At 45.7% G+C, this 144,179-nt stretch overlaps 6 protein-coding genes across 9 annotated transcripts; 2 read left to right on the top strand and 4 right to left on the bottom strand.

The window, feature by feature from the left end:
* Positions 1-41,447: 41,447 nt before the first annotated feature.
* Positions 41,448-79,257, bottom strand: LOC119182772 (alpha-1,6-mannosyl-glycoprotein 2-beta-N-acetylglucosaminyltransferase). Its single transcript, XM_075874356.1, has 7 exons — positions 79,123-79,257; positions 78,015-78,104; positions 77,181-77,390; positions 65,271-65,368; positions 63,728-63,827; positions 61,017-61,147; positions 41,448-41,655 (listed from the first exon to the last, which is right to left on the bottom strand). Exons 1-7 carry the CDS (start codon positions 79,255-79,257, stop codon positions 41,448-41,450), a joined length of 972 nt encoding a protein of 323 aa, XP_075730471.1.
* A 1,097-nt stretch (positions 79,258-80,354) lies between these two features.
* Positions 80,355-90,395, bottom strand: LOC119164886 (acetylcholine receptor subunit beta). Its single transcript, XM_075872742.1, has 8 exons — positions 90,295-90,395; positions 88,514-88,662; positions 87,899-87,943; positions 87,047-87,156; positions 86,084-86,180; positions 84,764-84,924; positions 82,050-82,312; positions 80,355-80,895 (listed from the first exon to the last, which is right to left on the bottom strand). Exons 1-8 carry the CDS (start codon positions 90,359-90,361, stop codon positions 80,585-80,587), a joined length of 1,203 nt encoding a protein of 400 aa, XP_075728857.1. The 5' UTR covers positions 90,362-90,395; the 3' UTR covers positions 80,355-80,584.
* Positions 90,396-92,174: 1,779 nt separating this feature from the next.
* Positions 92,175-102,099, bottom strand: LOC119182767 (ligand-gated ion channel 4). The gene is made up of 8 exons (XM_075874355.1): positions 101,951-102,099; positions 100,821-100,978; positions 98,579-98,623; positions 96,934-97,043; positions 95,830-95,962; positions 94,248-94,402; positions 93,150-93,376; positions 92,175-92,564 (listed from the first exon to the last, which is right to left on the bottom strand). The coding sequence occupies exons 1-8, from the start codon at positions 102,015-102,017 to the stop codon at positions 92,248-92,250; spliced, it is 1,212 nt and encodes a 403-aa protein (XP_075730470.1). The 5' UTR covers positions 102,018-102,099; the 3' UTR covers positions 92,175-92,247.
* Positions 102,100-105,040: 2,941 nt separating this feature from the next.
* On the top strand, positions 105,041-113,622 carry LOC119182771 (uncharacterized). The gene is made up of 7 exons (XM_075872741.1): positions 105,041-105,193; positions 107,108-107,152; positions 107,605-107,714; positions 108,503-108,635; positions 110,713-110,861; positions 112,383-112,609; positions 113,273-113,622. The coding sequence occupies exons 5-7, from the start codon at positions 110,764-110,766 to the stop codon at positions 113,587-113,589; spliced, it is 642 nt and encodes a 213-aa protein (XP_075728856.1). The 5' UTR covers positions 105,041-105,193; positions 107,108-107,152; positions 107,605-107,714; positions 108,503-108,635; positions 110,713-110,763; the 3' UTR covers positions 113,590-113,622.
* Positions 113,623-114,876: 1,254 nt separating this feature from the next.
* LOC119182768 (neuronal acetylcholine receptor subunit beta-4) lies at positions 114,877-130,975 on the bottom strand. Of its 3 annotated transcripts, none has more exons than XM_075873181.1 (9): positions 130,860-130,975; positions 129,467-129,630; positions 127,199-127,243; positions 125,863-125,972; positions 123,651-123,720; positions 119,325-119,489; positions 118,558-118,625; positions 116,538-116,764; positions 114,877-115,866 (listed from the first exon to the last, which is right to left on the bottom strand). In XM_075873181.1, exons 1-9 carry the CDS (start codon positions 130,915-130,917, stop codon positions 115,514-115,516), a joined length of 1,260 nt encoding a protein of 419 aa, XP_075729296.1. In that variant the 5' UTR covers positions 130,918-130,975; the 3' UTR covers positions 114,877-115,513. The 3 variants fall into 3 exon arrangements, with proteins under 3 accessions (XP_075729296.1, XP_037289357.2, XP_075729297.1); XM_037433460.2 differs by having other exon boundaries at positions 123,654-123,720; XM_075873182.1 differs by having other exon boundaries at positions 129,467-129,627; positions 130,860-130,968.
* Positions 130,976-132,101: 1,126 nt separating this feature from the next.
* Positions 132,102-142,812, top strand: LOC119182765 (neuronal acetylcholine receptor subunit beta-2). 2 transcript variants are annotated; one of them, XM_037433456.2, is made up of 7 exons: positions 132,102-132,294; positions 135,026-135,177; positions 135,536-135,580; positions 136,991-137,288; positions 139,106-139,435; positions 141,303-141,626; positions 142,566-142,812. In XM_037433456.2, exons 1-6 carry the CDS (start codon positions 132,213-132,215, stop codon positions 141,623-141,625), a joined length of 1,230 nt encoding a protein of 409 aa, XP_037289353.2. In that variant the 5' UTR covers positions 132,102-132,212; the 3' UTR covers position 141,626; positions 142,566-142,812. The 2 variants fall into 2 exon arrangements, with proteins under 2 accessions (XP_037289353.2, XP_037289352.2); XM_037433455.2 differs by having other exon boundaries at positions 132,103-132,294; positions 141,303-141,630; positions 142,566-142,811.
* The last annotated feature ends 1,367 nt before the right edge of the window (positions 142,813-144,179 follow it).

Genomic DNA, 144,179 nt, shown 5'->3' with positions numbered 1-144,179 from the left:
GATAGCGTTTGTTAGAAACGCTGTGAAAACAGTGATAGCACAGGCCGGCGCAGCCAGGCCGAAAAAACAAAACACAAATAAACAAACCCAATGCATGGTTCGCGGCATTACCCCCCCTCTAAGTGTGCATCGACCCGATGCTGACATAAGGTCAGTCCAAACAAATTAAAATAAAAGTTTGTCATCGTCCGTAGAAAGGTATTAGGTGAACCACATGGACGACTTCGGGCCACGTGCGTCGTCGTGATGTACGGGAGTCACCATCGGGGATCACTTCGTACGTTAGTTCGCCAACACGTCGTAGAATCCGGTAGGGTCCGAAATAGCGTCGTAGAAGTTTCTCACTGAGTCCACGTCGTCGAATGGGAGTCCAAACCCACACACGATCTCCAGGATGGTACTCGGCGTCTCGGCGTCGGAGATTGTAGCGTCCGGCATCCACCAGTTGCTGGTCCGTTATACGAACTCGAGCGAGCTGGCGGGCCTCCTCCGCACGTTGGAGGTATCCTTGGACGTCGGTGTTGAGGTCGTCGTCTTCTACGTGCGGAAGCATGGCGTCGAGCATCGTAGTCGGCCGTCTTCCGTAGACGAGCTCGAACGGTGTCATCTGCGTGGTTTCTTGGGTAGCCGTGTTGTACGCAAACGTGACATACGGGAGGACTTCGTCCCACGTCTTATGTTCAACGTCGACGTACATAGACAGCATATCCGCGATTGTCTTATTCAGCCGTTCCATTAGTCCGTTCGTTTGGGGGTGGTACGCAGTCGTTCTTCGGTGATCCGTGTTGCTGTAGCGTAAGATTCCTTGCATGAGCTCCAGTGAAGGTCGTTCCGCGGTCCGTGATTAGGACCTCAGGGGCTCCATGTCGCAGCGCAACTTGGTTAATAAAGAACTTTGCAACTTCTTGTGCAGTTCCCCTCGGAAGAGCGGTGGTCTCTGCGTAGCGCGTCATGTAGTCTGTCGCTACGCCAATCCATTTGTTCGCGGATCGGGATGTAGGGAACGGGCCCAGAAGGTCCATTCCGATCTGTTGGAAGGGCCTCGTTGGGACGGCGATCGGTTGCAGAAGTCCGGCGGGTCTCGTCAGTGGTGTTTTTCGTCGCTGGCAGTCACGGCAGCTCCGGACGTAGTGGGTGACATCGGATTTAAGGTGGGGCCAGAAGTATTTCGCCTTGATTTCTGTAATCGTGCGAGCTGTTCCGAGATGTCCGGAAGACGGGTCGTCGTGGCACGCTTCCAAAATTTCGTCACGAAAGTCTGCGGGGATGACAAGTAGATAATTCGTTCTCGTCCCGTGGTTGAAATTCTTCTTCACTAGGATGGAGTTTTTGAGGCTGAACGCTGGTAAGTTGCGCTTGAACGCCCTAGGCACGGCGACGTTGCGTCCTTCGAGGTAGTCGATCATGGCGCGGAGGTCAGGGTCGGCACGCTGCTGGGCGGCTAGGTCGCTCTCTGTCACGACTCCGAAGAACGCGCTGTCTTCATCGGAGTCCTGTGGTGGTGGGTCGACGGGGGCGCGGGACAGGCAGTCGGCGTCGGAGTGTTTCCTGCCAGATTTGTAGAATATTGTAACGTCGAACTCTTGCAGGCGCAAGCTCCACCACCCAAGACGGCTAGAGGGGTCCTTCAAATTGGCGAGCCAACACAGCGCATGATGGTCTGTCACAACCTTAAACGGTCTACCATAGACGTATGGGCGAAATTTCGAAATGGCCCTTATGATAGCCAGGCACTCTTTCTCGGAGGCAGAGTAGTTTCTCTCCTCCTTCGACAGACCACGGCTTGCATAGGCGATTACCTTTTCGTAACCGCTTTGCTTTTGGACGAGGACGGCACCCAAACCGATATCACTGGCGTCCGTGTGCATTTCCGTTTCGGCGTTTTCGTCGAAATGAGCGAGCACGGGCGGGTTTCGCAGGCGTTGTTGCAGCTCGCAGAATGCCTTTTCTTGGTCGTTTTCCCAGCTGAAAGGGGTGCTTTCTTTTGTCAGGCGCGTGAGTGGCTCTGCAATGCGTGCGAAGTTTGCGACGAAGCGCCGGTAGTATGCGCACAGTCCGAGAAACCTTCGCACACCCTTCTTATCTTTCGGCCTTGGGAAGTTCGCAATGGCTGATGTTTTTGCCGGGTCAGGTATACGACTCCCGCGGCGTTCACGACGTGACCCAAGAACTTGAGTTCCTCGTACGCGAAACGGCACTTTTCAGGCTTCAGCGTTAACCCCGACGTACGAATGGCCTCGAGTACAGATTCCAACCTTGTGAGGTGTTCGTCGAAAGTCCGGGCGAATACGACAACGTCGTCGAGGTATACGAGGCAAGTGTGCCACTTCAGGCCTGCGAGCACAGTGTCCAGGACTCTCTGAAACGTTGCGGGCGCCGTGCACAGCCCAAACGGCATCACCTTGAACTCGTATAGACCATCCGGGGATATAAATGCAGTCTTCTCTCGGTCTCTCTCGTCCTCTTCAATTTGCCAGTAGCCGGTCTTCAGATCCATGGATGAGAAGTACTTGGCGTGGCAGAGGTGGTCGAGGGCGTCGTCGATTCGTGGCAGGGGGTACACGTCCTTTTTGGTGATTTTGTTTAGTTTCCAGTAGTCAACACAGAATCGTAAAGTGCCATCTTTTTTCTTCACGAGTACAACCGGCGCAGCCCACGGACTTTTCAATGGCTGTATTATGTCGTCGCTGAGCATGTCATCTACTTGAGTCCGGATGGCTTCGCGCTCGTGTGAAGAAACGCGGTACGGTGACTGTATGGTAGGTCGGGCTCCATCTTCGGTTATTATCCGGTGCTTCGCCAAAGGTGTCCGACGTAACTTCGAGTTCGAGGAAAAACACTCGCTGTAGCAACGGAGCAACTCCAGTAATTTGTCCCGATTTTCTTACGACAGCGCCGGGTTCACGTCGAAAGGATGTGGCAGCCTGGAAGCATCTGCGCGTGCGCGTTCAAAGGTGGCGACCGCGATCACTTGACTCGGTTCTTGCGTTTCTTCGAGGAACGCAATTGCTGCGCCCTTGTTTAGATGCTGGTACTCCTCGGTGAAATTGGTGACCAAAACGTGGGATCTGCGTTGCTTAAACCACGCAATGCCTCTTGCGACAGACACACCGCGGTTTAGAAGCAACCTTTCGTCAGTCTCCACGATAGCGTCGACGTCAGGAGTAGCACCTTCACAATAGACGGCGATCATCAAGCTTGCGCGGGGTGGCAGGGTGACGTGATCGTCGGCGATCCTTACAGCAGCACGGTGTCCGAGGTTCGGCTGCGGCGTCGTGGAGTGATCGGAAGAAAACGTTATCGACCTGGTCTGCAGATCAATTATTGCGCCATTGTCCGTCACAAAGTCCATTCCGAGAATTACGTCGCGGGAGCAGTTAGGCAAAAATGACGAACTCCGCAGGGTACGTAGTGCCGTCTATGGTGATGCGCGATGTGCACATTCCACTTGGGGTCACGGGGTGGCCTCCTGCTGTGCGTATGTGCGGACCGTCCCATCTGGTCGTAACTTTCTTTAGCTTGGACGCGAATGACCCGCTCATGACCGAGTAGTCGGCTCCCGTGTCGATAAGGGCGACTACGTCAAGGCCGTCGATGCACAATTGGACGTCGGATGCCGCTTTCCTCGAATTTCAGCTGCGTCGGGGCGTCGTATCGCGGCTTGCGCGTGTTGATGATCGGGCACTATGCGTCGTCATCGTCGTCTTCTCAGCGGCAGGCTTCGTCATTTCGGGTACGCGTCGCGCAGCGTAGCTGTCGTCGTTTTCGGGGGTCTCGTCAGGGTGTCGTCGGGTTGTCGGGATGAGGGCATGTCGTGAATCACTGTCTTGCGTCGTTGGAGGGCTTTCATTTTTTCGTCGTTGTGCAACTTCACCTCCAGAAGTTGCTGCTTTTAGTTTCCCCCTCATGGGCTGGGGGACCTTCCACGGGCCAAGTCAGCATTGCTGCGACGGTTGGGGGATTGGTACGGGTAGGGCGACGGCGAACGGTTGAAACGGGATGGTCCACGGCTGGTGTTCGACAGGTATTCTTCGATCTCAAATGGGCGCTGGCCGGCTCGCGGGCGGGGTGCGTCGACGGAGAACCCACGCAAACCCAGCCTCTTGTACGGGCAGCGGCGGTAGACGTGGTCGGCCTCTCCGCAGTGGTAGCACAGCGGACGATTACCTGGCGTTCGCCACACCTCGGTCTTCCTGGGCACCTGGTTTCGGTTTACAAGGGGTCGGGCGGGCGACATTGGGTGGCGGTGCGGCGGGGCCCCTTGATAACAGGTTGGGACGGGTCGGGGTCGATGAGCAGCAGCGGAGTAGGTCATCGCTTGTGGTTCGTAAGATGCTTCCGACAGCGTAGAATTCCCCAGTGCTTGCTGAACCTCCTCGCGGACGACGTCAGTGAGGGAGGCGACTTGGGGCTGCGGCGTTGCTGGGAACAATTTCCTCAGTTCCTCGCGAACGACGGCGCGGATGGTCTCCCGCAAGTCTTCCGTCACCAATCCAGGGGCGTTTACTGGGTTCACCGAAAGAGTGTTGAGTGGTCTATCGTATTGCCGTGAACGCATATCCAAGGTCCTCTCGATCATCGAAGCCTCGGTGACGAACTCAGCGACGGTCTTAGGGGGGTTGCGGATGAGTCCAGCGAATAGCTCTTAACTCCCCGCATCAGAAAGCGCACCTTCTTCTCTTCTGTCATTTCGGGGTCAGCTCTCCGGAACAGCATCTTCATCTCCTCAGCGAACAGTACAACACCTTCGTTGGGGTGTTGCATTCGCGTCTCCAACAAAAGGTCGGCTCGTTCTTTCCGCACAACCGTAGCGAATGTTTTGAGGAATTCGCTCTTAAAGACAGTCCAGTCGGTTAGGGAGCCTTCATGGTTCTCAAACCACGTTCTAGCTGCATCCTCCAAATAGAAGAAGACATGACGAAACGTTTCTTCGTCATCCCACCTGTTAAAGATGCGGACGCGCTCCAGCTTCTCCAGCCACTCTTCCGGGTCTTCACCAGGAGATCCTCGGAATGATGGGGGCTCACGAGGTTGTTGCAGAACGACGGGAGGGTTGGTAGCGCTGGTCATGGTGCCTGCGTTTATCATCGTCGTTTTTACGTCTTCTTTCCTCCTTTTATCCGGGAGCAGTCCAAACTCTGGCTGAAGGCCTTGCTGTCGGCGGCTCACACGAGTTGGGCGTGCTTGTCGCGTTGGGCTTGCCTGTCGGCTTGGCAATGGCTTAGGGTTCATGTACCCCGCACCTCCACCAGATGTCACGCAGCAAAGGACGACGCAGTTGTCTATAAGGAAAATAAGTTTATTGGAGCGAACTTGTGCTCCCCTAACAACTGAAAGAATACACAGGTGGCGAAGCAGCGGTCGGCAAAACGACGTGCACGCTAGTGAGCGTCGGCGATCGAATGTCGCGGCATCGGCTGTGCGGGAATTTATATCCCTCGGCGCGAGGGTTTCTCGAATAGTCCAATTGTATCGAAAACGCTGTGATAGCGTTTGTTCGAAACGCTGTTTGTTCGGAACGCTCGAAGCGTTGTTCGATAGCGTTTGTTCGAAACGCTGTGATAGCGTTTGTTCGAAACGCTGTGAAAACAGTGATAGCACAGGCCGTCGCAGCTAGGCCGAAAAAACAAAACACAAATAAACAAACCCAATGCATGGTTCGCGGCATTATTTAGGCGCTGGTCATCCACGCAGAAGCGAACGGAACCATCCTTTTTTTAACGAGCACTACAGGTGAGGCCCATGGACTTTGTGAAGGTTGAATGACGCCACGTTGCAGCATATCGTTCACCTATTCGGTAATAACTTGGCGTTTTGCCGCAGAAACACGATATGGTCGCTGTCGTAGTGGCGCATGGGAGCCGGTATCGATGTAATGTAGAGTAGTAGAAGTGCGGCCAAGTGAAGGTTGAACAACATCGAAAGATTCGCGGTACTGGTACAGCAGTTGGAGGAGTTCAGATCGTTCAGATGGTGACAGTCCGTCTGCGATCGCCGAATCGAACACTTTCGAAGCCTGTAGATCAGAGTGGTTAAGAGCACTAACGGTGGCGAGGTCACTTTGGGATGATTCTTGCGGCACGGTAAAAATTTGTCCCTGATCAATGGGCTGTACGCATCCAAGAGACTCGCCTTTAAACAGTTTGATGATATGCGGAAAGGGATTGGTAAGGCAAAGAGCACTGGCTCCATTAGAGATTGAGAAGGCTGAATAAGGGAGCAGAAGTGGCTTCCGACTTAGAAAGAGGCTTAATGGCTCGAAAAATGCTACTTCATCACGCATGCCGTCGGAGACCACAGTAAGCAAAACGGCTGTTGTCGGTGGAATGTCAGTGTCCTCTTTGACAACTAGCTTGTGCGCGGCTTGATTAGTGTGGTCGTAGGGCTGGTCGAAGAACGGAAACTGTTCAAGTTCGGAACGGGCACAATCTATAACGGCACAATTACGGAATAGGAAATCCCAGCTAAGTATGATGTCATGAGAGCACGAGGAAAGGACGATAAACTCAACAATGTAGTGGTCCTCCGCAATTGTGAGTCGGGCAGTGCAGGCGGCTATAGGTCGAACAGGTTCTCCATTTGCTGCACGTAAGGATATCATATCAAGCGGCGTGGTCACCTTTCGGAGCTTGCGGCAAAGCTTGGCGTCTATAACAGACACAGCGGCACCGGTATCCACAAGAGCGTATGCATGGGCGCCGTCTACAAAAACTTCGACGATATTTGACGGCAAGGTGCGAGAACTTGAACATTTCGATAGCGCAGTTCTTGCCCCTTGAACTGCGATGGCTAGTTTTCCTCATTTTGAGGGGCTGGTCGTGGACGCATGGGTGACAACGAGCGTCGATTGGGTGAAGGTGAGCGACGAGACGAAGTTGCCGGATAGTCACGGGAAAACGTGTTTGACTGACGATCCGAACTTTCATAACCAAAAGGGGGTCGGTCCATGTAGTTGCTTCGTGGTCGGACGTCTGTATAGGCGGGCACGCGACGACGGCAGTATCGGGAGATATGGCCAGGGCTGCCACACGCAAAACAGATCGGCCGGTTATCGCGCGTTCGCCAGGCATTTGCAGCAAGGGGCGCCGCCCACGCGGCATACGGCTGAGTCGAAGCTGTGGTAGCGAGGGGAGGAGCCCATGCGACGGAAGACTGAGTAGGAGCGGTGACATGCGGCAGTCCATTGAACAGCGAGGGCTGGTGTGGCTGCTGCCTTTTTACTGCGTCAGCATAAGTAAGAGGCGCGGCGACAACTTGCTGCTGAAAGGTCACTGGCATAGCCTCGGCAATCTGGTCCTGAAGTGCATGTCGGAGCATGGGAGCTAACAATGTCGGTGGTTGCTCTTGCTGCTGCTGCGGGAGCTCTTGGCGCTGACAAAACGGCAGGAGGAAAAGCTGATGTGCGACCTCCTCACGCACAAAGTCTTTCATTTGTGCTAGAAGGCGGGAGTGGTCAGGTATGACGTCCAGTGCAGCGAGTGGTTGGTTAGGCTGAAATGGATGACGGGTGAGAGCTCGTTGCCGTCGCAATTCTTCTGGCACAGAGTCACCACTTCAGACACCGTGACAAGAGACTTCGCAAGGAGCATTTGAAACACGTCGTCATAAACACCTTTCATAATGTGCTGGATCTTGGCACTTTCGCTCATTGCGGCATCGACGCGCTTGCAGAGATCGAGTATATCTTCGATATAGGCGGTAAACGTTTCGCCAGGTTCTTGTGCCCGTGAGCGCAGGCATTGTTCGGCGCGCAACTTCCGCACGGCAGGGTGACCGAAAACCGAGGATATTGCCTGCTTGAAAGTGGCCCAGTTCTCGAACTCAGATTCGTGGTTTGTGTACCACAGTTTCGCCACATTAGCCAAGTAAAAGTTGACGGTGCTCAACTTAGCAGCGTCATCCCACCTGTTTGGTCCACTGACTTTTTTGTAGGACGACAGCCAGTCCTCGACGTCCTGGTCGTCGGCGCCCGAAAAGATCGGGGGGTCTCGCTGGTGAACCGGGCCGGGGCAAGTAGCGGCCGCGAGAGGTGCTGTCTGTTGGGCAGCGTCAACTTGCATGGTCGACGGCAGCGTGCGGGATCGGAGTTCCAGGGTGTAGGTGATGTAGTTGCCCAGCACGATCCACCAAATGTAAAGGGGGTTTATTGAAGGACTGAGCAAGCGGGTGGAAGCTCTAAAGCAACACAGGCGGACCCAGATGACGGTGCTTGATAGGCGATCTCGTGCCTTTTTCTTGTGTTGATGGTAGCTGACCTAATGGTATCAACGTCTTTCTTATTCACTACAATATATATATATATATATATATATATATATATATATATATATATATATATATATTGTGAGCTATATTTATGCGTCCCATCTTTTCATCTGTACATACTCATCATCACCAGTCAAGTTTAGGTTGGGGGCATATACTCGAGTCAATAAATGAGAGTCTTGAGTGTACTCGACGCTTACGTAACAGCGCTAAGGTTCCGAAATGCTTGCCTGCAATGGGGAAAAGGTAATTTGGATAAATTCAAAGATTTTGAGCATTTGAGCTATTGCTGGAATAAACAATGGTGTGTATCTCGCCAGTTGGAGGTCACTTATACCCGGTTGCGCTGTGCAGTTCCACAACTAAATTATTACCTTAACAAAGCTCGGCTCAAGGCGTCACGGCTATGCATTTGGTGCAACGAAATTGAAACAATTGAACATTTCTTTTTATTCTGTCATCGTTATTCTTATGAGAGAAAAAGACTTTTAGTAGCCCCATCACAAAAGCTAGGAATACAAGTAAATCTACCAGTAATTTTATCACTTGGCGGAACTTCATTTGGTTACTGTCACAGGGATGTATGCTCCGCTGTGTTTGATTACTTCAACGCAACTAAAAGATTACAGTGCTAGTGAACCCCTACCTTTTCAGATCTTTAGTTTATAATTTGTAGTTATGTCTTTCAAAAACAAAAGATGGTTTGACCGCTTGCTCAGCAAACATTTTTTTTGTTTTTTGGTAGTATTATTTTAAGCCACTTTTTTAGATTGGCTTCATCTTCAATTTAGTTTCATTTCTGTATCCTGCCGCCCGGTTCTTGGCCCATCCCTCTTCGTGGGTAAGCGCTATCCATCAGAGGTCATCAGCATCAGCATCAGTATCAGTACTCGACGCCATCTTACAAGTGGTGGAGAGTGCTGCCCGGTTCCTGCGTCCTCTCGCGTTCTCGGACACCCCAGCGTCTTCTAGAACACATTTCTGGAGCTCCGTTCAGGCCGCCTCTTAAACGACCTGGGTCCGGTAATGTCGCAAGCCGCCCAGTCCAGCGTGCCAGCTTCACCACCGCTCCCACCACCAAGAAACCCTTCTCACCTGGTCACCAGCCCTCAAAAGGATCCCCCGCTGTTCGCAGCGCTTCCGGGTGAAAACGTTGAAGACTGGCTCGAGGAGTATGACCGCGTGAGTGTGATCAACAACTGGGATGAGCCTGAGAAACTCACCCACGTTGCATTCTACTTGAGCGGCGTCGCAAAAACGTGGTTTTTCAACCATGCTACAGATTTTCCGACATGGCCCGCCTTTACACGTCAGCTCCGCCAGATTTTCGCCAATCCGTCACTGCGCTCAGGTATAGCCCAAAAGAGGCTTGGTGCACGTGTACAACGCCCTGGCGAGTCTTACACTTCTTACATTGAAGATGTTCTCGCCCTTTGCCGCCGCATCGACAACCATATGGCGGAAAACGACCGTGTGCGCCACCTGCTAAAAGGAATTGCAACTGTCGCTTTTAATGCGCTTGTGGTGCAAAATCCCCAAACCGTAGCTGACGTTGTCGCTACCTGTCAGCGCCTTGGGGAGCTTCAGACCACTCGGGTACAACCTGATGCGTCCGATCTGAGCTCAAGTCATGATACAACAGAGCTGTGTGCATTGATCCGCTCTATCATCCGCGAGGAACTTCATGCACAGGCTTCACCTCGCCACCCCGATATCCGAACGACGCCACCCGCTACTAGTTTACGCGACGTCGTGAGGGAGGAATTCGCCTTGATGACTGGTACACCAGCTCCGAGTTCACATCCCATGCCCAGTTATGCTCACGTTGCTGCAACGACACCTACGTCCCACCAAAGCCTGGCCTCGATGACTGTCACACCTGTCCCGAGCTCATATCCTGTGGCCATGCCAACGTATGCTCAGGTTGCTGCTAGGACACCTGCACCCCAGCAAAGCCCAATGCAGCTACCAGCGCCCGAAGTGCATGGTTCGCTCAACTCACTCGCACCGCAACCATCTTCCCAGCCTTACAACGCCTGGCGCAGTTCGCGGCCGACTTGCTTCTATTGCGGCATCCGTGGTCATATTTTAAGGTATTGCCGACGCCGTCAGCAAGAAGAACGACGAAGCTACAATAACCTTGAACGGGATGACTTCTACGCCACTGGACCACCCTATCGTCGGCTGTATCCGAACAGCACACGTCGGTCGCCGTCTCCGCAGAACTTTGACCCAGTTGGCAGTTCCCGGTTCTCACGTCGTCGCTCACCTTCACCGCCTCGGCATTCCTCTTCTCCTCTCCGACCTTCTACTTCAATTCCCGACCGCCAACTGGAAAACTAAACAGTGCAGCTTCGGGAGGGAAAGCTGCATCTTTTGAGCTGCGTCAAACTCCTCCGGACCGCCCATCGAATGTTTTATTGGTGTATGTTGAAGGTAAACAGACAAAAGCACTGGTGGACACAGGCGCACCACTTTCCGTAATTCGTGCAGACTTTTGTGCCCGCTTGAAAAAAGTTAAGACGCCCTACGATGGTTCTCCCCTTCTTTGCGCAGATGGAGTCTCTATTCAGCCTTCAAGTGTTTGCACAGTCCGCGTTTTCATAGATGGCATCCTTCACCACATTCAGTTTCTCGTACTTCTTTTGTGCACTCACACAGTAATTTTAGGATGGGACTTCCTTTCTTCGGCATCAGCTTTCATATCGTGTCGTCAGCGAGTCATTAAAATGTCAGCTACTGAGAGTTCATCTGATGTCGATCCATACAGCTTCTGTTTCGTTGCTGCCACTGATTGTTTCATTTCCCCAGGAGATGAACAACTTCTAACGATCGCTTCGGATACTATAGTTAACGGTGACGTGTTCATAGCTCCATCAGTTCACTCCAAACCTGCGGGGCTTACCATAACACCCGGCCTTGTGCGGTTTAACGACGGTAAACCATTGGTCACCGCCTCGAATCTAACTTCTTCGCCAGTGATGCTGCCCCAGGGCACTGCTGTGAGCTGCTTCGCTGACAGTGAGCCTTTTTCGCTAGTTCCCCTTCACGCAGAATCACCGCCTTTGTCTGCTACTACTGATATCAAGGCTACCACTGTTACCTTAAATGACACCATAAGCCCGCACCTCACTGCCGAGCAAAAGAGAGACCTCTTAGACCTTCTCCAAAAGCACAGCCTTTCGTTTGATGTACATTGCAAACTTCTGGGCCGCACATCCGTTGCAGAGCACAGCATCGAAACCGAAGGCAGCTCCATTGTACGCTGCCGCCAATACCGTCTCTCTTCGGCGGAACGGCAAATCATTGAGGAAAATGTCACTGACATGCTCAAACGGGATATTATTCGACCTTCATCCAGCTCCTGGTCGTCTCCTGTGGTGTTGGTCCGGAAAAAGGATGGCTTTGTCCGCTTTTGTGTTCATTACAGAGCGCTCAATAAGATCACGAAAAACAGACGTATATCCGTTGCCACGCATAGATGATGCCCTGGACTCCCTACAAGGCGCAGAATATTTCTCCAGCCTCGACCTCCAATGCGGGTATTGGCAAATACCTATGCGCGAAGCAGACAAAGAGAAAACAGCGTTTGCGACGCCTGACGGGCTTTACGAATTTAACGTCATGCCTTTTGGCTTATGCAACGCTCCAGCAACATTCGAGCGCATGATAGATACTGTCTTACGTGGTCTCAAATGGAAAACCTGTTTATGTTATTTAGACGACATCGCCATTTATTCTTCTACTTTTCCTCAGCACCTTAAGCGTTTGGACGAACTTCTAACGTACATTTCGAACGCTGGCCTAATGCTCGATACAAAAAATTGCCCGCAGCTTCCCTCGGGGGAACACTGAGGAGGATGCGGAGCATATAATTGGTTAACGGGGTGTTAAAGTGCGACTTACTTGGGTCGATGGCTAAATTGGTTAACGTGGTTGTGAAATGGGGTGTTAAATTGCGACTTACTTGGGTCGATGGCTAAATTGGTTAACGTGGTTGTAGGAGGGGGTGTTAAATGAGTGAACACGTACACACGTATGCGAAAGGGCGGCGCTGGTCGAAGGGACATCGATCATTGTGTTTGTGGATTCGTTGGAATTCATTTCACCGCGACCTTGGACGTTGACGCGCCGTACAAACCAACCGACGAGCGGCAACTGAGCGAGCGAGCGCCGACCTTGAGTATATATACAGCGCGACGGCGCATGCACTGTCAGGAGTTGAATGTTCTCGAAGCGCGACGGCGCATGCGCGTCCACTGGAGAATCAGGAGAATTGTAGAATGTTCTCGAAGGGGAGAAGCGCGCGCGGCACAGATGGTGGGTGACGGTGCATGCGCGCGTCAGCTGTCGAATGTTCGAGAAGGGGGAGAAGCGCAACGGCGCATGCGCGCGCGTCAGCTGCCGATGTTCTCGAAGCGCGACGGCGCATGCGCGCGCGTCAGCTGCCGATGTTCTCGAAGCGTGACGGCGCATGCGCGCTACATTATACAGCTAGCGAATGTTCGTGAAGAGGAGAAGCGCACGCGGTGTGTAGAGGAGGAAGGGTGCACAGATGGTGGAGGAGTGAAGCGCGCGCGGTGTGTAGAGGAGGAAGGGATGCACAGATGGTGGAAGAAGGAGGAGGAAGCTTGCGGACGGCGCCGCACTACAAGCCTCGAGTATTAGATGCTCCGCATCTAAAAAAGTGCCACTTCGCCAGCACAAGCATCAAAGCATTGGGTCACCTTGTCAGCAAAGACGGCGTTCGACCCGACCCCGACAAGGTTGCTGCCGTAATTAGTTTTCCACGTCCGCGCAATCAAAAACAATTGCGAAGTTTCGTGGGCCTGGCTGTTCAAGCTAGAGACGGCTGTTCGGCTGTTAACGGCTGTTCAAGCTAGAGAACAATGTCCTGCAGCACTATACTTACAATGCGGATGGGTATCGGTGGGTGCCAGTACTTCCCCGTTCGCTGCGAAAACAAGTTCTCGAAGCATTGCACAATGACCCATCAGCTGGACACTTAGGATTTCAAAAGACCTACAACCGCGTTAGGAGCCGTTTATTCTGGCCTGGTCTTTCTACCTTTGTGGCTAACTATGTCGCTTCTTGCGCACTTTGTCAACGCCGGAAACGACCAACTTCAGCTCCTGCTGGCTTATTACAACCCATTCCATGCCCCGACACACCTTTTGTCGTTGTCGGAATAGACCTCGTCGGGCCACTTCCCGTAACGCCAGCGGGCCACCGCTGGATCGTCACAGCCGTCGACCACCTCACACGATACGCGGAGACCGCTCCTCTACGTACTAGCTCTGCCTCAGACGTTGCCGCCTTCTCTTTAGAAGCCATTGTGTTGCGTCATGGTGCACCTCGCGCGTTGTTGAGTGACCGAGGCAAGGCCTTGTTCCTGTCGACAATTCTCGACGAAATCCTAAAAGCTTGTGGCACAGTTCATAAGACCACATCCGCTTACCACCCGCAGACAAATGGGCTGACAGAGTAATTCCACCAGACTCTAATCGACATGATATTCATGTACATCGGACCGAACCACAATAATTGGGACAAAATTTTGCCGTTTGTAAGATTTGCACACAACACCGCCGTTCAACGAACCACCAGGTATTCACCTTTCTTGCTCGTCTATGGCCATGCGCCGACATTCACCAGTGATGCCTCTTTCTTCAATATAATGACAAAAACGTCCACGACTACACCAGAACATTTCGTCTCCAGGCTTGCTAAGGCACGGCAACGTGCTCAACTCAACACGGAGGCCACTCAACAAGACCGCAAGCAACGCTATGACAGCTTTCGTCGAGACATCACCTTCCGTCCTGGAGATGAAGTACTACTTTGGACGCCTGTTCGCACACCCGAATTGTGTGAAAAGTTTCAGTCACGCTTTCTAGGACCTTACGTTGTCTGTGAACGAACATCTCCTGTCAATTACCTTGTCACTCCCATCGAGGGTTTCTCGGACCGTCGTTACCGTGCCTCTGAGATAGTCCACGTTTCACGTCTTAAACCTTTTATGCGCCGTACCTTTCCCGCCTAAGTCTCGGCCGGGCCGGCCGCTCAAGTGCGAGGGGAAAATAAGTGTGAGCATTATTTATGCGTCCCATCTTTTCATCTGTACATACTCATCATCACCAGTCAAGTTTAGGTTGTGGGGCACATACTCGAGTCAATAAAGGAGAGTCTTGAGTGTACTCGACGCCATCTTACAATATATATATATATATATATATATATAGTCCAGTAGATCCTCCGTGAGCGGTCACAACGTGGTTTATTTCGACGTTTCTGCCTAAAGCCTGGCCTTCATCAGGATCCTGATGAAAGCCAGACTTTAGGCCGAAACGTCGAAATAAACCACGTTGTGACCGCTCACGGAGGATCTACTGGACTACATGCAACGCTACGGCCACTCAACCACCATGCCTGCCTATATATATATATATATATATATATATATATATATATATATATATATATATATAAAGAGCAAGAAGATGGGAAGTACTGCAGTTATGGCATGGCAAATTGCAAGGTCATTTCTTTCGCAGCTCTGTTCGAGCATTAGTAAAAGAAGCCAGTGAAGAAGGAAAATACAGACTACAGACGACAGGACGATAATTGAACACACGCGCGTGCGCAACAATATTATTGACATTTCACTCAGGCTCCAAGCTTCATTAGATTAGTTTCATGAAGGTCGGACCCCGGGCGAAACATCAATAGAACTGCTTGGCACGCACGTCTGTTCAACTTTTCTGAGAAAATTGCACCAGTCCTTGAAGCCCTTTGTTCATTTCCAATCTCACTTTATATATATATATATATATATATATATATATATATATATGATTCAAAAAGAAATTTTGTGGGTCCGGTGCTAAAGGAGCACACCTACGAAAATTTGATAGTTGTTTACTCTACGTTTTGGCCGTGGCACGGCCTTCGTCAGGATTGAGTGGTTAGTCCTGACGAAAGCCATGCCACGGCCGAAACGTAGAGTAAACAGCCATCAAGTTTTCGTAGGTGTGCTCCTTTATTCTATTCCTAATTATATATATATATATATATATATATATATATATATATATATTGTGAGACGACGTCAGGTACGAAGGAGCGACCGTTTTATTGTCAACCCAGACGCGCGAGCCAGCAACCGAACAAGCAGCGAGCGGCTACGATGATGATGATCACGGTGCTTTGTATGCGCAGGTGAAAGTGAAAATGATGAGCAACACAATCAGCGCTCACACTATTTCCCCCCTACACGAAAGCGGTCTGCAAGACGTTCATTTAGTAAGTGAAAATGATGAGCAACACAATCAGCGCTCACACTATTTCCCCCCTACACGAAAGCGGTCTGCAAGACGTTCATTTAGTAAGTGTATGAGCGCCGGATGTAAGGTTTCAGGCGAGACACATGGACGATCTCGGTCCCGCGACGACGGCGATCAGAAGCCGAAGTAACCGGAGCGACGCGATAATTTACGGCCGATGTTCGTTCAAGCACGGTGTAAGGACCCAGGTATCTGTGAATGAATTTTTCACAGAGGCCGGGTGTGCGAACAGGTGTCCAGAGGAGCACTTCGTCGCCTGGGTAGAATGACACAACTCGACGTGTCGCATCACAACGAACTTTTCGCTGGGCCTGAATGGTAGAGGTGTTGGCGCGGGCGATTGTGCGGCAGTGGTTGACACGGGCAGCGAATTCTTCCGGAAGGGACGCAGATGGGACAGAAGGCGTGGACAAAAAGCTGGTGTCTAGAACAAAAGATGGTGCACGGCCATACACAAGAAAAAACGGGCTGTAACTTGTAGTGCGTTGTAGGGCAGTGTTATAGGCAAACGTGACGAAAGGTAGTATTGTGTCCCAGTTCTTGTGATCGGGTTGGACATACATAGAGATCATGTCTGACAAAGTTCTATGAAAACGCTCAGTAAGACCATTTGTTTGCGGATGATATGCCGAGGTGGTCTTATGGATTGTGTCAGAGGCCTGTAAAACTTCAGCGAGCACACGAGAAAGAAATGTCTTGCCACGGTCACTCAGGAGAACACGAGGGGCGCCGTGGCGCAGGATAATGGCACGCAGAACAAAGTCGGCTACTTCGCTGGCAGCTCCAGTAGGAAGAGCTGCCGTCTCAGCGTAGCGAGTAAGATGGTCTACGGCAGTAACAATCCAGCGGTGACCGGCGGCGGTAAGCGGAAGGGGTCCGTATAAGTCTATGCCGACGAACTCGAAGGGAGCGGATGGGCACGGGAGAGGTTGTAGAGGGCCGGCGGGAAGAGATGTCGAACGTTTTCGGTGCTGACATGATGAACAGGAAGTGACGTACCTGGAAACACTAGTGGAGAGGCCGGGCCAGAAGCAGCGAGTCTTAATGCGATCGTAGGTTTTATGAAAACCCAAGTGGCCAGCCGTCGGGTCGTCATGAAAGGCTTCTAAGACTTGGAGTCGAAGTGAGCGAGGTATGACCGGGACCCATCGGCTACCGAGAGGATGGTAAGTTTGTCGAAGTAGCGTTCCGTCATGAAGTTTGAAACGCGTGAGTTGTCGTCGCAAGCGGCTGTTGGGAGCACGAGATGAGCCGGTGAGCCGATCGATGATTGTACGGCAGTATGTGTCTGCACGTTGGAGCGAGGTGAGGTCTGCGGATTGAAGGAAGTCACCCGGTGCAGTGGGCTCGATGGGACTAAGACTGGTCATCTGCTTGGTCTCTTGGCTGGGAGGTGCTGCGCAGCAGGTAGATGCGTCATGATTTTGCAACAGCGGACAGCGTGACAAAGCGTCGGCATCTTGGTGTTTGCGACCCGACCGGTATGTGACACTGTAGTCATACTCCTGCAGTCGGAGCACCCAACGACCGAGGCGTCCTGACAAGTTTTTTAATGATGACAACCAACAGAGCGCATGATGATCCGTGACGATCGTGAAGCGGCGGCCATACAAATAGGGGCGAAATTTTTGCACGGACCATACGATAGCGAGACATTCCTGTTCAGTGATGCTGTAATTGCGTTCCGCTGGGGAGAGAGTACGGCTCGCGTAAGCCACGACTTGCTCTTGTGAAGCCTGGTCACGCTGCAGCAGGACAGCGCCGATTCCGTGCCCACTTGCGTCAGTGTGTAATATAGTAGGGGCTGTGGGATCAAAATGGCGAAGAACTGGCCCTGACGTGAGGCATCGCTTCAGGGTCTGGAAAGCAGCTTCACAGTCATCTGTCCAAAGAAATGATGCACTTGTGGTCAGGAGTTTGTGAAGAGGAGCCGCGATAGTGGCAAAATCACGGACAAAACGGCGGAAGTAAGAGGCTAAGCCGAGGAAGCTGCGAAGGTCTTTGAGCGTGGTGGGCTTAGGAAAGTGCAGCACAGCGGCCACTTTGTCGGGATCAGGTTCGATGCCAAGCTTGCTGACAACGTGGCCTAACACTTTGATGCTGCGGCTCGCAAACCGACACTTCTTGGTATTTAGCTGGAGACCGGCTTTGGCTAGACATGTGAGCACCTCGTCTAGACGTTCTAGGTGTTGCGAGAAGCTGGATGAAAAGATGACGATGTCGTCCAGGTAACAAAGACAGGTCTTCCATTTTAGGCCACGCAGCACCGTATCGATCATCCGCTCAAATGTGGCTGGGGCATTGCAGAGCCCAAAAGGCATCACATTGAATTCGAAGAGACCATCAGGAGTAGCAAACGCTGTCTTCTCTTTATCAGACTCATGCATCGGGATCTGCCAATACCCAGATCGTAGGTCGAGACTTGAGAAATATTCTGCACCCTGTAAGGTGTCAAGTGCATCGTCAATTCGAGGCATAGGATATACATCCTTGCGCGTAATTTTGTTTAGTGCCCTGTAATCAACGCAAAATCGCACTGATCCGTCCCTTTTCTTAACTAGGACAACAGGAGAAGACCAAGGGCTTGTGGAAGGCCTGATAACGTTGCGTGCGAGCATGTCATTGACTTGTTCCTCGATGACCTTGCGTTCTGAAGACGACACGCGGTAAGGGCGACGGCGGATAATACGAGAACCGTCTGTGGCGATGTGATGAGAGGTCACCGTAGTTTGACCTAAGCCGTCCGAACAAACGTCAAAACAAGTCTTGTGTTTTGTTAAAAGGGCCATTAAGTCATTAGTTTGCGTTGGAGTGAGATATGGACTCAAAGTGGCTTTAAGCGCATTAGATGAGCCTCCTGGTGGCGTACACTTAGCGACTGACGGCGGAGACGATACAGTGACGACACATACCGGTGCTATGTCGATAAGGCTGGCAACAGTGGACCCCTCTGGCAGTAGTTGTGGCTCTGTTGTCGTGTTGTAGGCGGTGATACTGGCATGACCACGCGAAAACCGCACTAGACAACATGCGATGGCGATTCCTCGGAAAATGCAGCGCTGATCGGGGACAACCACTGCGTCACCGTCAATGGTATCGCTGGATCTAATGGTGAGGATACGTTCTTGGGCCGGGGGCAGTACAAAGTCTGCAGCTGCAACAAGGTGAGGCGACGAAAAATCGTAAGCACTAGAATTTTCAGTGTCCGTAATGCGAATAACGGGCGGACCACACGAAATGACAGCGGAAGCGGCTGACAGGAAGTCCCAGCCCAATATAATCGGATGAGCACATGAAGAAAGCACAGCCAATTGTATATGGTGACGAATTCCGTCGATCAGAACACGAACAGTGCATTGTCCAATAGGGTAAATTCTATTTTCATTAGCACCACATAACACCGGACCAACATATGGAGTTTGCACTTTTCGTAGACGATGACATAGTTCGCGATCAATGACCGAAATGGCTGCTCCAGTGTCCACGAGTGCGTCAACCGAAATGCCTTCTACACAAACAGTTAGTAAATTTGCAGGGCGCGCAGGAGGAATTGGGACACTTCGACGACAGGCAGTTTCTCCTCCAAAAACTGCAGCTGCTAGTTTTCCGAGTGGCTGTCGAGGGGCATCCGGGCAGAACGTAAAGGCGAAGTAGTACGGCGGAAGGGCGATGGTGAACGACGGCGGGGTGAGCGGGAAGAACGAGGTTCACCGTGGGACAAAGGAGGCGAAGGCGAACGTCGTGACGAGGGAATGTAGGTTCCTGGAACGTAGGGGTCAGACCTCGCAGCCCGGTCACTCTCGTACGAAGAATAACCTCGTCGTTCATCTTGCTGGCGCCGACGGCAAAAGCGGGAGATATGTCCTCTTATGCCACAGTAGTAACAGACGGGGCGCGTAGGGCGCCAGGCAGGAAAGTGTGGTTGTGGTGGTGCCTTGGCTGCCATCGCGGCCAAATGGTCGTATACGACGTCCGTAGTTACAGGTGGAGTAGGTGGAGGAGGCCGTGACACGACTTCGGCATACGTAGGCACATGTAAGGGCACAGGAGGCGGGGCACGTGCGACGCTCGTCATCGACGCCAATTCGTCCTTTATAATTTCCCGCAGGTTAGGAGGGGGTGAGCGGGCAGGTGAAGTCGGTGCGCTGGCAGGAACAAGGCTGTGAAGTTCCTCTCTCACTATGGTGCGAATTAGAGCTCGCAGCTCATGCTCGCCAGTAAGACGAGTGTCATAGGAGGCGTGTGGAAGGCGCATTGAGTAAAGTGCGTCCAGGCGCTGGCAGGTGGTAATAATGTCCTGAACTGTTGTCGGGCTCTGCATGACAAGAGCATTAAAGGCGACGGAGTTGATGCCTTTCATTACTTGCCGAATACGATCGGCCTCCGGCATGTCCTTTTGGGCGCGGCGGCAGAGGGCCAGAACGTCTTCAATGTACGATGTGTACGATTCGTCAGGCCCCTGGATGCGGGTAGCGAGCTTCTGTTTAGCTACCTCAGAGCGTCCTGTAGAAGTGCCGAATATTTGACGCAGCTGCACCGTGAATGCTGACCAATCAGGAAAGTCGCGTTCGTGGTTATGATACCACGTCTTAGCAACCTCCTTCAGATAAAAGGGTACATAGCGCAGCTTATGTGCCTCATCCCAGTAATTGCAAGCACTGGTACGGTCGTAACTGTCGAGCCATTCTTCTACGTCCTCACCGCGAAGGCCAGAAAACACTGGAGGGTCTCGTTGCGAGGTACTCACGGTGTGGAGAGGCCCAGCAGGCTGAGCGGGTGGTGCGAAGAAGGCGGCAGGGGGTGGGTCGTTTTGCGCCATCACTGTTGGCAAGCACAGCCGTCGACCTGATCGGAGCTCCAGAGGTGACCGGTAGTGCACGAGGACTTGGGAATCACAGCACGCTCCACCACTTGTGAGACGACGTCAGGTACGAAGGAGCGACCGTTTTATTGTCAACCCAGACGCGCGAGCCAGCAACCGAACAAGCAGCGAGCGGCTACGATGATGATGATCACGGTGCTTTGTATGCGCAGGTGAAAGTGAAAATGATGAGCAACACAATCAGCGCTCACACTATTTCCCCCCTACACGAAAGCGGTCTGCAAGACGTTCATTTAGTAAGTGAAAATGATGAGCAACACAATCAGCGCTCACACTATATATATATATATATATATATATATATATATATATATATATATATATATATATATATCCTGCGTGAGATCTTGCGTGAGAGGTCACAACGTGGTTTATTTCGACGTTTCGGCCTAAAGTCTGGCCTTCATCAGCACTGAGGGTACACTTTGTGGGTGCTCAGCTTTATACATTCTTAAATCGGAGATGGAGAGAGAGAAAGAGAAAAAAGAAAATGATAAAAGAAAGAGAAGAAAAAAGAAAAGGAGAGAAAAATGAGAATTTAGGATGTTTGCGGTCTGTGTATCCTTCCTTTTACTAACGCACTGTTCTCGACCAGACTGCGCCTCCTGGCTCTGGCGGTTCGGTGTGGGGAGAAAAGAGCCTTTTTAAAAAGTTTAAGCCTTTACCTACTCAGCGCCCCGTCGACATCTCGTCGTAGAAAGAGGGGCGCCGCGCAAAGGCTGGCAAGCAGGTGCAATGGCAATTCTTGCCATTGCACCCTAATGCATATATGTTGTGTTTATTTTCATGTTGTTTGTCGTTTTCGAGAAAATAAATGTCTTACTTGTAAATTTAGACCTTGATTGCGCGAGTCATAAGAATAATGGTTACCGATACCTTTACGTACATTAAGACTTTAGGGAGAACACTGCGGCATCAAATGCGAAAACTGCACGGACTTAGTGTCAAGCTCACGGCAAGTCACTTGATTCTCCATCTTCTAAGCTTCGTAGCTGATATACTATGAAGTGAATTTGAAACACTAGTTTTCGGTGCCAATACACACTTTGCAGTGCGCCACCAGAACTGTGACAGGTAGACTTTGTTACAATCCGCAGGGTAGCGTGAAATATTTGCAACGAAAAACGACTGATACGTGCGAGTAGGGGCATCTCAAAAACGACCGCAGTGCCGCCGCATCCGGATGAATTCTCGTGCTCTCTCCGGCGCACCGATTCTGACACCTCTCCTTCTAGCCACCACAGTAGGGGCCTCCTGACTGTGCACAGGGTTGCTGTTGGGCATGTCATGTTTGGCACAATTGATTGGATAGTGAGCTAAAAACAGAAACTGACTACAGTTGTACTTAGGAATAGTAGTTACACTTGGAATTATTTTGAGTTGTCCAGTGCCCTTTGCAGCTGCAGTGCTGTGTACCCCGCATTTCTGATATACGACAATTTGTGTTCAAAAACCAGTTTCCAATTATTGTTATCTGTGAGCCAAGGCTACACAATGCAATACGACTATCCAGATACGAAGCCTTCAAGTCCGCTACCTGCAACGAACAGAGTAAAGTCATTGTATATATCACATGTGACCTTACCTATATCGAGCACCGGGTAGCACCTCACGATGACAACCAGTATGTCTGCTTGACAGTTAAACGTAGAGACCTCAGTTTCACGCTCGTAGGTGCATATATATCACCTTCGAACCGTTTTGAACCTGAAAGACTACGTGCACTGTTAACAGCCACACCTGGACCATGGATCATCACCGGAGATTTCAACGCTCACCACCCACTATGGGGAAGTCAGAAGACAGACAGTCGCGGAAGGCAAGTATTCTCCTTTGCTCTGGAGCAACAGCTGCTTTGTGTAAACGACGGAAGCCCAACGTTTCTACGGGGAACGACATACAGTAGCTGCCTTGACTTGACATTTGTGTCACGAAGCCTAAATGGAAAGGTCAAGTGGTTCGCAGACTATGAAACTCATGGAAGCGACCACATACCAACTTATTTGAAGATCAAGGGCCTGGAAAAATCACCAAACTACGACACTTCGACTCGCATCGACTGGACAAAGTTCAGGTCACTGACGGAAAAAAGGTGTCAAGAAAATAAAACGCCTCCTCTTGACACCCTCGAGGATATGATTAGAGGTGCTACTCAAGAAGCGACCTATCATATTCAACATACTTCAGATTATTGTCAATATCAGGCGGAATTGGAACGGCTCAGAGCGATCCGTCGTCGCGCAGAAAGAAGATATAGGCGCACTAAGTCCATTCACGACTTGAGGGAGGCAAGGCGCCTACAGAAAAAAATTCAGCGGCGAATCATTTCACTTCAATCCTTTCGCTGGAAACATCTGTGCGAATCTTTGGATCCACACAAGCCTTTGACGCAGACATGGAGGATTGTCCGTGGCCTACGAACATCGCCACATCAACATCGCCCCTTCAAGTGTCTTTCTCTCCACCAAGGACGCACCGAAATTGAAGTAGCAGAAGATTTCTGCATGAAAGTTGCCGGTCATGCGTCCACGTGCACCACGCGCCACCTAGAAAACGCTCCAGTTTCCAGAGATTCAAGAATGGACACCTTTTTCTCTCTAGAGGAACTACAAGCGGCCTTGACGGCATGCAAACGATCTTCATCGCCTGGTCCGGATGGGATCACGTACATGGCTCTTTGCAACCTCGGAGAAGCAGCTCGACGGGCCCTTCTATCCGTGTACAACGACTCGTGGAGCAGCGGGCTTATCCCTCATTCATGGAAATCCAGCCGCCTCGTCCCTGTGCTTAAACCAGGTAAATCTCCTCTGCACTTGACCTCTTATCGCCCCATCGCGCTTACCAGCTGTTTCGGGAAAGTGATGGAGAGGATGATTTTGACTCGTCTAGAGTGGTACCTGGAGCGCCACGAGGTATACCCTCATGCTATGACGGGCTTTCGGCGTGGGAGGTCCGCAATTGATAACGTTATAGACCTGGTCTCATCTGTTCAGCATCAGAAAAGACTGAAACGTTTATCCGCGGCGTTGTTCTTGGACGTGAAAGGTGCATACAATAACGTATCACATGAAGCCATTCTGGATGTCATGGAAAATGTTGGATTAGGGGGTCGGGTTTACCAATGGATCCACAGCTATCTGAAAGGCAGAACTTTCTTTGTACAGACGGAGAGTGGCACAACAACGCACCATTGCAACCGTCGAGGCGTGCCTCAAGGCGGCGTTCTTAGCCCCACACTTTTCAATCTAGCGCTACTCGACCTGGTTGATGCACTTCCAAAATCTGTCCATCTATCAATATATGCAGATGACATCTGCATCTGGGCGTCAGGCGTAACACGCCTTCATTTGCGTGCCCGGCTTCAGAGAGCGGCAAAAATAGCGACAAAGTACCTGGAAGAACGGGGACTAGAGCTGTCATCAGAGAAATGCTCGCTTATAGCATTCACGCATAAGGCTATGAGCCCATATGTTATTAAAATCAACGGACACACGATCAACTACGTGAAGACCCACCGATTCCTCGGAGTCATAGTTGATCGCGACCTCTCCTGGAGCCCTCACATCGCCCACATGAAAACTAAACTCACCATGATCACCCACGTACTGAGGTTTCTTGCTGGAAAAACGTGGGGTGCATCGGTACAAGCAATGCTCCAACTCTACACTGTTTTGTTCCTCGGTTATATGCGATACAGCTTACCCGTGCTTTGCGGGATCGGAAGAACAAACTTGCGCGTCCTCCAGTCGATCCAAGCCCAAGCCCTGAGGATATGCCTTGGTCTCCCGAGATGCGCATCTACAGCAGCGACAGTCATGATTGCGCGTGATTATCCAGTCAACGCATACATCCGCGTAGACGCTTTGAGAATGCACATAAGACATTTCGCTCGGCTTCCATCTCATCACCTAGCCTCACTTCGAACTTCCAGGCCCCACTCAGCGTTCAGCGCAACTGTAGCTCAGCATTGCGCAGTGCTTCCATTGCACTTCACGCATGCAGCACAGCCGCCGATACCATTATGGTGCCTACACCCACTCAAAGCCCATCTTACAATTCCTTGCATCCAAAATAAGAAAAATTCGTCGCATCTAGCCCTGAAACAGGCCACATTACTTTTCCTGCAAGAGAAGCACAACGGACGCCTTCACATTTACACGGATGGCTCGGTGTCTTCAGTAAGCTCTGCAGGGGCGGTGGTTATTCCCGCGAGGAACATCACAATTAAATTCATGACATCGCATTTGACGTCGTCGACAGCTTCAGAACTTGCAGCCATTCGTGCAGCTCTGGAGTTTATAGTGAAAGAACCTTCGGGAATTTGGTCGATCTTCTCGGACTCGAAGGCATCTCTTCAATGTCTTATATCACCCTTTCGCCATGGACCTAATGAACAGTTAGTAGCTGAAATAAGGCTTCTTCATCACCAAGCAACCGAAAAACAGCACAGCATTGTGTATCAGTGGATACCAGGTCATTGCGGTATATATGGCAATGACCGCGCAGATGAGGCCGCTAGATCTGCACACGATGGTACCCAATACACAGCCATCCCGTTCTCAAGAACCGACGCAGCTACAAGACTTCGTTCGCTTGCACGTGACCTCACACTGGTACAGTGGAACTGGACAGACTTCACAAATGCGCGCCTGCATAACTTGGATCCCGATCTGCAGCTTCGTCTTCCCCCAAGGATATCTCGAGCTGAGGAGACTCTTCTATGCCGCCTGTGGCTTGGAGTGGCCTTCACGAACGCATACTCTTATCTCATCGCGATGGCCAGCTCTCCTACATGCACTTACTGCAGTTGCGAAGAAACCATCGCGCACCTTCTGTGTGAGTGCACCTATTTCAACGTGCAAAGACAAGAACTCACTGCAGCTCTGGATAGACTAGACAATCGGCCTTTGTCGGAACAAAGGATTCTGGGTCATTGGCCAAGCCCATCCTCAGCCCAAAATGCTTTGAAAGCTTTGCTGCGCTTTTTGCGGACAACTGGCCTCAGAGACAGACTTTAGTGTCTTATACTTTTTGATGTTGCCTTTCCTCTGTCGTAGTTTTTTTTAATTTCTCCTTCTCTTCGCAGCATTTCTTTTTAACATCTTTCATTCCCCTCACCCCTTTCCCCAGCACAGGGTAGCCAGCCGGTCTAAGAACTGGCTAACCTCCCTGTCTTTCCGCCTAAATTTTCTTCCTATTTTTTTCATTATTGTTGTTATTCTTTTCTAATTCTTTATTTGCTGCAAGTGTAGCCGGATTCTCATTTATTCCTCTATCGAGGATGTCAAATCGGTGGATAAGGTATCACTCTCGTTGTTCACGTTCTCGGTTTAATTTAAATCCTGTCTCTAAGAGCGCTACTGATAGTTTGTCGAATGCATGGCCGGGAAGATTGAGATGTTTTGATAGTGGTAGATTTTAGGGCTGATTTCGCATGGGCTCTGTGATTGTAGAAGCGAATCTTAAATGGTGTTTCTGTTTTTTCGATGTACTGCATACTGCACACGATGCATTCGAGTAGGTATACCACATTAGAGGAATCGCATGTGAGGTTTCCTCGTATGTCAATCGAAAACTTTGATTGTGTGCTAATGGCTTTGTGTGTTTATCGCATCGCTTTTATATATATATATATATATATATATATATATATATATATATATATATATATATATATATATATATATATATATATATATATATATATATGTATATATATATATATTTTCTTACCAATCTCTGCCAGCGTTGAAGCGAGTGCGATCGTGATGCTGCCTGCAGTATGCAGCATATCTACAAATATGGGAGGTAATAGATGAAATAATATGAGCGGTTTAACGTCCCAAAACCACCATTAGATTATGAGAGGCGCCGTGGTGGAGGGCTCCGGAAATGTCGACCACCTGGGGTTCTTTAACATGCGCCCATATCTGAGCACAGGGCCTACAACATTTTCTCCTCTATCGGAAATGCAGCCGCCACAGCCTGGATTCGATCCCGCGACGTGCGGGTCAGCAGCCGAGTACCTTAGCTACTAGACAACCGTGGCGGGGCCCTAATGCATGAACGGCCTCGCAATCTTGAAATCAAACCAATCAATAATGCGTGGCTGCAGCAAAAGAAAAAACTGGATTGATTGGCAGAAAATGGGAGAGGCATTTGCCCTGAATTGAGCGTATACTCAGGCTGATCATGATGATGATCATGATCATGATGATGATGATGATGTTAATTTAAGTGCTTACTTGTCCTTCTGCTTCGCACTTATTTGCAGTGGTGTGGCTCCGGATAGCTGTAGTTGAAATATTTCTGTGGGATAAGAGAAAGCGGGGGATCAAATTCAATAGCACTGCTAATAAATATTCCTTTACTGACAATCCTATTGATGAAAGTTATTAAATTATGAATTCACCCTAAAAATCAAGCACCAGTGTAAACCATGCATCAATGTTAAGCATAATAATGCTACCATCGATTTATACCAAACTGCCTGAATTGTTTTATGGGGAGTCCAATATTCGTTATATATATATATATATATATATATATATATATATATATATATATATATATATATATATATTGTAAAGGGGGTTTATTGAAGGACTGAGCAAGCGGGTGGCAGCTCTAAAGCAACGCAGGCGGACCTAGATGACGGTGCTTGATCGCCGATCTCGTGCCTTTTTCTTGTGTATGATAGCTGACCTGGTGGCATCAACGTCTTATTCACTACAATTACCCCCGGCGTGATAATTCAAGCACAAGTGAATGTGCATAAATTATCAAGAGGCCGGTGTACCGGGGAAGAAGAAAAGATGGGCTTGACAATGCGTACTCATTATGTGCCCATATAATGGGTCTCTGAAGTCGCTCGGTTGTTCACTAAAGGGGCCCTGCAACACTTTTTGAGCATGGTCAGAAAATGCTGCCGATCGGTATTAGAGGCCCCCGAGAACACGCGAGCCAAATGCACATAGCGCAGTGTGTGTGTGTGTGTGTGTGTGTGTGTGTGTGTGTGTGTGTGTGTGTGTGTGTGTGTGTGTGTGTGTGTGTGTGTGTGTGTGTGTGTGTGTGTGTGTGTGGTGTGTGTGTGTGTGTGTGTGTGTGTGTGTGTGTGTGTGTGTGTGTGTGTGTGTGTGTGTGTGTGTGTGTGTGTGTGTGTGTGTGTGTGTGTGTGTGTGTGTGTGTGTGTTTTCTTGCATAAGACGGGGCGCTATAAGTGCTTTTAGCACTTTAAAAAGGAGGAATAGACGTATCGGTGCCTGTTGCGTACCATGCATTGCGATTCGAAAATAAAAAGGACTGTCGATTTCTTGCAGCCTGCTGACGCCATTATCTACATTCACCTGTATTCCGCAAGAAAATGTGTATCAGTGAGGCAGCATGGTTACTACAGAATCACTGCTGTCTTCTTATATTATGTTTTCCTGTTCAGTAAACATGATTACAAAGAACGTGAAGAACATGAATAATAAACATGAACATTGAACATGAACAATTAGTTCATAGCGATCGTCTTACTGTCCGCATGACTACAAGCTTAGTAATACGATCACTATTTGGGCTATTACATACCCACTCTTTTAAAAGGTGTGTCCACCAAATCGGCAATAGAAGAGCATACAGAATGATTTTGGATGTGAGGTTTGCCGTAATAATTTGTATGCAGGTTACGTGACTTTATGCATGCTCTCAGAAACTCTGCATGAGTCCACAGTGTTTGATTTGTGCACCACATTATGTGGTACGCATATCTATGCGTACCACATACTGTGACTGTTTACTGTACATAATGTGACAATGTACTGTGACTGAGTGGTACACAAATATTTGTGCACCACTCAGTCGCATAATCTGGCTGCTAGAGAATATATATGTTACAATCGCGTGTGTTTGTGGGCGGGGGTTGATACTCATTTTCTTTTGTTCTGAGAGAGCATAGAAGGCTGATCAATAGTAGGCTGTGTGAGCTAGATGGAAACTAACTAGCATAGTAGTAAATATGAATGTAGATGGAAGAACGTTGGTTTTATTTCTCTATAGAAAACAAAAGAATCGAAACGTATCTGCATTTCACCACTATGCTCACTTCTTGCATCAGACGAAATCTCCGCCCCTTGTGAGTGCCAGCCGCCCTCACTTGCTACAAGTGCTCTGATCAAATAATAAGTAGGGTCCGAAGTAACGAATGAACAAAATTTATTCAAGGACACGAACACGCACGAAGGCTTATGCTCAAGCGCGCGCACATGTGCACACACAGCTTGTCACACACAACACCACCACCGTCCCATTTGTCAAAACTCTATAGGGCACTTATGGCCATCGTTTTGTAGCAACGCATCGCGAATGTAGATGCAGTATAGACAGACCTTCGCTTGCTATAGGGGCACAACACACGCGCAGATCATGGTACTTTTCTTCAGGCTCACGCCATCACCCAACGGCTGCGTGTCCGACGTTCCAAACTATTCTGGAAGTGCTTGGGCATCTGTTCAAATTAATTTCGAACACGCATCTATTCTGTATAGAACAGAATGTCTTAGCTGAACTACTATTCTTCGCTTTTGTTACAATTTACAACTTCCCGGCGTTTTGAGGCACAGTGCGTTGAGTTATGCAGCCGATGAAATGACAGATTAGACGCCTCTGTGACGATATTCAAAACTGCTCAGACTTGGAAGACCTGCTACTTGGAAGACACATCAGGTTTATAAGAAACAACAGCGCTAAAACAAGTTCACCAAGAAGTGACATACCAAGCGTCCAGTTTTTCTTTTTTTTTCTGTTCTATAAAGCATATTTTCTTCAGTTTGCCTAACTAAAAACTGACGGCTTCATTGGTATATGAAGCTCCTTCCCCTTCTTACAATCAACGCATGCTTAAAGTACAATTGAGAATCTTCCAAAAAATTTATGCAGCTTTACTTACATCGTCAAAATTGTGACAGTGAGGATTAGCAGAAGCGCTGTACTCGATGCAGTCATTGTAACAAGAAAATCTGTACTTGTTTGCTATTCGATAAGACGCAACGTTGTGTAACGGTTAAACACTTTTATGAGCTTGTTATAAAATGTGGTTATCGAATGAGAAAGAAACAATTGGTGGCATATTTTTTTCTGCCCGAGGACGTATTCGCGAAATCCGGAAGTTAGGTTGTCATGCATAGAATATTGTGAACAATGAGCTAATACGTTAAGGATTATTGGTTCATCAGAATAAACACAAGAGGCATAACAATAGAGGCATTTTCAGTTTTCAAGCGTACACAAACGAATAAAGTAACCTCCAGTTCAACCTTCAAGATATTATCAGTTTGATTTTAGAAGAAGTATAATAGAGAAGACAAAATAATGCGCCCGAGAAAGCTAATTTTTGTAAGCAGCTCTGACAGCTTATGCGTATGGCACATATGCGCGCTCTTCCAACGTTGTGACAGCCCAGGAATCTTTTGATGGAGAAAATTTTCAGACAGAATGGCATACGTACTGTCTGGCGTAATATCACGGCCTCAACTGGAGTAAGATTTTTATTTCGTTCTGTGTCTGAATGCAATTTCCCCTCCTTTGAAACAGTAAAATACCTTTGCACTTGTTTTGATACGAATCCAGTCATGTTGCCAAGGTGACCAGACATAGGCGTTATTTTTTTTTGTTCCTTCGTTAGGCAGCTGCTTGCTTCTCTGCACGGAAGTAGTCATGGGTAACGAGAATTTTACATATGGTGCGAAAGGTAAAATTTAAGTGATGTCAGAAAGTAATTATTGGAAAGCGCGTCACAAGAAAAGATTAAATGTGCTGAAGGATATTAAGCTGGTTTTTGACAAGTTAAACGTTAACGTTGACATGTTTGGGTGAGGTGCAGCAAAACCCAGCTGCATAAGTTGTCGCAAAGCAAAAAATGACACCAGAATAAGAGCAATAATTTATTCAAGATCTTGAACATAGACTTCAGTAGCGTTGTTAATAAAGTTGTAGAACTTGAGTCTATACTATTGTCACATGACGCGGACGTTTCCATGCTCAGAGAGACATGTCTGAATAGCAAAATATTTGATAGTGAATTTGCCCCTCATGGCTATAAGGTCTTTCGGGGCGACCGCGACAGAAGAGGTGGAAGTTTGGCCACTTTGTTTAAATCGTCAATACAATTTTTTTGAATACCTGATGCACAATACATTAAAGTTGTCTTCAGTAAAGCATATATAAACAAAGTCCGCTTTGTACTTGGGGTGTTTTACAGGCCTCCTAGCTATTCTGCAGTGGCACTTGAAAACTTAAGGTAACACTTACAATGCCATATAAGATATTTAAGGAGGGTAAGAGCGCACTGAATACGAATACACAAAGAAAGGACACACACACACACACACACACACGCGCGCGCACATAGCGCTACTTTCAACAGTTTATTTTTGGGATCACAACACTACCTATAGGGCACAACGATGAGCACAACTACTGCACAGAAGTAACCGCAACATTACTGCGCATCATAACGGACGCCAAAGAAATCAAATTCCTTCTAAATCACCGCGATATAAGGCATACCAACAAACCTGTCACCCAACTTTTCAATCTCTCCTGCCTCTATTATCTCGCGCGTAAACTTCATTCTCGCGCATAAGGGTGCAGTAGCATGTGCGCCTTTTTGTAAGGGGGTGCTTGGCTTGGAGTCGTTGAGACCATAAAGTTTTCTGTCAATACACTTGAGGGAACTCTGGTACTAGTGTCTATGGGAGCTGCGACGCATGGCTGTTCAGAGGGCATGAGAATTGTGAGTAGTACATGGATTTGTCTAATCATCGTACTTCTGGCTCCGTTAGGGGCCGCGTGGCTTGAAGCTGTTTTGTGACGAAACAAAGAACACCAAATGTCCAGCAGTTACGCTTCACGGCCTTAACCTATTGGGCTTACAATTTCAAATCGGGTCACGAAGTTCAAAAGAGTTCGGCCTTTTCTTCGAAACGAAACCAAAACACAGCAATAAACGAAGCCACAAGTGCAATTCACCGCCCTCAAGAACGAATACAGGGGAAATCCGTGTACGACCGATCATTCCGATGGTAACTGAACGATCGCAACACAAGAGTACCCTCTAGTTATAAAATCCCATGTTCTGACGCCCAATGGCGCTGTACGCTTCTACCACGCATTATTACGGCAATATTTCATGTTTTATGGTGAAGCATGTGTACAGGAGGCGTGCGCTTGCAAAGAATGAAAGTTACGTTGACTGCAATTCCAAGCAGAGGAAGATGTTTTCACTGCAGTGTGTTCACAAGCAGAGGTGTGGCTGTGTTGTGTGGCAGAACACCCGCTTGCCGCGCAAACTATTCTGGTTAAATTTCTACTCAGACCCAGAATCTTCTATTTCTTATTATTGAGATAGCAATAACATTGGCACTTTAGTCTGGATTTTGTCGCTGGCGTCGGTGTACGTCGGCGTACGCACACATAACGTCGCTCGACGTATACGTATACGTATCTATATATATGTGAAAATGCAAGAACGAAAAATAATCTAGAGAAACACTCTGGCGCGCGGAATCAAGCTTGGGACCTCTGAGCCGTGAGTCCGAGGCGTTAGCCACTGAGCCATGAAGGAGCACCTCCTTCAACATTCAAACGGCAAGCTATTTATATCTACCACTTACCGCTGGTGACGGGCATCTCGGGCATGACTATCGTGTTGTCAGTATTAACATGAAAATGGCGCAATGAGCGCGCGACGCCACATCGTCACGACGCGGCGGCGCACGCTCTCATCTCCCACGCGTACTTTGCCCTGCGGAGAGGGAAAAAGATGGACGCTAACGTGCATGCTTTTCTTGTGGTGGAGACAATCATACGTCTTGGCTGGCCTTGGGTTTTAACCGGAACGATTCTGTTGTAGTTACCGGGTGCGCAAAGGTCACTGATATTACTGCACAGTCTCCTTTCGCGAAAAGGGCGCACTTTTCAAACACAGCGAAGTAACAACTGAGACGCTTATTCGCGTTCATCTTTACGTGTGAGTACGTTTCGTGCTTCATTTGTGAGTGAGAAACGCAGGGCACGTTTCGATCTGCTTGATATTCTGGGCGTGACCTTCCAATTTTCTGCTATCACGTTCATCGCTTCGACTTTGCCGTGAAGCTGTGACTTTTTTTATTTGCGTTTTTCTCGAATTTCTGGTCGCGCAAAGATGATTTTTCGCTCACAACCAATGATGTCGATGGCAGAATTGCTGTGAAACGACCTAAAAAAATCACAGCTTTTGCGCAAAGGCGAAGCAATGAACATGATAGCAACAAATTGCAAGGTCACGCGCAGAATGAAGAGCAGATCGAAACGTGCCCCACATTTCTCACGCAAAAATAACGCACGAAACGTATTCAAAGGTACAGATGAACGCTAATAAGTGTCTCAATTGTAGCTTCGCTGTGTCTGAAGAGCGCGCCCTTTTCACAAACGAAGGCTGTGCAATGATTGCAGTAACCTTTGTGCACCCCGTAACTTCAACATAATCGTTCCAGAGTAAGCCCAACGCCAGCCAAGACATATGGTCCACCGCACCGGGAGATAAAGGTGCGCGACGGATTCTCCACTCCCCTCCTTTCCGTGGGTTAAAGTACGCGTCAGAAATGAGAACCGCTGCGCGCTCGTTGCGCCGTCTTGCTAATAATGTTGAAACACGATAGTTCCCCCCCCCCCTCGAGATACCCGTTGACAGCGGTAAGTGGTAAATATAAATAGCTTGCCGTTTGAGCATTCGAGGAGGAGCCCCACGGTGGCTCAGTAGCTAACGCCTCGCATTCACGACGCGGAGGTCCCACGTTTCTTGCGTTTCTTTCTTGCGTTTTCATCTATATAGATACGCACACATATACGGTGAGTGATTGATGGCGATGCCCACGTCAGTGTGACGCCGACGCCGGTGGCAAAATTCAACCGAGAGTGTCTATATAATCACTATTGCAATAAAACATTGTTGAGGTCCAGCGGGACGCGTTCTCGCACGCAGTGGGCTGCTCCCGCATCGGGGCCGCCAGGCGCGTATGAGTCACGAAAATTGACTGAGTGTTCGCACTGCAAAGCAACGGCCTCTTCTAGATCCACCAACCAAACCGATCCTTTGGTTACTGAGGCCACGTTTTACCCGCGATCTTCTTATTCGCATCCGCCCACCGAACTTTCTGTCTCCGCTTTGTGTTCGCCTTTTTTTCGAATCCAGTTTGTTATTCTCGGTGACCAGTGGTTAACTTTCCTACGTGCAAAGTCCTTCCCATATGCCAATTTCTTTACTTAGACTGTGATGTAGTGATGCAGAAATATCGTTAAATGCACTATCAATAGTATCGATAGCATGAAAATAACTATGCATATTATCGATAGTCCATTTACTGATAGTTTTGCCGGAAACAGTCACAGAAGGCTATACTATTCGCAGCAATGCCCCGCTGCGGTAGTGTAGTGGCCAAGGTACTCGGCTGCTAACCCACCAGTTGCGGGATCGAATCCCGGCTGTGGCGGCTGCGTTTCCGATGGAGGCGGAAATGTTGTAGGCCCGTGTGCTCAGATTTGTGTGCATGTTAAAGAGCCCCAGGTGGTCGAAATTTCCGGAGCCCTTCACTATGGCGTCTCTCATAATCACATGGTGGTTTTGTGACGTTAAACCTCACATATCAATCAGTCTAGTATTCGCAGTAATCGGGTTGGTTCATCCATGAGTAATTTTTGAAAATGAAGTTACCTCAGTGAAAACGCCGGAACATGCCTGATAATAAGTTATAGTTACAAACGCAGCAGACAAATCATACAAAAAAAGCCAGTTCGTAATTTTTTTCTAAATTTGAGACCACCAAATGCTACATAAGTTCGAGATCCTACAGTTCCATGACTTCAACGGCTTGCTTGCCGCTACCAGCTTAATTATCATGCTAATTAAACTGTTCAGTTTATTTATTATTTGTAAGCCAAGCATTCTGGTGAAGGAATACAAGCATGTCAGCCTTATCTCCCTTTAGTCTGCTCATTTTTTCTGAAATGATATGTCCAGCAGCGTAGAATACGCGTTCTGCTGGTACTGACGTCACTAGGATGCGAAAAGAAACTTCCTAGCCATTTCAGGGAGGGGCGCTGTGGAGGATGGCCAAAAGGGCCAGAATTCTGCAGGACTGCTTATCGTTTCCTCTGTAGGTTGTTTTTGCAAAGCTATGTACCCAATATCTTCTTGTTTATATAATCTTAGCGTTTCTTGTTGTTGTTGTTGTTGTTGTTGTTGTTGTTGTTGTTGTTGTTGTTGTTGTTGTTGTTGTTGTTGTTGTTGTTGTTGTTGTTGTTGTTGTTGTTGTTGTTGTTGTTGTTTGTACTAAGACATGCACTCACTCCTGTTATGCCTCGAAACCGAGACAGCAGTATTTATAAATAGCAATTTAAAAAATCCCCAAAACGATAGACCGCGCTTACGGGGAACCAAGTTTACGCGGCGATGTGTTCGCGCAGTTGGTTTTATACTATTGACAATCCCATTGAAATTACAGTCGATAGTATACTATCAATGTTACCATCAATGGTGCTATCGATAGTTCTTCGTACCGCCGATAGTTCTATACTGACTAAATCATCGATAATATCGATAGTGTTGTCGATAGTTTTGCATCACTACTATTATGCCCTTAACACCGGTTTGTTCTCTAACACACTCTACTCTCTTCCTGATCTTTCAGGCAACACCAGCCAGTTTCTTCATCATTTCTTTTTTGCGTTGCTCTCTATCTAAGTTCAACCCACATTGTTAGCCTTCAGACTCCTGCTCCGAACGCAAGTACTAGTAAAATGCAGTGTTTATCATAGGTGGGTGCACGGAGGGGTGGTGTGAGGTGCCCCCTCCTTGTTATCTTTGGGGAGGGGAAGGGTAAGGTGCAAAATCAGCCCCATACATCGACTTAATAAGGCTGCGACAAACCTTCACCACCCCGCCCCGCCCCCTTAAGAGAACCCTGCGCATTCTTATGGTGGTTATATCAATTACGAAAAACAATCGTCCAAAATCCTCAAGAATCAAGAAAATGGAATATATGCTCACTGCCTTCAGAATTGATTTTAGGGGCGAAGCTCTTTATGGCGTGGCTTGTGCATCCCCCGTTGTCGTAGTGCGTAACCCGTGGCACACACCCGCATACGTATACCAGTGGCAAATACCCGCCCTCGGGCACATATCCGCATGTCCACTTGTTACGAAAAACGTAGCATGGTGCCGTTATCACGCTCTCGGTTTTAACAAGGCACTTACAGCAGAAATGTGGTACATACTCTCGTTTCGTTTTTGGATTGTCCCTCTGGATGGTAGTACTTGTATATGACGAATATATTAAAAAAGAAGCGACCTCGCGGTACTTGAAGTGTTGACTAGATAGACGGACGGACGCACGGACGGACGCACTGACGAACAGACAGACAAGCAGACGAACAAACGAACAGACAGACAGATGGACAGACAAACGGACGCACGGATGCACGCAGAGATGGACGCATGGATGAACGCATGAATGGACGCACGAACGGGCACACGTACGGATGGACTGACGCTCGGACGGACAGACGCACGAACGGGCGCACATTTGGACGGACGGAAGCACGTATGGATTAATGGACGCCTCGCCGCACTCATCAACATTCATTTCGTGAATATGCTGTGATTTTTTTTCTTGAGCGGTAGGCATCTTATTATGATTAAAAGCACCATTTGGTATACTAAGTAGCAAATTTTATTCAATTGTCCTTTAATTAAGGGGTTACATGGTTACGGCAAACGGGAGAGTTGACATATCATTCTCATTGAAGCTTTTTGATCTTTAAAAACTGGCCTAGTAATATTTGTAAAGTGATGAAGTTCACCCAATTTCAGCAAACAGAAAACCAATACCAAAACTCGGGAGGGTGCAACTCACATATATTTTTGGAAACTCAAGTATGAGTGAGCGTTGTTATATCAACCATGAAAACACTTATTAGCGTGTTTGTGCGGGCTGCGCTAGCAAATGTAGCACGCCCGGCCCACACACATTAACTAACGCATTAACGTCTTGAACAGTGACGCCATTCTGGCCGTCCACTTGTTGCACTCATAAGTGCTTCGGATTGTATTTCATCTTTGAATTGGGATTAAATTCATTAGGACACAACATTGACGAAAAGCTGCTTTTAATATCTTTTATTAGAACTTCTATTTTACATACCCGCTAAAATCCTCTTGTTAGGAGTTTAATTATTTCAGGAACCTAATTATTCTTTCAATTAGTATTTTTAGGCATCTCAACATGCCTAATATTACAGAAAAAATCTATTGTGATGGCAATGAACAATTGTTGCAGTTTCATTTCGGGAGCATTTTGGACAAATTCTTGGTCATTATGTATACGCCGTTTTCTTTGGGAATAGTATTAAACTATCACTTATTTTTCAGTGCCTGCCGACTATGCTCCATCCCACATACATAGTCTTCTAGTTACTTCATTTTCATGGTTTGGCTCGGCGTTCTCTGCCTGTCCTAAGTATAGATGTATTCCTTTACTACTTCCAGTGCCTACTATTAGCTGCTTTTATCTTCGTAAACATCCTGTGGAAAACAGATTGTAAGCTGATCCGCCTGTGCTTTATCGAGTCTTTCAAGTCTTATCGCCATAAATTAAAATTTGGCAAACATTCTCCCAAGATTCTGGTATCCTCATCATCATATATAGTGCCTGTACGGTGTGGCCAGTTTTTTTTACAGCGAAAGCTCGTACGAGACCACAACCCCGTTCATGCGCAGTTGTCTGCCTCCGGGGGCCGTAACCACATCGCACGAAATTAGAAAAAAAAACTAGCACCAGTGACTAAGTGGGTCTCGATTACGAGCCCGCTATTATACTGAGCCAAGCCGGTGGGACTTGTTGGCGAAATTGCCTTAGGCAGGCTTGATGTCGGGAAAGCAATCGCGCTCATACCACCTATAAATCGCTTTAAAACATCGAAAGAACAACCAGTCATCGCACAATGCGAATAGCGTAACGAGTGGGTCATTCAATGCTCAAACCCATTACAAAAGGTTGTTGTTGTTCACCTGTTACCTGCCGCGCATAACCACTTCAGCCATAATTCCTCATCATCATCAGCCACTGCATGAACAATTGGCGCAAAATTCCTTGCAAGTGTTTAGCGGATACCACGCTTCTTAGAAGAATGACAAATAATAGCATATCAAATGCCGGCCTACTGCCCAAAAGATTTATTAATAATTCCTTATTGGGTGTGCTAGCTGTAGTTGCCCAATGAGTGTTTAGAAAAGACTCTGAAAGGCCGCTCTTTTAGCTTTCGTTGTGACTGTGCTGCGCCTTACGCGCACGCCTGGCGTTTCTAAGACAAGAACTACGCCTATGATTGTAAGCGGCATTGATATTTACCTAGGTAGCGGACGCATTTTAATGCAGGCCAAATGCTAGACACCTGTTTACTTAATTTCCAGGCCTCTCCACTATACGGCATCGCTCCGTCATATCGTGATTTAGGGACTTAAAACTCCAACAATTATCAACAACTGACTATAGGTAAAAAGTTGGGTGCCATTACATTCGTTGCTATGTTTCGTAGTGCGTGATTCACTTGCGCTATTTTTGGTGTGTGCATATTTTTTTAGTCTAGCGCCAACTATCTTCAGGTTTGAAAAATTTATAGCTGGCCGCTTCGTACACTGTGGCGAAATTCTTCGCCCATTGTTGTGGGCGACCATTTCATGACGAAACAGTTTCCACTCACACAATCAAACAAAAAAAGCCCTTGACCCATGGAAAAGAAAGATTCAGGAGATTTAAATATATTGTTGAAGCCCGTATCTAGTTCTCACTAAAGAAATATTGGGTAGTATTGTAAAGTCGTATAGAAAAACTTGTACGAACGTTGCGTAACCTATTGTATCAGAACACTTCTGGCAAACAAAGCCGAGAGTAGGACACTTTGAAGCTGTCTTGAATCCCACTTTGAGTCAGTGCTACAATGTCCTTTACATTTAGAAGCAAGGGGCATTGAATGCATTGTCCTGTTTTGCAAGATAATAGCTTCTAGACCACAGAATTTTTTGTTCTTTGTACGTTGACAAAAAATGGGGAACCCTTAAGTTCCATGTTTAATAGTTGAACGCGATGACAATATTTTGTTCCTAGTGCGTACTTCAAACACTTAGTGTATGATATATTTTCTAACTTGCTGTGCACCTACTACGTGCCTTTAAAGGTGCAGTAACGTCTGTGCTTTTCTAATGGATGACTGGCTTCATACTATGAAGTCATTGTGATAGTCCGTAGTTCTGACACACAACGTGCATGCGAGGTACGCTTGTACTACGCATTACTACTGTAATAGTTGATGTTGTAACGTGAACCGTGTATACAGGACGCGTGCGTTTGTAAAGCATGAAAGTTGATTTCGCTGCCTTTTCAAGCAGAGAAAGTTATTTTCACCGCATTCACAAGCAGATGCGTGGCTGTGTACCAGAACACCCGCTTGCCATGCAAACGACCCGGTTTTGATGCCAACTCTAACACAGATTTTTTTTCATTGTTTATTTCATTTGCACCTTTCTCAATTCTTGTTCACGCACAAGATGGTCGACGTTTCAGTGACGCAAAGACGATTTTTCCCTCCCAACAAACGACACCGACGCAGATGCCGGAATTTCTGCGACACACTCTTTAACGCTATCGCTTTAAAATATTGCAATGTCATGCCTCACAAGAAAGAATGAGGTGGGACTAACGTCATAAACAGATCAATTCATAAAAAAACTTAGTTCCCTAAGGAGGAGAGCAAGAATGGTTCATTTTTATCCCTCATTGATAACGCTGGAAGGCTCTTCCGAAATATTTTGTCAAATGTAATCTCGTCAATAGGTAATTCATGGTACGAAGGAAATAGAAGCTTTACACATCTCGTGCTGCACCATACTTTGTGTTTTTAATATTGAAGTACCCCAAGGGCCCACAAAGGACATTACAACATTGGGGTGGGGACATAAGATAAGCCTGAACGATATTTTTTCAGAAAGACAATTAGTCAAGTTTGCACACAGCTACGATATATTATTTCGTGAAAACATTGTAACAAGACAAACATTATAACAAGAGTAAACAGCCAACAAATAAAATGGTGGCTCAAAGCTAAAGAACTATATACAGGCTTGTAATACTGAAATAAACGAAAAATGTTCAGTTATTGAGGAAATTTCGGGATGCGAGACATTCTATTCTTCCAGCGATAACCCTAAGGTAAGTTCTTGTAATTTTCTGCCAGGCCAAGATAGCGTTCCCATTTTGAGCATGATTGAAGTGACTAGAACCAATTTATGGCAGTAAAACATTCGACTGAGCATAGCATATATCACTTTGATACAATATATGGGGAAAATGTACTACAAAATGTCCTGCGCAGGGTGAGTGATGGAATGTGCAGCGTTTCTTATTAAATATAGAATACTTTCAAATTGTGATTATGATGGTAAGACGAATCGAATTCTTTATTTTGAATGACATCCAGTCGATCCGTGGGGTTGGCCTGGTGTGAAAGGTAAATAATTTATGCACATTTCAGTGAAGGGTCTACCAGGGACATGTATGCTTGAAGTCGGCTAGATACAGGCGTCATTTCAGAAAGCAAAATTTCTTTTCCACTTGAGATACTATATTCTATATGGTCAGTCCCTGTTAGCCTCGAATTCGAAAGACGCCGAGGTATATAATGATTTTGCCGAATCTACTATGTTATTGTTCAGTACGTAACTATTAAATTGCGAGTTTAAGACAAGCGAATGTCAAGTCTTTGGTATTTTTGTAAATTTGCCTCTGTCGTTTGCAGCACCATTCTGCTAGCTAATTCAGGGGAAATTGTAGAATTATGACGTGATTAGTGCTCCATGAATAACGAAATTGTTGATAGAAAGGGTAACTGTAAAATTAAAATGCAGTAAAAAAGCGGGCCTATCACTGTACCTTAAGGAACACTCACCTTGACAAATGTAAGATTATAACCACTTGAAAACAATGCATAAAAACTTTTGAAGCCATCGTGTTGTTTCCCTAGCAAGCTCGAGATTATGTACATTTAATGTAATTCATTTGTGAGGTGCGTAGTCAGACAATTTTCACAAAGTAATAAATATTCCATCAATAGAGCTAGGCGATGAAGTATGAATGTATGTTACCAACTGATGAAGCAGCGCTTGGTAAATTTCTTTGTATATAGGGAGTTTTCTAGATAAAGTTCAAAAAGAATGCGATCAGGACTTGTTGCTAGCACATCGAAATAACGTCTCTTGCACTGGCAAGAGAACTCGTAGAGACACGACCTGGACGATGAATTATTTGAAATAATCATCCTCTTTTGGGGAATACAGAAAGTTATTTTCGTTTATTATATAGAATCCGTTTATAAAACAAAATCTAAAAACCAAGCGATAATGAGTTCGTGCAGTAAGAAAGCAATTATGTTCCCTTTGGTAGAGTCTTTCTGGTTGCCATAAGACGGGATAGACCTATCATAACGAAAAGCTAATATATTACCGATCTCTCTATATATCCAACACCTTAAGACCACGTGGAGGAACTCACAATAATGTATCTAAAATACGTTCATCCGAAGACACATAATGTAAAATATAACAATCGCATGGAACCTATATATTGTTATATATTGCCATGGAATATAAGGATTGGAGGCGTATGGAAGTTGGCAAAAAAGAAACAAATACTGTTGTCAATTATGTTATGAAAACATGTATGATCACACAATGATGCATTGCATATGCGATCATTTCTGAATACGTGGTCACGTAGGAAATAAAGACCGCATTAAACCTACATTAAATTTCCGATGGTACAATATAAGGTTAAAGAACATGGGACTGACACAAGAAACTAAAGAAACGGATAGCTTGGTGCTTCCTAGGAACCCCATAGCGTCATCTTGACGCAGAGTTGGTGGTCCCGAACGTCGGCCCATCCTCCGCTGACCTTGGGCAGCCGTATTACGCGTGGAGGGATGGATCGCAGATTGCGCATGCGCTCAGAACCGAACCCTTCCTTGGGAATCACGCGCAGAGCCTTGCGGAGGAGCACTTCTTGGCACTTTTTGGGACGCCGGTGGACGCCGCTGCGATACGAACGCCGAAATGAAGACCATAACAATTTGCCACTCATTCGTTTGATTAAAATGCAATGAATATCATGAACATCGCTTGCTACGTGTGGTGTTATCGTCGTGATCAGATATTCGCAGTGTTGCTTAATTTATTGCAGCGTAGATAGATAGATAGATAGATAGATAGATAGATAGATAGATAGATAGATACATAGATAGATAGATAGATAGATAGATAGATAGATAGATAGATAGATAGATAGATAGATAGATAGATAGATAGATAGATAGATAGATAGATAGATAGATAGATGGATAGATAGATAGATAGATAGATAGATAGATAGATAGATAGATAGATAGATAGATAGATAGATAGATAGATAGATAGATAGATAGATAGATAGATAGATAGATAGATAGATAGACAGACATACAGACAGACAGACAGACAGACAGACAGACAGACAGATAGACAGACAGATAGATAGACAGATAGACAGATAGATAGATAGATAGATAGATAGATAGATAGATAGATAGATAGATAGATAGATAGATAGATAGATAGATCGATAGATAGATAGATAGATAGATAGATAGATAGATAGATAGATAGATAGATAGATAGATAGATAGATAGATAGATAGATAGATAGATAGATAGATAGATAGATAGATAGATAGATAGATAGATAGATAGATAGATAGATAGATAGATATACAGACAGACAGACAGACACACAGACAGACAGACAGACAGACACACAGACAGACAGACAGACAGACAGACAGATAGATAGATAGATAGATAGATAGATAGATAGATAGATAGATAGATAGATAGATAGATAGATAGATAGATAGATAGATAGATAGATAGATAGATAGATAGATAGATAGATAGATAGATAGATAGATAGATAGATAGACAGACAGACAGACAGACAGACAGACAGACAGACAGACAGACAGACAGACAGACAGACAGACAGACAGACAGACAGACAGACAGATAGATAGATAGATAGATAGATAGATAGATAGATAGATAGATAGATAGATAGATAGATAGATAGATAGATAGATAGATAGATAGATAGATAGATAGATAGATAGATAGATAGATAGATAGATAGATAGATAGATAGATAGATAGATAGATAGATAGATAGCGTGTACAGTATTTTTATATTGTGGGGTGGTCTCGTTTTCAACTTTCGTGCAAGTGGAACACGCCCATGCTCACCACTCTCCTATGTGGAATACCCTGCTGACCCTCAAGCTGACGGTGCGACTTCCGGCGGGAAGACAGCTGCTAGCCACAGCTGTCAGCGTCAGGTCCCAGTTGTAGTCGTCGTGCACGCAGAACACCTGCGTATGAGAAGGAGGGTTAAGGAAGAGCTTGTAGTGCACAACTTTCGTCAAGTGCACGCAATAACTCAAAATTGAAAACGCGCCGTATGCGACATTCAGTAAAAGCCGCTTCATCCGCATCTCTACTCCAGATATAACCCCTAGTGTAATTAATCGACGTAGCGCGTTTAAAATCATAGGACAAGGGAAGGGTTTCCGTCGCGGGTACTCTGGTCAAGAAGCTTCAGTCCTTGTAGCAAGCTCTCCCTCATGTTGAGCCAGTAAGACGTCAGAAGCTTGCCGTAGTGCCTTATCTGCATGGAATCTCCCACAACTTGAAAAAGGCTGGGGAGCGGGCCAATGTAAAGGTGGTGTTTTCTGCCCCGAAAAAGCTCTCGTACTTGTGTATGAAAGTTGTTTCACATACAAAACCGGGATGCTCTAAAAAGCACTTAACACTGTCACATGCGCGCAATTTGTAATCTATCAGATACCTCTTTCATGCGGTAAACACTACTTATGACAAACTGGCAGGTGCATTAATGACCGGCTCCGCGAACACGCTTGCAACGTAAGAAATGGTCGAGATGGTTTTTTGGCACTACATTGCAGCACGTGTGGCTGCAAACCACTTTTTCATGGTACGGTAATCATAGGAAAAAACAGAAATAAAGTGACAAGGGAGATTATTGAAGCAGAAAGGATTAGTAGATTAGGGCTGAACTGCGTCAGCACTCCTTCTCTCGGTCTTTGTGAAAAAGAATTGTTTTTGAGATCATAGGTTTTTAGCGCATGGCAATAGATGGTTTTTCATCTGTTTATCTGCTGTATTCGAATTTCGTGAGCATATATATGTACGCGCCTCAAAATAAAATTTTGTTAGAAGTAAGCACTCTCTTCTGTCCCTTTCCTTGTCCTATGATTCTAAACGCGCTACGTCGATTAATTGTCTTACCAACATGTCCAACTTTATACTCTAGTTAACCCCTAGTGTCACCGCTAAACCTGACAAGCGCGTTTCGAAAGACTGAACTTCAAAAAGCCATCTCACACTACTTGGTTGTTCATCATGAACCAAAAAGTAGCACACACTTCACGAATACGCTCAGTGCCTGTGCTTCAAGATCATCCAGTCTGTCTTCAAATAGTGTGCGCTGTTTTCAGTGCAACTTACTGGCAGACAAAATACGAACGGCGTCCCTCCGTGATCACTCAGTTCATAGCGAAACAGCTGCCGAACTCCATCGCTAGGTCATGGTATAGGGCACGACCAGCGTAGTTTTTCAGTATTTCACCGCTAGGGGTACTCCCACGCAGAAGCCAATGCCAGTTTGCATTCAAAGAGCAGTATTCCCTTTCGTTTCTTTTTTTTTCAAGCCTGGTAGCGCACATGTCACCATCACCATATGAAAAAGATACTCTAGCATATATCCACCTAACAGGCCTGCGAAACACAGGAAGTGATGGGTAGCAGAAATAACCCAACCAATTTGCATGTCGGCAACCTAGTTACGATTTTCTAGCCGCTAGTCCACCTAGTCCACCTATTTCTATGGAAGTATATGTTACACCTACTGATCCTGCTCCAAAAATGCATCCACTAATAATCAGTGCGGTGGCGTATATCGTGAAGTTTTGGAGGGGGGGGGGGGGCTCAAATTTGCCACGCCAGTGCTGTTTTGGTTTTGTTTTTTCATGTAAATGTAATCTACGTGGAAACAAATGCACGCACGATCATACATAAAGCCTGTTTCAACACCCACCACGGTGGTAGCAAAGTGGCTGAGCGTCTGCTTCCACTGTGGGAGGTACCGGGTTCGATACCCTGCGCAGGCCCGAGGCCACAGGTTTCCTAAAAGGCCGAGGAGTACGCGGTCCTGGCGCTCGGTTTTTTATGGGCCCTAGCCTTCCCGGGTACAATCGTAAGTAACTATAATCGCGTATATATTCACGGCTTTCCGTCGAACTCAGGATAATATTGTCACAAAGACGCAGGTATGCAGGTACGAAAATAGGGCGTTTACTTTCGTAATCCAAGGGCCAGAAACGCGAGCACCAGAGCACGCGCACCCATAACTACTTCGTTGTCCTCCTCATAGGCTGGCTACTATAGTTGCCAGCCTACCTCGCGTCAATTCCCCCTTTCAAGAGCGACCGTCCCGGTCGACTGACTGAGATGCTAGAGGTGGCCATGAAAAAAATCATCACGTCAACGAAAAAAAAAAGCCCACGCTGTTGTGGATAATAAGGAAAAAGTTCGAAGTGTCTATAACTCGCGGGCGTGGTACGGTTTCATACGTACTACATGGACTACCTCTGGACGTGGACGTCTTCGGTTTAAACTGGTGTCGGAGCTTTGGGGAACTACCTCGTAGTTCACGTCACTGAGGCAGCTCACAACTTCGTTAGGGACAAAGTAGCGTCGCAATAGCTTCTCCGAAAGCCCACGATGTCGAACTGGTGTCCACACCCATACATAGTCACCTGGTTGATAGTGGACGTTCGTTCGGCCTTGGTTGTAATGGCGAGCGTCGATATATTGCTGCGTGCGAATGCGGTTCCGTGCAAGCTGGCGGGCTCCCTCGGCTTTCTCGACGAAGTCGTCAACGCTGTCATTTCCACTGGAGTCCTGGTCTACGGGGAGCGTAGCGTCTAACGTGGTTGTGACGCGACGGCCATAAACAAGCTCGAATGGTGTTAGGTCTGTGGTCTTTTGCACAGCGGAGTTATTAGCAAACGTGACGTACGGCAAAATTTCATCCCTCGTTTTGTGCTCTACATCAACATACATAGATAGCATGTCGGCCAGTGTTTTGTTTAACCTCTCCGTCAAGCCGTTCGTTTGGGGATGATAAGCTGTTGTTTTCCGGTGGTTGGTGTGCGTCAGCTTGGTGACTTGGTGCAATAACTCTGCCGTAAATGCTGCTCCGCGATCGGTTATGAGAACAGCAGGTGCACCATGGCGCAAAACAATGTCGTGGACAAAGAATCTGGCGACTTCAACTGCAGTTCCTTTAGGCACAGCTTTGGTTTCGGCATAGCGAGTCAGATAGTCGGTTGTGACGATTATCTACTTATTTTCTACGGATGACGTAGGGAAGGAACCATGAAGATCCATTCCTACTTGCTGAAATGGTGCTCGAGGTGGATCTAAAGGTTGGAGGAAACCGGCGGGCTTTGCAGGTGGAACTTTACGCCTCTGACAGTCATGGCAGGTGCAGACATAGCGCTGGACGGACGAATACAGCTGTGACCAGTAGTACTTCTGCCGGATGCGCGCTAATGTCCTGGCAAAGCCTAAGTGACCGCCGAAGGATCGTCGTGGCACGCCTGCAAAACTTCCTCACGCAGTGCCGTTGGAACGGCGAGGAGGAACGTTTCCTGGCTGCTCTCAAGATTTCTCTTGTAGAGAACATTTTTGCGCAGGCAATACGTTGTTAAACCACGAAAGAGCCGGCGTGGGACGATAACGTTTTCTCCTTAAAGATGCTAGAAGACAGGAAGTGGCTCAGTGTCCTCACGTTGAAGCTCAGCAATCCGCACCACATCGACGATGCCAAGAAACGGTAAATCTTGTTCAGTGTCCGATGGCGTCGGGGAAATAGGAGCACGAGACAGGCAGTCAGCATCTGTAGGCTTATGTCCTGATTGGTAGACCACCGTTATGTCGTACTCTTGAAGGCGGAGGCTCCAGCGGGCGAGGCGGCCTGATGGATCCCGTAGATTGGCAAGCCAACAGAGCGAATGGTGGTCACTGACCGCTCGAAATGGCCGGCCGTATAGGTAGGGTCGAAATTTGCTAATGGCCCAAACGACTGCAAGGCACTCTTTTTCGGTGGTAGAGTAATTATCCTCTGCTTTTGTGAAACTGCGGGTCGCGTAAGCGATCACACGCTCTGCGCCGTTCTGCCATTGAACTATAGAATGGCTCCAATTCCTATGTTTCTGGCGCCTGTGTGGATCTCGATGTCGGCAGTGTCGTCGAAATGTGCCAGCACTGTAGCTGTCTGCAGTCGATTGCGTAGCTCTACGAAGGCTTGTTGTTGTTCTTCCGTCCATACGAAAGGCACATCTGGCCGTGTCAGTCTTGTAGGAGGTTTCGCAATTTTCGAAAATCCTTCGACAAAACGGCGGTAGTACGCACAGAGTCCGAGGAATCGCTGAACAGCCTTCTTGTCTCCAGGACGAGGGAAATCGGCAACGGCAGCCAACTTCTCCGGATCTGGTCGAACACCCCCCGGGCTCACCACGTGGCCGAGAAACTTGAGTTCCTGATAGCCGAAGTGGCACTTTTCGGGCTTGATAGTAAGGTTCGCTCTCCTTATTGCAGTGAGGACACTTTTTAGCCTTGAAAGATGCTCGTCAAACGTGCTTGAGAACACAACGACATCATTCAAGTATACAAGACACGTCTGCCACTTTATTCCAGCTAGTACAGTGTCCATCATGCATTGAAACCTGGCGGGAGCGGAACAGAGGCCGAAAGGCAGCACTTTAAATTTGTAGAGCCCGTCAGGCGTCACGAACACGGTTTTTTCACGGTCGCCCTCGTCAACTTCAATTTGCCAGTACCCTGACTTGAGATCTAGTGATGTAAAGAACTGGGCGTGGCGTAGACGGTCCAAGGCGTCATCAATCCGTGGCAGGGGGTAAACGTCGCGTTTCGTGACTTTGTTAAGCCGTCGATAGTCGACGCAGAAGCGTAGTGTGTTGTCTTTTTTCTTCACTAAGACAACAGGTGACGCCCACGGACTTGTCGAGGGTTGAATGACGTCATGATTCAGCATTTCTTGAACTTGACGCTTAATCACCTCTCTTTCCTTCGGGGACACACGGTATGGATGTTGGCGAAGAAGCCGCGCCGACTCCTCGGTAACAATGCGGTGTTTTGTAACGGTGGTACGCTGAACTTTCGATGCGGTGGAGAAGCAGTCCGAGAAATTCGTCACAAGGTTTAGCAGCCATTCTTTTCGTGAATCTGGCAAGTCTGGATTAATGTGAATGCGGGTTCCCAGGTCAGCACAAGCTTTTTTTGTGCGGTGAAGTCGTATCCAATGAGCCGATATTGGAAAAGTCGACGATTTCACTGAGGAAAGCGACAGTAGTGCCTCTAGGGACGTGTTGAAACTCATTGCTCAAGTTGGTCAGCAGAACTCGAGAGCGTTTATTCTCTAACCGAACAAGGCATCTGGCTATGCAGATGTTTCGTTTGAGCAGCAGCGGTATATTTGCCTCTGCAATACCTTCATAGTCGTTGAATTCATCAAAAACGTCGCAGGCTACCAGGTCAACACGCTACTCTTCGGCGGTAACGTGACGTCATCGTCAACGATTCTCAAAGCATTGACGTAACTGCCGTGAGGGTTGCGCGCTAAAGCGTGTGCCGTAGAAAACGTCACCTGCGACTTTTGCAAATCAATCACGGCTCCATTATCACGCAGAAAGTCCAGTCCGAGAATAAGGTCCCTCGAGCAACTCGGCAGTATTACAAAATCTCCGCGATACGTGAATCCGTGAATACTGACTCGCACTGTGCACCGCCCCACCGGAGTGAGAAGATAGCTTCCTGCCGTACGTATCTGCGACCCAGCCCGCTGGGTGGAAACCTTCGTCAGCCTGCAGGCAAGACCCATGCTCATAACGGAAGTGTCTGCTCCAGTGTCAATTAGCGCCATTACTTCTTCGTCGTCCACAGTTACCGCAATGTTTGATGTCACCACTCTTCGTACCACGTTTGACTGCGTCTGTACATCTTTTTGCTGCCGTCGCTGTCGTCGTAGTGGAGGATCTTCCGTAGAGTCAGCGTCAGTGGCCTCACCTCTGGAAGTCGCTGAACTCAGTTTTCCCGACTTGCAGGACTGGGTGAACGGCGTCTCGGAGCGCTGCGTGAATAGACTGGGCTCGGTGACCTGTAGCGAGCAGGCGACGACGAGCGAGACTCTTGCGACCGATGTTCGATACTGTGACGATTCGAGATGAAACTCTCTATTTCCAGTGGTCGCTCGCCAGGTCTTGGACGAGGGGCATTAGGCGAAAATCCACGGAGACCCACACGACAGTATGGACATGTTGGTTAGACGTGTCGGGCTTCCCCGCAGTGGAAACAAAGGGGCCTGTGGTCGGGTGTACGCCAGATGTTACTCTTTCTCGGTCTTGCTTCGGCGATCAACGGTGAGCTGCGAGGACGGAAGCCTACCTCCATTGCTGAGCGTGTCGCTCATTGGGGTAAAATACGCTGGTTGAACTGCACAATGGAGGACGTCGCACTGCTTCCGCGTAGCTCATCTCGCCTCTGTTGTTGCGCCTCGGACGGTTGGGGAGCGTGAACGGCTGGCCGTAGCTCGGCGCGTACCATCTCCGCAATAGAGAGCTGCTCTACAGGTGAAGCAGCCGCCTGCATCTTTTTTAGCTCTTCCTTAATGAGAGCTCTGATAAGCTCTCGCAACGCGCTGATGTCATTGCCGACAGTGACAGAAGTGACCTCACTTGGGTGTACACCACGGTTATACTGCCTGGCACGCTGTTGAAGGGCCCTCTCCATGGCAGTGGCTTCCTCATGAAACTCCGCAAGTGTCGCAGGCGGGTTTCGAATCAGGCCGCCAAAAATCTCTTCTTTAATACCACGCATTAGGTAACGAACTTTCTTGGATTCGGACATAGAGGGCTCCGCACGCCTGAAAAGCCTATCCATGTCCTATATGTAAGTCGTCCCCCTTTCGTTAGGGCCTTGAACCCTTGCCTCTATAGCACGCTCCGCTGTCTCGTTCCTGTCCTCTCGGGCAAATGCCTTGAGGAACTGCCGGTGAAACTCATCCCATGACGTAAGCGCTGCTTCATGGTTCTCAAACCACGCTTTCGCGGAGTCCTCCAGGAAGCAGTTCACATAGCGTAGCTTACGCTCTGGGGTCCAATCGTTGATGACGGTGACCCGGTCGAAATGCTCGAGCCAGTCGTCGGCGTCTTCAAAAGCAGCTCCATGAAATGTCTTCGGCGTCTTGGGCTGGTTGATAACCAGGTGCGCTGGTGCTGGCGCGGTGACGTTAGGCGGTGTTTGATTCATAGTCCTCTGACGTTCAGGCAGCAAACCGTGCTGTGGCTCGAGTCCCTGGAGACGACGGCTGTAACGTACGTGCACAGGGGTAAGCTCGGCTGAGCTGCTCAATGGACTTGCGTCAGGGGTGCTCTCAGGGGACCTTATCATCAACCGTACCCAGCACCTCTACCAGAAAATGTCACAAAGACACAGGTATGCAGGTACAAAAATAGGGCGTTTACTTTCGTAACCCAAGGGCCAGAAACGCGAGCACCAGAGCACGCGCACCCAGAACTACTTCGTTGTCCTCCTCAGAGGCTGGCTACTATAGTTGCCAGCCTACCTTGCGTCAATATAATCATAATTCGGTGAACTTGATTGACAGATGTATTTGCTATTAATACCCTGCCCCTTCCTAAATTCAAATTGTGGGTCACGTGGGGTGGGTATACGCATCAATATTGGTACGACGACTGCGCTCACGAAAGGAAGAAAATTTGCAAATTTGGACTACGCTTATTCAACCAGGTTTGGAGATTAGCAAATTGCTTAACATCGAGAAAAGGCCGTGACTGCTGTATCTTTAGTCAATAATGTGGTTCTATGAACTCGTACCGCCGGCCTATAGGTATGCATTGATTGATTGATTGATTGATTGATTGATTGATTGATTGATTGATTGATTGATTGATATGTAGATAGATAGATAGATAGATAGATAGATAGATAGATAGATAGATAGATAGATAGATAGATAGATAGATAGATAGATAGATAGATAGATAGATAGATAGATAGATAGATAGATAGATAGATAGATAGATAGATAGATAGATAGATAGATAGATAGATAGATAGATAGATAGATAGATAGATAGATAGATAGATAGATAGATAGATAGATAGATAGATAGATAGATAGATAGATAGATAGATAGATAGATAGATAGATAGATAGATAGATAGATACTGACGCTGAAGCACGCCCGAATGTCTTTCCACAAGTCACGTGTCATGATTATGCCGAGATTGTTGGTGCTCTTGTTCCACGGGCGGATTTCCACCTGCGTACGACGAAATAGTTTTGATACTAAGAGACGGGTTTGACGCCTATTCAAAAATAATCGGAAAGTAGAACCTAGTCAAACGTAGCGTGTTATTGCAATGCACTTCGTTCATAAATGAAAGCGCACTTGGTACATCGAACTCGCTGTACACCGTCTAAATTTAGTCGATGCATTTAAATTAGCTTAAGAATTTTGGACTTCTTTGTTATTGTACTCGTGTATTGCACTGTAGAGAGAGCTGCATCGCTGCTATTTTTAGAGCAAGACCAAGCGGCATGACAACAGCATTATAAACAGACGTGTTATTACAATGCACTCCACTCAGAAATGAAAGCACACTTGGGATAGAACTCACTGTACTGTCAAAATTTATTCCATGTGTTTAACAGAGGTAAGAAACTTGAAATTTCACGCTATTTGTACTCCTGTATTGTACTGTAGAAAGAGTTGCACCTCTGCTATTTCTCACGGTAAGACCGAGCAGCATGACAATAGCAGCAGAAACAATAGTGTTATTACAATGCACTTAGTTCAGATGTGAGAGTGCACTTGGTATCCGACTCTCTGTACCGTCTAAATTTAAACGGTGTGTTCAACTGAGCTAAGTAATTCAAAATTTTGTGGTATCTGTACTGTAGAGAGAGTTTTGTGGTATCTGTACTGTAGAGAGAGTTGTACAAGTGCTATTTCTTACGGCAAGACCGAGCGGCATGACAACAGCAACAGAAACCATAAAAATGCGCCAATGGCAGTTCATAACCTTAGAAGCTTATAACAGCAACAACACCAGCAACAACGCAAGCATAAATACATCAAGAACGACAACAAGCAACATAAATGCACGAGTAAATCATCGGCCACAGAAACAATAAAGAATAAGAGAAGTATGACTACTGCACGTTCACTTACGGCGTCGGTGAGTAGCTTCTTGTTAGTGTAGTCGTTGTTTCCAACCATGCAAAGGCAGGTGTTCTCACCACAAAAGCTGAAAGAAAAATTGTTTGAATATTATTGAAGATGCACGTGGCCAGTTCATGGTCTGAAGAGCGGTTCCAAAAAGATTATATGAGCACAACCAAACGACACATTCACAGAAACGCACCCGCACAACCAGGCACCAAACACGTGCAGCGCTCACTTTCAACAAGTTCTTTTATAGTAAATTTGAAGAAGTGTTCCTCTCAAAATCGGCAAGCCCTCCATTACTTTACTGCAAGATTGCAAAGCTTTCAGGCGTAAACGTACACCTAGTTGGAACACGTTTGCTTTGGTCAATCAATGACCATTGATGTTTCCTATAACACTTCGCAAGCCTCTCCTTCATTTCTTATGTGATTCTTAAAGGAAAAAGAAGAGAAAAGTGAGCCCGGTAACTGTCTCTTAGGGGGAGGACACCTCAATAGTAGCTCATGAAGGGGGCGGGGGGTAAAGGAGGGATTGAAAGGATAGGATTAAAAGGTAAAGAGATAAAGAGAGAGGAAGGAGAGAAGAGGCGCAGGGACAGCGAACGACAGAAAACGACGGAAGTAAAGAGGAGATAAGAAACATGAACACGGTCGCAGGAGTCCGAGGACGAGGCACCACTCGGCGAGAGCTCTTGTCGGAGATCGCGGGGGCACAACCGGTCGGCACGAAATCCAGCGAGCGACTCCCTCTCCTCTCATTTCCCAGTTTCCAATAGAAGTTGTCTATGTCATGGCAATGCGCACATTTTGTCTTAATTAGCATTGATAAGAATATTAGGATATTGATCACAATTGGGTGGGTCACTAATAGCTACAAAATGACGGGCTACCTTTGGTCACAAAGTGCGTGCCCATTCGTGTGCTGCACCATAGAAAATGCATGCAATTGAATACAAGGAGGACAATATCATTCAGTAGCACTGGGTACGGATCATATACGGGCCACTAAATAAGCAGAGATAGGTAATAGTGCACTTCAAGTTGTAAAAGACTATGTCTACTTAGGGCAGGTAATAACGGCGGAGCGGAACCGCGAGATTGGAGTAACTAGAAGAATAAGATTGGGGTAGAGCACATTCGGCAAGCACTCTCAAATTATGACAGGTAGATTGCACTATCCCTCAAGAGGAAGGTATATAACAGTTGTATCTTGCCGGTACTTAGCTAAGGAGCAGAAACCTGCAGACTTACAAAGAGGGTTCAGCTTGAATTGAGGACGACGCAGCGAGCAATGGAAAGAAAAATGGTAGGTGTAACCTTAAGAGACAAGAAGAGAGCAGAGTGGATTAGGTAACAAACGGGGGTTATGGATATCATAGTTGAAATCAAGAAGAGGAAATGGACATGGACCGGGCATGTAGCGCGTAGACAGAATAACCGCTGGTCATCAAGGGTAACTAAATGGATTCCTAGAGAAGGCAAGCGGGTTAAAGGGAGACAGAAGGTTAAGTAGGTAGATGAGATTAAGAAGTTTGCGGGTATAAATTGGCAGCAGCAAGCACAGGAACGAGTTAACTGGCGGATCATGGGAGAGGCCTTTGTCCTGCAGTGGACATAGCCAGGCTGATGATGATGATGGATGATGATGATTATGATGGTGATGATGATGATGGTGGTGGTGATGATGATGATGATGATGAAAAAACCATCTGATTAGCAACGTCGACATCCGAGTATGGGCCCATAGATGTGCCTCCGTCTTGGAGACAGTCTGAAAATTGGATCTATTTAGAAATTATTTTTTCAGAAGGTGGGTATAGGCTCCATTATGTATATCTATGTTCACGCGTCTTTATGTGTAGAGGTTCACCACGATCGCGTGATGGTCACGGTGTACGGTGCTCGGCTGCTCATGAAAGGACACGAGTTCGATCCGAACCATGGTGGTCACATTTCGATGAAACTGATATGGTAGAAGCTGGTGTGTTGTCGGTGCACATTAGAGAACACCGCATTGTCAGTTTCCGCAGCCCTTCACTGCGGCATCTCTCATGATCATATCGTGGTTTTGTGTCCAGGTATTGTATTGTTGCGTTTCAGTTAAGGTTCTTATATTTGAATTAAGGTGTTTGAATTATATGGTTTGGATTAAGGTGTTATGTTACCTTTGCATAGGTGCCGTGTGTACATATTGTTACGAGACAATGCCCCACTTAAACAGTGAGATAGGCGCCGAGGAAGACGAGGTGACTTGGGTGTGCGCGCGCTCTCTCTTGTTCGCCATCTTGGCTTGCGCGTTGGCGCTGTGTAAATATATTTTAAAACGCCTAGTTTCCCTTGTGCCTTCACGCAACATTTTGGTGGAAGGTGCTGGGTTACAACGCACGACGGAGTTACGCAGCGGACGCCTAGTCTCTGCTCCCAACATGTCCACCGGCAGCGACGCTTCCTCAACTGCTACGCCCAATGCATCAATGGCGCCGACCTCTCCTGTTTATCTCGTGGCCGCTCCACCCCGCGATCCCGGCAACTTTTCGGGAACGGACGGCGAGGACGTGGATGAGTGGCTTAAACTCTACGAGCTCTTCAGCACAAATCACAGGTGGGACCCAACCTTAATGCTGGCAAACATCATCTTTTATTTACAAGGAACGGCCAAGGCGTGGTTTAATAACAATGTGGACGGTATCACAAGCTGGGACGTATGCAAGACCAAATTACGCGAGTTGTTTGGTCAATCTGCCGGCTGCAAGCAGGCCGCTAGGAAAGAACTTGGCACACGTGTTCAGACGTCCACGGAGTCCTACCTGGCGTATATTCAAGATGTGCTGACCCTTTGCCGTAAAGTTGACCGAACCATGGCTGAAGCCGACAAGGTAGCGCACGTGCTCAAGGGCATCGCAGACGATGCATTTAACCTCATTGTGTGCAAAGGCTGTTCCACCGTGCAAGATGTTATCTTGGAGTGCCAACAGTTTCAAGAGGCTAAAAGCCGTCGCATTGCTTACCACTTTACGCGCCTTCCCAACACTGCTGCGACGTCAACATGTGCGGATCTCCGTGTACCGACCTTGCCCAATTCACACTCCAGTGACATCACGAGAATTGTACGCCGTGAAATCGAAGCCATCTCACCCGCCCCCTTGAGAGCACTGGCACCGAGTGATCCTCAGCCGACCATATCGCTAATACAGACCGTTGTTCGCCAGGAACTAGCCAACGCGGGTGTTCACACAGTCTGTTCTGTGCACCGTCCCGGCGCTGTCAGTTCGTCTACCCCGAGCCACCCACAGCAGTATCGCCGCCCTGCTCCACGTAATCGTGACCCAAATGCGTGGAGAACGCCTGATGACAGGCCGATTTGCTTCCGATGTGAACGAGTGGGACACATTTCCCGTCATTGCCGAAGCACGTGGACCTCACCGTATCGGGCAAACCCAAGCTTCTCCAACCCCCATTCACCGGCCCACCTCTATGACCAGGAACCACCACGGCGTGATGGCTCAGCTAATTACGACCCGACCACTACGACCACTGCCCAGTACAGTCGCTCACCTTCACCTCGACGTAGATTTTCCCGATCTCCACCGCCACCTCGCTCCCCGTCCCCGTCCTCTGCCCGGCGGTTTTCTTCGGAAAACTAGCGGCTGCAGCTCCTGGAGGTGATGCTGCTGATACGACTTGCTCTCCAATTCCTCTGTTGACGCTCCCGACCAATCAGAACTTGATCGACGTTGAAGTGGACGGTTTATCTGTTAAAGCCTTAGTAGACACTGGCGCCCATATTTCTGTGATGAGCCTGCACATTCGAGACCGCTTAAAGAAAGTACTTACTCCAGCCCCTTCACGCAGCGTTCGCGTTGCTGATGGTAGTACGGCTGCTGTTATTGGCGTCTGTACTGCACGCGTTACTATTGCCGGGCGTCAAACTTCAGTTCTCTTCACTGTTCTTTCTCACTGCACCAATGATGTGATCCTCGGTCTTGACTTTTTGTCCACTCATTCCGCTCTCATCGACTGTTCAGCCGGTACTGTGCAACTTGACCTACCGTGTCCGATTGATCCGCCCAGTCGACCGCAAGCCCGTATGTGCTCTGCTGAACATGTCCGTTTGTTACCGCAAACTGTGACCTGCATCACCGTTACGCCCTCGCCACCTGTATCCGATGGTGACTATGTGCTCGCGCCCATCACATCCCTTCTCTTGACCCACAGTGTTACCTTACCACACACTGTTATTCAGTTACGTGCAAACCGCGCCTGCATTCCTGTGCTCAACTTTGCTCTGTGTCCGCAAGTGCTTCCGCGCGGAATCGCCCTCGCCATGCTGACTCCTTCTGAAGAATGCGTCATATCAGCTCTGTCTTCGAACGAGACTCGACACTCCAGCTTCACACATGCTCGATCTTCGCAAGGAAGCCCGTCTCCTGATGTTAAAAAAATGATCGCGTCAGACCTTTTGCCGCATCAAGCCGACGAACTCCTTCGCGTTCTTGAGTCATACTGGGACGTATTTGACTTTTGTGATCGTCCATTAGGTCAAACCAGTGCGGTAAAGCACCGCATTGACACCGGCGATGCCTCCCCTGTCCATCGACGGCCATACCGCGTCTCTTCGACCGAGCGTCACATAATTCAAGCAGAAGTCGACAACATGCTCGCCAAAGACATAATTGAACCATCATGTAGTCCATGGGCTTCCCCTGTTGTTCTTGTCAAAAAGAAGGACAACACTTGGCGATTCTGTGTTGACTACCGACATCTGAACAAGATCACTAAAAAAGACGTCTACCCGCTACCGCGCATAGACGACGCCCTAGATTGTCTTCACGGCGCTAAGTATTTTTCTTCTATTGATCTAAGAGCAGGTTACTGGCAAATTGCTGTCGATGACATGGACCGCGAGAAGACCGCTTTTGTCACCCCCGATGGTCTTTACCAATTTAAGGTCATGCCCTTCGGATTATGCAACGCTCCAGCCACCTTCGAGCGGATGATGGACTCTCTTTTGCGTGGGTTCAAATGGTCAATTTGTCTATGCTACCTTGACGACGTTATCGTCTTTTCCCCGACCTTTGAAACCCACCTCGACCGCGTTTCCTCAATACTGGCCGTATTTCGCAATGCCGGTCTCCAACTGAACTCGTCAAAGTGTCACTTCGGACGCCAGCAACTAACAATGTTGGGCCACCTTGTCGACTCCTCTGGTGTACGTCCTGATCCCGATAAAGTGCGAGCCGTGCGTAACTTCCCTGTTCCGACCTGCACTAAAGAAGTACGCAGCTTTCTCGGTCTGTGCTCGTACTTTCGACGTTTTGTGAACAACTTTGCGGAAGTCGCCCGTCCTCTCACAGACTTATTGAGAAAAGATGTCTCCTTCACATGGGGCGCTGCGCAGGCTACGGCGTTCTCTACACTTATTGAATCGCTAACAAAACCACCTGTTCTGGCCCATTTCGACGTTTCTGCCCCTACAGAAGTACACACAGATGCCAGCGGTTACGGAATCGGTGCTGTTTTGGTTCAGCATCAAAGCGGCTGCGCCCGCGTTATCGCCTATGCCAGCCGTCTCCTCTCGCAGGCGGAAAGGAACTACTCCATCACCGAAAGGGAATGCCTTGCTCTCGTTTGGGCAGTAGCAAAATTTCGGCCTTATTTACATGGTCGACATTTCACTGTCATAACCGATCACCACGCACTTTGCTGGCTCTCGTCCTTGAAGGACCCCACTGGGCGCCTTGGTCGATGGGCACTACGGCTTCAAGAGTATACCTACTCGGTGTCCTACAAATCTGGCCGTTTACACCATGACGCTGACTGCTTATCTCGGAATCCAGTGGACCCACCTGAAGCGTTCGATGAATCGCCATGTGTGCTGTCTCTCTCCGCTTTAAGCAACATCCGTGAGGAACAGCGCCGAGATCCTGCCTTACGTAACATCATCGAGAAGCTGCATTCTGCGGCACCCGATCCTTCTACTCGGTTGTTCGTGCTTAAGGATGACACATTGTACCGTTGCAACGTCCGCCCTGATGGACACGAACTGCTCCTTGTGGTACCTTCCCACTTACGTGCGAGCGTGATCGGCCAGCTTCATGACGCTCCCACTGCCGGTCACCTCGGACTGTCTCGGACGTATGACCGCGTACAGCGTCGATTTTACTGGCCCAGTCTTTATCGCTCGGTCCGCAGCTACGTCGCCTCATGCGATCAGTGTCAACGCCGCAAAAAACCTTCCATGAGTCCTGCCGGGTTCCTCCAACCACTTGACGTTCCCTTTGATCCCTTCTTCCGACTTGGTCTTGACCTCCTAGGCCCTTTTCCTGCATCCACTTTGGGGAATAAGTGGATAGCTGTCGCGACGGATCATACAACCCGGTACGCTATCACGCGGGCTTTGCCGACCAGCTGCGCCACAGACGTTGCCGATTTTCTCCTGCACGACGTCATACTTCACCATGGCGCCCCACGCCAACTCCTAACAGATCGTGGGCGCTATTTCCTTTCCCGAGTTATCGACGACCTGCTTCGCTCCTGCGAGACGAAACATAAATTTACGACAGCTTACCACCCGCAAACTAACGGACTCACTGAACGATTCAACCGGACTTTAACTGATATGCTCGCTATGTACGTATCGTCCGACCACCAGGACTGGGACGTTGCATTGCCCTTCGTTACGTTTGCCTATAATTCTTCACGCCATGATGCAGCTGGTTTTTCACCTTTCTATCTGGTGTTTGGCCGTCATCCAACTTTACCTTTCGACACCATCTTTCCGACAGCTGTCGACTTTACGACTGAATACACCCGTGATGCTATCGCCAGGGCTCGCAAAGCACGAGAAGTTGCTCGTCAGCGCCTTTTAGCATCGCAAGATCACCAGCGGCATCGTTACGACTCACATCACCGCCAAATTTCCTTTACACCAGGTTCTCTTGTGCTATTGTGGACTCCGACTAGACGCGTCGGACTTTCTGAAAAACTGCTTTCCCGGTACTCGGGACCCTACCGCGTATTGCGCCAGGTGACAGATGTGACCTACGAGATAGCCCCGCTCGAGTCTTCCTCCGCCTCCGCTTCGCTGTCTACAGACATTGTCCACGTATCCCGCCTTAAGCTTTACCACTCGGCAACACAATAGAAAGCACCGAGACGGTGCTTCAGCACCCGGGGGTTATGTTACGAGACAATGCCCCACTTAAACAGTGAGATAGGCGCCGAGGAAGACGAGGTGACTTGGGTGTGCGCGCGCTCTCTCTTGTTCGCCATCTTGGCTTGCGCGTTGGCGCTGTGTAAATATATTTTAAAACGCCTAGTTTCCCTTGTGCCTTCACGCAACAATATAGACATGTCAAATAGAAAAAAATCTGAAGTGGTCACTTTCCCATTCCACCGGCTACGCCAGTGCCGGCCAGGTACAGAAGCGAAGAGGTAAAAAGAAAAGCAGACGAAAAACTTTTAGCTTCTAGCAGACGAAAAAAGATTTAGTTCAAACACATGCTGTGCAACTCCGTCATCATTCCGTAAACTTCCAACTGCTCTAAACAGCTTTCAAATACTACCTAGGCACCCCACTCTTGTTTTTGTTTTTTTTTTTTTCGCAGAACTTTAACACAATTTTTTTATGAGGTGTGAATCAAGCACCGTATGTTTCTGCCTGATCGTTGTGTGTTCATATTTGAAGCAGCTTAGGCGGCGTGAACATCACCAAGAATACCACAGAACAAGGGGCTCAACTATGTGTGGTGTACCATTATCTTCTGCTCCCGTCTTTCGCGCTGGTCTTTTACATATGAATGTTCACCAATTTGAATCGTTGCTACCTGAGTCAAGTTCTGGTGCATAATTTGAATTTAGTACTGGCCAACAAAAGCCTATCCTGTGCGTGTTTTTGTTCGCCAGTGCAACGTTTCGCAGTCTTGTCCAACCCGCCTAGTCTTAATCCTTCTACAGTGTCGTATTCATGGGGGAAAGAAAAGAAAAGTGGGAGCATGACGTCACGTTGCCAGCCTTTGCAAGCCGACCCGTCTTGTAGCCAGCGGTGTCGACCCAACTCGGCACCTTTTTGCGTCAAGATCACGCAAGCAGCGAGGCTTCCCGAGACTGAGGAGTATGGCACCCGGTAGCTTTTAATCGAAACGTGCTTGTTCGGCGCAGACCGGTCGGCCCACGCAGGGGGTTCTGAAACGGAACGACACCAAGAATACTAAACCCTACCGCAAGCTCTGACGTTTTGATCACGTGTTGGGCCGACATGATGGGCATTACTCTTGTGACGTAATTCTCGCTCTCTTTTTTCTTCGTACATGGTTGTTTGTATGTGCACAGCTTGCACACGACGTCATAAGCGACAACATGGCGGCCTAGATGGTGTCAAGGCGATATATTCTGGGGTTGATTTCCCTGCGTCAGTGCAATAATGACGTCGCTGGAAGGTTATAGTGTCTCTGTGTCTGAATAGCGATAGAACCAGTATGCAGTGTACTGATAAGTTATAACACTAACATGACATCACAACGTTCGCGTCTCACCGTGTTGTATTCCAACGTGGCTGTTTCAGTCACGTCGGTGCAGGCCAGTGTTCTATGCAATTTTTTTTGGGGGGGAGGGGGGGGGTTGCACGTATTTGATATAAAGTGGGGGCCAGGCAGGCGAATGGTCATTTTGCGCTATGTATGCATGGTGGAAACAATTTGGGGGGGGGGCACTTGCTTTGAGTGCTACCCCCTGGCGTAGGCTATCTATAAGCACGTGCAAAATTGAAAAGTTTCTAGAAAAAAAGGAAACTCTGCACCCACCCCCCGCCCCTTTTCCTGGCTGCGGCAATAGCTCAATGCCTCTATATATCACTGGCATGATGTGGCCGCAAATAATACACACACCAAGTAAAGAACCTTTACTTTGTGTGTGTATTATTCGCGGCCAAATCATGTCAGTAAGCAAGTACCAACTAGGCTAACAATCAGTATTGCTACAATATATCTCTATATATCAGCTGAGGTTACTCACGCGCGCCTTTTGGAGAGGAGTAACCGGACGGCGTCGAGGTAGTCCGGGGCCACGTAGTAGTCCTCCTCGAGCAGCATGATGGGGCCCTCGTGGTTGCGCGTCACATTCAGGCTCTCCATTACGACGTTGAGCTGCGCGTTGCCGTCACATGTAACCGGATTGATTGCGTCACAGAGGGGGGCAGCAATACCATAGAAATTCGAGCACTTGGTCCGTTAGCATAAGACGATCGCGCGAGCGGATTACATACATATTCATTGCGGGCATAACGCAAGAAACTTTACAGGGAAAAATCACTAAGAAGAGGTTCTAATCGTGTGTTCTCCTCTTCAGCGCCTCTCTTCGGTTGCTCTCTTTTCAGTCTACGCTTACTGCGCTACGCCAAGAAAGAATCCTCGCCAACTAGCCCAATTCGCAGTTCTGTTACAGATACATATATTCCAGCCAGGTTAGCTGAGCCGCTGCGCTGCAGAGCTTGATGATGCGGTTTTGACTCCGGAAAACCGCGCTTAATTAGAATGTTGATTAGTATTAGTGTGAAAACGCGCCCATTTGCGAGGTCGTCCACGTTTAAAACCATCTTATTAGAATTAAAGACAGCGTATAGGCTGATGTTTTTAACACACCATTTGGGAATCTATTACTGCGTGTAATGACACCACACTTTGACGTCATATAAGGAACCTTTCTCTCGTAAAGCCGAATAAATGCTGTAGTGGTAATGCTTGAATACTAACGTAGCAATCGTCTTAGAAGTGGTCGTCCCTCTATGCGTACTTGGGTGTTCTATTCATAAGCATATCGCAGTTTGGCACGTAAAGTAAGAGACCTTCATTTTTTCACTTGCATATATACGGGTGGCTGATGTCGAGCCATTTCCATTCTTGTTTCACCCGTGTCGCGATGTTCTACTATGTCAAGCAGATTTTTTTAGAGAATGTACTGTAGTATGGTTAAAATTTTAATTATATTACTCAGTTGACTTCAAAACCATAAATGATATGACTGAGTCAATAGCTTACCGTGACGAGGCATGTCATATGTCAAGAACGGGAATCGCTTTATGTGCTATTATAGGTATACGCGAAAAAATTCGGAAGGGGGGGTCATTCCTTTTATCTGAAAAAAGGGGGGGAGGAGAGGGCTGGCAAAGGATCAGTTTGTGCTACTCTTCTCGAGTTCATTTTGCGCTGTGTATGATAAGGTGAAAAGAATTTTTTTTTTTTTTTGCTGGGAGGGGGCAGGGGTTAGGGTGCATGAGTTCAGTGTACCACCACCTGGCTAAACGCCACTCTTCACTTTCGTACCATTCCTCCCTCGTCACGTCGCCAAAGGTGGTGCACCGGGTTGAGTTGGACCATAGAGCATTTACTACATACAGCGTTTACAAGCCAGCCAGTCTCTGGTTGTCGTCGCATATTATAAACTTTCACAAGTAGTTGCATGTTCACTATAACACTATAAATAAGAATCTCGCGTTATCGTACGTGAGAGCCAACGTCCTTTTTTATGCATTATAAACAGGCACATAGTCGTTAAGTGAAATGTTAACTTCTGGACCGCATATTGTTGTCCAACACACATGATGCAGACAAAACAAACCAAAAATTTCTAGGAGTGTTGCCCAATAGTACATGGCTGTGTTTCGTGTTTGTTGTAACAGAGACGGCGCTGGTTTCATGTTGAAGGTGATTTGTACGTCACTGTGGCGACTAGCTGATGGAAACATGGCAATATTCGAATACGTGTCGATTGCGAGTTCAAACTGAATGATATTCTCTAATACTTATCCAATCATAACATTTCTCTTATTCGAACTACTTCTCCTGAATTTATATTGCATCTTTCCATTAAAAGATGTATCCGCTGAGTCACGCATCGTCCTTTCGGCCAGAAAAAACGCCTTTTGGCTAGCACCTAGCACCTTGAAGCTCCATACACTCTATGTTAGTCACTTATTGAGTATGAATATTAATAATAATAATAATGATAATATTAATAGTAATAATAATAGGGATCTTATGTCCCAAAAACTTGATGCGACTATGAGAGACGCCGTAGCGGATAGATGCGTGAATTTCGACCATCTGGTGTTCCGTAACGTGCGCCGACAACGCACAGTACAGGTGCCCCTGCCATTTCGCCTTAATCAAAATGCGACCGTCGCGGCCCCGGATTTGACCCACGACCTTTGGCTCTGCAGCCGAGCAGCTTGATCACTGCTCCAGCGTGGCGGACTGTGAGTAACCCGTGTCCCAAGGATATTGCCTAGCTCGTAAGAGCGTTTAATTCGTTCGTTATTGTGGCATCCAGTGCAGTGTGGTGTGTTGGTATATACACATGGGTTTTAGGAATGCCGGTTTACCAGATTATAATAGTCACATCCTGGGATAATTAGTGCGACCACATTTACCAACACGTTTTTGTTTCCTTTGATCTAGTGCACTTGATAAAAAAAAGAGTGTAAGCTATGCCACGCGTTTCGTACAAGGCCGTTTCCGTGACTTCACGCCAGCGGAGAAGGAAAACGCACCGTGTTTCTGCAGTAACCATTCCGTGCTTGTTTCGTTCATGCCGGCCTCGCTAGGTGGCAACAGCCATCGCGCCTATCACGTGTACGGCTGTGGTGTCACTGGTCTGACGCTAAGAAGTTTGCGGGTGAGATAAAGTTCTCTTGACTCAAGTGGTTGACGGCGTGTGCGTGTGCTCACCTTCCACCACCAGTGGTGCTTGATCTGGGTGAACTTGCTCTCCCTGTAGTGGCCGTACTGGTCGGGATATTCAGCGTTGTTACACTTTATCTTACGAGCCCTGTGAGAAAGGAAACATTGGGCACTTGGGAACTACAAGACAGAAAAGTAGAGTTCGACTATCAAACAGAAAAAAGGGGGAGGGCACTGGATTTTCCTACGACAACTGCGGAACTTCTCGCGAACTATACATCTCTCCGGGCACAAAAGGAAAAAAAAACGCATGGACGGAGTACAAAAGGACACGCCAAATGCTCTTCGACTCCGGTGTTCTTGGTGTCCATCTTGACTCCGTCCAGGTAATTTTTTGTAGAGCTGGGCTGCTTAAAGACGATGCAAATCCCGGCAGATTCATCGTCCGCATTTCAAGCACCACAACAAGGTCGAGGCATCTCGAAATGGAGAGTATTCGTAAAGCTAAAAAGGTTACAGGGAAGCCTACAGTAGCGAGTTGAAACTGGTAGAGAAAGGGTAACAACGTGAAGAGGGCGAAGTTGGGTAGAAAAAAAGAGCAAAAGCGAAGCTTTGGCCGGAACGAAGCAGACGGTGTGGAGAGAAGTGTACAAGCATTTGGCATAGAAGAGCGATGGCTAGGAAGGAAAGTAAGGCTGCTTAGAAGCCTCAATCCAAGCATCTTCTCTTCTATGTCAAATGTCAAACCAACTAGCCCAGCAATTCCAAATTTTGAGGTAGGAGTATGACTGGTACTCCCTCCTCTTCTCCACACCTTGCATTAATTCTGTAATGTTCAGTGATGGCCAAGGACTAAAGAGACCCCGGATTAAGAAGCCACCAAATTTTATGCATTGACAAGGGGATGACTGGCAGTAAAGCAATGTAAAACCAGGTATAGGAAGCTTAAGCCACCAACCTCGCTGTTTAACCAGTCTTCGTAAAAGGGATTGACTTTTTTTGTGCTGTAGATTTATTACAATGTGATTTAAAAGAAAATAGGACAGTTCACTACGCCTTACATTTAACGGAGCATGGTAAATGCAAGCTTATAAACGCGCTTTATTTGACGGCAATAACGTAAGTGTGGGCAGCCATTATTAGTCGAGATTTAGCCGACACTATTCATTCCAGGTATTCTACGAGTAAATACGGTCGGCCTCACACAACAGTCTTCAGGCAAACTGATTATCTTTTATCTTATTATAAGATAGCTTTAAGGTCCTCGCAAACGCCTTATCTCAGCTTTGACGAAGAATTTTTTTTTGTTGTTTACTAACACGCGGCCTAAAAAAGTTCTGGTTACTCCTCATGTGAGGTTTCTTCTCTTAAAGTTAAATATTCCATCTCTTATTGCGTTCAAGAATTCACGAATTCAATGCCATGTTTTTCTATTTGATATGGCTACAAAAAATGACAGAGATAGACAGGCTACAGCCTCGATACACGAATGTGGGACGCCAATCGGCTTTTACGTTGTTTGAACACATTACAAGATAGTGAAAAGCAATGTGAATGCGACAAACTTTATGCGGCCATGGAAGTTTCTTACTGTTCGTAATGAATGTTCCTCGGGCAGTCGTTCGGGTGGACACCCGGAAACTCATGAGGATAAAGTTGAGTGGAGTAGGGAAAAAATATCTGCATCACCTGCAAAAAGAAAGCAAGTTAAACCAACATTATGAAATGTCGCATTTCTCAGTTGTTGTTTCTTTTTCGTCTGTAAGCTGGACCATATATAGGCTTCTAGACTTACATTGACGCGAGCCTATGTCCCTTGTCTATTTTTTTATGTGTGTTTGTGTGGGAGTTCGTGAGAGAGATAGGAATAATGCAGTTGATTGGGTGCTTAGAGAGTCGTGTAAAAAATAACTACATAGGAATCTGACGGATCCGTAAAAAGTCGGCCGCCATTATTTCATGAGTGATTTAGTTCATTAAAGTTTAATAATTTCACAATTATACCGCCGTTTCCCTTAGCCGCGTTGGTTCTGACACTTCAATACTGGAATGAAGTTTCAAACCTTCACTAGTAGACCTCCATCATTTCTGAATTCCCTACCGCCACGAACACATCACCATGACGTCAGTGAACAGGTTGAAACAATCTATATTACATTTAGTAGCACTGCCGACGGCTACACAGTGAGGCGCCAAATAGTTTCCTGAAATTGGCTACATGTTACGGTAGTTAGATTCGGTTAAATAATCGCTGATGCATAGTAATTACTGGCCAGGCTGTATGTAGCATTGGGGGTGTTGGTAAGACATGATTGATAGTCCACATTACCACTAACGACAAGACGGCACAGGAAAGATGACCCATAGCGCTGAACATCCAACAACTCATTTCTTCGGAAAGCCTTCGATTTATGTATAATTACGCACTGTTGCAACAGCCATACCAATTGTTGCCCATACGGGTCAGTGTTCAAACCATAGGTTGAGAGAAGATGTCAATGTCACCAATTTGGTCATCGTGGTCCTGCGCCTGCGCTTGGAGTTTCACGTGACCTGGACGTTTCACGTGACCTGGGCCTGGAAAACGCTTAAAAAGACGGCATCGCCGAGTGGACCACGCAGTTCGGCGGCAGTGCACGAACCGGACGGAACGTAACAAATCTTCTGCTTTCGCAGGTGAGAAACAGTGTTACTCACGTCTAAGTCTGCTCCTGTTCTTGTGCACTGCTGCCGAACACAGCGTGAAGTGTATTTGCTTTGAGTGAAGTGTTCTTGCTTTGCTATGGGGAAGTATTCCGCAAAAAGTGCGGGGAAAGACGCAAGAAAGGACGCAGCAGATGTAAAGGACTTAAAATAGCTGTCAAAGGCATTTGAAAATTTCAAATGCAATTTCAGAAGTGAGATTCGGGAAATTAAAGACAGCATAGCCTTTTGCTCTGACACCTGCAGTGAGGTGAAAGATGTAGTCACTGATATTAAGAGTATGAGAGCTGAAATGCAAGAGCTCATAAGACAAAACATGGAATTGAAAGCGGAAAATGAGAAACTGTCACAAAAGTGCGATGAGCTCGAACAGTATCAGCGCCTAAACAACCTTGAGATAAAGGGTGCGCCGGTCAGGAATGATCCAGTGGATGTTGTAAGAAAGATAAGTGAAGCTGTCGGCACGGCAGTGGATCTGTCTGATATTGACACATGCCACTGGATTCCCACTCCTAAGCCTGGTGTGAAGAAAATAATCGTTCGTTTTGTAAAAAGAACAAAACGTGACGACATACTGGCGAAATGTAGAAAAAAGAGGCTCGAAAGTTCTATGCTTGGGGATGACAAAAAAAACGCCCATTTTGGTAAATGAGCATTTGACGCAGAAGGGCAAGCCATTGCTTGCAGCGGCAATACAAAAAAAGAAAGAAGCCGCATGGAAATTTGTCTGGACATCCGGTGGCAAGGTCCTTGCACGCAAAGATGAAGGATCACGAGCGATACACATTGCGGAGGAGACAAGCCTGGCTAAAATTAGAAATTAGATGTGATATGTGTCATAACAAATTGAAAAACATTCCACTATGACTGATTTTGTAAATAACCAAAAGAATTACAGTGTTGAAGAATTTAATAGGGTATTTCAATCCGGAAGAGGCTTGTTTAGAGCATTGCATATGAATTGTAGAAGCATAAAAAGAAAGGTCGACGACATTGCTAATTTTATATGGTCTATAGCTATCAGATTTGATGTGCTAGTTTTCTCCGAGACATGGATTACTTATAAAGAAGATGCAGCGTTCTTTCCAGGCTATAGTCATGAACTTCTCAGTCGTAACCAGCAAAAAGGTGGAGGTCTTGCTATTTATTTTAGGGATACGCTTTCGTGTGAACTACTTGATAAGTATACTGTTATGAACGATGATGCTGAATGCATTACAATGTGTGTTAGCCCATTCATAATAATTGGTGTATATAGGCCACCACATGGCCACAAAAAGAAATTTATTGAGTTTCTTAATGTTATGTTATCAACTGTTCGCGGGAATACTCCTTGCATAGTCATGGGTGACATAAACATTGACCTCTGTTTCATTGATCCTTATGCCCAAGATTTTGAAACGCTCTTACTTACATATGGAAGTACAAATTTTATACGTTCACCTACTAGGATTACATCAACAAGTGCTACGCTCCTTGATATATGCGCCTTAAATTTAAGTTCACAGAATATAAAATCCGGGGTATTTGCGTATGACATAAGTGATCATATGCCCATCTTCTTTCTTGCACGATTTACTTCTCAAATTGGTCAGAAAACAGAGACATCTTTCCACCGAATTAAAAACAGCAAAACTCAGGAACATTTTTTTCAGCTAGTTCAGAACATAGATTGGAACACTGTTTATAGACAAGAAAATCCTCATGATGCTTATAACACATTCATGAGGTTATTGAGTGTTAGCTATGATGCGGCATTTCCACTTCAGAAGCGCTCACGTGGCAGAAATAAGAAATGCAGAAAGCCTTGGATAAATCGTGATCTTTACCGGCGCATAAAAATAAAGAATAAATTGTATCATGATTTCATCCGTTCGCGGAACACAGATGCCTTAGCTGAGTACAAAAAATACAGAAACGTTTTAAATTCAGAAATACGGAAGGCTAAACAGAACTACTATAAAAAATTATTTGAAAGCATTTACAATGACGAGAGGAAGCTATGGGAGGTCATAAATGGGCTTACGAACACAAATAAGGGTTGTAATAGGACACAGGACCTAACAATTAATGGTCAGATTTTCAGTGGTGAAAGGTTGGCCAATGTTATGAATGAACATTTCATAAATGCGGGTTCCTTTATTTTAACGGATGAAAAGCGAGATAATGCTCCAACTCCTGATAAGTCTCCTTTGCCGTATTCTATTTTTCTCGCACCCACAGATTCGGTTGAAGTAGAAAGATTAATCAGAAAACTTAAAAACAATGTTGCATCAGGGATTGATGAGATAGGTTCTGTTGAGTTAAAAATGGTGTCACCATAGATATCTAATGTCTTGGCCTATATTATCAACCTCACCCTCACTAACGGTGTATTTTCAGAGCAGCTAAAAGTGGCAAAAGTCACTGCAGCACATAAAGGTGGTGATATCAATAGTTTAGCGAACTATCGACCTATATCCGTGCTTCCAACAATATCAAAAATATTTGAAGGGGTTATTTATGATAGACTTGCATCCTTTTTTGATAAGCATCAAATAATAACAAAAAGTCAGTATGGTTTTCAAAAAAATAAATCAACAGAACAAGCTCTACTGTATATCAAAGATAGGATAATCGAAAATATGGAACACAAAAAATATACTCTTGGGCTCTTCCTCGATTTTCAAAAGGCATTTGACTCCATACAATTCAAATCATTCATTCATAAATTATCAAGTTATGGGGTGCGTGTAGTTGCATTACAACTGTTTAAAAGTTACCTTGAAGATCGTTATCAATATGTACAACTGAATAACACTATTTCTGCAAAGATAAAATTAAACCAAGGAGTCCCCCAAGGGTCTATACGGGGGCCATTATTGTTCCTTGCCTATATAAATGATATTGTCGATATACCTCATTCTCCTGAACTTATAATGTACGCTGACGGTACGAATGTTTTCTTTTCATCAGACAATCTAATATCACTTGAGGTCAGTGTAAATAATTATCTTAGCAATCTTTCAAATTGGTTAAGGCAAAATGGACTGCGCTTGAATGCAAAAAAAAAACCTACATGATATTCCGACCTATAAACAAACCTATTAGTCACATAGCTGTGAAATTTCGAAGAAAATTGCATCGCACATGTAGGGAACAAAAGTTTCTTGATGTATGGTTTCAGGAGGAATTAAACTGGAACACACATGTAAACCATCTGATCACCACATTAGCGCGAATAGTTGGTTGTTTTTTAGAACAATGCACTTAATCCCATTGAGGTTAAAAATAAGTATGTACTGTGCATTCTTCCATTCTAAAGTAACTTATGGGATGTTAGTCTGGGGAATGACATCACAAGGTGATTACCATAAGTTAATAACCATACAAAAGAAAATATTGCGCTGCTTTGCAAAATACAGGGGGAATCTACAAGACTTGCGCACTGCTCCACTATCCATTAAACATTCCATACTCAGAAATGATCAATTATATCAATTTAAATTGCTTCAGTTAATACAAAAGACTGAGCTATATAAAAAAAGTTGCACCGGAAGACCACACTACAGTCTGCGAGAACAAAAGAAACGAGCTCCTAGAACAAGAACCAAGTATGGAAAACAGAGTGTTGCTTACCAGGTACCTCAGGTTTTAAATACCCTTGCCTCTCAGTCTCATGCCTCTGCAAATGCTTAAATTGTTCATAAATTTCTATGTCAATTATACGAGTGTACACAGCGCAATTCATTGTATCTGCATGCATTTTGTGTCTGTTTTTGAGTTGTTTTATTGATATCGTTTAGTTGTGAATTTTTATGAGAGTGACTTCTAATTCTTAAAATGTGTTATGTAAACTTCTTATGCTATTTATGTTTGAATTTTGTGTGTACAATTGCAGGTTGCTTGAAACCAATGTATTGAATATATATATTGTTTGTCAGTACTGATGTCTAAGCTTTGCACTGTCACGGACTGCGAAGGAACAAGGGCTTTTGTCAGGCTGTTCGCCTTTAGCCCTTTGCCCCTGCAGTAAGCTCTCTATCCGGCTTACTGTAAATAAAAGTACTACTACTAAAATAATGTTGACCACTGACAACAACGGTGACACTCTGCTCATTGAAGAACTTGTACGTTTATGCCAAGATTTTCAGATTGTAGTCCTCTCGCAATATGCCCAGACCACACCACACGTGAACTCATCGTGGTGCGAAAGACTGTTTCTTTAAATTTATTGTCTAACTACCCCCTCTGTCACACTCACTGATTATGACAAAATGCACCTATGTTTCTCCACGTGAGGATTTCTTGTAACATCATTGTGCTCCGTACGGCTGTTGCAACGGTGTGTAACTGTATAAAAAGAAAAGTATTTCCAAACAAATACATTGTGAGAATTTCAGCGTTGTTTCTCCTCTCTTCAGTCCCCTTTCATCGTTTGCGCCGATATACACTCTTATTTGCTCTGATTTTACGTGCCAATACCAGGATATCATTATGAGGCGCACCATCATGGGAGTCAATATTGGATGAATTTCCACAAGCTGGTGTTCTTTAACATGCATCTAAATGTAAGGACTGGAAGTTTTTTTACCATTGCTGCAGCTCAGTGTCCAAAAACCACAATATGATTGCGAGAGACACTGTAGTGGTAGGCTGTGGAAGCTTAGACTGCCTGAGGTTCCTTAACGTGCTATTAAATCTGAGCACACGGGCTTCAAGCGTTCTCGTCTCTATCGGAAATGCCTCCACCGGGGCCATAATTCGGTCAGGGTGTTCTTCGTATTACGTCCCCATCCAAATGCGGCCTCCCGCACCGGCAATCAAACCCACGCATAATGAAGAACTCAGCAGCGCTGCAACTTTCCTGCTAAGCTGCAAAACAAATTTAGTAGACAAGGTAGATCACCTCAGAAATGGGCGCCCGCTGGTGGTCTAGTTATGGTACTCGACTGCGCACCCGAAGGTCACGGGATCGAATCCCAGCCGTGGCGGCCGCATTCCAATGGAGGCGAAATAAGTAGTAGAGGTCCGTGTGCCTAGATTAAATTATCCGTCAAAGAGCCCCGGCTGATTGTGATTTTCCAAGCCCTCCACTATAGAGTCCGTCGTAATCATATAATGGATTTGGTTCGTTAAACCCCGAAATTCACTACCGTTTCTTAAAATGCACCCAACAGGCTGAAATAGGCGTCGTTGTCATAAAAAAGAAAGACTGCAAAGATCATCCCAACAGAGTCGATTCTTTAAATAGCTGTCTAGTATGCCTCCTTTATTAATTCTCAGATAGAGCCCAACTATTCACACCTCACGGGGAGTTGGTTAAAACCATAGAGTTCTTAAAATTAACTAGAGGGGACTCTGGCGCTGCGATCGTTCAGCGACCATGGGAAAGATGGGTAGTACACTGTCACAGAACGAGCGCTAAAATTGAGCACGCCGCCAAATTCTTGCGAAAACGGGCGGGAGAAACGCCGCGAGGTCAAAAGAAAAAAAAAGAAACAAGCATCCAGGGCTCCCCGGGCGCGCGACGCCTCTCCTCTCGGAAGCGGCGAAGCGATGAACCTCCTCACCCCACAGCGGCGACCGGGCAAGCGCTCGATTTTTCCAGAACGAAAGGGGCGTGGTCATACCGAGTTGAATCATCCTCCATGGAGGGCATTCCAACCGTCTCACTCTCCCCTCAGCCTTCGCCGCGTATCGCGCCGACGAAATGACGAGAAAATTCTGGAAGGTGGCGCGGAAGGTATTTAATCGAGCGGCCGAGACGAGAAATCAGGAGGAGACGGAAGTGAGCGCCAGAGCGCGTAGGGATTCCGCCGTGTAGTCGGCGAAGGTTTTGGTCCGTAGGGACGAAGCCGGAGATGAAGAGGATTTCCACCTGAGGGGTGAAGGCTCGGGCTACAAGCAAGAGCGTGTGCTTACCGCTATTGAGCGAGGACGCGTGGCAACAGCTGCGTGTGTGAAGCCGACGTGTTTCCGGCGAAGGAGTTTGAAGCTTGGAGAGTGGCCAATTGAAGACGGGAGGTTTCCTGGAAGAGAAACTTCGAGGGCTGCGGAACGACAACAACGCTGGACTTTGAGTGAGTGATTCTCGGAAGAGTATCATTCAGACTTTTGTTCCAAGGACTTTGGACTGAATAGGTTTTCTAACTCTTTAGTCTTTAAGTGTCTTGGTTGTTCAATGCATGCGACTGCATTGTAGTGCGTATTGTTGTCCGTGTCCGTTGTTTCGAGTGTGGCTAATTGTATTGTGTAGTACGTTGATTGATGGGTTTGATTGGTGACATCTTGTATGCAACTATTGTGGAGTGTGCATTTTTGTGTATTGTTTTCGATCTGCCATTATTGAGAATATAATTTGTTTGTTTATCAACTCTCGGCTCTGACTTGTTCTTTGGGCCACAGCCGGCGTCCACTGGCGCGCCAAAAAGGACCACTTCTAAATTGTCCACGCTTTCGTGGTGCGGTTTGGGGGGCCGATACTTCGGCTCTTGGAATTAGCCCGGCGATCGCCTCCCTAATTAACGGGACCGGTGTGACAATTAATCTGGCGTCCGCGACAGGACCTTTTGGTGCACAGTGTGTCCAAAGTGGTGAGAAAGAGCCTCGAGTTGTTGATAGTGCTATCGGAACGATTTTGTGTGTTGTTCAGTGTTCTCGTTAACGAGTGCAGGAGAGTGTTCCGATAGACTGATTTAGGCAGATACTTTTTGCACGCGGCAAGGTTTTATTTGAGAGTTGCGAGACACCATGGATCTCGAAAAGTTAGTTGCTCTGGGTGAGAAGATGGGTCTTTCTGGCGCCGAACTACGGAAGTGGGTCACCCAGAGGGAAAAAGAAGAAAAAGAGAGGGTCAAAGAGGAAAAGGCAGCTGAGCTGGAAAGGGAAAAGCTGGCGGTCGAAAGAGCCAAAGCGGAAAAAGAAGCTGAGTTGGAGAGAGAGAGGTTGGCAGCTGAAAGGGCGAGAGAAGAAAGAGAAGCAAAGGAGCGACAGCTGAAAGAAGAAAGAGAGGCAAAAGAGCGACAGCTGAAAGAAGAAAGAGAGCAACAATTGAAGCTGGAGTTGGAGAGAGAGAAGTTGGCAGCCGAAAGGGCGAGAGAAGAAAGAGAGGCAAAGAAGCGACAGCTGAAAGAAGAAAGAGAGGAAAGGGAGCGGCAGCGGCAGCACGAGATGGAACTCGAGCGGCTCCGTTTGCAACAGCGAAGTGAAACTCCCGTCCAAGCTAGAGTTGAAAGCAGCGAACGGGAAGATCACGGCTTCCGCTTGAACCCAAGCAAGCTGCTCGTAGCGTTTGATGAAAGGAAGGACGACCTTGACGCGTACCTTCACCGATTTGAGACGATTGCGAAGAGCCAGAATTGGCCGGAACATCAATGGGCAACTGCTTTGAGTACTTGCTTGAGTGGTGAAGCGCTCAGTGTGTACGGTATGCTGACGCCGACCGATGCAGCCAACTATGCAAAGGTGAAAGCTACTTTGCTGAAGCGATTTAGATTTACCGTGGAAGGATTCCGGGACAGATTTAGGACAGGAAAGCCAGCTGATGGGGAGACGGCTACGCAGTATGCCGCCCGACTTTGCCATTATTTCGACAGATGGATTGAACTTTCAGGGACAGCGCAGGAGTACGATGAGCTTAGAGAGCTGCTAATTAGAGAACAATTTCTTACTAGTTGCCACCCAAGCCTGTCACTGTACTTAAAAGAGAGGAAGGCTGACTCACTTGAAGACATGCTGGAATTGGCTGATCAATTCTTGGAAGCGCAAGGTGGCACTAATTTGGCCAAAGTCAAGAAGGAGTGTCCCGATGATTCGAAGAAATTGGCTCCCGAAGAAAAGAAGCGTGCACTAGAGAGCATTCAGCGATGTTTTCTGTGTAACCGAGTGGGTCATCGCGCGAAAAACTGTCGAACGATCTTTACGAGCCCTACGGTAGTGAAATGTTTTAAGTGTGGTCAGACTGGGCACAAAGCAGATGCATGTCGAAACGGAGCGAGTCAAACTCACCAGGTATCATGTGTGCAAGCAGCACCAAAATCCGATAATAATGCAGTCACCGACGGATTCGTAGAATTGAAAAATGGGGAGAAAATTCCTATTGTGGGTGCTGTAATGTCAAAACAGCCAACCGGTGTTACGAAAGGAATGCCAGCGCTGCCTGGAAAAGTTGCGGACAAAAAGATTACGGTGTTAAGAGATACCGGCAGCTCCACGGTTATCGTGCGGAGAGATTTGGTACGGGAAAGTGAGTTGACAGGCAGAACGAAACCGGTTTGCCTAATTGACCGTACGGTTCGGATGCTTCCCGAAGCAGAGATTGAGGTGGAAACCCCGTACTTCAGCGGGAAAGTTACCGCTCTATGTATGACGACCCCCCTTTACGACCTTGTCATCGGAAACATCGACGGGGCGCGAGGACCGAATGATCCGGAATGTTTGGGAGAAGACCCTAAGATAGAGCCCTCGCCAACCCAGCGACCGCGAGATACAGTGGAGGAACAGCCCGTGCCGGATCTCACTAGAGCCCAAGGTGAAGCCGCGGCCCAAGAGACAGCGAATGAGAAGGTGATCGTGTCGAATGAGTTCACGGGCCGAACAACTGGACTTACGTCGGCACGACCTCAACCGACCCACAGTGTAAAGGAGACGGAGTTGGCCAGCCGGGCAAAATGTAGAGGCATGATCAAGCGGGTAAATAAATAGACAGGACCCGTCGAATGTAATGGCGCGTTAACGGTGTCGGAAGAGACAGCGATGGCTGAGACGACGCCTCAGATATCGTCGTTGGAAAGGGCTCGCCGAAAAAGAACGTGGAAACACAAGAGGAGATCGAGCGAGCACCGCAAAAAGGGGCGCAAGCGCTGTTCGAAGTACTCAGGATAAGTGCTGAGGTCAAATCAGAATGTGTTTGGCAGGGCTGAGTGACATATGTTGTGTTAATGTTCTTGTTATCCTGTCTCAAGTGTATGTCGAGCGAGTCAGTGTTCTGTGCGATGATGTGATGTATAGTATTGTATAATTGTTGTATAGACAGAACTTTGTACGTTTGTATTGTTTGGAATGTGTGATGAAGTGTTGTAGGCATGTACCTGTGGCTATATTTCACGTGTTGTGTAATTGAATTGCAATGTACAATTGTATTAAGTTATCTATTGTGAATGTGACGAGTCATGAGCGACGGACTAGGTTACAGTCTGTGAGAGTGTGTGGTGACTTTTCGCGCTCGTTTGTGTGGTTTTGAATATTATGAGATAATATTCTTAAAGTGGGGGGCAGTGTCACAGAACGAGCGCTAAAAATGAGCATGCCGCCAAATTCTTGTGACAACGGGCGGGAGAAACGCCGCGAGGTCAAAAGAAAAAAAAAGAAACAAGCATCCAGGGCTCCCCGGGCGCGCGACGCCTCTCCTCTCGGAAGCGGCGGAGCGATGAACCTCCTCACCCCACAGCGGCGGCCGGGCAAGCGCTCGATTTTTCCAGAACGAAAGGGGCGTGGTCATACCGAGTTGAATCATCCTCCGGGGAGGGCATTCCAACCGTCTCACTCTCCCCTCAGCCTTCGCCGCGTATCGCGCCGACGAAATGACGAGAAAATTCTGGAAGGTGGCGCGGAAGGTATTTAATCGAGCGGCCGAGACGAGAAATCAGGAGGAGACGGAAGTGAGCGCCAGAGCGCGTAGGGATTCCGCCGTGTAGTCGGCGAAGGTTTTGGTCCGTAGGGACGAAGCCGGAGATGAAGAGGATTTCCACCTGAGGGGTGAAGGCTCGGGCTACAAGCAAGAGCGTGTGCTTACCGCTATTGAGCGAGGACGCGTGGCAACAGCTGCGTGTGTGAAGCCGACGTGTTTCCGGCGAAGGAGTTTGAAGCTTGGAGAGTGGCCAATTGAAGACGGGAGGTTTCCTGGAAGAGAAACTTCGAGGGCTGCGGAACGACAACAACGCTGGACTTTGAGTGAGTGATTCTCGGAAGAGTATCATTCAGACTTTTGTTCCAAGGACTTTGGACTGAATAGGTTTTCTAACTCTTTAGTCTTTAAGTGTCTTGGTTGTTCAATGCATGCGACTGCATTGTAGTGCGTATTGTTGTCCGTGTCCGTTGTTTCGAGTGTGGCTAATTGTATTGTGTAGTACGTTGATTGATGGGTTTGATTGGTGACATATTGTATGCAACTATTGTGGAGTGTGCATTTTTGTGTATTGTTTTCGATCTGCCATTATTGAGAATATAATTTGTTTGTTTATCAACTCTCGGCTCTGACTTGTAAGTTTGGGCCACAGCCGGCGTCCGCTGGCGCGCCAAAAAGGACCACTTCTCAATTGTCCACGCTTTCGTGGTGCGGTTCGGGGGGCCGATACTTCGGCTCTTGGAATTAGCCCGGCGATCGCCTCCCTAATTAACGGGACCGGTGTGACATACACACATTTGCCTGGTCTTCGTACCTGCGGCTTCGTTTATTGCTGTGTTTCGATTTTTTTAAAGAAAGATTCAACCCTTTTGAATCGCTGAACATTTGCTGATTTTTGTGTCGTGAAAAAAACAATTTCAAGCCACACGAACACACACGGAGCCAAAAGCATGCTAAAAGTACGAAGTTTAGACAAATGTGTGTACTACCCAGCATTCCCATGCTCACTGAAGCGCCGTGTGTTGCAGCTCCCATAGACACTAGCGCCTGAGTTCCCTCTAGTGTATATTAGGAAACTCTATGGTTAAAACAAGATTTAAGTGTACGTACTTATGGGCGAACTTATACATTGTGGTGGTGTCAACAATGCGATGCGAAAGATTACGTCACGACCAGGTCGGGTACACTTACCCTGCAGAAGGTGACATTCTCGGGCAGCTCGAGCATGTGCGCATCGTAGTAGTCGTGGCTGAACACTATCAACGCTCGCTCGATGCCGCGCACTGCGGACAGGCTTTGCAGCAGGTACTGCAGGTAGCGCCACCTGTTGTGCACCTGCACAACTATCACCGGATCCGAGGGCTCCAGGGTGGCGCCAAACTTCTCCTCGTGGTGCACCTGCTGTACTCCCAATCAATCAATCATTCAATCAATTAATCGATCCATCAATCAGTTGAGTCACGTACATTTGTTTCCATTCGATTCAGTACAGTCGGTCGATCGCTGAGTACGGAACCGGCCGGATTATGAACAGGACGCTCTCGGTACTCTAATTTTAACAGCAGGGTGCGTAACATGCTGTCCTTGGTTTGAAACTTCGTTTGAAATCTCGCTCCGCAGTGCCCAGCGTAAACATCAGCTCCCTAATCAAATTAACGAAGAAAAACTTGAAAAACTGGTCATTTGTTCTTCTAAAATTGGCCATGGCTTTTCGCATTTTCGCGTGCCTCTCCTCGTTGTGCACTCCAGGAGCTAATACTTGTCAAAAGCGGAAATTTCACTCAAACCACTGAACCCACCGCAGCATGTGGGTCTATGGCGGAAATTATAGACCCACTTTCTAGCTGCTTGGTATTGACGCCGACTAAATCCACCTGTACGGACGCACCATTTGCTACTGCATTGAAGCTGCAAGGTGCTCTGAAAAAAAATTATTTATACTGTGACGCTAACTACTTAGGCATTACACATCATTTGGTCCATAATCAGTGCGGCAGTGCTCTCTCACCACAGGTTGCCGCTTACCTGCCTCTTGTTGAGGTTGAACGCGAAAATCCGCAAATCTTCCACGTTCGCAAGAGCGACTGGCGGTTCCGTCACCGTATCGGAGGACACCTGCATAAACAAGCGATGGCAGTCAGATATGACATAGGTGTTGCGCTTTCATAGAATGGCATTTATTTATTTATTTATTTATTTATTTATTTATTTATTTCTGTATTTATTTATTTATTTATTTATTTATTTATTTATTTATTTATTTATTTATTTATTTATTTATTTATACACTGCAAAAAGCCTCTGATAATTTTGCCAGACTGGCACACAAAATTACTTTTTCGATATGGGTGATCACATGGACAAATCATAAATACAGGTTATACAATATACACAGAAGATACAATCTCGCGCGTGCCATACAACAATGCACATGCAAACGTGTGTACAGATTTAAATGCAACATTTCCGATGGAGGCGGAAATGTTGTAGGCCCGTGTGCTCTGATTTGGGTGCACGTTAAAGAACCCCAGGTGGTCTAAATTTCCGGAGCCCTCCACTACGGCGTCTCTCATAATCATATGGTAATTTCGGGACGTTAAACCCCAGAAATCTATCTATCTATCTATCTATCTATCTATCTATCTATCTATCTATCTATCTATCTATCTATCTATCTATCAGATTTAAATGCAACACTATTAAACTGAGAAGTGCTACTTCTGCAGAGCTATAGACTGCACAGCTTTAAAGCTGTTATAATATCCACCGCTTCCAAGCGATCAGAGCGTGTTCAAACCATTACATGTGTTTGCCATCACCGACTTTAAAAACTACCGGTCCTGGTTGCCTGCTGCAAAGCGCCTTTGAATGCATGCGGATCGCTCTTGCTCAAGGTCGCGTTAACTGCTTGCTCTTTTAAAATTACACGTAGCTCTGCTAGTCGTTTCATGTTCAATAATAAAGCCACAGAAAGTATGGCTGTTCCGCACAGAGAAAATGCGGGACATGGGGTCAAGGGAACTCACCCCGAATCCTTCCCTGCATACTTCGTTTTGTTTGAAACAGCCATATTGTCGGTGGCTTACTCACTGTATTCGCTCTGCATTCCCGGAGTATCACCCCCCGCCGTTACCGGTGTAGTTACGTTGCGTGGCCCATGGTCGCTGAAGGAATATAGCAGGATCACGACGCCGCAGAGGGAACCGGTGACCAAGAAGGGCCGTTGAAGCAGACCCAGACGCAGAAGGCTCCTCCTGAGATACCACATCACTTGATTGATTGACGTCGCTCTTCCGTCACAGTCCGACGTTTTCTGCTTCTTTTTTTCTTCGGTAAATGGAGCCGAGCTCGAAGCACACGTCTTCACCTGGGACGATCTTCTTTTACTTCTTCTTTCTTGCTTGCTTGCTTGCTTGATCGCGTGAGCATTGATTCTTCGCTCTTCTCAGTCGATATCAATGGTATTGACTAAGAAAACAGGAACAACGTACCTTTCATCTAAGAGACATATTTGGCAAATGTATCAGGAACCAAGCGGCTTTTTTTTAACTTGTTTAGTGAGCTTTTTATGCTGGATCCTTGTCCGTCGGCGGTGGCGTGCACACTTCTCCGGTGGTTTCAGAAATGCTCACTGGATGTCACGTCGCCGCTGAAGGCGTTGGCTTTCCGGTCATTTAAAGAATTCTCACTAGATGGCGTGCCGCCGCTCAAGGCTGCGCACACTACTCTCGGCACGTGCGCTTCCTTTCTCTTTTCCAGGAGCTCACGCAGTCAAGTTGCGTCGAGACTAGTCGCTGGCTTGAAGAGGCAATGTTTTTCGGAGTAATTAAGCCCCGAAATTGACAATATGGGCTCCTGTATTTTAGACGGAGTGTTGAACTACTGTCCCGCGAACATCTGGCCGTGAAGCAACTACCTTCCAACAACGAGTGGTTAGCACAGCGATGATGTCAATTCATGACTGACATCTTAATTATGAAATGACCTTTATTGTCCAATTAACAAGAATTGATCACTACGATCTGCCCCATAGGTACTTCTTGATGCATCAAAATGTACACATTCTTACTTCGAGAACTTAAAGGAGAAAAGCAACAGAAACAAGCAAAAATATTCGCCAATATTTCGCACTTGATATTTTTAGCACTTTTTCTCGAATTTTCTAACTCCGAAAGTATAGAATAAGGTAAATGCGTTTAGTGTATTGTTGATTTTTTTATTAGAAACATTAGAAGGCAGCATAAAGCACTGCGACCGTGGTCCAGTTGCTGCTGCTCATTAGGTTCATGATCATTGCGAGGAGCTCCGTGTAAAAAAAAAGCAAAGTTAGTTTAAACATGGAGAAAGACACCACACGTGGACGGGTGCCACATCCAACAAAGCTTTTATTGTGCGTGCACAAATGTGTAGCTTACGAAATGTGAGGATGGTGAGGGTTATCAACGAAGATATTTTTCCAATTGTACGTGGTACTGATAATAAAAGCAGAAGGGTGTATCATTAAAAATTCCTGTAGGAGGTTGCATTTCTTGTATGGAAGGGAAATTGACAAGCCGAGCCCTCGCGCATCATTGCGAAAGTCTCGCGAGGGAACGTCACAGGCATAGCGCGACATAAGCAGCCGCGAAGGCGAGTCCCAGAACGCGGTCCAGAGCTCTTGCCGCCGTGTACCACTCGCGGGCCACGGCGTTGTTGTACGACTTGTTCTGAACCCCTGCTTCGTCGACCCCGATGCCCGATCGGCCCGCTGGACACGTACAGGGCAGCCGGTGGGCCACGAACTCCGATGACTTCACCAGGAACACGGGAAGCGCGCAGGACGGTGCACTCCGGGCCATGTTTGTGCTCAGGACAGTGGTGGCCGCGATGAGGGCGTTCATCAATACCCCGCCTCCGAGAACTTTCACTGCGAAGCGCGGGGCAAGAAAACAAAAGGGGGGCTCTCGATGTTGTCACTACTTGGTAACGCGCCTAGATTATCTGTACTGGATCTGCTGTTGCTACGCCAGAGTTTGTCGTGCCACGCAAGCACCATTATGACATTATCAGAGAAAATGGGGTTTTTGTTTAATTCCAAGGTGATCTGCATTGTCCACACTTGGTTAAGCCAAGAGCGTTAGATGACTTCTTGCTATGCTTTCAGCTCTATTTCAGCTTTAAAGTGTGAATAAATGTGGTGAATTCGCCACATTACACTTTAATTCGCCTAAGACAATTGCGTAGAAGCTGAATGTATAGATGGCTAGGTTCTTTATCAGGATTTACAGCCGTGGTTCTCAAATGGGGGTTCGCAAGCCTTAGGGAGTTCGCGATACCATCTTAAGTGAGCACGAAACCCGTCCTAACAAAAAAAAAGGGAAACGTGATTTTTTGGAGGCGCGTTATATGCCGTGACAGTGGTCCCTTCTGCTATTTAGTATGCTTCACTGTGCAACGAATTTGCATTGCGGTGGAGCTTACAAGTTCTCTTTTGGCATAACATGGCTGTAATGCTATTGTTGCAGTGTTCTACGACACACAAACACGTGAGAATGCTTTTTGTAGGCTTCCATATATGAAAATCAAACACATCTATAATAATAGGTTGAATATGACTGTAGACAACCCGATTTATTGACAAGCTGTTTAGATCGAATTGGCGTTCACAATTCCTTTTGAGCGAGAAACGAAAAGACACCTATGTTAGGCTGCATGTTCCATTACTTACTACCACAGCCCCACTACAGCATCTCTCATAATTATATCAGGATTGTGGGACATTAACCCCAACAATTATTACTAGAACTATTGAACTGAGTCTTCCGGAACAATATTTGGCTGAATATGACAGAGCCCAAGTCCAAGCGAAAACCAAGCCTACGATAGTATAGTGATGCGTTTGACTTCGAGTGATCACTAAGCAAAACTGTATTTACCGAGTGATTCTTAGTAAGCTTTCTGTTCCTAATATATATTCAGAACTGATGTTTGCCTGTTTGCGTATTTCTTTCTTGAGTTTCTATCCTCGTGCCAATAAGTTTGCATGTATTTTGCCACGTGTAACTTAAACACTCTACTCACCGATCTTGGGCACGCTGCTGGATCTCGAAACGATGTCGTCCACTCTGTATAGCAAAAGTAGTGACGTCAGCAGGGCGGCTCCAATGAGGGTGATCTTCCGTTCCGACTCAGGCGGAAGCCAGAAGACAAACAGCGAGAGCAAGACCACGGCGACGGTGGGCAACAGGACCGTGAACAGGTGCAGGGAAGTGCGCCTCTGGAGCAGCACGTGGAACGAGATCTCGGGGTACTCGAACTCGCCCATGTTGAAACTCAGCAGAGTCCTGTCGACCGGGCAGTGCGGTAAGTTTCCTGGCGTCTCGAAATTTCTACGACGGTCACACAGATTAGTGGTGCCCTTTCAAGTAGTGCTTAAAAGGGTGCTGACGCACAATTACGCGGGCTATGATGTAGCATGCGGGATCGTATTCTGTGAACATGCATATATCATCTGTAAAAATTGGCAGATCCCACGTACAAAGGGAATCGATGATATGCGATGCACGAATGAGAAACGTTGATATTTCACTTTAAAATCACCGCAATTGCCTCCACCTCGTAACGTTAGCGTTACGAGGTGGAGGTAAATTATGCAGTACACGACTTGAATCCATGTCATGATTATCGTGGTTGGATGTGCCGTTTACCTTCGTCTTCTATTCACGTCACGTGATGCCATATTTAGTACATGTGAGTTTAGCGAAACAGCCGCGAGCACTCTATGAACGAGGAATGTTGTAATGTTCTTATATGATACGCTTGTCATGATTATCATGTTTGCACCAGTCATATACCTTCGTCATCCATTGACGTCACGTAACACCAAATTTCGTATATGTGGAGCTAGTGAAACTGCCGTGAGTGCATCATGAAGAGCCCAGTATACTCCCACGTAACGTTGACGCGCGCACCATGGGCACAGCGATGCTACGTTAGCAAAATGCGAGCAATCTATAGTCTGACGCCAGGCGCGACCGGCGCAACCAGCGTCCGTCGGCGCGGCTCGACGGCAATCGGTGCGAAATGCGACACGCTGCATTTCGCGCCGACGCGTTACCCAGACAATACTGCGTCTGCCTCTTATCGTGACGGAGGGACGCCGGATGCGCTGAAACGCGCATGCTTCAAAGCAACGCAGTGCGACGCGCACCTGCAAGTATGTCAGAACCGGCGACTGGTGTGGCAACGCCGGCGTGACGCGACGAAACGAACGCCGGCGCGCAGCCGCGCCGTGTCACGTCGAAGTGTATTGGCGCCTTGACTGTGGCATGTAGTCATGTTGTCACATGACACACCTCACATTTATTTATTTATTTATTTATTTATTTATTTATTTATTTATTCAAAATACCTTACAGACCCAACAGGGCATTGTGTAAGGGGAGCATAAAAGGAATACATTCATGAATCGGTACAATTTCCACACAAACGATAACATGAACTAAATATTAATTACTATACATGACCTAACAGGATTATCATGTTTGCACCAATCACATACCTTCGTCATCCATTGACGTCACGTAATACCAAATTTGGCATATGTGAAGCTAGCAAAACGGCCGCGATCGCATCATGAGTGTGGCATGTAGTCATGTTTTTACATGACACGCATGTCGTGATCATCATGTTTGGATGTGTAATTGACCTATGTCGTCCGTTTACGTACCGTAATACCAAATTTCGTATATGTGAAGCTAGCGAAATGACCGCGAGCACATCGTGAGCGTGGCGCGTAGTCATGTTGTTACATGACACTCATCTCATGATTATCGTGTTTGCATCAATCACATACCTTCTTCATCCATTGACGTCACGTAATACCGAATTTGGCGTATGTGAAACTAGCAAAACGGCCGCGATTGCATCATGAGTGTGACATGTAGTCATGTTGTTACATGACACGCATGTCATGATTTTCATGTTAGGGTCTGTCGCTTGTGTTTGCATTGCAATTATGTCACACCATACCTGTTTTTCAACATGTCATGTGAACGAAACCACTGCAAGAGCAGCAAGACCATGAAGTGTAAATCAGGACATTCATGACATACATGTCACGGTCTTCATGTTAGATACATGATCTTCATGTTATATCCGCAGCGCCCACCAATATGTCTCAAAGCTCAGCGTTCATACTTGTGCGATTGTCAATTAAAAGGCAATTATTGTGCATATCTGAGGTACCATAACAACACGTGAATATTATGTATGTGTATCTTTACTAGAAAGGGCATACATAAGTAATTCTAAGAACCGTAGCGTTTATCGCGCTGTGCTGACCATGCAACGCGTGCACGAAAAGGCAAGTGTTTCCAACGCTTTGCTAAGACGACACGGTGGAGGCACCTACCCGTCGTCTTGCGTTCTGCACCTTATCACCTCAGAGGCGGGCGCGCTCGCCACGCGCTTCATTTTCCAGGATAACTGCCAGATGGCGATCATGTCTCACGTGTGACGTGACTTGATGCGCTCGTTCGCCTCCTCTGCATGCTCAAGGCACTCTAACGCAGCGCCTCCAGAATAGCATTCACCGATTTTCTTCCGCAGAATATCAAATAAACGTTTTGTTCACTGTCTCCAGAGGCAAGACTATCGTCTTTCGACGACATTTCCAGTGTAACATGCAATGTCAGCCAATTTTATTTTTATTTTTCGTGGACGCCCGATTTTTAACCTCAAGCTTTGAGACATTTGCTCTAGTATAAACAGGTGCATTCCTGGCGTGTGCTCACCTCTTGCCTTCTATGGAAAGAACAGCAAATTCTGAGTGTTCCTGTTCGGGAAGGGTAGGCTGACCCGCCAGCGTGAGATTGACACTCTTCTCTTGCGAAATTGCGTTTGTGAAGGCCATCCTGCACTCGTGTCGGTCGAACGGAAAGTCACTCATGTCCGTCTGGAGCAATTTCGTTCGAAAAAAAAAGAAACAAAAGCAAAAGTTATGACCAGATTATTGATTGTAAAACAAAACAAACCACCACCACTGAGCTTCAGCTGAACCCCTGGCATCATCCTAAACAAGTTTAATTGCTATTTGAATTGAACTACTCAGAAGTGATTTCGTTGTAAGAAATATCACTGCGGTGCCGCAAAAGCACTAATGTGACGCAAGTAATTGAACTAATTGATCATTCATATGTGTCGTTTCACGTCCCAAAACCACCATATGATCATGGGAGACGCTGTATAGTAGAGGACTCCGGAAAGTTCAACTACCTGGGGTTATTTAATGTGCACCCAAATCTGACCAAACAGGCTTATAGCACTTTAACCGCCATCGAAAATGCAGCCGCCGCAGCCGGGATTCGACCCCGCGACCTGCGGGTCAGCAGCCGAGTACCTTATCCCATAGACCACTGCAGGTGGTCCCGATTTAACTACATCCAACTTCGTTTACCAGCGCATAGTGTGGTGGTCAACTTCTACAGAACGCAGTTTAGATTAGTAATGTGGAATTCAATTTGATAACTGAACCTGTTCTTTCTTCAATGAGCCAACGTACCAATGTGACGCTTTTTTAAGCATTCCAGAAGTTCGTCTCAATAAAGAATGCAGTTTTGTTTAATCTGGGTATCCAAATTGAAACAAAGTCATCTTTGTCTTCTGCGATACCTAGCAGGCCATAATTTTAGTTCAATATATACTTGAAAATAAGAAGTTGTTCAGGTAAATCTTCAGTGCAGCCAAAGCTGCAACAGCGTCACTTCGCCTTGGTCAAATGAACACCACTAAAAAGAAAAAAAAACTGCGACAAAGTCTGCCGCACAGGAATGCCTTTGTAAAAACTATCGCTTCAGCAACGTTCTACACGACGAGTTTCCAGCATTCCTTCAAGGGCGGATTATTGAGAACTGGCGGAAGATTGCTTCTTATACCAGTAAGACAATCCAGCCGGCGTTTGTTTTTGCGGTCGTATGATATTACGAATGACAAACAAGAGAGTAAACAATATGCCAAGAGAACGGAGACACATCATTCGACATCCCTCTTTTGGAGGTCATGGTTCTTATCAGCACTTGAATAAGGTGGCTAGAATGTGACGATGCCTGCCTCACCTCGCATATCGCACTGATGGAGTAGAGCGGGCACCACGAAGCCTCTCCGGTGCTTGTGAGGGACACCATGGCGTCTCTGGGTCTACTCAACTCCAGACTGAAAGAGGCATACACAGGTGGCGTTACTTAGTGAAATATTATCAGTTTTCTTGCTGCATAAAAAATGTGTTTACCGCACCAATATAGATGCATGGACGATACAATAAAAGGTGAAACACATCGTTATATCATGCGGATCAATTGCCGTACTCAGGAACGGGCTATTTCACTCAGAACTTTTTTGTCAAAAACCGGTAACTGCTATATTAAGTTGGCCCAAACTTTTGCTGGCGACGTTGTATTAGTTTTCTACCAGGTAGAGTTATATGTTAAAAATAACGTGACATAATATTCTTGTTCTATTCATTACGTTAATGTGTCGTATGTTCTTTGTTATTGCTAGCGTACGAAGTATCGTCATTCGGTAACTTCCACCACGTATCGACCTGTCGTTATTCGATAACTTCCGCCAAGCAATGTGCGTGAAGCAAATGAAGTTGTCTTTGACACTTTTCTCAAAAACACTACAAATTCCTGACTAGACTAAAACTAGAGTGAAAGCCTCATATTAATTCGAACAATTTACCGAAAGCCATAATTTCTCATATGAATTCTGTCTGCTTTATAAACTACAACTGCATGTGCTGAGCAGTATAGCCTATCCCACTGCTCGGGCTTGGTGATCGTAAATGTAGGGTCTGTGCTGTGTTTTCTTGTGTGAATAGCTGTAATCAGGCACTTATGACATGATCGAGCTCAGCTTGAGGCTCATTACTTGCCTTGCATTGTTGGGTGTTGACGTCCGGGTGAATGCGGCCGCACAGTGGAACCACAGAGAAAATTGCGTGTGCTTAAGAAACACTTGCGAAAAAATGCAGGGCTCTGTGAAAGGTCATGGCCCACATATATATTTAAAGCACTTACGGAGAAAGTTCGATTATTGAAGGCGTCCATATCTCGGTTGAGTTGAGGAACACGTTGTCCACGTCTCCGTAATTCTTGGGATCCCAGCTCACTCGCTTATCTTTCCACGACTAGCAAACGCAGAAAATGAATGACAGACACGAAATAAAGAGCTTTGTTTTATATTTGTGGTCACGACGCCATAGAGCACTTCAAAATACACATATTGGTCAAAAATAGCGAACATAATAAAGGTATAAAAAACTGGGAAATGCTTCCAAGGACCGATATGACCTGTTCCAAGTGCTAATGAGGAAATGAAACGCCTATCAACTTGTGCATGCTGCGAATTGTTCTACGAAAGCCCATACGTCCCATGTGCCATGATATAGGTATATAGTAGGTTACTATATAACACTCTCGTTCTTTCAAAATGCTATATCTAAGAAGTACTCTGACTCGTTCTGTTCGAAATCGAGAAACAGACACATTTCAGTAATATGCGGAATGCTTGGCTTTTAATGTGTGATATCTGTATAGGCTCCGGTAATCTGGAGGGTGTTGGATGCCGACGAGTGAGTTTTATGGTTACATGGAGGTAGCGAGTTGCATGCAATATGTACAAATTTAGCAGTTCCACTGCTGATGTGGAAATACTTCACTTGGGTTGTATGCGTGTTTTTGCATGCAGTGCTGGCCAACATACAACGAGAGTTTCGCACAGTGTGGCAACGTTGCATTAAAACATGTCAAGCACCAAAACCCTGGGGGAGTCGATAAACAATAAAGCCTATAGAAAAGGTTCACACGCAGCATGCCGATACTTATCACAAATGATCTATAGCAATTCCAAAGTAGGTCGATATTCCTCACCAGGCAAATGAATGCATTCAGGAACAGGTGACGACGCCTTGGTGTCTGAAATAATGATCAGTGTGATGGTGTTAGGCAGAAAATAAATTGTTACAGGAGGAACTAGAAACACTCCTGATTGAATTTTTCTTCGCGTATCCTCTTTTATTCAGATAGGTAAAGCGACAAACATTTTAAGATGAAAACTAGGGAACAATGTCTCCTAAACGTCTAAGCGCTTAGGTTTCCGTTCGTACATACAGCTCATACTTTACGAGCTCAATATCTTGGAGAGTTGTCGCGTACAACGACACTGTCACAACTGGCACTTAGTGGTCATTGTAACAATCATAAGGGCAATTTGTTAGGCAGGTTGAAAATATCTCGGATAAATCGGCTTTTTAAATGGCCATATCGAGTCACTGTGTTTACAAGGTATACTGCTAATTCCTAGTCCGTCATATTGTCAAGACAATACTACGTTCCCCGTTTTTCAGACTTGTTGCTCTTGACTGTCACTTTCTGTGACTATTATATTCAGATGGATCCCAACAAGCGAATTCCTGAATTTTACTTTTATTTGAACACTTCGAATAAACATCACTTCAGAAATGATGGTTACAAAAGACCTCCTACCAGACTGGGGACACTGGCGGCTTTCAATTCGAATGAAACAAAGGTCGTTTCATTGGCGGTGGCTTGGGGTCTTGCCGTCCGCCTATATTTGGCAGTGTTCGTGATCTTATCCTTTATACGCTTCATTTGCTCCGAACGGTTGTCGAGCGCTGTAAAGAAGCGTTGTCACTTGCTGAGGAATAATCACCAATAAACAAAAAAGTGCCGTGAGCACAAGACTGATCGTAACGGCACCTATGTTCACACGTTCCTGTTCATAAGGCACTTTCGTGCTTGTTAATCAATGGTATTTGTAATCGAACAGTTATTATCTGAAATTATCTAGTAGACACTGCTATTTAAGGCCCATGAGCGTTGACGGGCAGATCTCGGTCTATCTTTCAACAACCTGATTGATTGATTGATTGATTGATTGATTGATTGATTGATTGATTGATTGATTGATTGATTGATTGATTGATTGATTCATTGATTGATTTATATGTGAGTTTAATGGCCCAAACCAGCATATTATTATGAGAGATGCCGTAGTGGGGGGCTCCGGAAATTTCGACCATCTGGGGTTCCTTAACGTGCACCCAAATCTGAGCCCACGGGCCTACACTCTAAAAAAATATTGAGTAAAAAGGGTGTCTCTTTGTCCCGCAACAATAATCGTGATCAGGCTTGCGTGCGCTTCCTTTCTTGGAAACTTGGCGCTGGCCACTTTTATATCGAGAATGTAATGTAACCCTGATAGTGGGCATGTCGATCGTGACCGGAATGTACCGGGCGCGGGGCGATAGCGGAAGGATGAAATGCAATATAGATGACGATTATTGTTGGGGGACAAAAATACACCCTTTTTACTCGCTCTTTTTTTAGAGTGTACAACATTTTCGCCTCCACCAAAAATGCAGCCACCGCAGCTGGGATTCGATCCCACGACCTGCGGGTCAGCAGCCAAGTACCTTAGCCACTAGAGCACCGTGGCGGGGCTCTCTCAACTACCTACTTCTCAATACCAGTGCAGGGTAGCATACCGAATCCTATAGCATCTGGTTAACCTCTCTTCCTTTCACTTTTCAATCTTTCTACGCTCAAAATAATCATACTGTCTTTACTAAGAAAATAATCACCAAACGCTATGGCACGCGACATTCATAGTTTCAGTTTGGTTCATATACCCACAATGTCAAACATCTAATAAACGAACACCTGGCATTGTTGATGCCAACAACGGCTACAATGAACCGCGACATTTCCACTAAACATTGACCGGATGAAATCATCCAGCATACTGCAAAGTATGCTGATGTGAAAGGAAGGAAGAAAGGAAAATGGGAGGGAAATAACGGCAGGGAGGTTAACCAGCCTATAGGCAGCCGGTTTGCTACCCTGCGCATGGGAGGGGGACGGGGGGGATGAAAGATAGATACAAAACTCAGTCTATTATTTTGCTTGTTTAAGGATAAGTGTGTGTTGCAGTGTACGCAAATAAATCGGCCTTTTAGCAGTTAAAAAGGAGTAGCATTGTGAATAGTAATGTATTATTGAATTCAGGCTCACTTTTCCTAGCGCACAGCTTCACAGCTATAGAAGACCGGAAGATACTTACAGCTCTTTGAGGTCTATGACCACAAATAAATTGATGCATACTTTGCCGTCTACTCGCCAACTCTTCACAATGGATATTGACATTTCATATACCTATCTTTTTTTTCATTTACTTGGCTTCGCAAATATTACAATTCAGAAATCGCAACGAGAACTCAAAATCATATCAGAAACAACAGGCTTACCTTGGACAAGACATAAAAGGAAGAGACACATAGCGAGTAAACATTTTCGCAGCTGGAGAATTCGCATCTCGCGTGTCGACCGTCAGCAAGCAATTGACGCCATCTTGTTGGGGGAGTTACCACCATTCCAGTATCTCGGATCGTCTTTCCTTGTCCCAGTTCCAAGGGGGGCGTAGCGGTGGCTCATCTCGAGTTAAACGTGGGACCTTCCTGTCTGGCACAGCGGATACCGTTCAGTAAGGCTTTTTGCAAGCATGGGAAAGAGACACAAGGCGAATCCAAATTCGACCAATAAGAACACCGAAATTGTTTCGTTTGTCCACAAAGGATTGTGTCTTCCGCGCTGTGTGCGACAAGTAATCACTGCGCTAGCTCAAGACTTGTTGAAAAAATCCATTTGGAAGGAAAGTGTCATGGACATCAGCAAATTATGCCTTCAGAAAATTATACCTCCTGAGGTACAAACTTAAAAAAAAAGCACCATCTGACGTAAAACTGCTATGCAATAACACCTTAATCAGAACCAATCTAGAATATGCATGTATCGTTTAGGATCCGCACAGAAAAACTAATATGAATAACATCGAGAGAATGCAGCGAAAGGCATTTAGATTTATATCCAACAAATTCTCAAGACAGGACTTACCCACAGAACTTATGAATGCTAACCACATTGAACGGCTCCATATGAGAAGACAGAAGCACAGACTGGAATTTATTAAACTAGTTTACATGAACAAGTTACCACTAGAGTCATCTCTATATCTGTCACCTCTATTAACTCGAACCACTCGTCGCCGTAGACAAGATGCATTAACACCCTACTTCGCGAGAACGAACACAATTAAGATTTTTTTCCTTCGTACAATAACTGAATGAGAATGTGTTATCGAATCGACACCAAAATGCTGATTACTATTAATTTGTAGAGCGTTTCGCGAAACGTATTGACTCTATTTCTGTATTAGTGTTTTTGCTTCGTTTATTTTTTTTTCAACATGTTCACTGTTGCACCATTTTATTTGCCCTCCCTGCTTGGAATTAGTGTCCGCAGTGTTTGATAAATAATAAATAAATGTATTCGGTAGTGAAGCTCGCAGAAATGACATGTTATCAAAATCGCACATTACAAGTACGGATAGCGCGAAATCGGGCAGGTCATCAACCGGAATCAGTTTCCCTGCCACTGAGAACAATTTCCTGCGTGTCCCATTCATACGGTTGCTCAAAAAGATATATGGCCTTAAAGTAACATTCACATCCGTTACTTCCACTACCCTAGCGAGATAAAACCACAGTCGGGAGGTTGAAGTTTTTCTTTCGCGTTATCTCGTGAACAAACATTGTATATGTGTGATACCCAAATAAAGTATATCCGTATCTACAAGTTGAATAAGAATCTTCAGTTACATGTAGAGTTGTCAGTTCTAACCAAGCTGTCACCGATCATTTAGGATGGTGTCGCTTAGCTTGATTTTTTCTTGCGACTGCAATCCAGGATAATAATTACACCGGAGTGAATACCAAACAGCATTTGCGATGACTGTATAAAGAAGTGTTATGGCACGCATAATGCAACTTCGTAATTTGCGAAGTGGAAAGCGGAGAGATGCTTATAGATATTAAGATTGAACTGAACACCTCCCATTATCCTGCAAATGGTGTTCATATGGCGCATGCATGCACATTGCGCGTCACGTCACTCGTATCTCAGATGCAAATGTGTAGTAATCCTCAAATTTCATCACCTCCTTGGAAGCAGTATGAGGGCATAGACGCCTTTTATCAATATGACTGAGACGAGTGAGTCTTAGTGGCTAACCCGCACAAACCCAATGAAGATTAGATATAAGTACCGGTAAAGCAATGTGGACCAGTGAAATTTACTAGCGTTCACATGTTTTTCAGTTTTGAAAGTCACTGTTGCTTCCCTCATCCGAACGAACTGATGGTTCATGCCAAAAGACCTATAGCCGCGAATCCAAGCACGATGAAGAACAGCCGGTCGAGAGCTTGTGCCGCTCGAATCCAGCGCCTCCTCCGATCGTGAAAGTCGTCGAATGCCGGTGGCTGTTGCGCGTCTTCTTGCCTCGCCGATGTCTCCGGCTCTTGGTCGCACAGGCAAAGAATGCCCGCGGCTTTTCCGGACAGAGCCCGGTGCAAGACGTCAGGAACCCTGACACCCGCCCTAGAAGACAGCAGGTTCAGGGCCAATACGTTTCCTGTTGCCGTGACCACTTGCACCACCGTCGCAATACCCAGGAAGAGCACTGCGTGAAGGTGAAGTAGGTTCTGCAGACAACCAGTGCGTACCGGGGCTACAATATTCGAGACATTTCGATTATTTAGTAGGGAAACTATAACAGACAAATAACATACAATGTCAAGCGTTTGCCTTCATATCTTCGTTCTTTGTGTATTAGCGTATATACCACTACCAAATCATAAATATACAGCCGTGCTCTCATACCTAAATATTTACGTTTCTATTGAAGACATCACTGACGCTCATATAGCTATGCCTAATGACATGCAATTGTTCATAAATGGCAAATAATTGTCACTAATATACTTGTGTCCAGAAGCCCTGATAGAAAGCTTAGCCATCTCTAAAGAAGAGTTGTCAGGTGAAAAAATATTCTCCTGATACCGAATGTTCTCCTAGAGACAAATTTTCCTGCAGCTGTAAAACCAGGTGGTTAATGAATTTATATATGAAACTGCTAAGTCCGGCTCTAGAAGGTGCTACTCAAGTGTCTATTTTCATCCACTGTGCCACTATAGAAGACGTGCTAATGCACTGATGCAAACTCGACTCTATGCCCATGCTTAAAATACAAAACGGGAATCCTCACTTATGTTCGACGTCGCCACTAACAATCCGAGACGGGCCGTCATCCTTTCGAGCATAAGCGCCAAGATTAGGATGTTTAGGGCTGCTAGCGTAAGCCGGCGGTCGGAGACTGGTGGCATCCAAAAGGCGGAGAGCATCACGAGCGTGACGGCCACCAGGGGTACGGTGATGGCGTAGCGGTGACGCTTCAAGGACTTTCGCAAATGCAACGACACGTTCAGGAACGGCCTGCACCAAGAATGTTAAGTTAGCGTTAAGCACCAGTGATCCTGGCTGCGTAATTATAGTCCAAGAGGTCTCTGCCCCGGTATGGCTAGGAACATTTCCCACGTAGGAGAGACAGGGAAACTTTCTATAATAATCGCTGAAATGCTAGTCTGGTATATCATTCGACTTTCTACTTCAAGTATTGGGGACTACTAAAAGAAATACTTTTGTTACACATAGACTCAAATAATTTGTTTACTCACAAACACACATATATATCACAAATGCCAATCAAGTTTCAGCAGTGCGAGTAGCCCTCAGAAACACCAGCAGCACTTTTGTGTCCCCCATCACGTGACTGCTTTGCCATGGGCCTCGCAAATTTTGAAGCCCCAAGTTCAAGCCGCGTTACCAATAAATTGCTGCATTCAGGCTTGTATCGTTAATCATTGTAACGTGAGCACTTACACAAGACCTGTTTTAACTTCACCGAAGTGTTACATGGAGTGCAAGTAGGAGAGTCTGACGGCTTGGTGTAGTGTTCAAACTAGTTCTGTAAGTAACGTCGAGTCTCAGCCGGTGAATTCATGTTTCATCCCTGCCTTTCCCTCACTTTATACTCTCTCTCTCTCTCTTCCTGGATAGAGACGTTTGCAAGAAGCACCGCGGGAAATACTTGGCGTGTGAAAAGTTTGTTACAGTTTCTTTTCTCCTTTGTTGTTCTCTTATAGAGGGAAGCTTCAAATTTTTACATGTGTGGTTAGCGTTGAGAGTGAATGAGTGAATGAGTGAATGATTGAAGGAAAAGAAAGTAAAGTTATATGTTATGCTTGCAAAACATTTCCCATATGCTTCCAAAGGGCTCCGTGAGTTTTCATGATGTTGCACTCGCCTGTTGTACTCTGTGTAGTTGCCGTATGAAATGTCGGTTATAATCCACTCCGTGCTTTCGTCTTCCTGCATTTGATCCCAGACGTCCTTGCCTTCCACCAGCGCCACCTCGCTGCTCTTGTGGGTATCCAGCGTAACCACCCGAATCGTACAAACCTGCAAACACATGCATTGCGAGACTTACATCAGTGCATTGCAATACATTCGTGGGCAGCCCACGTGGAAACTTCCGGTCGGGTTTAAAAATTCTAGAGGTGGCCTTTTCTTGGTGGTTGTCTTTTGTGCACTCTTAAATACCAAGCTTTTCAAGATTTATGACCCTCAATGTGAGCGTAATAGAGGGAGTTCAATACTTCAATGCATGTTTGAAACGTTTGTCCCACTATTCATTATATGGCTGTGGACCAACAACATTATTATCTGACGTTAACGTCCCAAAATAACGATGCGATCGTGAGAGATATTGTAGTGAAGGGCTCCGGAAATTTCTACCATCTGGTGTTCTTTGATAACGTGCACTGACCTTACGCAGTACAAGGGCCTCTACCATTCAGCCTCCATCAAAATGCAACCACCGTGGCCGGGATCAAGCCAGCGATCTTTCGGGTCAGCAGCCGAGCATCGTAGCCACTGTTCCACCGCGGTGGACTATGGGCCAACAGATCAGGCAGAATGAAAACGAAGACAAGCACAAGGATTTTTTATTTATTGTTCACCTATTTATGTGGCAGCTGGAATTACAAAGTAAAAGGAAGCAAACTGCACAGATAAGAGCTTTGCACGTGGGTGATCCGTATCTACGTGGGAACAGGAATGATATTTAGATGTAAAATTACGGAGACCCGTGTTCTGTGGTTTGTCAGTGCACGTTAAAAAGCAAAGGATGGTTGAAATTTCCGGAGCGCTCCACTACAGCGTCTTTCATAGCCATATCGTGGTTTTAGGTCGCGAAATTCCTGGCCAAGATCAATCAATCAATCATTTTTAATGTGCCCTCGAACAACCACAAGTTCTTAGCGCAGGCGCATGCAAAAATAAAAATTAACAAAAAATAAAGAATACAATACAATAAAATGTAAAGAGAAAAAGTAAAAAAATAAATGAAAGAAAAAGAGCGAAAACACACAGACAAAGAAAAATCAGCTCGAAATGGGAAGAATAAAAGACAGGAGAATAATGAAATGGCAGTGGAAAATAAATGGGGAATATACACAGCTATGCGAAACGTTTCCTGAAAAGGGAAGAATCTATGCATTGTGAAAAACTGTCTTAAGACAATACAAAGCTGAGATAATAACAATCAAAGTGGACTGTGAAAAATATCAACATCATAAAAGTTAAGATTATAAAGACTTTGTATTCTATTAACGGTAGAGTGTTCACATAATAATAACAATATTATTATTATGTGAACCCTCTACCGTAAATTATTATTATTATTATTATTATTATTATTATTATTATTATTATTATTATTATTATTATTATTATTATTATTATTATTATTATTATTATTATTATTATTATTATTATTATTATTATTATTATTATTATTATTTCGAAAACGAACAGAGGACGAATACCTGTTCTCCGGTCAGGAATGTCGCACTGTTGGCGGGGCATGGCATTTTGAACTTGGCAGAAAAGCAAAACCATGCAGTGCCGTCTGATTGGATAGTGAGCAAGTGCCTCCAGTAGTCAAAATCGTGACCCATCCTGCACACGCGGGCAAATGTTAGCTTCAAAAATAGAGATAATCAAAAGGAGGACACTTGAGCTTCACCTTTAAGAGCTGAACGCGATAGTGATGCCCTGTCCCGATGTGCGTGCATCAAACACTTAGTGCATAGAATCTATTCGAGCTCTCTGTGCACCCACTGCTTGGCCTTAAGGAACTAGGCGCAGTAACGTATGTGCCCTATGTAGTGGGTGACGGGCTTTAAAACAATGAAGTGATTGTAATAACCACGTGTTCTGATGCCCAATGGCAATGCACGCTTGTACCATGCATTATTACTGCAATATTTCATGTTGTATTTCGAAGCACGTATACAGAACTCGCGTGTTTGTAAAGCATGAAAGTTACTTTCACTGCCTTTCCAAGCAGAGGAAGTCATTTTCACTGCATTCGCAAACAGACGCGTGACTTTGTCATAGAACATGCGCTTGCCACGCAAGCGATCCGAATTCGATATTCACTCTCACCCGGGTTTTTTTATTTTTTATTTTATTTGCATCATTCTCAATTTTTCGGTCACAATAAGATGATGATTTTTCGCTCACAACAAACAACTCTGAGGTCGGCACCGAGGCCGCAATTTCTGCGCAACGAGCTCCTTAACAATATTGCGTTAAAATGGGTTAGGCAGGTCAACTTCATAGGGAATGGTTCGCTACCCTACACTGCAATTATTGTGGAAACAGAATCATACGTAGAATAACCGATAGAGAGTGAGAAGTTGACTGCCGTCTAACGTATGGCTGCCCATTTGGGTTATGTATATCTCTATAAGTGTGCGTTCAGTTCGTTGTAATAATTTTACAGCAATATGTACGTTGTCGTATTTCGATAGCAACTATATGGACGCTCTAGATTTTTACCGTTGCAGTCACCATCATGTTCAATAAAAACTCCAAATCTTTAGCTTCGCCAAAAACGTCCCTCTTCAAATGTTCCTCAAACTTACGCATTGATGACGTCTAGGTTGGGTGACCACATTTCTCGCTCGTGCAAGTGGAGGAAAGTCCTGTTGTTGAACTCTTCCGGGTTCCAAGTCAACCGGTGGTCGTGCCAGGACTGCGACGCACATATGTAGTTGTTTGCGAATGAGTGCCACTGGCAGAAAGTTCCATTTAAATGTTTTTCGCTTGCTTTACGAACCGAGTCATTTATCCTTCCCTTAGCAGAATTATCCAACCAAGATATCTTGAGACACCGTACCCGCCACGGTGGCCTATAGTGCCATGGCGCTCTGCTATTGACCTGAAGGTCACGGGATCGAACCCCTGGCCGTGGCGGTCCCACTTCGATGGAGGCTAAACGCCAGAGGCCTGCGTACTTATTTTTAAGGGTGTGTTGACAACACCAGATTATCTAAAATTACGCAGCCTTCCACTACCGTGTCCCTCATAAAGATGTAGTGGTTTGGGGCGTAAAAGCCCGATAATTATGGTATCTTCAGCCACCATGTACAGACGACGCCTATCGTTTGACGAACTCGGGACGCAAAAAAAAAAGATTAATGTTCCTGATGCTATGACAGCCAGTCTTCAATGTAGATTTCCGGCCTGTTCCAAACGCTCTAACAACGTCTGCAGTACGGTTCAAGGAAACGCAGTACAGATGCTGCGAAATTCAGCGTTTTCTCCTACATATAGCGGTCTCTAAGCTTTTGACGCCGAGTGTACCCGTTTGGAATCATTTCGATTTATAAATATATATGCGTATTTTTTATGCTGCATGTTCCACTTAAAGGCAATTTGTGCTATGTCGAGATATACAACCTGCATACAGCTTGGCTAATTTGAATGCAACGCCCAAAATATCTTCTTTTCATTTTGAGGGAAAGAAATGAAGTCACGTAACTGCCACTGAAATAACATCGGCGAAGAGTTTTATCATGCATTTAGAAAGAGCAGCTTTCACAGTTAGTGTTCTTTTATATTTTACCCTGCTTAGGAACGTATGGTATTCCGTTGATGCACACCATTGCAATGCGTGACTTGGTGGTTCCGCCAAAGTTCATGACGCACTTATTTGCACTTTCTTTAAGAACGTCGGGATAAATATTTATTGGTGGGGTTTAAAATTTCAAAACCACGATTTGATAATGACAGGCGCCGAAGTCGAGGACTCCGGAAATTTCGTCCATCTGTGGTTCTTTACCGGGCCTCCAGCATTTGCGCCTCCATCGAGAGTGCGGCCACCGTGGCAGGTATTTTATCCCGTCGCCTGCGGCTCAGCAGTCGAGCACAGTAGCCAATGGTAGAAATTTTGTGTGTTGACAACAAAATGTTTGCCATGCTGCGTCACACATGTGGGCGTATAAATGTGTTTCGCCTTCGTATTAAATTCGTTTGCACATGCGTCTTTTTATTGTTGTCCCAGACGTGCAAACAACAGTACGACGCATTTCGGTTTTATCTCCTCGACAATAAGTGCTGCGGGTTACGTATTTTAGGCTAATTCCGCCTACAGCAACACTACCAACACCACGACTTCTACATTTGCGCACAGTACGTAAACGTTATGACGAAATATCGTCAATAATGATGTTTATTTTTGTGTTTCAGTATTATTTATTATGTGTCGGACCTAAAATAGCGACTCACCGCGCACAGCCAAAACACGCCCGTAAACCAGTCGCTTTCGCCTCTCTGAAAAAGAAAAGAAGCCACTCGTTCATGCCTGTTTCAACTACGCACTCTCACATAAAACGAATAATAATGAAAGCAAAGACTACCTGCGGTATAGACGAAAATATTTCAGAGGTGCGTGGACTTGCGTGTATGTGTAGGATATAATGGTGCAGATACATCGATTAAACATTTAGCAGGGTTACTTATGCATTCACCTAAGACGAGTGTCTCAATGTTACCTCAGCTGGCCAGCTGTATATCACAACATTCAGTCCAACATGGTCTGGGACAGTGACAAAAGCTGGAGCAGGATGGGCGGGGGAGAGTTAGCACAAAATGTCACCTAACGTTGTCATTTTAAAGAAACCTTTTTCCCATTTCCTTCGTATGGGTTATTTTAGGATGGGGATTCGACAACATCGAATGTAATTTTCAGAATTACGAAAATTCAGAAATAGAGCTTTTCTTCGGCGGTCATCGTTCATCAAATGGCGACAGCATTGGGTGCCTCAGTCGTTAGCAATCGCAATAGACGAGAAATAATGGGAATATCAATTAGCAAAATCCCAAAAATTATTCCTCCTGAAGCCGCAGGCCTCCAGCGGGAGGTGCGGGTGCCACATGTGTGAGAACCCCGGCATAAGAATACTTGGTGGCAAAATCCAACCAGTGTGGCTATTTAACATCATTGGAGCTTGAGTAGGGCCCTTAGTAACAGCACATTTCATTGATGTTTTTTATGATGATGATGATGACAATAATAATAATGATGATGATGACAATAATGATGATGATGGTGGTGATCATGATGATTAAAAATCATCATATTTCAGCCCAGCGTAAACGTTAGCAGCTTCTTAACCACCCAGTCCTTACGCAGCTCACGAATGTGGTGTGACAACTGGTGTGATGGTACGATTCGGCCGTGCAACATTAAATCTGATACCGTGACTCCTTGCCCGACATGGCCATGATATAGTTTCATACTTCAAAGTTCTTTCCGAGGCCTGGCGTGGCTCTGTAGTAGAATACCCGACTTACACGCGGAATGCAAGAGTTTGATTGCAGTTCGAATGCTGATTTCCATTGAGGTCACGAAAGTTTTTTTTTTTTGCTGCAAGCCGGCTTTTTGTTTTGACAAGTCACTTAATAAACCTCTTAGTAAAACGGCCTGGTTCAGAGCTGTAAGGCGAAACTACAAAAAAAACACAACACTACTGTGCACTTGGTTCTTTTCTTTTTATTTTTAATACCCTTAACATTTAGCAGTAAGGGCCGTCAGTGTTGATCGTAACATTATGTATCAGAAACATGTCCGTTGGAGATCAGGAACATGTCCACCGCTTTAAATGTGTGCCTGTGCGAAATGAGAAACTTACTGTAGTCAAAGGTGGATGCGCATAAGCCTGAACCGTAGTTGAGGGTGACGTCATAAGTGAGACGGCCTTCGGAGAGCATTGCTGTGGGCATTACCATGAATATTTCACTCCGAGTGCAAGCGATTGGCTGCCGCACTTCCGGTGTCTGGGCGGAGCTTCCCCAGACTACTTTGTTTTTTTTTTTGTTCTTATTATTGACGCATACTCTAGAGTAGCTTGACTTAATGCAATATTTTCAAAGCCCTGAAAAATTTCTTGCCTGAGACAACTCGGAAAATCAAGACAAGAACCGGCGAATTCATCATGATATGGCCGATGGCAAAAAAAAAGACTAAATAGCCTTTAGGGATTCCAGGTTTTTTTCATCATTGCCTTCATCCTCATCATTGCCAACACATTCTCTCTACTTTCTTTGCCACCCTCTTCTCTCACCCTCTTCCCTAACGCTGAGCTATAGCAGGTAAAAAAAACTGATTCAGGCCAACCTCCCAGCTTTTTTATCATAATATACCTCTCTCCCTCTCCGGGCCGAAAGAAAAAGAACATAAAGATACATGAAAACCATGAATTTCTCAGCTGTAAACACTAAATCTTCGCATGCAACAGTACAATTCAAATACAGCTATGTAAGGAGTTTACCCTCTACCCAAGCATTTTCCTCAATTGTGTAATAAACATTTCCTCGTTGGGGCCATCGTCAACACCTTTCGGTTGCTTGTTCCCCGTGCTTATGGTTCTTGGGAGGAAAAAAAAGGAATATTAAAGTTACACCCGACAGTATACAGCCATAATTGCTTGCTTACAGATTAAGTAGTTATATAGTAATCATTCCTTACCACATGCATGATGTTCTTGAAGGAAAAATCGACATTTATGATGGTCGGCTCAGATGTGTTGTTTGTCGGCCTTGACGTGGTGTCGTAGTTCCTCTCTTGAAAGAGGACCCTCCGAAGGCGCTCGACGTCCAGTTCGTAATTACTGCTGCCTTTGTTTCCTGCAAATGAAACCTCTCCTTTTTTTCTGCATTTGTTTTCTTTTTGAAAGACCACAGGACCCTATGCAGGAAAGACTTGAAGATATGTTGACCATTGGTTTTCTTTATCGTGAGATATTACAGTTCAAAACAAAAAAAGTTTAAAATTATTAGTAGTCCTTATTAAATAGTTATTTAAAAATCGTGATAGAAGAGAAGTGAGCACGCACGTGTCCACTATGGTGGGCCGTTCATTTCTAACCAAACACGATAATAAAACGGTAGTGGATAGATTGAAAAGTAACATTTTAATGAAAAGGGAAACGAGCAGAAATTTAAGAGCTCATTTAATTTGTTTGTTTTTAGACACATTAATTATGAGAACTAGCAAATAATGACACCACGGGGAACGTGTAAGGATGTTGCTAGAAGTAATTGTAATGTAAATGGGGAAGAAAAAAGAGTGGACGAAAATATAACTTGCCGCTAGCAGGGACGGAACGTGCGACCTTCTAACAACGTTTCTGATGCTCTACCAACAGAGCTACAGCGATGGCCATCCCATCCCCATTACATTTTGTGGGGTATATATTCTCATTCTAAATGTGGGAGTGTTAGTCAGCGCTGCTAATAGCCATGACGGTGACAGCGTGGAATGCTTTTCCTGTCTGTTGGAGTCACATAGGACATGATCTTAATACGAGCTAGCAGCTGACCAATAATCCCTCGCATACTATACCTGAAGGCATCAAGTATGCCAGAACGAGACTGGGTGAAGGGAAGAAGCGTAAATTTAAGGGCTGTTTTTTTCTCATTAAGGGTTCACTAATAATTATAAATTTAGGTACCCTTGTCACATCCCTTAAATGGTTATGTCACTTTGCATAGACTATAAACAACGCAGCAACACGATTCGTCGATGCTAAAATGGTCACGTGGTCCAGTGAAAGGTACTTCATAAACGTGGCTACCAAGGAGGATAGGCGTCCTTACCGTTTTGTTCAGCCATGACGGTGACGATGACTAGAGCGAGGAAGACGAGAGATCTGTTAGCATTCATCGACGATTCTTCAGCTGGCACCCTGCGAGGAAAAAAAGAAGCGTACTGCGCCACCGAGGCAACTCACTGACCTCGCCGTTGGAGGCGTTCGTTCGTCTGTCTTCGGTTTCCGCGAATGTTAGGCACTGTACCGTATCTTCCGCTCATTAGGTTGCCTTCCGCCTCCAAGAGTCCGGGGACATCACATCGTATTTAACACCGAGCAATACACATTGCTATTTCGTGAAAATTACACAGGGGTTGCCAATAGCCATGTTGCAGGGTTTACAGATTTGTAAAATTTCTTGAGCATTTCATAATTGCAGTCATCATATCCCCATCCGCTACTTAGGCCCACTCCAAGTACCACTTTTAAGCTCTGTCCCGACATAGTATTGCCATCTCTCGTTCCCTACGAACACTTTTCCGTGTGCAATAATTATGTGTGTTGTATGCACCCACTGCAGATTAAGTAAGAAAGTTCCCATTCTGTGTAATTAATGGGATAATGCTGCTTTGGGAGGAGTCAATGCATTTCTCAAGCAGACTGCTTGCTGTCTCCCTGCGCGCACACGTACTTATGTGTTTATTCTTAATGTTTAAATAAATAGGATGATTAATTAATTTATTGATTGTACATTCGACCCAGCAAAACGCAAAAAGGTGCACATTTCTGTTTATATGTGTTTTTTTTCCGCTCCTGTAATAGCCCTTCGAAAAGGGCCAACAGTATACATAAATGAAATGAATGAAACGAAAAGGTGGTGGGTTTTAATCCGAATTACGAAGACCCCCATCTTTATGAGAGTTCAGTGGGAATCCTTTTGCCCAAGCATTAGGAGCACACGGAAAAAAAACATCATATAAACGAAATTACTTTAACGTTTGCAGAATGAATTCACCCTACAAAAGCATGAAATTTTTCAGTTGCATACTTCTATCGAGGCTTTATTTTATTAAGCGTGCAATATAGGCCACTACAAATATCAACATCTTACTTTACTCAAATCAGCATAGTGCAAAGGAATCATAAACTCCACTTTTCAAAAGGCTTATGTATTATAGAAGACAAATCAAGCTGTACGGCTTTTTGTCTAGCCTTTAGGGTCGTAAACGTTGTTTCATCAAACCTGATGTCCTTTTTTATTCAACAGCGATAAGCACCATATAAACTCAGCTTGTAAGCTACACTTCGCGCATTTTTCTTTCCCCCTTTTAGGGTATTAAATTCCTTCCAGATAACATCCTCGTCTGTCCCGTTACCTTTAGTTCTTTTTTTCCCTTTATTTCTCTCACTCTCTCTAGTCTCCTAAAATAGGCTGCGCACTGCACCAGAAACTAAAGGGGCGAGGGTAATTTGTACGTAGCGTGGCATCAACGACGCCCCTTGCTGTGTTCCTGTCGCGCTCACTAGAACGCCTTCGCTTTCATCGTCGAACGCCTTTGCTTTCATCGTGAAAACCTCAACTCCTAAATCTACGATGAGAGGTGAACTGCAACCACTCATTATGTGCTGCCTGGCAGCGTGCATTGCAGTAGCCAGAAGTGGTAAGTCACCCTAGTGGAAAGACTTAACTCAGAAAATTGTTCATTTGTAAGCTTTTTTCTTATTTATTATCAGTTGCGATGTTGTTTGAGAAGATATTTAACCTGTGACGGACAGTTTAGTCTAAACAGCCTCAGGTTTCAATTATCGAAGGAAAAAAGAATAATTCGTGGTATCTAGATTGTATTCACATTTTTGATATATGTTTCTTTTTGCACTGTTACATTAGTTTTCATTTTGTTGTTGTTCCTGTCGTTTGCTTGTAGTTAGTTCATGTTGTCAGTTGTGGTGTGTACGTTTTGCTAATACAAGGGTAGTCTTGTATCCAGTTTTGTCCACCTCGGTTGGACACTGGTTACGGTTTTCCGGCAGTTGACAAGAAGGTCACGGGTTCGATTCCGCCCGTGGTGGTTGAAATATATTGGAGGCAAAATGCTAAAAGCCCCTGTGCTCTGCGATGTCAGTGCAAGTTAAATCACACCACATGGTCGAAATTCCCGATGTCCCGGCCTACAGCGTCCCTCAATAAACCTTTGTTTCGGGACGTCAAACCACAGATATTAGTATCTGCTGCTTTGTATATAGTGTGTTAGTTCTGTACCTACTTCTGGTTTTCCTATAAAAAGTAGCTTGTGCTTCATTCACACAGAATATTCCTTGATATTCCTGATTCACCCTCTGCACTAATGACTGCAAATGTCATTCAGCCACTCGCTTCGCGCAGACTCAAACAACGGCTTGATTTCGTTTTCTTGCTACTCAACAATAAACTCGCCATTGATCCATTACCGTATCTATCTTTCCTATCGACTAGGCAGACCCGACATCCCCATCCCGATTTGGTTACCCCATATTTCGCGAGAACTGGTGTCGTTATGTATTCTTTCTTTCCGCGGACAGTGTCTGATTGGAACAAATTATGTGATCCCCATTTATTGTGAATCAAGTAGGGTGAATTGCATTATGTGTGGTGCATGTTATTCCTGTTTTTTTTTCATCTGATGTGCCCTTCCTGCTTGGAACATTTATGGTTCGCGGTATTTACTAAATAAATAAAAATAAATAAATAAAAGTGATGCTTGCTTTGCCTTTAGGCCTCACTTTGCCGGTACTGGCTTCTGGCTCTTTGCTTCTCTGACGCCCTGTTTATACAACAGCCTGGTCTACTGTGCATACCCAACTATAGTCATTCGAATCCTGGTATAACTGTCAGTTCAAGCGCACGAATCAACAGAAAGGAAGAGAGGACAAGCGCTTTCTCGCGAGTAAACGATTTATTAGAAAGGGAACAATATTTTATTGCCTGTCTATACATTCTTCCCTTTCTAATAAATCGTTTAGTTGCGGGAAAGCGCTGGTCCTCTCTTTCTTTCTGTTTATTGGCGCGCTTAAACTGACAGTTATACCGTGCATATCCAACTAGCCCTACTTTCGATTATGTTGCGATTCAAACCCAGCTTGTTCGCGTAGAGTCCGACCTCGGTGTTGTGCAGGGCCACGGAGCGACGGCGCATACGTGTCGGGAGTGGAGGAGCTCAGGAGGCGTTTCTTGCAAGAAAGTGGATACGACCCGGCGTCGCGGCCCACGAACGGCAGCGCCGAGCCGACAGGCGTGACCGTGGTCATCCCGCTGTCGGAAGTCACCCACTTCGTGAGTCTGTCGGCCCGTATACTTCGGGGCCTTTCGTGCTCAACTAAGCGTGCGATTTTAACAAAGGCGACAGCATCAATGTGAAGCATTCTCTTATGTAAATGAGTGAAAAATGACGCTACCAATTTGTTAATCTATCTGTCCACACCTTATTAGTTTTATTTATTTATTTATTTACCTATATATATATATATATATATATATATATATATATATATATATATATATATATATATATATATATATATATATATATATATATATATATATATATATATATATATATATATATATATATATATATATATATATATATATATATATATATATATATATATATATATATATATATATATATATATATATATGGGATATGGCACAACGGGAGCGTTGTCAACAAGGATAAATATATTTATTTCCCAACAGTTTCGGGAGGGGACCTCCCTTCATCAGGGGATGAGTTATGAAGGGAGGTCCCCTCCCGAAACTGTTGGGAAATAAATATATTTATCCTTGTTGACAACGCTTCCGTTGTGCCATATCCCATACCTTCACGAAGACTAACTGGCCCATTGAATTATTACTCCCACTATATATATATATATATATATATATATATATATATATATATATATATATATATATATATATATATATATATATATATATATATATATATATATATTCTAGTACCTTACAGGCCTCTAGAGGCATTGTGTAAGGGTGCAATAACAACAGTTTTAAAGCGTGTATGTTGTACAAAAAGATCAAAAGATATCAGGACAACATGAAAAATGTTAATGTAACACGAGCGGTAATGCATTATGTCCTATACAACAAAAAGAGGCAAGGAAAAAATACAAGTTGAATCATGACAGCTCAATTACAGAATAAAACTTTGGCTCATTAAAAAAAAAACGCCAGGCCTGCGCGGAAGGCGCAGCACAGTCCCAGTGAAAGCTAGAAGATTGGCCTTTCAGAGCATTTTCAAAACACTCATTTGGCAACTAAGGGAATCACACTTGCTTGATACCCTCTAGGTCATCAATAATAAACGTTTAGGTAGTAGGCTGGCATTCACTATGCTATTTTTCGTCATCCTTTTGAGAAGCGTGGTATCCGCTAAACACTTGCAAGGAATTTCGGGTCAGTTGCTCATGCAGTGGCTGGCGACGATGAGGAGCAATGGCTGTAGTGGGTATGCGCCACAGTTAATAGGGAAACAAGAACAAGCTTTTGTAATGGGTTGGAGCATTGGACGCCCCACTCGTTATGCTAATCGCCTTGTGCGACGACTGGTTGTTCTTTCGCTGTTTTAAAACGCTTTATAATTCGTATTAACGTGATTGCTTTCCCGACATCAAAGCTTGCCTAAGGTAAGTTTGCCAACAAGTCCCAAGCACCAGCGTACCTCAATGGTAAAATACTGGGCTGGTACCCAGTGGACTCTGGTTCGAGTCCCACTGTGGCTTTAGTGCTAGGTTTGCCAACAAGCCACATTGCAAGCACCAGCATTGTTCAAAGGTAGAATACTGGGCTGGCATCCGGCATACTCGGGTTTCGAGCATCACTGTGCATCAAGTGCTAATTTTTTTTTCCATTTCGCGCAATGTGGTTACGGACACCGGCGGCGGCGGACAACTGCACGTGACCCGAGTTGTGATCTCATAACAGCTTTTGCTGTAATATGAACAATGCAATAACATAATGAAGGCGACATAAGGCAAATGTTACAAATAATAGGTAACGTGAAATTGGTTAACGCTTGGTTCTTCGTGCACTCGTCATGTGCATTTTTGACGTCATTTCCTGGACGGAAATACGTCACCGCCGTCTTGTTGTAACTCGGCATAAAACACTTCTATGTTATAAATGGTCCGATAGTCATTGATTTGCTTTTCTTTCGTTTCACAGACACTCGTGGGAGACTGGTTCATCGTCGCTCTATACTTCTGCGAGGTAAGCATACTATCAGATACATTCAGATATTGTGCAGTTGCACCGCTGGAGTTGTACTGCCCCAAGGGGCGTAAGTCACCCAGAGTGTAAATTTAATTTCAGAGTAATTGTTGCGTTTGTATCGCAAATTGTGTCAATCAGATGCACTCACACACGTGACAACCTGAACGAGAGCCCATAGGCTCTCGTAACTTTTTGGCAATATCGCGCGAATGTTAGCCCCATGATACAGTAGTGAAAAGGATCATTGATGACTAACGAGATCAATAATACGACGGTCAGCTTCACACCGGCTTTCTGAACACGTGATCGTGCAGATAACGCTAACAGGTTCTATGCATATTGAAGTAAAACAGCGTAGTAGACGGCGAATGAACTTGAAAGCGCTGCGCGGAGATCAGTATGTCCTGTTCACAACGGCGGATATTAATAAGAGTTCATTTTTGTTATAGTTCTGGAAGGATCCTCGCTTCTCTTGGAACCCGAATGATTACGGCGGAGTCCATCGTTTTTACGGAACCACGAAGCAGATATGGTGGCCACGAATCGACGTCATAAATGCGTAAAAGATTCATTTTTCGTCTTCCTTTATAACCTTTATTTCCTACAGTGTGCGCATGTCTTGCACATCTTGCAACGCATTTGGCTTTGTTTGTTACAGCAGTAAATAGCATATAGCCCGACTTCAGCGAACATGTATTGGCTCCTTGTAAACGCGTACATTTCGTGGGTTTTGTACACAAATGTAAATGGTCACGTTGTAAGACACACTGACTCACTTTCCGGTTTGCGTCACCACCTTTTTCATTGTTCAATTTTTCTGTACTTCACGATGTTATTTTTTACAGTAAACGAGAGATTTATTTTTTATTGATTGATTGATTGATGGATTGATTGATCGATTGATTGATTGATTGTGAAATATATTTTGTGTCAGCCTGCTTGTCTGGATTTGGTGAAATATTTTATTTGCGTGTGAGGCATGGCTCGATAATTCGGAAGTGTTGGCCCCTCCCCCTTAGTTTTTCTTTATAACTGCTTTAAGTACGTCACTGTGTGTTGTAAAATGCTGTTCCATTCATTCTTGCTGTCCCACTATGCTTTCAATGTTAGTTAGCCTGTCAGAGACCAGCTTTTTTTAATCTAAATTACTACGCAGCAAGTATTTGATCTAATGATGTAAGACACCTTCTTTTTCTCTTTAACTAATATACTATCATGTTGTAGAGCAGCCGACTATGCGTTTGCTGACAAATTTTGCGTTCTAGCGGTCAGTTGATGCATAGACAAATCAATCAGTCATGCTATAAACCAACTAAACAGTGGGCATGGTTTCGTTTGTGTCTATAGCAACAGACAGGATGTCGACTTGCTCCAGCAGAGGATCACCGTTTACAACGACAGCAGCGCGTGGTCCTGTGCTGCTCTGAAGGTGAAGACACCGTGTAAGGTCGATCTCCGTGATTTCCCGAACGACAAACAGGTAAGCACCTACTTGATATCTGCCCACGTTTCAATAGTATGATTGTAGGCGTGCAGCAGTAGTATATAAAAAGTGGACGTTGTAGGGGAACGACATAGTTATTGTGTTAGGTTTCTCAGCACCTAGAAATCTGACCAACGCATTCATCTTCGAAAGTTAACACTCTGAAATTGAAATGTTTTTTTTTTTGTAGAAGAGCAGTTTCTGTTTCTCCTGCTGCCCAAAATGTGTTCAGTTAAAGGCAGGTACACGAAATCTGATTAGGTAGTGTGCTGTGACCTTTTGTGGCCCATCGTTGTGCGTGCAAGACGTTTAAGCTGTACACCTAGAAACTTTAGGCATTGATACTGTGCCGACTGGTCTCGAAGGAAAACTTTCAACAGTCTTGCACGCTGATAGAATGAGCTCCTCTGCGATGGAAAGATCAGAGGCAAAAGAGCACAAATACTGTTTCAAAGAATGAAAAAAGAAAAAAAAAACCTTCGTGAAAATAGTACTTTGACATAGGCAGTTTGTTCACTTTCTATTGTATGTAAATGTCTTTTTGCTAAGCTATACTCGCCGTGGGAGCTTGGCAGTTAGTGTGTCACGCTGTCAAGCTCGATGTCGCGGGTACAATTCTCCGCATTGGGCATCGTATTCTAAAGGGGTCTAAATGCAAGATCGCCCACGGGATTTAGATTTAGTGTCATGCTGAAAGGGCCATGACACCCAATTTTCGATCACAATCCGTGTTATCTGGGTTAGTCCTGGAATATTCAGAAACAAGCTGGAGAAGTTACAGTTGAATTGGTCGAACACTTCATTCATAATGAATCTCTTTACAAACACGTAAGTGGCTCGAGAGTCTGGCAACCCTAGCGCACTCGCAAGCCGTGACGTAAGAGGCTGCTTGCTGTGCGAGCGTCTGTATTGGCCAACGATTTTGTGTCGTGGTCAGCTGCGCGTACAATGGCGCTATTCCGGCTTTCTTCACTTTGGTTTCGAAGATGGAACTATTGGGAGCGGCTGAAACTTACGTAGAAAATGACGGCTCAACTCCATCGAGCAAATGACGTCACACACGCCATGGCAAAATGGTGACCACCGGTTGTGGGCGGAGTTTGTGGCCGGTGACGCCCAGGGCTTATTTTGCACTAAAATATTAATTTACAGTATTTTTCCTACATGTAGAGGTACACTAGACCCTCTACTTCAGTCACCCACCGATTTGGTGGGTGACCATTTCATGGTCTTTTAAGGAAACTGAAGTGATCAAAATATATTCGTAGTCCTCTCACTGTGACCTGCCTCAAAAGCATGTCGTGGTTTTGGTATACACGCAATAACTCCGCAATTTAGTTTCATACTTTTTACGTCAGCCAAAAATCCAACACTGCAACGAAAGGGCATTGTTGCAGTCCGTGTTTCCACAACATTGATGCCGCAAGGTCGACAACTAGACTGGTTGGTACGATTTCGATTTTAGATTGAAACCGCGGAAACATCAAGGACGAAGTTAGTTAAATGCAACTAGCACTCGGTGCGTCCGTCTAACTTCGCCATGTTGTTTATGTCGCGACAAATGGAGTACGTGCAATGGATCGTCTGCGCAGGCTGAGCAGCCGTACATCTGGTGTGAGAAGGCACTCTGTAGATGGCATATAAAACGTATGTCTGGCTGGTAATAAAATCAGGCTGTGTTGTTTTTTTCAGGGGCTCCAGCACGTTAACTTCAGGAACCAGTTCTATTAAAGCGAGAGGCTTTACGGTTGTGCTAAAATTTTCCAAAGTACGTTTCAAAAACGGCTCGGTCAGTCCTTTTTGTTGGGATTTGACCATGTCTAGAAAAAAAAACAACTTCGACCTTGGTGTTTGCGTTGATTGGTTGGTTGGTAACACCTTTATTGGTAGTACGGCAGCGCTTTCACCGACCGGGTCTTAGGTCTCCCGCGTGAGGACGTCAGGACCTTGCCCAACCGCCACCTCGCGGGCCTGCTGGACGGCACAGAGTTGGTCGCCGAGGCTGTGACTGATCATGGCATTCCATCAAAAGAATTATTTGACGCCTCTCACAATCCACCCGTTCATTGCGCAGACATGCAGCCTCCGCGCTGGCGCGAGCGCCTACAGTGACAGGGAAGTCAAAATGGCCGGCTACGTCACATGGGGTGATCCCCACGTGAACGCCAGCACGGAGTGGGTCCTGGAGCACCTGTCCTTCAGCAGCCGCACGGAAACGAACAGGTGATCCATCGCGCTGCCGCAACTTGGTGTTACGATAAAGAAAAAAACTTGACACTTTGCTTCTCAGTGACACAATATAGTTTTAGTCTATATGCAAACTTCTTTGCATTAGAGTTATACAACTTACCATGGCCGAATAGGTGGTGCCATCCGGGGGTTCCGAGATGAAACAGGCATGCATAGAACTGTTATGGCAGAAACCTAGTAATTCTACTTCCTTGGCGTTGCCTATTCGAGGCAGTGGATTACTATTAACTGAATTCACCTATTAAAATTCCCTCTCTCAAGAAACACTGTGAAAACCAACAAACGTGTCTGTAATTGTGGTGGCACGAAGCGGTGTCAGTATTGACCAGTAGCTTGGTGTGTGTGAACCATTTCGAGTATACTAATTATACCGAGAAATGGGACAAGCAAGAACGTCTATTCTGTCTCTTTCCGTTAAACTCTCATATCAAAGGCTGTATTTGTAGCGTCCTCTAGTTGTACTGTAAAACTCGGAAGCAGACGTATTTCCCGAGTTAGGAGTTTGGTAGCGGCACACGCACGTCGGCGTTCGTGTACCCTACTGTATTCTTTCTGTTCCGTTCCACTGACAAAATGGATCTCAGAGGCCATGTAGGAAAAAACGAGTGGTTGATATCTGCTTCACCAGGTGACGCCACAATCCTAGCTGCACAAAAGAATACCATCTGCTTTTTCAATGGACTCAGTCAGCTGATAGTCAATGATCGTCTGTAGTAAAAATACGTGATCCAATTCTTTTCACACATACTCTTGGGAACATCATCTAGAATTGTAAAATTCTGCCATCTGTTCTCCCTTTCTTTTCATTTGTTTGGTGTTTGGCGCTTTTGCCTTTGAACTATTTGTCATTATTATATTCATATCTAAATTGCTCAATCGAGTGGTACATTTTGTATAACCAGTGTTTAAATCGGTCTTATTCTTTACTTTTTGTCGTTAATACACATGTTACTGTACTCAACTGATTTGTTTGTTCATGCATCTATTTCGTTTTTTATTTATTTTTTAACCTCTTTGTATTTGTCCCTTTCCTCTATAATGTATTGTATGTACATCGAGGGTATTTGAAACAAATAAATAAATAAATAAAATAAATTAGTGTAACTGTTATTTGGCCATTTTTTGAAGTAAACTGACTCCTACATCCTGTGTATCCAATTTACTTTTAACTTTGGCCAGTACCACGAACTTCATGAAATTTTCAATTTTTATGACTTTTTCTGAATATTCAGAAAACCGAAATCTTGACCGGAATTTTTTTAGAAATCCTGCGTTGGTAGGTTTTTGTTTCAGGGGTTCAAACCCATGTTTGTTCGTGGTGGAGGATGGGGCGAGCGCTGGTAAAGTAGGCGGGGGGGAGAGGGGGGGCAAGTGATTCTTTTGATTTGATCCTCTCTACCAATGGCCATGCAAGTGTCACTCGAGGCTCATGCCCCTAATTGTTAGCATATGGTGCACCTTTGCGTCTAACACAGTTTTAAAACGTGGGGAAAGGTCCTTTATAGACGTCGTCTTCCACCTACGGAGAACGGCCCGTCGTCATCGTTACACATTCACCGTGCCCGGGATCTCATCGGCACTTGCCGTTCTGGTCGGCTTCTGGATGCCTCCGGACTCAGAGCGGAGGCTGACGCTCGCCTGCCTTAACGTCTTCGTCCTGGCCGTCGTCCTCAACAGGGTGTCAACACTGATCGCGGCGTCCGTAACAGTTCCCAAAATGAGTACGCCACTCCGCCTGTTGGCCTTTCTATTCGATTTATACCGTGCCATCTATGAGTATTGCATTGTTTTTCCTGCAGATGGTCTTATGCGTATAGTTTACATGATGTGGTAGAATGATGACTTCTGTTGCTTCTTAGACTTTTTTGTTAATAATTCCAGAGCCTTAAACATCTCATGGAAGGCGGTAAAGAAATGTCGGCGCTTGCGGTGCGTTAACAGGAGTGATGTAAAAATCATCATCATGTGATGAGGACTCCCGTGTTACGTCATAATGACGTCACATATTTCCAAAATTTATTGTGAAGCAACATGACGGTGGAGTGACGTGATATTGCCACTTGAACAATGGTTTGTCAGTCTTGAAAGCAATGCAAAACCGGGCGAGATGCAGGAAGCATGCAATGTCTGCAATCTTGAAGGCTGTGGAGAACTACGTTAGGTGCAGGAAACTTTCTGGGAGATGGGGATAAGCACGTCAGCCGAGAAGAAAAAGATGACATTCGGCTTTGAGTCGTCTTCGTCGAATTTATAAGAGACCCATTAACATTTTGCGAAGCAATGTGTCAAATTCAATTACTGGTATAACGTACCGCATGAATTGGCGCACCGATGAATAAGAAGTTGGTGCTTGAGTTTAGTTTTTTTTCTTTGTTTTCTTTCAGTTTTGTTTCTCGGACTTGGCACTCTCGCGGTGTTATTCACAGCGGCTACAAGTATACTGGTCACCAGCGCGTCAGGCTCCAGTTCCAGAACCCAGGTGCCAGATAGCTTACACCACTTCCTCAGTGGCTTCATCGCGACGCTTTTGTGTATAAGTCTCAACGAGCCTACCTCAGCCCTCCGATCTCACGAGCACCGAGAAGTCGCGTCGTTCAACGCCTCACACGAGAGAAGAAGGCGGTGGCTCATGTTGGCGCAAGCTGTGGACCGCGTCTTTTTGGTCGTCTTTGGAGTCGCGACGCTTGTCTTCTTTATATGAACCTTTGCAGCGTTAATAAAATTTCAATAATGAGACATGGTCAAACCGAACGCCGCAAGAAAGAGTTAATCCCACCCTGTGAAGAACTTGTGCACGATGTGGTCAAAGACGTGGCAAGGCAAATCAATTTCGCGGGTAACAAGAGGAAAAAACATGATAAATCATATGAACCTTGGTTACAAAAATCTTTGGTACAAAAGCTTTTAATGAGTTTCCTGCAATTTGATGACCCGGCCTCAGGTCTTTCACGTCGGAAAGTCCAGGTCTTACCTAGTCGCCACTTTGAGAGCCTGCGGGACGGCCCTGATCCAGTTGGCGAGCTCTGGCTGCTCATGGCATCGATCCACGTCGCCGAAAGAACATCGGCACGGATGTCTTAATTGTTTGCTTCTTTTTTTCTAGCGTGTGGCTTTCTGTGTAGCAGGTTCTATACCGCAGATCTTGCAGGGGCCGTCGTTATAGATCTGGGGATACAATCTGTAATGCGCTAGCGTAGGAGGGTGATTGCTGGGGCTGGCTGTTATTTAAGTATTGATGCGTTATGTGCACCGCTTAGGAGACGAGAGCAGAACTGTGTGCTGTTTTGTCCCAGTCTTTTAAACGGTGCTCAATAACTTAGCAACACTAGTAAACTTGGATTAGTGGCAGCTAGTAGCGGCCACCGGGCTTTGAATAACTTGGGCTTGGGCTTTGAATAACTTGTGCTTTGGAGGAGTGGAACTCCATCGGAACAGGTAGACAAGTTTCAAAGTAGCTTTTTCGCTTGTCCTTCTTTCGTCAAATGGGACGGTTGTTCTGTAGCGGTCGTCATAGGCGTGTGCAGGGTTCCCCTTAGAGAGGGGGGAGGAGTCAATGAATTTTTACCTCTCTCCATGCCCTGAAGGGAAGCTGTGCGCATGCCTATGGCCTTCTGTATGGCCTGTGGCTGAACTTCCAGCATGATGGAGGCCAAAACCTCGTTACCCCGCCCCCCTCAGGTGAGGCTATAACAAAGATGTCTAGGTGACATACCGTGACCCCTCGCAGCTCTACTGCCCGTCGTGGCAGTTAACACCAGCCCCGCACCACACGTTGAACTAGCGCAAGGAAGTTGTCTGGCACTGACTACAAACACTAATTTTTATATCCATTCATTTATGCACTTCATACCCTGACACGATTGGCCCGCATTCTGGGTCAACAACACTCTGATAAAACAGTATGATAAGACTTGTTCATGGCCAAGTGTGTTCATAATACTCCAAATGAAAAATTTGGCAAAAAAAGAGACCCGTTGAGAATCAAGGGTACAGGAACAAGTGCGAACACGCTGTTTTATTCATGGGTCAAACCCTTTATGAATAGAAAATAGAAACACCACTATCACGTGTGCAATCGCCAACTAAGTTATGAGCGTTACCCACGCACTGCCAGAAACCCCCTCTCTCCACTGTACAGGCCGGCATAAGGATCAATAACAGACGCATATGCCTACTGCGATTTTGCAGAAGCTTGGAAGACCAACCATGCGTTCATATTTCCACTTTTACCGATTATTTTATTCTCACTCAGTGGAGGATCGCACGTTTACGTATTGAAGCAATACTTACTTGCAGACTGTAATTGCTTCATACTTGATGCGTCCCCTTGTTGCGCAATCTGGAGGAAAACGAGAAGGCAGGAAGGAAGACCTGCGCTCTTTCCAGTCTCTCTCCTCGTTTTCCTTCAGCTTGTGCTACAAGTGGAGGTCTCAAGTGTCCGTAATGCAAGGCTCAGTTAAATTCGTCTGTTTTTTTTTCTTTTTCTTTACATTTTTAGATGCTTCCTCACTCTGCCATTTATCCAGCATCTCGTTCGACCTTAGTAGACTTTTCTGCATATACGTGGAATTTGGTATACCACTCCGACTGCTCATTCGGCTCTGCCTGAATTCATCTTCGTGGTGTCACAGCGGCATTACGCAAACCGCGGCAACAAGAAATACGACGACAAAGAGTCGATCAAGCGCGTGGGCTACCAGGAGCCACTCCCTGGCCCGCTCTTCGGACAGTCTCGTGACCGGCTTCTGCAGCGAGGGTTCGTCCGCTCCTGCAGTCGGAGCCGTGTGCGCCGCTCCATGTCGCGTCAAGTCGTGGTGGCGGAGGCAGAGTCCCGCGCCTGCCGACCCTGTCAGGAAGTGGATCACGGGAGCTGGCACGGCCACCGGAAACAGCACGTGCGCTGACGTCACGTTGAGGAAGGCCACGGCAATGGCGGTGACCAGCGCTTGCAGCAACATGGCGCCTTCCAGGAAGAAGACTGCGATAGATGACGGTCAGTGCTTCAGGATCAGCAACCTTTCGACGTGCCACTCACAAGAGGAAGATAGATGTATATTCTTCAACGAAATGCTGAAGATGTCAGCCTTGCTATACTCCCCTGACCAGCGACAACATGTGCTGGATGATGGTTATGATACATGCACTGAAAAACACGTATGAACACATACAGTCACTGAGACGCATCGATTACACTATTTAAATAGTTTCGTTTGAACTCGTGACTTTCAAAAACGTCAGCTGTTCATCCTTGGCGCCTAATGTGAAAACGGTGCTTTGTCATGTGCAGAGAATATGGTGTAGTTCCAAGCTCTAGTCCCGTTGAAGGTGAAATGCCTCTTTCAGGTGTGATCCACCCGTCCGAGGAGGACCATCGCTGTAGCTCAGCTGGTAGAGCACAGATGGTCGCAGGTGTGATCTCTCCCAGCGAAAAGTTATCTCTTAGTTTACTTTTATTTTTCACATCTCCACTATACTTACTGCAAATGACATCTACTATACTTTCCTTGACATCATTGGCTTTTCTCAATAATATTCTTTCTAGCAATAAAAACCAACCCTTAAATTTCCACTGTTCTCTGGGGTGCATTTTAAAACAGCGAATCGTATTTCATCGCATATTTTCATGTCCATCATTATGCTGTTCCTTACTTATCTTGGGTGGTCTGTAGGAGTCGCTGAGGAGCGGCACCATCCTTCGCAGCATTAGGGCAAGCAGCAGCATGTTGATGTAGCACAGGGTCAGGCGACGGCTTGAATTGGCGGGCAGCCAGAATACTAGCAACATAAGCACGACGGACGATACCCACGGCAGAGTCACGCTGTACAGGTACTCCGACGAACGCCTCCGGAGCCGAAATGTCAGTTCCAGGTACGTCCTGTGAATCGGCAGGCAGACAACACTGTTACGAATTCTGTGTTCCTTGAGATTCAGATAGTTATTTATCTCGTCGTCTTTTAGTTTACAAATAGACAGCAGATATGATAAGAATAACTGTTTCAACAACTTTTGCTGGGCTTTGATTGATCGATTGATTGATTGATTGATTGATTGATTGATTATTGATTGATTGATTGATTGATTGATTGATTGATTGATTGATTGATTGATTGATTGATTGATTGATTGATTGATTGATTGATTGATTGATTGATTGATTGATTGATTGATTGATTTGTGTGGTTTAACGTCCCAAAACCACGATATGATTATGAGAGACGCCATAGTGGGGGGCTCCGGAAATTTCGATCACCTGTAGTTCTTTAACGTGCACCCAAATCTGAGCACACGGGCCTACAACATTTGCGCCTCCATCGGAAATGCAGCCGCCACAGCCGGTATTCGATCCCGCGACCTGCTGGTCAGCAGCCGAGTACCTTAGCCACTAGACCACCGCGGCGGGGCGGCTTGTACGTCCCAATAACTATGATATGATTATGAGAGGCCATAGTGGAGGTCTCCGCAAATTTAGACCACCTGGTGTTCCTTAGCATAAATCTAAGTACACGGGCCTGTTGCATTTCGGCCCCACCGAAATGTGGCCGCCAATGCCGGGATTCGAACCCGTAGTTTCGGGGCTGCATTCGAGCATCATAACCACTGAACCACCGTGGTTGGTCTAGATGACAAAGATACAGATAGCAATGATGGACAAAAAATATATAGCAGTTGTAAAGCCCGGTGTAATTAAATTAGAGCGGTAAAGGCATCTACATATAAGAGATGACAGCAGTTTTTTTTTTCAGAATATTTAAAATACAATACTAATCTCTTTCTGAAACATTTATAATGTAAATAAGTTTCATTATAGAAACAGCCAGCCAATACTAATGACTTTAAAATAACATTACTTTTTAAAAGTTACAAAATTAAAAGATTCGCATCCCTGTACTTATGTACGCTTCTTATTAGGAATATAAATTGAAATCACTGAGATCCTTGTTCAACATTCAGAGCTTCATGTTTGGCACTCATAGTAACTTGTTTATGCATTGTTCTTTTTTTTTTGTTTTTACATTCACGTTTTCATTTCATAAGGAAAGCTTGCTACCTATATTTTAGCAAACGTAATTAGAAAGTAATGACTGATATTGTGGGAATAGTTTTCTTAAAATAGTTCACTGAATTCTAAATTACCGGCCCACAAGAGTAGCTTATTACATTACTTCTTATGGTAAAATGTAATTAGGTTAATGTAACTACAATTTACTGTGACTCAACTACTGTCAAGTCTCTTATGTGTCTGGTTACCTCATTATCATGTTTTCATACAATCATTTGTGACATGCTCCATTTGATATGTGAATGAACGGTCTATACAAGGGTCTTTTATCGTTCCATATATGATTACATTGACACACTTCACATGTTCATACTGAGGATGTATCAACATGCCAGTGTTATTATGCGATCCCCAAATATTGGTACATCCTTAATAAGTATGTTTCGTCTACTTCTTTTTCAGCAGAAAGGTAGAGGCTTGAGTGAGATGCGGCTGCATAAACGGAAGTAACCAAGTGAATAAACTGTGAACTGTGACATTGGGGCTTTATACGCATAAGTGAACGTGATTTAGTTACAATACGCGTGCAAGTTAAGCCAACATGCATCATAATTAGCCATGCTGCTTGAAAGATGATGGCCCTTCGTAATTTCACTAGTAATTCTTACCTGTTCAGTAATTCACCGCTTCCCCACATCGGCAGCACCGTCACCTCCCACTGGTGGTCCTGCCAAGGCTTCAAGGCACAAGAAATAAGGAATTATTCAACCTCCGATTTAGACCGTCGAAATTAACAAGCTACAATTTGAAGATTGGTAATTCAATTAAAAGTCTAAGAACTAAGGTACAAATATAACATTCCACTTATTGCATTGCACTGACATTTGACGGATTATGACTACTTCTTTAGCGCCTCACTTTACGGTCCCCCTTGTTGGGCTGTATTGTAATGCGGTCAAACGTGTCATGTTAGATAGTGCCCTATACCTGGCCACGTCGTAAGTTTTCCATCAAATGCCTTGTTGCTTATGTCCACGTTCTAATCATTAGCAATAACACTTAATTATCGCTCTAAAACATCAGTCTCCAGTAAGCTAGGAACGCAGATACCAATGCACTATAACACACTAAAAAAGTATGATAATTTTAGATTCCATTTTGTTTAAATTGATGATCACGTTTCGTAAACAGCAAAATGAGTGCTCAGCATTAAATCTTTCATTTCAATTTCACTATTTGTTGCATGCTCCACGATTGCTACAGGGGCGCCAATATATTAGGAACAAAAAGTAGGTTTCATAGTAAATGGCCCCTAGATGAAGTTCCACTCTTTCATTCCTTCTGTGCAAGTAGAAAGCTGTTAGAAAATTAAAGACTAATACGGGGTTATTATAAACTGAAAGTATTTATGTGTACATGTATGTTGCATACGCACGCCGTTAGAAGTCAGGGCATTCTCTGCCAGATCGGCCACAGTGTCGTACTGCTGCATGTCGTTGCTGTAGGCTAGGGACGAGAAACGTACTTTGCACGTGTGCTCGTCCATAGGGAAATCGGTGAGATCCATGGGACACGGTACCCGGATTCGCGTGTACGGTGACTGCACAGTAAGATACGAAAAAAGTTACTTTGCAACACGCTCTAGCCACTGGGCTTACTGATTAAAATTGATTTATTTAGGTGGAGACAAAAAGTTATGGATCATATCCCCGAAGGGAACCCTGGTGGGGTGCGAAGCAGCAGCGATGCGCATGGCGTTGACCCAGTTGAAACGGGCATCGACGCGGGTGCTGGAAGGACGGTTTGAAGCGAAACTCGGTGTAGCGTTTATTCGAGTAAACGTTTGTTTAAAACGCAAAGACACGGGAGGTGGGTTGGTTTTCGTGTAGGTTTCATCGCAGATAAATGAGCCGAATGTTTCCACTCGACGTGCGGTCGAGCGTTCCGGGTGGTGGAGAGCGTGAAGCGAGACAGAACTGTGTTGCGAGCGGGCGCAGGAGCCGACAGCTGCTGCGGGTGAGGGAAAAAGAGAGAGATAGTGAATAAGCATCTTTATTTGATTATTTTTCTAAGTATCATCTTCAGGGTGATCTCCCCCTTCCAGGAAACCATTGGTTTCACCGCGTATACAGCCCCTCCACCAGCTGACGCTGATCTTCGAGGGTGGGGCTGGCTAAAGCTTGAGAGTGACGTCAACGCGCAGCTGTGACTTGACCTGGTTGGCACCACTCCAACAACTACGGTTAGGGGGTTGTGTGGACTCACGGGACAGCGTTACACAGGCTAGTCAAAGTGCTGCTTCGCATCTAATAAACACAATGATGTATGCATGTCGATCAAAGTAACCAGCACGTCAGTGGTAGCGGGCGCGTTAAAGTGAATGCGTTTTGCAACACTGAAGGTGTTTTCCATGCATCTTTGAAGGTGCATCTGAAATCATGCGTATGGCCAGGTTGGTGAAAATCCATTACTTTCAATAGACTTGATGTAGTAACCCGAGCACATGAAATGAAAACCGAGCAAATGGCACCGACTCTGGGCCGAAAATTATTCGAATGAGAAAGGCATTCATATATGCACAAGCAGTTACTCAAAGGTATAAAAATAGCCATTCAAATGCGTCATTTAAATTTTATGCAGTGAAAAGAAAAGCTGATACACAATATGTCATTTTTGTGTATCATTCATAACTCACAAATCACCTGGTTGCCTGGCTATGATGCACGGCGACAGTACTAGCTTGACCAGAATAAAGGGCGCATGCATGATCTTTGAACGCAGCGTAATGTGGTACGCGATTTACCATTGCTACGTGTGGATGGCTAATGCTTAATTTTTTTATTATGTACACGCGCCTTCCATTCTGGCCTATATATTATATTCAGAGGAGGCATTCCAAAGAAATGACTTCAATATCTGTGCAGTGGCGTGCAAGCACTTCAAATTATATCGATATCTCTCTAGCTCAACTTATTCAGACTTTTCACTGCATCTAAGCCTATAGCGTAGTGTATTTTTCCTATCTATTCCATGTGTGTTCTAATTCCACCTGAAGCTCGCGATTCCAGGTCATTTTTTAATGTAGTACACGACACAGTTAATTGTGAATGCTACAGAGTTGTCAGATGCTATCGAGCTCACAAGTGAATAATCATTTAAAATAGCAAAAAAAGGCAACGCGACAAAACAAAAGAACTAAAGTTAATAATTTGTCGCTTTTTTTACAAATCTTTTTTTTATCATAGTGAAAAACAACCCTTAAGTACAAAGGGGAGATGAAAAAAAAAAACACTTCAATCATTTCTGAAGCGAAAATATGCCCGACTATGAACGAAAGGGCACCTTGGCTTTTGTAGCATTGGCTCCATTCGGTCGAACGCACATACATTTGACCGTCCATGATTAACGTTACATATTGATTCTTTCGTGTTTGCTTGAATTTAACACTCAACTACTCAAAGCGATCGACAAGCGCGTCATTAGTGAACGTGGTGATAACTAAAATAACTTTACTTGCTGGGAAAATGCAGATAAGCCCGAAAAACATGACGATCGACTCGAAAAAAAAGGACAAGTGACTCAGTGAAAAAAAAAGCCCAAATTATAGGCGGAACTGGCAAATATAGCTTGTCTACAAAGAAAGGACGAACTTAAATTAATTTATGATATTATGAGTGTGTGTCGCCACCTTTCAGCAGTAGCAAAAAGCAACTTTTCTGGTAACACTGCAGCGCGGGAAAGACGGTTCATTTGAAGCTGACATGGTGCGCCTGTTTACGGTGGAAGTTATACATGTCAGAATCGTTTCATTTTATTCATCACAAATTATCGGACGTTATGTTGAGGTCACCCAAGAAATCAGCGAAAATAACATCATCAAAGCAGCCACTTTGTTCACGCTGTTGTATACTACAGCCTGCTCAAGTTCGACCTCTCGTAGCAACCGTTCCTTAGGGTTGGTACTTTACGCAGCTACCGGCAGGTGGCGACACAAACCTATGTCACGTAATGGCATGATAAAAATTGGTAAACATGTCCGCAATAGAACACGTAGAAGACGATTTGCGTATCCGTGGCAGAAAAGAAGGAATGAAGGACAAAAAATGGGCAGTGGGTGAATAAAGTCCGTCGATCATAAGAAGCAATGTGGGGTTGTACTTTATATTACTTTTTATAGCAAGATCATTTTAACTGAATACCGAAGGCGTTAGGCCAACTTAACTAAAAAACGAGGGAGGGGGGAGGGAGGTTTGGGACACACAGGTCTCATCCTTTTATATAGGGGACGTACGTAGCATTCATTCGTACAGGACTGTGCTTGTTCATTGTTTAATTCGAGTATTTTCTTTTTTTTTTTTTTAAAGGGGCAAGCATCTGTGCCCACTGATGTACGAGCAACATTGAAAGATAGCGCCAAAAAAATGGGCTAGCTTTCAAGAAATATATGCAAGGGCAGATCAGCGCCTAAGCATAATAAAACCTATATTTTCGAAGATATTAAGTACGTTTTCAAGGCTTTGTACGCTACGCCCAAGTTTCCGTAGTAACGGCAGCTATGGTGAACATGAAGTTCACTGTGCCGATTACGCTGCCACGCGTTGCTGCCTTTGCCATTGGCATAAAAAGCCTTTGTTCAGCTGAGGTTGCTATTACGTCTTGGGATTTAATGCAATTACGGCTTTGCAAATCCGGTTTCTTGGCATGCAGGATATGGGTGTAAACGGATGAAACGCTTTACCCGGATATTTATAAACCAACTTCCGATGGCACCGCAAGTCCTAACGATGAATCGCGGCATTGCGAAATAAAATCAAAAGTGCGAATATTAGCGTGCAGGTGCTCCAAAAGTGAAACGGAGCACGCAAGCTGGGAGCGAACAGGGCGAAACTGCGTGCTAGCGCGCTATATCAGTGAATGCGCTACCGGTGTCGAGAGTGCGTTGGCATATCCGGCTGACCCATGCCGATATTGTGTTGCTCGCTTTATCATCGGCTCAAGCGAAGTTGTGCTACTGCCATCACTGCTCGTCAGAGGACGCTTTCAACGTCAATGCGTTTCTTTGCTTGAGTCATGGCGGAATCTTCGGATGCGTGCGCTTTCTGCATAGCCCAGAATGCCACCCCTCACCCCACCCCTTATGACTAGCGGTGATATATAAGCTGAGTGGCTTCACTCGGGCCGGCGATATGGCGAGTATTATAATATCGGGATGGCTCAGCCGGATATGCCAATGCACTCTCGTTCTGTGCAGCGCATCTTGTGAAACATTACACCAGCATGCAGTTTCGCCCCGTTTGGCCACAGCTCGTATGCTCCGTTTTACTTTTGGAGCATCCGTACCACGTGACCTGTACCAACTCAGCAACGCCAAGATACCGTTATAGGAAGGGCCAACGTGGGGGCTAGTTGCTTATACATTCATTCAGCAGAGTGCAATGTTGGGTGAGTTGTGGCATAGCATAATATAATATTTGTGGCGCAACTAAGACTAGGAAAAAAATTTTGAAAAGACATGATAGGGTGCCACGATAGGACGACATGGTAAGATACAGGATAGGGATCCTTTCTGTCATCCGATGTTGGTGTTTCATCCTGGTGCCATATTCGTGATCTTGTCTCGTTGTTTTATTGCTTTTTTTTTCCTTGTCCCAGTTTCGCCACAAACATTTTCTTATCCTATCATTTATTTTCCGAAATATTAGAACAGTTTTGTATTGTCAAACACCTACGGCTCCCGCACGATAGGGGTATCCTTTACTACTACCTGAAATATCATCCCGGTGTTTTCCAAATAGACGTCGTTGTAATCGATCTGCAAATCTTCGGGATTACTGGAAATATAATAAGGGGAGGGGGTTTTGTAAAAAGACAAAGAAGAGCTTGAATCAGTACTCATTAATACGCACTTAATTTTCTCAATTGAAACACACAGAATGAACCAACAACTGTAACTTGCATTCATGTAACAGCTATATATGCCTGCATAAAAAAAAACAACACAACCCTTCAATGGCGGTCACAGTTCTTCAATTTACTCGTAAAACGGGGGAAAGCACAAAAAGAAAAATATGACAATGCTCACTGCAAACAGATATTGTAACGGTGCAAAAACTGCACCAGTCAACATTCAAGTTTACCATAATTTAATATTTTTTTACGCTGTTGCTTGAACACTTATTATGTGATTCAACTCCAGCCTTGCTTGTGGATTGATTTTTGGTGCCACAAAAGTTTTCGCGAACATTAAACATGCAGCACACATGATCTGTCAGGTATTTTTTTTTATGTCTGCTTCAGAACAGTCAGAGCCGTGGTCTTTTTCTGCATGCGTTTGTCTCGCGTTTTAGGGTCCACGCTATTTGATATACGCACTATCGTGAATGACGTAATTTTCCCAAATTATTACTTTATTGTCTTCCGCACACCTCGACTGAATCGCAAGTTATGACTGGCTAACTTCCCAGATTCTTTGCTATTTTTAGTCAATATTGTGACCATAAGGGCTTCGAGGGAGGCGTTAGCGCTAGAACAGCGAGTTTGACAGCGACGGGTATGAAACGGCAATGTTACTACAGGCTCGACAACACACACGCTAGCTTTAAGCAGTACGTTAGGTTATCATGACAATATTATCACGTGGCAGGGGCGTTGCTGAAATAAGTTTCCGGGGGGGGGGGCAATACTTTGTGTATACTCTCGGGTGCATTTATTTGTGTTTGTACATATATACGCAAGCAAAACTGGAAATTTTCAGAGGGTTGAACTACGCCCCTGCCACGTGTTGTAACGTTCATGAAGGCAGCGGTTGGTTTGTTTAAGGTGAAACTCTTTATTTGGGCTAACCCATGGGCCTACGCAGGGTTCCTCTTCATAGGGACGATGGTTGATTGCAGTGCCCTTCCCCTTATCAAATAAAATTAGGGAGCAGTCCACCTCCGCCCCCCCTCCCCCCCCCCCCGCACATCGTGCGCGTAGCTATGGGCGAACTTGGGCCCGGAAAACTAAAGCTCCAACTACACTGATGCACACTACGCTGATAGCCGTGAACGGAGCGTCGACCGTCGAAAAAAATTATTACCGTGACAGCACGTCGTTTTTTATACAGTTGCCACCGAACATTCCAGCGTTGTCGCTGGCGTCCACGTAAGTTCTCGAATAAACTTGATTATTTGCGTCCGGCGCGAGAACCCCGTTTCGTGAAGCAATCTTCACCAAATGATGCACTACAATCGCCAAGCTTCTTGAACACTGCATCTGCGCCGAGCGTTAATAACGGCCTTTCCGGGTGAAACACGAATACATCCCAATCAACACACGCGGCAATATGGGCATATGGACATTGTTGCGTATGAAGAACAACCCTTTGAATGCCCAGTTTAACACTGATTGATATGTGGGGTTGAACGTTCCAAAACCACCATATGATTATGAGAGACGCCGTAGCGGAGGGCTCCAGAAATTTCGACCACCTGGGATTCTTTCACGTGCACCCTAATCTCAGCACACAGGCCTACAACGTTTCCGCCTCCATCGGAAATGCAGCCGCCGCAGTCGGGATTCGATCCCGCGATCTGCGTGTAAGCAGCCGAGTACCTTGACCACTAGACCACCGCGGCGGGGTGCCCAATTTAACACTACAGACTAAAAGATTCAGCCAAGCAAAGCAGATTCCGTTGCTCCCCACAGGTTAACTCCATAAAACAGGGGCCGCGTAAACGGAAGCTTTTTCGAGGATAGGGGGGGGGGGGGGGGAGTGGTGTACCCCGATCTGAAGTCGGGGCCGGGCCGGAAGATGAGGTCGTGTGTCATTTTGTGCTCCGTACGCATCGGTCGAAAAAACAATAAATAATAGATTGGGGAGTGGCACAGGCCCGGTTCGCTACCTCCTGGCTATAGCTACTGCTGTCGAAGAAAAGAAAGGAATCTGGTTGAGTTAAATGAACGGGTGCAGTTCAAGAAGGGTTTCATCTTACGCATTCACGACTTGCAGATCCGGTGTCCAGATTTCGCTCGCCTGAACGTCCAGAGTGGTGAGACCCCCGTATTCGCTCGAATTCCAAGCGAGTGCGCCGTCAGTCCACACCTAGTCATGAGCAAACGATGCAAATGGCATACAAGGCATACATCGAATTTCGTCAGCCACTCGCGCTATACCACACTGATGTGAATTGAAATGTCTGGTCCTGCTCGAGGTATTTGGTTTTAGGACTGTAACAGGAAATGTGCGTGATTGGGGCATTAGAGGAGGCGACGAGAATTTTAGTTACGATCGAAAATAACGTATTCCAGAGTCATGAATTCTTTAAGGCCTTTGATGCTGTAGTTCACGCCCCGATGAATATAAAGTTATTCCATTCCACTCTATTGGTGCGTCAAAGCGAACCGTGCGTTTAGAATGCACATGGGCCGGGAACGTAGCGAGTGGGCAGGATAACGACTGTTGATTAAGGGTGACCGACCGGATTCCCAAAAAAGGCAAACGCATGAGAGGCAGACAGGGAGTTAGGTGGGCTGATAAGATTAAAAAGTTCGCAGGTATAACGTGGCAGCAGAAAGCACAGGTCCGGGTTGATTGGCGGATCATGGGAGTGGCCTTGGTCCTGCAGTGCATGGGCATAGCCAGGCTCGTTATTATTATTATTATTATTATTATTATTATTATTATTATTATTATTATTATTATTATTATTATTATTATTATTATTATTATTATTATTGTTATTATTATTATTATTACAATAAATTGGTCCAGAAAAACAACCAAAAAAATGTGGGGTTTCACATGCCAAAACCACCATACCATTTTCAGGTTTTCAAGAACGCCGTGGTAGATGGCTTCAGAAATTTAGGCCACCTAGTCTTCCTTAACATACAGTCGTCAGCAAGCTTAACTCGAACTCTCCGACTGGTTTGACTGGTGCCAACCCGGTGCAGCTCTGGGCGCTGATGTCGAGATAAGGCCTCGGTATGCTTGCATAGTATGTCAACATGCGTGGGTTATATATAGGCAACAGAACCCCAAAGCTACGTGTTGTTGGCGATCAAACTCAAAGGTAAGGTGCAAATTTAGGACAAAGATTTAGCCTAGCAAAACCTTATTTAGTGGCATTGAATACTAAGCCTTTCTCAACGAACCAAAGACAGACGGTGGCACCTTCATATCATCGCTTCAATTCTTCGTAAACTGGAGTATGCATATTCATCATCTCATTCTGTTCTTATCTTCCGCGATACAGTTGGACTGGTTACAGTAATGGGCCATCTTTTCTATGAAATGTGCTTTATCAGAGGAAATTAGTTGGCACTTACAAGAATCAGAGGTCCAACGACAGTCAGCCATCCCTCATCAAGTTCCTGCGTTGTAACGCATATGTATAAAAATGACACATGTGAGGAAACATTTGAAAAAGCATGCCATAGAGCTTTCATTGCCCGTAAAAGCGAAATCACAACACCTAAATGAGAGAAAGAGAGCGCATATAGCTGCTAAATAAGTATGACGATACAGCACAGATCAGGAAAAGTGTCGTTCCGTGTATGGTTCGCACTTGCACCTGCCTTTTTAGGGTAAAGCTGCTAAAGTGGCAAGGAAAATATGTGTGATGATGTGCTACCTCAGCGGAAGTCCAAAAGAAAAAGATTGAAGATTCAAGGTGAAAATGTACGATTGACATAACAAGAGGCCCTAAAACGATGCAAGTGGCTGGGGCCAGCATTTCGACAAGGGAACTTACGGTCACCCGCCAAACCCGTCAAAGTGAGATATTCAGTGAAATAGAGAAGTAGGTGGTCTGTTATACCGGTACATGTATGAGAAATAGAGTGTAAAAAATACTTCAATGCAAAATGAGCTCAAGAAGGCACTGGCTATAAATCCTGACACACCGCCAGTGACCGCCATTTTTCTATGGAATGTGTAACGTGTGATTCGTGAAGTGGAGCCATATCGTCTTCTACCAAAGCTTCAGCCACTGAAAATCATTTCATTTTTTTAATGCCGATCAACAGCAAGTTAGAATAGCTCCATCGTACGCACAGCTAGCCACAAAGCGAAATTGTTGGCCGGAATATAGACACTCGTAAGACAAGCGACCTGCTACGTCACGGCTTGCGAGTGCACCAATGTTTTCAACCTCTCGGGCAAATCGCGGGTTCATAAAGATGCTAGTTATAAATTCAGTTCACGACCAAGTACGTTGGTGTATCGCCAGCTTGCTTGTGGACGTCCGTGGATTAACCGCCACGCATAACATGTATTTTGAGCGAAAATTGGGTATCATGGGCCCTCCATGAAGTGTGAGGAACCCCGCCTAGATAACTGAAGCGCGGCAAATGATCGCCTTAGCGACTAACCCCCGTATTCAGAAACGCTCCTCGACTCGAATTCCATCCTTCAGTTGACTGAGTTGAGCACTGTGCCACTGCTCGACTGAAATTGGCGCTGCACTTCTCAAGAATCGCTGCAGAATACTGCCGATACGCAGTGACTTGGTCTGCAATGAGACGGCGCTCTCGTCGACTTTTTCAAGTCGAGGAGAGCCCTTGAGTGAAGGAGCGTTTGTGAATACGGGGGTAAAGGTATAGTCTGGCTCAAGCACTCGGCAATCTTCCACAAAGCTGCGGCTACCGGCAGTCCAGCTCACGAAGTCAGTCTGGGGTGCGTGTCCATTGGTGCATGGTTTGTGTAAATCCCCCTTTGAGGTTGAAAGTCCACAGGCTTATAAAGCTGTAACCGACTACAGTCTTTGTGAGCCTTAGCCTCACGATCAACAAATCAACTTGTTGAAACATTGGCTTCAGCCACAGTCCTTGTTTGAGCACCACAATTTACCAAGTCGCGTCTCTCGTAATCATATGGTGGTTTTGGGATGTTAAACCGCGCATATCATCATCGATTCACCAGCTCTTTTCCAAGATACAGCTCATTACAAGACTATGGGATTGCAATCTAGCATACCTCTTCTTTGCCGGCTAGTTACTTAACGATGACGGTGGCAACCATTCTGGAATATCATCCTGATAGGTCATCACGGGTTAAGGGGGAAAGGTAGTGGCCAACTTCTTGAAGTCATCAGGCTTGAACCAGCTGTTATAGACTGGTGGGGTTATCATGACTGTGAGACTGCAGGGAGGGGGGATATTGCTCTCTCTCTCTCTCTCTCTCTCTCTCTCTCTCTGCATCCTTAAAACTCCGTCATTCCTTTCCCTAGTTGGGGGTAGCACAGCGCTCCTCCTAGAGTGTTTAGTACCCCTGCGTTTTCTCTCTCTTATTCCTTCCTTCTTTAGATCAAGCACAGCATTGACTGATATGTGGGGTTTAAGGTCCCAAAACCACCATATGATTATGAGAGACGTCGTAGTGGAGGACTCCGGAAATTTAGACCAGCTGGGGTTCTTTACCGTGCACCCAAATCTGAGCACACAGGCCTACAACGTTTCCGCCTCCATCGGAAATACAGCCGCCGCAACCGGGATTCGATCCCGCGACCTGTGGGTCAGCAGCCGAGTACCCTATAGCCACTAGACCACCGTGGCGGGGCAGATCAAGCACAGCAAGAACACGCGGAGGGCACTTACGACACTGACGATATGGCGGTGAGGAAAAGATGCCTCGACCATGGTGGCTGTAGTATCGTTCGAGATAGGAAGAGGCCTCAGCGTTTTGTCGTACACGTCCGCACTCAGTAGTTTCTCGTGCAAGCGTTCGATGTGCGTCTGAATTTCTTGTCCCGTGGCATCTTCTGCGAAAACAAAAAGTGAAAGAAAGCAACTTTCACATTGTGGACGTGTTTTCACAAGCCTCGCGATGTGCGTATGAAGAAGAGCCCAAGCGAAATGGGCGCCGGTACTTGAAGTTTTTGAAGCTTGCCTACTTTACATGGTTGATGATATTGCGGTATCATCAATATCGACCGAGTCGACCACATTTTCTATGAATGCGAAAATACTTAAAAGTCCATGTACTTAGATTTAGCTGCTCTTTTAGAAACCCCAAGTGGTCGAAATTTCCTGAACATTCTTCTGCGGCATCTCTCATAACCATATCACGGTTTTGGGACATTAAACCCTATTTAGGATATTGCTGCATATTGACATGTGCATTCATTCTTGGCTAATTACCTGATTTCTAGACGAGAGGACTTTTTCTTTCATCATACTTTACTGTTTTGACTCCGTGAACGTATTCTCTCAACTATGCTAATATTAAATTTCAGGTTAATCAACCTATTAACGATTACTTGCAAATGTACTGTCTAGTTTTACTAACAACTATTTTTTTACCAACGCACGGTAAGTGGCTAACAAACTAGGTAGGTCTTAATGTTATATGAAGCCTAGTTATTCAAAACAATACCCGAAAATATTAACGTACTAGTCACCAAGCGGAGTTGACACATGTGAAGTTGGTCGCAAAGTTTGCCTTTCCCTTTAGCGGAGTCGGATATATCCAGCCATTCTTTAAAGAGAAGGGTTAAGGCATGTTTTTTTTGGTAGACGTGATGCTTAAATATCATTTTCGAGATAGTGTATATGCGCTTACGACTGTCCACCCAAAGTCGAGGAATTGTCCTCAGCTAGCTGTAGTGACAATAGTACTCGGCTGCTGGCGCGAAGGTCGATACTGGCAGCAGCGGTCGTATCCCAAAGGAGGTGAAATGCCCATTGGGACTTCAGTGCATGCTAAAGAATATCAGATAATCGGAATTTCCGGAGCTCTTCACTACTGCCCGCCTCATAATCATATCGTACTTTTGGCATGTTAAACCCTGGATATTATTATATGCGCACGCCTATACGTAAGCATTGCTAACATGGGAAAGTGAGTGCTCTGTGCATCTATATCCCATTGAATCTGCGAGGGCAGCAGCAGTTTATCAATAGTACACCGCTAGTTATTGCGCTTTCACCTTGTGCAGAGGATTAACTAACACAGAACCCAAACGACGTTCAAGGGATGCAAATAACTTACCCGAAGGAACCAGCCCGACATTGCAAACCAAAACAAAGAGAACGCGCAGCCTCTTCATGCCTTCTCCGGCAAAGATCGGTTTCTCGCCTCGCCGATTCCTTTGCCACGTGTGGGGGGTGTTTGCAACTGATCTCACTCCAGGGGGCGGTACTGGCGCCCTTACGCTGCTTTTTGAAACGAGCCCCGTCTTTGCGTGTCGGTCTCTTGTTACAGCTGGAGCTATTTCGGCATTGATGGCCGCGGCCTAGTGAACTAAGTCGACATACTCAACCCTTGAACTGTAGCTGTTTCTCGTATTTCATTACGGTGACCACAGGATTTCTTGTCAGATGTTTTCTCTAGCACCGCATATTTTATGCAAGTTTTGTGTAGTCCTCTGCCAGCTCATACAATATCACGTTAACGCAATTGCCTCCAATATGCGGGTGTATGAATTTATCGTTATTCTATATCTCGATACGTGAGCCACAAATAAATGCTTTTTTTTACCGGATAGACGCCAGAGAGATAGGATTTGCAGCCAATGAGTTTTCATAATGCGTGAATGCATAGAATAATTTATTAGAGCCAGTAAACCACGAAATTCTTCAGCAAGGACGCTTATGATCAAGACAGTTTTACTCCGTGTCAGTAATGGAAAACTCCTTCTGAAGCAAACTCAATGAAGAATACTCACCAAAGTTGTCGTTGCCTTTACGTATTCACGTTAGTCCAACAAAGGAAATACATGAAATCTGTTTGTGAAAGCAGCTGTTCCAGTTCTAATCTAGAACGGTCCCCGCTGAGTCAGGTAATTTATAGGACATTGCCTACATCCAAGTCGCTAAGATGAGTCTTGTCTTAAACCCTTCTTAACTTCTTCGTCCGACAGAGATAGCCAAACATTCATTTTCCTAATCAACTCATGTGGAGTGTATGGAGTGGGCTTGATGTGGAGTGATAATGGAGTGTATGGTTTGTATGAAGTAGGCCAGTCTTCGAATCGTGGCCCACCTCAGGGAAGGTTTGAAACGCTACACGCAGGCGATCCCAAGATTAGTTTGCTTGCCATGATGCCTTACGTTCAAACTGCGTCAGCCGGTTTCCATCACTACAGCGAGCAGAGTGTTAAGGGAGGGAGAGGGAGGAGTAGCTGAGAAGACTCGCTAAGGTGGCGATTATCTCGCTGCACGAAGAAGAGAGACGCCCACTTGGTGGTGGCGCCGTTGTGCTCCTCTGAATGGGAGGTGAAATGCACAACAGCGCCTCGTAGTAACAACAGAGTCGTCTTTCGCCCGTCGTGTAGGACTGTTTCAGTAATCCAGGAGGTCGTTAGATCGACCAGTTCTGCTCACTGCCATTGTCGGTTCAGCCATGATAACGTCAAGGTCTTTGGTGTTTCCCTTGGCCATCTCTCTGATGACTTTGTGCATTTTCATCATCATACCTAGTTTAGGTAAGTGCTAATCCTGAATATCGTTATTTATGCATGCTACTCCGACTAGGTAGGTCTGGAGAGTGAAGTACACCTACATGTGGTACATTAAATGTGGTACCTAATTTAAGGTAGTTATCAGCAGCATACGTTGTTGTATGTTTGACTTGGATAGTAGCAGTAGTTCTGAGCTTTAAAGAGCCGGCTATGTATTTCAACTTCTTCGTTCGCCTGACACGTTTTCGTCAAAGCATGGTACGATGTAATGCAAAGAGACAATGGCACCTCAGCAGTCATTCCTACAGTATTTACACAATGACGATGCATTTGTAATTCGAATGTGCCACACCTACACTCTGCGTTGTCAAAGACATGTAACTTGAGTTGAGCTTGGAGACTAGAGGTGGGAAGGGGCGGAGCGTAGAAGCCACCTCGTGCGCTGCAGTTCGTTGTTGATGATACAGACATAATGACGCGGCCGAGGTTCTCGTTACGCTGCGTGCGTGGCACGTGGACAAATGTTCATTTACACAGCACCTCCAGTAATGACACACATAGTAACTAGCCGCATTACGGACGGCACATTAAGTGGGCGTGTCATTCTTGGGTGTACGGCCTCCCAGTGCGACGAGCCGTCGGCGGCAGCTACATGAAACGTAAAGGTTTAAGATTTAGGATTTTATTGAGGTTGTTTTGATTACATTTCATAAAATCCACATCACTGATTAGACCCATAGCCACAGGCTAGTAGGGGGTCTAACGGGATAAAGTATACAAGCAGAATACAGTTAGTATAAAAAATTAAAACATCAAAAAAACTCTTTTTTCAAGAAAACGAACATAAATACACGATAGATTAAATTGGAATTTAAGGTGGCGCAATTGCTTGATAGAACATACGAAAATGTATAGATGACACAAGCTGCGGACTGCTTAGAAAATACTAACGCTTTCCATTAAAATTCATTGTTTTTTTTCATGTGCTATTGTAGTTCTTCTAATGTGTTCCTGTATTGCTGAGTAATCGTTCTCAGTATAGTGTGAAGTCTTGAATGAAACCGATCATAGTGTTAAGGGGATCTTAATAGCTAGCACTGGCAGTTATTAAGTCAAAGTCGTCGCAGTACCGGGGGCACCTGTCATTTCTTTTTCCGTATGAAAGCCGTGAAGGTAACTCCGTGCCTCGCATATTTTTTGCAATGATAACTTGGTCGTGAACACCAGAATACGTCCCCGCCTTACATTGATGCAGGTAGAAACAGGCGTGATGCCTCTGCAGAATAACTAAAGAAGGAATTATGAAAATGGTGAAAGTACATGGACATAATCATGCGTACAACATGGACAAACGTGAACAGTGTGTTATATTGCTCCACGTGTCTGATTTTCGGAAGGCCCCAAGAGCACATTTTAAACAGCTATTGTTTGAATTCACGGAGTCAATTTGTGGGGGCGCTCGAACCACCTGTAATGTTATTTTCGCCTCTCGCACCACCTGTAATGTTATTTTCGCCTCATGGCACCCGCACGTCGTGTGGGCTGACTTCACTGTGAGGCGCTGAGTGCCGGTGTATGTAGCGTAGTCGCCACCGGGCGAGAGATGGCGCTGTGTTGCCACAGTGGCTGTGAACAGTGCGTGTGGAGAGGAAGAAGAAACTGCCGAACACTTGATAATGTTCTGTAAAGGGCTTCACCCTATAGTTCAGGATGATGGCGCAGAGTTTTTCAAAGCACTGGGGTTTAGGGACAGTCAGTGCAAAAGAGACTTTAAGCGGGTAGAATTAACTAGAAGGAGGTTATCTGATGGGTGGATAAAGTCAAGGCACGAGTGAAAATTAAACCCTTTACTGCAAAGTACGAATCCTCAACCTCACTATTTAAGAGAAAAAAATAAATCTAGTTTTTGGTTCATTACGTATTACGGCTTGGCGGCGCTAGCCACCGCCCGATATAAAGGGTACAGCCATATCCATCCATCCATCCATCCATCCATCCATCCATCCATCCATCTATCCATCCATCCATCCATCCATCCATCCATCCATCCATCCATCCATCCATCCATTCGGTTCCACCCTGGTGGCGAAATGACGCGGGCCCATGAGGAACAGCACTCAATTCCTTTGAGGCCGGGCGCTTTTCCTAATGGACCGTCGTAAACCTTACACAGTGGTGACAGCTAATTACGCCTACATAAGTCTGTCCCGTGGTGAAGCCTGGCCATGGGACGCATGTGCATGCCCTAAGGCGAAACAACTTTGCAGGGACTGCGACTATATATAACTGCGGTTTCATCATTAAACAAAAGGCATAACGTTTTTTGATGCCTGCCTTGGAGTTATTTCAACTTACGTGATATCTAACCGGGGTGTGGTGCATTCGATATGTTTTTATCATGTTGGTGACGCCTAAAGAACATTATTTTATACGTTCCATTGATAAATGTACATTTATGTTCCACCTACACTGAAAGAACAGTGAAAGAATAGTGGTGCCTTAGTTGTATCATTTATTCTCCTAGTCAACGGTACTTATATTGTATACCCTCAACACTCATTTTATGCATCTTATTACGAGCGATTGCTTGCAGAATATATTCCGTTATAAAAATCAGGAAAGAACCCGGTTAAGCATAGGAGAACCATAACAGGCTCCTGGGTGACTGAGAACTGGTTGCTTGCTTCTGTTTTTTGCATCCTGTTTTAATGACCACAGTAACTTGCAACATGAATTAACATTTCACGCATTTCAGATGCGAAATATGTCGACCAGCAGGTGGTGAAGAAGCTTCGACAGAACTTGACTGATTCCGCAAAGTATGATAAGAACTACCAACCACTCAACAAAAATTCGCCCGACACGAAAGTAAACTTCACGGTCTATGCAAAGCAGCTGAGGTACATGGTAAGTACTTAGAACAACCATTGGCAGCATTTTGATAAATTACGAAGTAAAGTTACAACACCTTTGATTTAGCTCCTACGATTCATCGGTTAACATAGCAGATAAAATGCTACTTTCGGGTTGTTTACATTACTCCCAATATTATTATACACTAAAACTTAAGGAAAAAGACATCCAAATCAGTCATGTTCCGCTATTTTGAATAAATATGCGTACTTCAACTCCACGCGTCCAAGCGTGGACGTAGGCCATAACGGAAGGTTCTCTCACTAGATGGCGCTTGCTGCTGTTTCATCTGTCCAACATTTTCTTGATCAAAATTTTCTTTGATTTTCTAAAGTTGCTTAATTTTTTTTAGATGCCCGACTGGGACTACATGTCACTATCAGCATTCGTCTGCATGGTAAGTCCCTTTTGATTGCATTACATAATCCTGGCGTACTCTCTTCGCAGCATTTTTTTTAAAAGGCGCTGAAGATTAATACACTATTTCCTTGTGCAACACGCGAGCGCGGCTGTAAATAAGCACACAGAAGCTAGTAGTGCGTCCCTGAAGGACAAAGAACAAGTAACTTTATTTCTGTGACTTTCGAGCCTCTACTGCTCGGTCACGCACCTTCGCAACACTTCACTTTCGCGCGCGGAACGCTATAAGATTTCACCGAAAAATATATGCAAAGGTGTCTGGCTGCGGCTGTGCGACCGTGAGGCCACCACAGTTTCTTTACCTTCACTGGCTGAGATAACGAAAGGCTACAAAGCTTCAGACGAATCCGTGAGAACGCCGTTAATCAGGCGCGCACAATCGGCGTAAACCTTCGCCACATATATAAAAGACGTATATCATCGCATTCTAAAGAAGACCTGCATCGCTTCTTTAGCATAGTCAGGAAACGCTCCTGAGTCTCCTGAGAACATCACGCAGCCTGAAACTTAAAATAATTCCTAAGGTAAGCTACAAATGGTTCCCCCTTCTTTCTACAAATGTTGACATACACCCTAATTCACGACCGTTGGCTGATTTGAGAATCGTGACCTGCATAGTCACCGTGCCCGACGAAAGAGGCCGCCACGCGCACTCGCAATCCCATCAAAGTTAAGTTACGCGTTGGAAGGGAAATTAAGGCAGACTATTCGACCTCACTGAAGTGCGCGTGGCGTGATTTTTTACCCTAGTCCGCCCAGCCTGCCTAGCTTCTAGTGAGCTCGTCGGAATGAGAGGAGAGAGAAATAAATTGAAGCGTGCTCCTTATCTATGTAACTCAGTTTTTACTTGAAAATTTCCAAAAAATTTGGGGTGGTTGATTTGCGAGGCAATACCCTCATCTTATAAAACCATTCTGTGGATTTAGCTGCCACTTTAACTGCACCTTTAGATAAACTTTAGATGCACTTCAGCTGCCATTCGATGGTTAGGTGGAAAAATTGTTGCGGAGCACCTTTAATAGTAATGCTTAACACAAAAGACGTGCCCACACTCGTTACGTGGGCCTGCCTAAGGTTAGGCAGGTCTTTTAGTTACTACATTGTAGTCAAAAGCAAGACAAAAAGAAGATAGCTTTCACGGACAAATGCAAGAGCGAAAGCCTGACTTTTTTTGCTGTTGCCATCGTGTTCCCTTGTTTCGTCAGCTTTTATGCAGTGTCCCGCGGCTCTGTGTTTAACAAAAACGCACCTTTCCGTGTTCGCAGACTCGATTGGTCCTGGGAGAGTTCGCCTTTTGAGGCTTGTTATTTGGTCTGGCCTGTGGCGTTGTTTCAATTTACTACAACTTCATTATTCAATGGATCTTTCTTTTCGTGGCGTTGCGCAGCACTGGATCGACGAAGGGCTCACGTGGGACCCCCGCGAGTACGACGACATCGAGTCGGTGACGTTCGGCGACAGCGACGTCTGGACCCCGACGCTGTCGGTGCACGAGAGCTACGGCGTGTACGGCGTGCGCCTCTTCTCGTCGGTCAAGGCCGACCGCTACGGCAACGTCGTCTGGTGCCCCCTGGTCACGTTCGGGATGCGCTGCTCCATGGACCTGCGCGACTACCCGTACGACGAGCACCGGTGCGCCATGAACGTCTCCTCCTGGGCGCACGGCTACAAGGTTAAGCTCATAGGTGAGGCAGCTTTACGGCACACGTACACAACTTTGGAAAGCCCCCCCCCCCTTCCTAATGTCGTGGGTTTGATTCCGGCCGCTACGGCCGCATTTCGATGGAGGAGAAATGGAAGAGACCCGTGTACTGTGCGATGTTAGTGCACGTTAAAGAACACCAGATGGTCAAACTACCGGAGCCCTCTACTGCGGCGTCTCTCGTGATCATATTGTGATTTTGGGACGTTAAACCTCATATAATAATAATATTTGGCCCGTACCCCTCAATTTTGTTCAGCGCTCAGTGCCACTGCTTTAGGTGTTTTTTTTTACATAAATAGCTCAGCTGAGAGAGCATTCAACGCGTTATTCGAAGGCCGCATGTCCACAGGTCCCTGCCAGCGGCTCGTAGTATTTTTGTCTATTTCATCTCTTATCATTTATATTATAACTACTGCAGGTAACATCCACTGTACTTTCTTTGGCATCCTTCTCAGTTACAGTTCTTGTTAACACGGTGCCTAACAAAAAAATAAAATAACTAACTTTTAAATTTGCGCTTCTTTTCTGATCGACAGGTAATTCGCATACTGCACTTATTAATCACGAACTTGATTAGGACAAATAAAACAGGCGCTTGTTGTACTCGTTTTGTTACTTTTGATCTGTTTAGATTGGTTTAAAACGTTCCTTAATAAAAGAAACTGCTCGCAACTGGCATAGCCTAAGGGGAGGGAAGGGGTAGTGTTGGGAGGGGTCGGACTTTTTCCCAAATACATTTAGGGCCGAAGCTCCTTATAGAATAACCTGGTGACTAGTCACGCGTAACCAAGAGAAGAAGAGATTAGAAAGAAAAGAAGCCAAAAGAAATAGATGACTATTTCTCGCCTCATTTCCTAGATGGCGTTACTCTACCGCTACTCTCCAAAATGTCGCTACTCTCCAATTAGCTGCTGCGCGGGCTTTGCCAACGAGTGCCTCTCTCAGTCTCCTGGATAGTCGCCGTACGTGGCGGGTCGTTGGCGGTACATGGACGTAGCAGAGCGCGGGTGCATTGAAGACGCTTACGCTCGGCTTCCTTGGCTCACGTCTCGTCGGTGTTATTCGCACGCCATCTGCGTTCTCGCACGCAATCAGACGCATAGACACACGGACGGATGGACGGACACATGGACTGATGGACGGACGCTTCGCTCCGCTCATCATCATTCATTCCGTGGATATGCTGTGATTTTTTTAGTTTTTGTATGAGTATATATGCAAACATACACACAGACACACACATGAACAAAATGAAAGTTCATAAGGGGTAGGTGAACTGTAATCACCTGTAATCACCACGACCACTCCCCCCCTTTCCACCACCGAAGAAAGTTCTGGCTACGCCCTTGTTTCTGACCGTGCAAAATTCTGGCAGGAAGGCTCCAGCGACACTTATTATTAGCAGACCTCTCTTCGCTTAACGCCTCCAACTTTCTCTCCATTTCTGCCTCGAGTATGCTTTAGTTAGTTTCTGATATTAAAATCCACAAACCAAAATATAATTAGAGAGACGCCGTAGTGGTGGGCTCGGAAAATTTCGACCACCTTGGGTTCTTTATTGTGTCCCTGTATCTAAGCACACGGGCCTCAAGGATTTTCACCCCTATCAAAAATACCAACGGCCGGGATTCTATGCCACAACCTGCGGGTTACCGCTAGAGCATCATAACCGTTATAGACCATTGCGGTGGTTTCGATTAAGCCCTGAAGAAGCGATTTACCACATTCTTCTTTCATTCCTTGGTTTGCACTCAAGCATTCGCGATACACACTCTTGCTTCTACCTTGCTCACTCAGGCAAGCTTGCCAAGAAGACCTTCGACCAGTCTCATCCGGACTGGACCGGTTACTTCGAGTCGATGGAGGCGACCGAGTTCCAGCACCCGGAGCAGGGCGCCGACCCGGTGCTCAAGTTCACGCTATTCGTGAAGCGAAACTCTCCGGGTTACCACTACACCGTGGTGCTTCCCTGCATGGCCGTCTCCATCCTCACGCTGTTCATCTTCTGGCTGCCGCCGTCGTCCGGCAAGAAGATCACTCTGGGCTGCGCCAGCATCATCATCATCCTGCTCATCATCCTGAACCTGAGGCACGATCTGGGTGATTCCATTCACGTGCCGCTCATCGGTGAGTTGTGGAAAGAAGCGAAAAGTGGTTTTTCTTTGTTAGACATTATATTATTGAGAACAAACAAACAGTAATGCTGAGGAAGGTATAGGGGATATTGTTGGAAGTAATTGTAATGCAAATATAAAGAAAGAAGAGTGGACGAAAAGATAACTTGCCACTGGGTCCTTGCCGGTGCCTAGTTATGTTTTCGTTCACTACTCTTTCTTCACATTTTCATTACAGTTACTTATGACAACATCCTCTATACTTTCCTTGGCATTATTGTTTGTTAGTTCTCATTATCATTGGTGAGTTAGACTCATTGAGGGTTCGCAATCCACCTTTTTGAATTTTTCTGTGCTGCCATCTGCAGTTTAGGGTAATGTTTTGGTGCGGGCGGGGCAACTGGTATTGCCAGAATGAAAGCCTCGATCTGAGATGGAGAGACGCTAGGGAAGATTGCATGTCCTGTGGCACCTTCAAAAGGCCGAATTGAGGCAATATTTATGTGGACACATTTAGTAAGGAGTAATGTACTTGAAAGCTTCGCCGCAGTACAGAAACTTAATTTGGTGAAACTATTTAGCGTGATAAAATTGTATTTATTTAGTTGTTTATTTATTTGTGTAGCTTTATTTTATTTATTCACTCATTCACACACACTCTAAATGCCCCAGAACATCACAGAAGTGAGGGAAGAATAATTATTGCAAGTTGAATTCCTGGTGAGTAATGCTGGCTCATTTTGATGTTTTTTTAATTTATCTTCACCGCATTATGATCTGCAGGCTTTGGCACACTACAAATCTTTACTGCCAAGGAGTCAATACAAAACGCAATAAAATTTTCTGTTTAGCAAATGAATGAAGTGCTTAATATTTCTGTCCGAGATAAAAAAAAGTAGAAACTTCCAGGTTAAGAAGTATGCAGCATAAATGGAGCTCAGTGCACCGTTGAGTAACGAACCATATGAGACCCCGACAAAAGGCTAGAAATTGTCGGTGAAGCCTGCATCTCTTAAAGGCGGCAGTTCGCGTTTACACCAGCCAAAAACTTAAATGTGTACATTCACTGCACCATAGCGGGAACTGGAGTTACGCCTCATAATTTATGGAACTGAACTGATTGATTACTTCGATTCAGCGTTTCAACCAGTCGGGGCTCTCAAGCTCGCCTGGGCAAGCGGGCCGTAGTAACGAGAAACGAAACTGAGTTGCCCGCGAGGGTCGGGACAGCGAAGAAGGTTGCAGCGAGAAAAGAGAGAGGGAGTGGAGGCGCTTGAACCAAATGCCACATGACGTGGCTCCTTGAAAGAATACCTGTCCTATATCTAATATACTGGTCTTGCTTTTAAGAGTATCTGACTCCAGGCGTTGAGAAACATGTTGGTACTGATCTAGGAGCACGGGCCTCATCTATAGGCACACAGCGCTCAAGCATTTTCGCCCCCATCAACAATGAAGGCACTGCACCCGGGATTCAATCTCGTGACCTGCGGGTTTGGAGACCACTGCTATGAGTATTCTGCTCTATAAAAATGTAGTGAAGTTTGTTTTTTTTTTCGACGCCAGCAAACGATCGCTACTGGCAGTTGAACGTCGTCATCCTTTTGTGCTCTTGACCTGCCGCGGTGGTGTAGTGGCTAAGGTACTCGACTGCTTACCCGCAGGTCACGGGATTGAATCCTGGCTGCGGCGGCTACATTTCCAGTGAAGGCAGAAATGTTGTAGGCCCATGTGCTCAGATTTGGGTGCACGTTAAAGAACCCCAGGTGGTCTAAATTTCCGGAGCCTTCCACTACGGCGTCTCTCATAATCATACGGTGGTTTCGGGACGTTAAACCCCACATATCAATCAATCAATCCTTTTGTGCTCGAATACGCAGTCAAATACTTGGGCGTCACGTGCCTCGCCATAGCCGTGGCGACGCTCATCTCGGTGCTGGTGCTGAACATGGTCAAGAGTCCCATGGTGTTCCGGCCGCCCGAATTCGTCGTGTCTCTTCTCTCGGGCGTTCCTGGCCGGGTGCTGTTCCTGTGCCCTCTGCCGGCGCCTCGCGCCGCCGACCACGAGCAGCTGGCGGACGCCACGTCTCCCCTGGACAAGCAGGACATCATCACGCGCCAGGAGTGGTTCCTGGTGGCGCAGGGCATCGACCGCATCGTCTTCATCATCTACGCCGTCTTCCTGCTCTCCTATCATGCTTGATGTGGGTATAGGACAACCCGCTTTCTTCACCTGTAGGTCTTCAAGTTGACTCATGAGTCTACTCACCTGGCTCACTCAGACTCGGATCGAATCGTGAGTCGGGGTTTGAGTGAGTCCGGGTGAGTAATTTTTCGGTGAACTTGACTTCGAGTGATGGAGTAAAGAAAAAAAATATTAGTGAGTCTGAGCCCGAGTGAGTCTTAAAGAAAAAGTACATTTCATGCGGTAATCTGAGGGAGCCTCCCCATTTTTGCCTACCTATGTCCACACCCTCTTCCCACTTACAAAAAAAAACAAAAAATTAGGGAGCCCGCTCGAGCTCCACTTTGAAGGGTAGAACACGATAGCGTAATCTGTCTCTGTGCTCATCACCTTCAAAAGTGGCGCTAGAAAAAAAAGTGCTTGTGCGCCTAACATTGGCCGTTTCAAACTATGCCACAATATCCACAGCAAGTGCAGTTGAGTTGTTGTTGTTGTTGTTTTCCTCTGCACATGGCTCGACGCCGACAGGCCTATAGCCTCTAAGGTGCTGTTCACCTTTGAAAAAACTTATTTACTCGTTTCCTGTGATTTACTTGGATATACCTGAAAAAAAAAACACTGGTAGAATGTTCTGTTCTTTTCTGGTACTCACCTTTCTGCTCCGTCCTTCAGCTATGTAAAGCATCAAACTGGGCGTATTTCGAGATAATGTCGTTATTTTTCATTGCTAATATTTAGTTCCCTCTCTGTTCCCTACTCTTCACGCAATCTTCAGCGTCCAGAGTAAGTAGTAGGTCACATATGAGGATGAACCTCACCCTTATATTGGTTCCTTCTCACTCATAAGTATTGTAGACGAATGCCACTGGTCACATATGCTTGTTCAAGTTTCTTGCCTTGCGAATCATGCAACTATGCTGGTTGTCTGCATACGTGTTTACCTCTCTCTTCCTTTCAGGGTTAAAGAAGTGAAAGCGACCTGACGTCCTCATTGCGTGATTAGGTGTGACACGACATAGGCATACGTAAGTTATTAAGGTTGCAGCTTGCCAGCATAGGCGACTTGGCAGGCACACTCTTTTTAGAGTCAAACCGGAGCATGGAAAACTACAAGAACATTTGAAGTGTACAGCGCTGATGCTCCGTTGCAAACGGTGTGCGGGTATATTGTTTTATTTCTGTTTGTTATTGTTTCATTCAAATTTATTTTTTTCTTTAACGTCCATTTTCTGTGTTAATAAATGCAGACGTGTCATCAAAAGTTTCGATAATGTGACCAATGAAATGAGCTCACAAATGTTTTATGCATTCGCTTAAGACGACGCGAACCTGAATGCGATACTGCACGACGGAAAACACATCCTCGTTTTGCAAAGCATTTAAGCGTCCACAATGCGTTTTTAAAGCATTTCGTGCACCAACGCCGCTATACACCGTTTTTATACTGCGTCGAATGATATTGATGGTGAATAATTATAGCTGAGTCCTCTGCTAAAACTGGGATACTTCAGACTATCCACTCCTTACACAATACACATGGTGCGTCACCTGGTGGGAGCACAAAAATATTGCGGCTGGTGCTATCAAACGACTCGTACCTGAGAGCGCTTATTTTTGTATCTTGGAAATCTTTAGACTCACTCCGGGTGCAAAAGACCACATTCACCGATATTACCCCCTTCAAGATGTTGTAGCAAGCCCGCATCTCTGAAGCAAACAGTCGTTCCACCACATCAAGTTTTTTTTTTCTTTATTCTCACTTTTTTGCAATGATTTTCTTCCACCAGCTACTTCAAACACATTCCTCAGTGACACAAACACAACCTCAGTGATTCAAACACAACGAGAAGACCCGTGAACTGATTCTTACAAGTCTCGTCTAGCCGCAACACCTCAAGTCATTTATGTACATCCCCGAGTTACCTGTACATAAGCTCTTAATGAAGTACGTTCGGCTATTCAGGCAATATGACGCCCTGCTTTTAGAGCACATTCAAGGCTTGCAGTACCGGGCACCATGATCTGCATGCAATCGATATTTGTGGTTGTCAAGCGTGTTGCTTAGAAGATAGGAGGCTGAACAACTTTGTTTGCGTTTCAGAAAAGGATGGGTCTTCACACCGAAAATGTTCTTTTTTATTCACTGACTCGTTTATTAGTGTGATACGACACGCGTGTACTTTTTTAAGCTCTGTCTTAATTTGAGATCTTCCATTGTAGCAAGGCCGACAACTAGGCTAGTTGGTACAAAAATCATTGAAGCAGAGCCAGCAACAACTGCTTCTTGTGTCGGCATAGGTTCGTCTTCGTTGCTATAGCGCTGGTTCAGTCTAAAATGAGCTATCACTCACACTGCAACAAGCGATGTTTAATCTCTTCTGAGCATCTGTGAATGAATGAATTCAAGGCAGACATTTCGATCCGCGTTGTGCAAATGAAACTCTCACTGCAATGGATGCGACTTACGGGACGTCTGCACTACGTACCGTATATACTCGTGTAAGGGCCGCACTTTTTTTTCGAAAATTTTGCTAGGTGCGGCCCTTACACGAATCAGGCCGATTTAGTACAG

The sequence above is a fragment of the Rhipicephalus microplus genome, chromosome 9 (assembly GCF_043290135.1).
Source record: "Rhipicephalus microplus isolate Deutch F79 chromosome 9, USDA_Rmic, whole genome shotgun sequence".
Taxonomy (NCBI): domain Eukaryota; kingdom Metazoa; phylum Arthropoda; class Arachnida; order Ixodida; family Ixodidae; genus Rhipicephalus; species Rhipicephalus microplus.
The sequence above is the reverse complement of the archived record's forward strand: the minus strand, read 5'-3'. Positions and strand labels throughout refer to the sequence as shown.

Excerpts from the sequence above, each read along its gene's own strand:
- LOC119182772 (XM_075874356.1), bottom strand. The coding sequence starts at position 79,257 with ATGTGGTATCTCAGGAGGAGCCTTCTGCGTCTGGGTCTGCTTCAACGG. Across the intron at positions 78,105-79,122 it reads CACGCAACGTAACTACACCG|GTGTCCTCCGATACGGTGAC; the intron begins GTAACGGCGGGG and ends TTGTTTATGCAG. Across the intron at positions 65,369-77,180 it reads AGAATGTCACCTTCTGCAGG|GTGATGCAGATATTTTTTCC; the intron begins GTAAGTGTACCC and ends TTCTTTTTGCAG.
- LOC119164886 (XM_075872742.1), bottom strand. The coding sequence starts at position 90,361 with ATGCGAATTCTCCAGCTGCGAAAATGTTTACTCGCTATGTGTCTCTTC. Across the intron at positions 84,925-86,083 it reads CCATCAGTGCGATATGCGAG|ACGGACATGAGTGACTTTCC; the intron begins GTGAGGCAGGCA and ends AAATTGCTCCAG. Across the intron at positions 80,896-82,049 it reads CAGCAGCGTGCCCAAGATCG|TGAAAGTTCTCGGAGGCGGG; the intron begins GTGAGTAGAGTG and ends CGCGCTTCGCAG.
- LOC119182767 (XM_075874355.1), bottom strand. The coding sequence starts at position 102,017 with ATGAATGCTAACAGATCTCTCGTCTTCCTCGCTCTAGTCATCGTCACC. Across the intron at positions 98,624-100,820 it reads TCAAGAACATCATGCATGTG|AGAGGCGAAAGCGACTGGTT; the intron begins GTAAGGAATGAT and ends TTTCTTTTTCAG. Across the intron at positions 94,403-95,829 it reads CATTCCTGACCGGAGAACAG|GTTTGTACGATTCGGGTGGT; the intron begins GTATTCGTCCTC and ends ATGTGTTTGCAG.
- LOC119182771 (XM_075872741.1), top strand. The coding sequence starts at position 110,764 with ATGGCCGGCTACGTCACATGGGGTGATCCCCACGTGAACGCCAGCACG. Across the intron at positions 110,862-112,382 it reads AGCCGCACGGAAACGAACAG|GTCCTTTATAGACGTCGTCT; the intron begins GTGATCCATCGC and ends ACGTGGGGAAAG. Across the intron at positions 112,610-113,272 it reads CGTAACAGTTCCCAAAATGA|TTTTGTTTCTCGGACTTGGC; the intron begins GTACGCCACTCC and ends GTTTTCTTTCAG.
- LOC119182768 (XM_075873181.1), bottom strand. The coding sequence starts at position 130,917 with ATGAAGAGGCTGCGCGTTCTCTTTGTTTTGGTTTGCAATGTCGGGCTG. Across the intron at positions 123,721-125,862 it reads GATCTGCAAGTCGTGAATGC|TAATCCCGAAGATTTGCAGA; the intron begins GTAAGATGAAAC and ends TTATATTTCCAG. Across the intron at positions 116,765-118,557 it reads AGCGGTGAATTACTGAACAG|GACGTACCTGGAACTGACAT; the intron begins GTAAGAATTACT and ends GCCGATTCACAG.
- LOC119182765 (XM_037433456.2), top strand. The coding sequence starts at position 132,213 with ATGATAACGTCAAGGTCTTTGGTGTTTCCCTTGGCCATCTCTCTGATG. Across the intron at positions 132,295-135,025 it reads CATCATCATACCTAGTTTAG|ATGCGAAATATGTCGACCAG; the intron begins GTAAGTGCTAAT and ends CACGCATTTCAG. Across the intron at positions 135,581-136,990 it reads TATCAGCATTCGTCTGCATG|CACTGGATCGACGAAGGGCT; the intron begins GTAAGTCCCTTT and ends GGCGTTGCGCAG.